Source organism: Rhinolophus sinicus, linkage group LG18, assembly GCF_036562045.2.
Source record: "Rhinolophus sinicus isolate RSC01 linkage group LG18, ASM3656204v1, whole genome shotgun sequence".
In the NCBI taxonomy this organism is placed as follows: domain Eukaryota; kingdom Metazoa; phylum Chordata; class Mammalia; order Chiroptera; family Rhinolophidae; genus Rhinolophus; species Rhinolophus sinicus.
Genome location: NC_133767.1, coordinates 1,539,964 through 1,662,005, shown reverse-complemented (window position 1 = coordinate 1,662,005; position 122,042 = coordinate 1,539,964). Strand labels below are relative to the sequence as shown.

General features: G+C 53.1%; 2 protein-coding genes and 5 long non-coding RNA genes across 8 annotated transcripts; 1 reads left to right on the top strand and 6 right to left on the bottom strand.

Annotated features, from left to right (window-relative positions):
• Positions 1 to 19,535: 19,535 nt before the first annotated feature.
• On the top strand, positions 19,536 to 77,904 carry SCNN1B (sodium channel epithelial 1 subunit beta). 2 transcript variants are annotated; one of them, XM_074322993.1, is made up of 14 exons: positions 19,536 to 19,643; positions 46,828 to 46,978; positions 59,886 to 60,204; positions 62,398 to 62,674; positions 64,165 to 64,355; positions 69,903 to 70,006; positions 71,642 to 71,805; positions 72,128 to 72,235; positions 74,140 to 74,257; positions 74,814 to 74,889; positions 74,976 to 75,033; positions 75,662 to 75,723; positions 76,718 to 76,793; positions 76,984 to 77,904. In XM_074322993.1, the coding sequence occupies exons 3-14, from the start codon at positions 59,894 to 59,896 to the stop codon at positions 77,362 to 77,364; spliced, it is 1,926 nt and encodes a 641-aa protein (XP_074179094.1). In that variant the 5' UTR covers positions 19,536 to 19,643; positions 46,828 to 46,978; positions 59,886 to 59,893; the 3' UTR covers positions 77,365 to 77,904. The 2 variants fall into 2 exon arrangements, with proteins under 2 accessions (XP_074179094.1, XP_074179093.1); XM_074322992.1 differs by lacking the exon at positions 19,536 to 19,643 and adding an exon at positions 31,271 to 31,430.
• On the bottom strand, positions 44,455 to 52,023 carry LOC141569490 (uncharacterized). Its single transcript, XR_012493198.1, has 6 exons — positions 51,917 to 52,023; positions 51,216 to 51,285; positions 50,140 to 50,442; positions 47,577 to 47,747; positions 46,100 to 46,170; positions 44,455 to 44,915 (listed from the first exon to the last, which is right to left on the bottom strand). It is a non-coding gene; the product is annotated as an uncharacterized LOC141569490 (long non-coding RNA).
• Positions 60,095 to 63,077, bottom strand: LOC141569491 (uncharacterized). The gene is made up of 3 exons (XR_012493199.1): positions 62,914 to 63,077; positions 60,908 to 60,991; positions 60,095 to 60,232 (listed from the first exon to the last, which is right to left on the bottom strand). It is a non-coding gene; the product is annotated as an uncharacterized LOC141569491 (long non-coding RNA).
• On the bottom strand, positions 64,312 to 67,958 carry LOC109457353 (uncharacterized). Its single transcript, XR_012493200.1, has 5 exons — positions 67,871 to 67,958; positions 66,975 to 67,717; positions 65,837 to 66,065; positions 64,639 to 64,810; positions 64,312 to 64,439 (listed from the first exon to the last, which is right to left on the bottom strand). It is a non-coding gene; the product is annotated as an uncharacterized LOC109457353 (long non-coding RNA).
• LOC141569492 (uncharacterized) lies at positions 74,935 to 75,688 on the bottom strand. Its single transcript, XR_012493201.1, has 3 exons — positions 75,529 to 75,688; positions 75,185 to 75,326; positions 74,935 to 75,097 (listed from the first exon to the last, which is right to left on the bottom strand). It is a non-coding gene; the product is annotated as an uncharacterized LOC141569492 (long non-coding RNA).
• On the bottom strand, positions 77,638 to 80,604 carry LOC141569493 (uncharacterized). The gene is made up of 2 exons (XR_012493202.1): positions 80,445 to 80,604; positions 77,638 to 77,863 (listed from the first exon to the last, which is right to left on the bottom strand). It is a non-coding gene; the product is annotated as an uncharacterized LOC141569493 (long non-coding RNA).
• Positions 80,605 to 82,005: 1,401 nt separating this feature from the next.
• On the bottom strand, positions 82,006 to 121,836 carry COG7 (component of oligomeric golgi complex 7). The gene is made up of 17 exons (XM_074322988.1): positions 121,476 to 121,836; positions 117,253 to 117,401; positions 116,898 to 117,014; positions 114,686 to 114,854; positions 110,896 to 110,978; positions 110,036 to 110,158; positions 105,638 to 105,836; positions 103,443 to 103,570; positions 102,495 to 102,649; positions 98,728 to 98,844; positions 96,861 to 96,926; positions 91,928 to 92,114; positions 90,347 to 90,487; positions 88,223 to 88,306; positions 85,254 to 85,368; positions 83,214 to 83,357; positions 82,006 to 82,379 (listed from the first exon to the last, which is right to left on the bottom strand). The coding sequence occupies exons 1-17, from the start codon at positions 121,642 to 121,644 to the stop codon at positions 82,213 to 82,215; spliced, it is 2,313 nt and encodes a 770-aa protein (XP_074179089.1). The 5' UTR covers positions 121,645 to 121,836; the 3' UTR covers positions 82,006 to 82,212.
• Between the last annotated feature and the right edge of the window lie 206 nt (positions 121,837 to 122,042).

Genomic DNA, 122,042 nt, shown 5'->3' with positions numbered 1-122,042 from the left:
ATCTCGCAGACATCTAAATTTTGGCAGAGAGGTCTTCTCAGTGGCTCCTTCCAACCTCCTTGGACCTGCATTGCTCTCATTTGGGATCCATACTCGCTCTTGCATCTAGCCTTTTCCATGACACTCAGCTACCTGTTTTTATCTTAGGATGTTTGACTCTGATGAGCTGAAGTTATTGAATGTTGCGATTTCCTACCATCTCACGGGGGTCAGGGCAGCCTTAGGGCGTCAGCTACAGACGCAGCCACAGGCTGTCTGGGAAGGCGCAGGCTCAGGAAGAGCCTTTCAACTGTCATTGGCGGGTGCACCCCTGGGGTTCTAAGAGACAGCTCCACACTGGGGCAAAAGCTTTGCTCCTGTCTACCCCAGATGCACAGCCAATGATAAAAACAAACCCATAACAGTCATCATCCTTTACACTGATTAAACGTACGGTCTCCCAGACACTAGGCTGACAAGCTGCACGTGTGATCTCGTGTAATCCATGCAATGGCCTAAGGAATCAGGAGAGTGGTCCCCCCTTATCTGCGATTTCATTTTCTGTGGGTTTCGTTACCTGCAGTCAAACAGTCCAAAAATATGCCATGGAAAATTCCAGAAATAGACAACTCATACGTTTTAAACTGGACATCGTTCTGAGTAGCATGATGAAATCTCTTGCCATCCCAGTCTGTCCTGCCCAGGACGCGAACTGTTCCTTTGTCCAGCGTATTTACTGCACACACTCCCCGCCCTTAGGTTACTCAGTAGCTTTCTCAGTCATCAGATCAGTTGTCAGAGGGAGAGGGGCCACCTTCACATAACTTTCATTACAGCGTATTGTTATAATTGTTCTATTGTACTATTAGTAATTGTTCAGCTCTTCCTGTGCCATATTTATAAATTAAATTTTATCATAGGTATGTATGCATAGGAAAATAATGTAGCATATACAGGGTCCAGTACTATCTGGGGGACTTGAAATAGATTCCCCGTGGATAAGGGGGGACTCCTGTACTGGTCTCATTCCCATTTTACAGAAAAGCAAACTGAGGCTCTGAGAACTTAAGTCACTTTCTCTGAGTGCCGAGTCCACAGGCTTAAACGCTTCACCACCGTCCAGCGTAGTGACTCACTGACGCAGCATTTTAGCCACGGAGAAGTCCGTCACACACACACCGAGATTTCTGAGCACCGTATCAGAAGGTCTGCCCCATCGCCAGCCGGGGCTCACTCCTGGCCTGAGCCGTGATGGCCACTGTTGGGAAGCCCCCCAGCAGCCCCCTCAGGACACCGGCCTGGGCTAGCCGAGCTCAGGTCCCTCTACCCCAGGGCTTCTCTTGTTCCCTGGAACCGCAGCGAACTTCCTCCCCCTCACGTTCCAACATTCTGTTCTGATCACCGGCCACCACCTCTGGGGATGACAGGGGTGCAGCCTGTGGGGATAAGGGTGGAGCAAAACTTGATTCTGCTACAGGGCTCACCGATGTGTCCCCAACCCGAGATGTGTTAATACAGGTTAGCGCCTCATAAGGCCAGCTGGGCTTGTTAAAGAAGGTGTTACTCCACCAGTTAAATCCGACGGCGACCACACACGTGAAGACACAAAGAGGCCACTGGCACACAGGAGAAACCCATGGCAGCATCTGCCTGCGGCTGAAAGCCCGTCTCTATCTGCACAGCCTGCTGACTCTTTAATAGGGCAAAGTGAAGGTACAGTAAATACACACTTCTCCTCCTTTGTCTGGGCCCAAAATGTTTGAACAGACTGTTTAACCCATCTTAACACCCAGGGTTGAACAAACACAGGCCTCCTTCTATAAGAATGAGCAAACAGAGAATCATGACGGCAGACAGAGGTCGTGCAGGTCCAAAGGAGGGTGACCCGAGGAATGAGAGCAAATGTCCCAGCGTCAGTCACCCTTACAGCCCAGAGGACAAAGTTGAAGGGACAACATTTGCTGATTTGTAGTCTTGAGATTTAGAGGCTGGAGAACCTCTCAAAACAGTTCTCCCCAAGAATCTAACCTTAGAACATAAAACTATTCACGAGATAAAAAAATCTATCTACTGAGACTGAATAGGTCATACAGGCAGTTTACAGGACATTGGATATTGTCTAAAATCAAATCAGTGAATCTGAAGGACAGATTAAAAGGAGACAAGCGATAAAGAAACAAAAGATAAGCAGATGAAAGAAGCGATTCAAGGGATAAATAAATGTGCGTGTAACTGGACCCCCAGAAGAACGGGAGAGAGAAGGTGCAAAAAAGTAACAAGAAATTGTCACAGAATGCAAGAAAGACTTGAATCTACACTGTAAAATGATTCCTTGGTTATCTGGCAACAATTATTGTAAAAAGCTCCCAAATGGCTATATAGCCTGGTGAAACTTTTTAAAGTTTCAAATCTACAAGACCGGAGGCAAAAAAAAAAAAAAAAAAAGCAGGTTATGTATGAGGTAGGTTGTCTGCCAACTTCTGACATTTAGATATCACAGTAATGCTAGAAAAATGTGCAAGATTTTTAATGGGAACGATTGTATTCCATTTACATGCGAGTGAAACAGAAAAAGGAAAAGAAAAAACAATCTGGTGTGCAAGAGTTCAGAAAAGACAGCACCCATGCACCTTTCCAAAACAAATTCCATAAAGAATTCCTGTAGCCTCAGAAACCATTTCAAATCAAGTCTCCGGGTGACTGGCTCCCCAGCTGACATCCTGACTGTAAAAGCTTTAGGGACCCTGAAGAAGAACCTCCTCACTAAGCAACACTGAATTCTCCACTCCCACAAACTAGGACGATAAGAAATGTTTATTTTTAACGCCACGAAGTGTTGAGGTAATTTGCTCTAGGACAATAGAGCGTGAACACAGGCTTTGCTCACTTCATGAGCATCTTTTAGCTGCAGCCATACTGACCCAGGAGGCCAGCCTGCTTACTCTGACTGCCACGACCACATCTTCTGCATCCATTCCTTTACTGCCAGGCTTTGTCCTGGATGGTCCCCGGCTTTCTGCCATCACAAACCACGACGAACGAAGGTGTACGAGCTTCCTCAGGCACGTGTGAGAGAGCACGTTAGGCAGCGCACACGGAAACTGCCCTGGAGAGTGGAGTTTCCCAAAGTAAGTGTCCGAAGAGGCTCCCCCGCTCCCCGTGTCTGAGAGTCCCATGTGTCCCCACACCCCTGGCAGCACTGCTAGCAGCAGACTCTCCAACTTCCTGCTGCTCGGACGAGTGCAAACTGCTGCCTTGTTCTCGTCTGCCTTTCTCTGAACCCAGAGAACACGTCCACTCAGAGCATCGGGCCCTCTGGCCGTGCTCTCCCGGGCCTCAGGAAGCACAGTTGGGCCCCTGTCCTCGACAGCATTGGACAGAAAAGCCCCATCAGATAGTGCCTGGAGATTTGCATCTCCCAGGGCATTTCCCATGATCCTCCACCCCCTGGGCAAATTCTGGTCTTTGTCACCTGCCTGCTGGAATACCGAGAAACACCTCAGCCAGCCAGCCCTTTCCAGGAAGGATGTGGGCTTTAGCCTGAGGTCTATGCTCCCCCAGTTCCGGTCCTGGGGGCCGGCTCCACCCCCTCCCTGCCCCTCAGGAAGCATGGAAGCCTCCGGCAAGGGGCAGCGGCCAGCCAGGCACTGAGTCAGAGAACAGAATCTTCCATAAAAATTGTGTCCTCTGGCGGGTGGCCCAATGCGACAAAGGGGAGACAGGAGACATCGGTGAGCTTCCCAGCATGCCTTCAGGCACCTGGCAGGGCTCACGTGCCCCTGCCTGTGCCCCGAGGATCTGGGCTGCTCTCACAGGACCAGCCCCGGCCTCAAGCACGGCCTGTCTGCCCTCCGCCTGAATCACGCAGCACTAGCTGCCCAGTGGCCACCCCACCATGCGAGTCTGTGCTCCCAGCTTTAGGGACTTACCTGTGTGACCCTTACCAGCATTCAGTCATTTGCAAAGCACCTTCACAGTTTTTGTCACATCCACAGGCCACTACACAATTATTTAACATTTCAAAACATGTTTCCAATTTGAACGCGCTAATTTATATCCCTCCCCAGCATCTGATGCCAAAAAGAGAAAGCCACTGCAGAGTATCATGAAAATAACCCAGGTTACTAAGCTCTAGAAACACTGTCATCTCCTGTCTCTGTCAAAAAAGGAGAAAAAGAAGGAGAAGGGGACAAAGACAGAGAAGTGTTAAAGACCCACTAGCACCAAATTGAGATTTCTCAGTGATACAATCTTATTGCTGGTTGTAAGGCACCTTGTGAAAGAGAGCAGTATCTTTTTACCCAAATTCATTTTTACCATCCACAGCGATAGGGTAGTAGCTGTCCTACCCCACCGGTGGCTTCGCATGGTCTGTGTTCTTCTGACTAGAGTGTGAGTGGATGCTGCTCCCCAGGACGGACCCCTAAGACTGTAGACTTTGCCCCTCTAGCTCACTGAGCCGGTGACATCTCAGAAGCCACATGTTGAAGCTGACAGACTCACCACTCAGAAAGACTGCAGGCAAGAGTTGCCCCCACCCCCGGATGGCCACCAAAGACTATTAAATGAGCAAGAAATGCATGTTTATTTCATCTGTGCATTGCATGTCTTGGTCTATTTGTGACAGCTGCTTGGTGTACTATAACACTCTCTAAAACCGACAGCCTTTGCTCTCAGTGACATTCATGCCAGAAAGGGAAGCAACGTATTTCGATGATTAACGGGGTGGCATGGGACGTGGGACAGACCTGGTCCTGTCCCCTATTAGATGTGCAAACTTGGGAAGTTTAATTGACCTCGCTGAGCCTCACACAACAAAATAGACCTAACAACCAGACCTGCCACATAATGATTTTGTAAGAATGGAACGGGAAAGTATCCCATATTTCTCAATATACCTTGATTTGGTTTGGTTTCTGTTTGTTTTGCATTTTTAATGTTCCTGAAATCTAGGTGTGTCTTGTAATAGATAAATACACTTGATAGGGCAGCTTTTTTCGTCTTCTTCTTTTTCCCCTCTTTGTTTCTTGGAAAGCTATGGTTATGTAAGTGGTGTGAGAGACACCTTCGAAGCAAGGAGATACTGTAGGTAAAAGTCCCCCCATTGTTTTTGTGTTCACAGCTGTGTCAGTGCTTCCAGAGTGATTATTCAACCAGTAAACCAGGGGCGGCCAATGGGAGGCCAGCTGGTTAAATCTGGCCCACAGGCAAGTGTTGACTGGCCCATTTCATCGGCAAGAACTGCCAAAAGGCCGAAAGGCTTCCTAGAGCAATCTGGACTTCCGGCTTCTTTTTTAAAAATTTGGAAAAACAATCTGACTTCACTGACCTGCGTTGGAGTGCAGCTTTCGTCAGCGGGAGCTGCAGGTAACCGCCCCCCTCAGAAGCCAGCTCACCGCAGTTCCCACCCCTTCTTCTCGGGACAACCGGCCACCTCACTCACTCATGTTACCTGCCTGGCCCCTGTGGGCACTAGACTGTGGGGACCCCAGCGACAAATAGTAATTACTCAGTAACTGTCCTGCGTGTCTTTCCATTGAACGAGAAGCCAGTTCAGGGAGTGGGGCAGGGCGGGTGGCACTACTGTACCTGCCTCAGCCGTCACACGCGGTGCAGTGCTTAGGTTCCCAGTCAGGGAAGGACCTCTTCTCCCCGTCGCACACCTGGTGTGGCAGTCACTTTTTAAAAATCGTTTCCTTCATTGACACGTAACCTACATAGGGAGACACAGCATAAACATACAGTGTGACAAATATTTGTCACACACTAACCAGAACTCTGCCCAACACCCAGATTAAGACAGAGAGCGTCACGGCAGCCCCAGAAGCCCACCTCATGCCCCCTTCCATCACTAACAACCCCGTCCCCTCACGACCATCCCCCACCAAGAGTAGCCCCCACCCCGACTTTCAACAGCAGATATTGGCCTGTCCTATTTCTGTATTTTATATAAATGAAAAAATACAGTGTCTACCGCACGCGTTCTCGGCTCAGCGTCACGTTTACGATTCACAGGTTGTCGCATGTACTTTTCGGGGGTTTGTTCTAATTGTCGATCGTGTTCCCATGTGAATATACCACAATTTACGTTCTGCCACTGACAGGCTTTTGGTAGCTGCGATTTTGGGGCTGTTACAAACAGTGCTGCTAAGAACATTCTAGTCCATGTCCCTTGTTAAGTAAAGGAACACACACGCACGTGTATCTGTACACGGACATTCTTTCCTTGGCTGGGTATTTCTGCTGGCAGTACCAGCTGCAGGAGACCAGCGTGACCTGCAGTAGTGGCAGCAGCTTCCATTGCAGTCTGAGTGTCCCACATTCTCACCAACGGGCTGTTATTTCCATCTTTCACTGTAGCCACACTTGTGGGTGTGTACGCATCGTGGTAACGGCTGTTTTAACGGATGTTTCTCTAATAACTAATGATGCTGAGTACATTGTCAAATGTTTGTGAACAATCTGGATGCGCTGTTTTGTGAAGGGATTGGAGGTAGGCAGGTAGGTAGGTGACTCTTTTTTTCTATTGGGTCGTCTGTCTTTTTCTTATTGATTTGTAGATCTCGGTCGAGTCTGCATATAATTAATTCCTTTGTCAGCGTCTCTTTTGCTGCAGTGCTGTTTGTCTTTTCACTCTCTTTATGGTTATTTGATGAACAGACAGAAGTCCTTAGGTGTAATATAGTCGTATCTATCTATCTATATCATTTGTGACGTCATTGTGCTGGTGGTACTTTCTGTGCTCTGGCTGACACTCTCAGTTGTCTGTAAATATTTATTCCCCTCTTTTCCTTTGAAATGTGCCTAGCGAAATAACTTGCCTTCCCAGCCTCCCTTGTGTCATAGGGTGGCCATATGACACACCTCTGACCGGTGAGATAGAAACAGAAACCTGCTGGCCGGCAGAGAGTACTGGGGCATTTTTTGCTTTCCTAAGAAAAGGAGACAGCTATCACTGTATCTTCTCTGCATCTTGTTCCCACATAATAAAGCTGCAATTTTAAAACGTTCATCGTAGACTGACACTAATCCCCAACTTTCCCAGATAGAAGGTGTAGTCTGCACCCCTGTTTTTGGCTCTCCAAGGAATGCCGAGAAGTCCCATTCCTGTGTCACCTGCCACATCCACCAGCTCCCCTCGCCCAGAAATGTGGCTGCTCAGGCAGTGGCAGCTCACCTGGACAGTCTGTTTTGTGGTCTCCGTACCACTCTGACCTCAGGCTTAACCTGACCCTTGTTCGAAAAGAGTCCAGCCCTGTCTCTTGAATAAGAGACATTTCTTTTCCTACAGTGCGCAGATCTCCAAATTCTTGAATTTTTATAATGATGTTTTGCTCTATAATCAGAAAGACATATACCCGCATGATAAAACTATGCAAGAAAAAAATAATAAAACCATCCAGGAATTAGAAGTGGATCCGCCTAATACACACAGTCAAGGTTCTGGCGGCCAGAACATGCAGTTCAGCGAAGGAACACCCCTCCGAGAGTACACCTCGTTCCTGTCTGGGTGTGCCACATGTTACAAGCACTCGATAAATGTTTGTTGAATGAATAAATTCATGTTAACTGCTCCCCCTGTCTTTTTCACCTTATCAGGGGAAATCCCAACTCATTCGACTGGATTCCAAGTCTTCAGGCAGTGACCTTCAGCTGACCTTGTCACACTGCTATACCCACTGGTCCTCTGCCTGTACATCTTCGCCTTCCTTCAGGGTGGGAAGCCAGTCTCACTTCTGCCTGTGAAGCCTGACCAGCCTCTGACGCCCCCTCCTGAGTCCGTATTGATCACGCCGTCCTTCAGCCTCACACCCTCCGACTCTTCATCACCTTTCATTTTAAGGATTAGCCCTTTTTTTTAATCTGTGTAAAGCGTGTCTCCTTAAGTACATCCCAGAAGGGGCTCCTTTCCTGCTCTCGCTTCCTCCACGCAGGTGGTGATCTGTAGTAGTTACTGGTTTCTGAATTCATCCTCCATCTCCTTGTGTTCGTTGAGTTGGTAACGCTGCCTTAGCCGGGTCTCCCTGAAGCAGATCGGGGGTCCTAAGACCAGGATTTGTGTGAAACTGGTTCTTAGGCAGGGCTACCAGGAGAGTGAGCGGGGCAGTGGGGACGTGGGGAGCGGAGGAAGGTCAAGCAAGGGTGTGTCACCAAATTGAGTCACCCAGGGAACTCTGGGGACAGTGCGGCCACACCTAGGTGTCCCATTAGGACAGAGGAGCTGGAGCCCCAGGCATGAAGCCTTACAGGCATTTCTGGCTCTGTTGCGCACGCAGGACAGGCCGGTTCTGGCACCCTGAGGGCAGAAGGCACTGGTGGTGGGAGCTGAAAAGACACAGGAGCCTCGAGAGCATGAAAACGGTAAGAGTGCAAAGGCTGTGGGAGAGCTGACAGCATCTGCACCTTCAGCCGACACTTGCTGAATACTCGCTGCTCTCTAGACACCAGGGGTGACAGTCCCACCAGGTGCAGTCCTGCCCGGGAGGGGCCCAAGGGCGGAGGTAGGTGGCAACCCGGGCAGGAGATGCCCACGTGCCCGGTGATGCCGGGCGTGACCTGGGCTCTTCGTGAGGAAAGTGGGAGAGGGTATTCCTAGCAAATGAACAGCTTGTTCAGAGGCAGGGACACAAAAGCACACGTTTGTTTGGAAATGGGGAGTAGCTGGCTGTCGCTGGAACACAGGGTGTGGAGACAGGCAGCGAGCTGGGAGCTGAGGCTGTAAAGAGCAGGGGTGAGCCTCTTCCATGCTGCTAAGGACACAGGACAAACTCAGGACGAGTCTGGCCCTGGTTCGAGTGGTGTTTTAGGAAGAGGGCGGCCATATAACCATCCCCAGGACACCAGGTGTTCCGTCAGGCCAGTAGCCACCACCTGCAGAGGGCAGAGCTGCAGAGGGCGGAGGGGAGGCCTGCCTGGGACAGGAAAGGGCCAGGCGACGGAGACACAGAGCAGGGGTTCTGAGAACACCGGCCCCTGAGTATCAACACTCCCCAAGAGTAATTTCCGTCCATTCCTTTTTTCTGGCACAGGCCGGTTTGAGTCAGGTTTCTGTCACATCGACAGACTTCACTAATACAGAATGCATGTTTCAAAACCAAAATATAAACAAATAAAAAACCCTTCCACATACACAACCAAACGAACTTCATAATACAGAAAACGAAAAAAACCAAAAAACTACCACCTTGAAGAAGACCTCAACATCACGACACAAAAGTCTGAGAAATACTGGACAGTTTGGAAAATGGAAAGGCGTGCGGAGCCGAGCCCATAAGCCCCGGATAGGCTTTGGCAAGGACAGGGGGCCTACCATTTGATCTCCGCTCCCTATGATGCTCTTTATTGGGATTTGGCTCAGAAGAGGAGGTCACGGCAAAGCTGCCCCACGCCCACTTCCCGGTACCTCTCTGGAGGACGGACAGTCCAACCCACTAGGGACCTCAGGGGCGTGACTCAGCCTGCAGGGCCCTAGTTGTCTGCAGAAGATGTGTGTGTGGCACAGGTGATTTTCTGCAGGAAACAGACTCTGCCACCGCGGTGCCCGTGAAGCCACCAGCAGCTGTGGAGAAGGCTGCAAAGCTGGCATCTGCAGGGAAACGCGAGCCTCAGTGCTTTTACTATCACGCAGACCTACAATAAGTGTCCTGTCCTTCCACTCCAGAAAGCAGGAAACGTAAAACAACATACACTGGTACCTCGGTTTCCGAACGTAATCCATTCCGGAAGCCCGTTCGAGTTCTGACACGTTGGGAAACAGCCCACAGCTGGGCCTCCGGATCTGGCACTCAGCGGAAGCCGCGGGACACCTTCGACTTCCGAGGCGTGTTCGAAAACCGAAGCATTTACTTCTGGGTTGACGGCGTTCGAAAACCGAGGTACTGCTGTAAATCAAAAGAAAGCAGAAGGAGAAAATGGACATAATCACAAACATAATCACAAATGGACAAAATCCCTGGGGAAGGGAAAGGAAAAAACAGGGCAGAATTGGTAAAACCAAGAGCTGTTTATTTGGAAGGATTAGTCAATCAATTGTGTGTGTGTGTGTGTGTGTGTGTGTGTGTGTGTAATTATATTCAAATGCCCTCTTTCTTTCTGACCGACTTTTAAAAATTCTGTATTTATGTATTTCCCATTTAACTCCATCCACGCCTGTTATAAACACTATACTGATATGATAGTTAATATAATTGTCATAACAATCTAATAATGAAATGCTAAAATAGAAGAGGTAAGACGGGGTGACAAGATGGGGGGATAGGAGTGAGGCTGAGGCTGGGGGGCCCTTGGGACCGGAGGAAGCAGTGGTTCCTAGGACTTTGTAGCTTGATTAAAACCCCCTTCCTGCCTCTTTGGGATATTTCACAAGACTCGGGGGACAAGGCATAGTCTTTAGTGAAGTCCCCCGAGGATCCCAAGACCAGCCCCATGGGCCAGGCAGACTTGGATGACAGTTACGACAAGTTCAAAAGAGGAAAATACAGACACACCTTTGGGAAAGAGCGAAGGACACCAGCAGAGACGTGGAGGAGGTTAACACAGTGTGTTTTTTTAAAAATCACTGTTTTATGATACGAATTTGAAAATATTGATGAAAAAAGATTAATATCAATTAAATCCTCAAAATGTTTGGAAAGAATAGACACCTTTCCGTCCTGAGTCTCCACATCCAGGAACACTCCTGGTCATGTCCTGAAGTCATGGGGGAAAGCAAGACATCCAAATGGATTCTTCCGTGAGTGAGGGAGCAGACGCGGCCGGAATGGTGGCCTGTGCGTTCTCAGGGTCTGGAAGGAGATGTGACCCATCCTGGAGCCAAAGGAAGACGATTACAGGCACGTGGGCAGAGGGGCCATCACATCAGGTCCTCATTGTAGGAATTAGGCCCACCAGCTAAGCCCAACGCAAGCTCTCCATCTCAAGGGCCATTGATGATTAAGTGCAATTCCATCTGCAGCTTTAATTCCCCATTGCCACGAGGTCACATATTCACAGGTTGTGGGGGTTAAGATGTGGACACCTTTGGGGGGCCATTATTCTGCCTACCACACTCTCTGTGTAGCAGGCATTGTGGGAGGGTGCTGGGGACACAGAAAAGGAAGGTCCCTAACCCTCATGGAGCTTACGTTTTACTGAAGGAGACAGTTTACAAATAAACAAGGAAGTGTTTTTTGTTTTTTTTAAATTATTCCAGAATGTGTCATGTGCCCCCCATAAAATAACACAAATATGAAACAGGGTTATTGGAGAAGACCTCTCCAAGTGACATTTAATCTGAGACCCGATGAGAAGGAACCAGCTATGGGAAGATCCAACTGAACTGTACCTCGCAGTGGGTACAGCAGGTGCAGAGGTCCTGAGGCACGATAAGACCATTGTCCGAGAGAGCAGGGGCACAGCTGCACCAACCACCAGGAAACAAGTCTGTAAGACCCAGCGCCTGATGAAACGTGTTACGTGCCGTGCAGGGAAAGGCATGGACTAAGCCTGTATTAGTTGTGTCGTGCTGCATAACCAGTTAACCCAACCGTAGAGGCTTAGAACAACAGGCGTGTTATCTCACGTTTCTGATGGTCAGGAATCGGGAGAGCTTCGGTGGGAGGTGCTGGCTCAGGGTCTCACGTGAGGTTGCAGTGTAACTGTTGGCTGGGGCCACAGGCTCTGACGGCTGGAGGGGCTGCTTCAGCTCCTTGCCATGGGGGCTGGACTGTGGGGTCTCTGATCCCTCTCCCCACATAAGAACGCAGGATATGGTGAGGCCAAAAAGGAACACCCACGGAGCCATAGGTAAGGGAATCATACCACTATATTCTTGATGGCAGCTTATCAAGACACAAAAGCAAACATCTGCCTGTACCCCAACAGGGGGTCTTCCTGCACCCCAGTCTTGCTGGCGGCTGGGTGAGGTACAGGAAGTAGGACCCACACGATCTGCAATCCGCCATCCACGCTTGCTAACCCCACTTGCTAGCCGCAATCCGCCGTCCGCTTCTCTGCCAACCAACAAACTCTCGCCAGCGTAGCCACAGCAGTTATATTAGTGGCTAATGGCTAACGGGTAACAGCTGATGGCCCAGTGGATGGCCATCTGATTAGAGCTGATGGCCATCTAATAACCAGGCCAGCACCTTTCCACGTGAGGCCGAGAGCCTGGAAACTGCTCTCTGGGACTCTGAACCCACAGGCCTCTACATAGGACAATTCACAGCATTGCTTCTCTCAGAGCAAGTACTGAGAGCGGAATCGCAATGGAAGGCTCCGTCTTGTAAAGCTCGTCTCAGAAATGCCATCCTGCCCTGTGCTGCTAGCCACGCTGCTGTTAGTGTGGGGACCGCTGTAACCAACGACCACAGATGCAGTGGCTCTCTTCCAGTTCTGGAAGTCAGAAGTCCGAAATGGGTCTCACGGGGCTGCGTTCCCTCTGGAAACCCTCAGGGAGAACCCACTGTCTTGCCTGTCCCAGTTTCTAGAGGCTGCATGCGCCGCTTGACCGGCACCCTTCCCTCGTCACAGCCAGCAACACCCGGTCGACTCTTTCTGACGCAGCCACCCCTCTGGTTCTGACTCTGCCGGCTCCCTCTTCCCCACTTACGGACCCCTGTGAGGACATTGGGCCCGCCTGGATGACCCAGGATACTCTCCTCACCTCAATGATTAGCCACCTAATTCCACCTACAACCTCAGCTCAATCCCCTTCTGCCTTGTAACATAATATAGGCACAGGTCCCAGGAATTAGAATGTGGACAGATTTGGGGGCCACTATTCTGACCAGCACACAGATCGATCACGGTGCAGTGTGGGAGGGGACTGACTACCCCAGGACACGAAGACCAGGAGGTGTGGATCCCGGGGGGGCCTTCCTCTCCCCCCCCACCACCGCCCTTAGATTTCCAGCTTGAGCACCTTGGTTGGAGATGAAATGAGAAACGCTACAGCCCAGGCTCAGACACCAGTGGAAATTAAAGCCCACTGTGGTTTCCTAGTCGTGCCCATGGCCGGGTCACAGTGTTCTGTCCCCATCTTCCTGTTCACCAGCTGGGCCAAGGTCCCTTCCAAAGGAAGACTCTCGTGGTGTGGGGTCAGGGGTGGGGAGTCTGGTTTCATCAAAATACACCACCACCACCACCTGGTTCTTTCTCGGTGCACCTGGCTTCTGAAAACGGAGGACAACGGGCCAAGTCCTCATGTGACATTGCTGTCCCCATCCACTCCTAATCCCTCCCCACACAGCGGGTAACCTCATCCTTTGTTCTGCACAGTGGACAAAACAAAGTACGACACAGAAAGCAGGTGCGAACTTAAGGAACAGCTGATGTTTGGGGCCACGAGGGTGTGAGGGTTCAGGGGGCCCATTTCAAGGTGACACGTCCTGGGTATCTGATTTCTGAACCTCATGCCACCACTGGTCTCATTACGAGACGTGCCCTCGTGCTGAAGGACCAACAGAATGTTTTCCACAGTCCCCTCCATTTACACTGTGTCTTCCAGCTGTGTTTTCAACAGGAGGCCTCTGGTTATGCAAGAAGCATGTTAGGCTATGGAAGCAAGTCAGGCAACAGGCAAGGTCAGCTTAAGGTCATTTTATGGGCAAACTGGTACAAGCAACTTCTGGGCTGTTTTGTCTATGCTGGGGCCCCGACTACCCAAAAACACAAAAAGTATTATTATAAATCTAAGGCTTCCTGGCGTGGGGCTGGCGTCGCTACCTTCCCTTACCCCACTGCCAATATCCCAGATCAGTTTCCTGAATGGCCCGAGCGTCTGTCTCCGCTCCACCCTCACTGTTACCACTCTCTCCCAGATGCCACCGTCTGCCACCTGGGCCCCAGTGAGGTCCTCCTAGCTCGTGGCTCCACAGCCTCTGCCCTTTCCAGTTCATTTTCCTCATTACAGCCTTTGAAAACACAAATCTAGTCAGCATGCCTCCCCTTCTGCGCCGCCCCCCAAACATAACGTCTTTCCACTGTTCTTAGCACAACGATGGAAGTCCTCCCTGGCGTACAAGGCACTTTCCGGCCAAGCCCCTTTCTGCTTCTCTTTCTGCACCCCGTTCTCAGAGGTTTTCTGACCTTCCTCCCAGTCTCCTTTCACGTGTCATTACCCCCGAAGATTGTCCCTGATGTGCTGGGCCTCGGTCAGGTTTCACAGTTACGACACTCGTGAATACCAGGAGCTTCCCTCACAGAACTTCTGCACGGCGGTAAGTTCACATGTATGGCTCTAATATCTTGTCAGCACGTGTGTCCCTATGGAGGAAGCTTCTAGGTTCTCACAGGTGATGCTCGGTCCGGTGCGGACACGAGCCTCAGGGAAATAAACTTTATTTTGTCGTGGGTCCTAGAGACAGGAGGGCCACGTAGAGATGAGTTGAGAAACGCTGCAGCCCAGGCTCAGACACCACTGGAAATTAAAGCCCACTGTGGTTTCCTCGTCGTGGCCATGGCCGGGTCACAGTGATCTGTCCCCATCTTCCTGCTCACCAGCTGGGCCAAGGTCCCCTCCAGGAAAAGCCCCAGGGTGGTAAGAGGCAGAAAGCAGGCGCGAGGGGAAAGCTCGGCTAGGCCTGGCCAGTTTGGATCATGTCAGCAGGCTCTTGGCAGTTGGGGTGGTCTCTAGTGATGTGACATCTGGCCCTAGAGCGATTACAACTGAGGACCACTGCCTCCTGGATGCATGGGCCAGATGGAGCCACATGGCTCTGAGCTGGTTGGTTTGCTTGTCAAAGGCGTGCTTGCTGAGCCCTTGCTTTCTCTAAGGAGGAGCTAGTCCCAGGAGGGGGTCTCTCCCCGGCCAGAAAGGTCTTTAAGATGTCAAAACCTCATAATATCCAGAGAATAAAAATATATAAACAATACAAAGCTGCACTGGGGTTTTCTCTCTTTCCATTGATTCCTGGCCCATAGTAGACATGTCAGAACTATTTCTTGAACAAATGAATTTTCAGGACAGTCAAGGTCTGTCCCGCCCATGGGACCTTCTCTCTCACGGCTGCCCTGTGGAGGGCGTTTATGGTCGGGGTGGAGAAATGGAGCCAGAATTGAAAACAGGAGAAACTTCAGGAGGCAGTTCAGACACTACTAAGGGAAGAGCTGGTATTGTCAGAAACTTTTGTTGTTATACAGGTGATATACTCAGGTAAACAAAAGAGAGAAAATAAAAATTACCTGTGTTAAAAAAAAAAAAGGGACAACTGGCCCCAAATGGAGTCACTTGCTAAGGCCCATATCCGCAAACCAAGACTTAAAACCTAACCTAATTACAGTTACAACCTCCCCCAGGAGTTTAATATTAACCAGTCAATCGGATTTTTCTGGTCAGTACCAATGAGGTAATTGGCCACAGGACCCCTCCTGTCCCCCAAATATCGATAATCTAAGGCTTAACAATCCACCTTTTCTTACTTCTGCCTTCCACTTCGTACCGCCCCTCGGAACTTGCTAGATGGGATATGCCCGATTCCTGCGCTATGAGATAAAGCCACTTAGATCTTTAAAATGCATTCGGTTGAATATTTTTTAATCTAATACCTGTAATGTCACAGCTGATGAAATCTAAATAATGTCTTGCCCTGAGTGAGTAACACTGTAGTAACAATGCACAAGACATTGAAACCGAGGGTCCTGATGACTTTGATTAAATTTAGTTTTAAACCTTAATTCTAGACATCCTCTCTCTCTCTCTCTCTCTCTCCCCACACACATATATATATAGACACACACACACACACACACACACACACACACACACACCCTTCCAAGACCCAGCCCTCCCCAGTAACCAGCAAGCCCCAGGCAGCAGGGAACAACAGCCCAGGCCTCACTAACGATTATAGGGCCCAGACCTCCACAGCCAAGATAACATCTTGACCTGAGTTAGGGTTTAGTTCCTGAGTCATGAGGTGGAACAGCCCCCTGGCTACTTTCCCATGAGACCTTACAGAGGGACGTGGGAGCAGACCTCAGATCTGTCCTCAAGATCTGAAGAAATGATTTATTACCCTTCCCTTCCCTGGGACCACTCAGCTCCCAGCACGACCCCAAGCCCCTAACCCACCGCGTCTTGTGATGCTGCCCCATAGACTCTGTAACCTACACGTCAGTCAGGATTTTTAGAGCATGAGCTCCCCTCCTCCATGACGGCCAATGCGACATTAAACTATTTTTTTCTTTCTATACTGCAAACTCCTGCTTGTGCATTTCTTCGGGCCGGTGCGTGCAGGCAGGCGGAAAAGCTCAAGGAAAAACACTGAGGTTCCAGCAACAACACAATCATGGGAGAAGCTGTGCTACATACAAATGCAATTTCTTACGAATCTTAAAAACTCTTTCAAAATAAGAAGTTTTAATTTAAAAATTGCTTATAATCATACCACTCAAAAATAAGGCCTATGAACATTTCATCATTTTCCCTTCCAGACTTTTTATGCATACGTATTTGTGTTTTATAAATTATATGGTACATGCTGTTTTGAAATCAGCTCCCCCCCCCCCAAATTGATCACAGGACTCTTACCTCTGGCTGCCTTAATCACCTGATAAGCCTTAAAGAGATTCTGGTGGCTTACTTCCAGGAAGACAGAGTCAAGTCCTTTTCTCTAGTCCTCCCGCTAAGTGTATATTCAAAGCTCTGAACACTACACATAATGCCAACATCAGAAGACTGCCAGGTGGAGGGAAGAAAGCAGACGGGCTGAGGATAGCAGGACCCAGGGGAAACACACTGCTGAGTTCCTGGGGGTTTCTTTTGGCCTCGTGGCCCCCACACTTGGACCTGAGGAAACTGGATCTGAAAATGTGAATGAGCACAGACCCAAAAAGCACCAAAGCCAACAGCATAGCATCTTTAAATCAACCTCTCTCTCCCCCTCCCTCCCTCCCTCCCCTCCTTCCTCTGCCCTGCTTCCCAGCATCACATCTGTTTCTCTAATTCTCATCCTGCCTCCCTCCTGGAAGGAAGGACCTTGTGATTACATCAAACCCGCTCAGATAATTTAGGATAATCCCCTAATCTCAGGGTCCTTATTTAATCCCATCTTCAGAATCTCTTTGCCAGACAAGGCAACATATTCACAGGTTCCAGGAGATAGGATGTGGCCATCTTTGCAGGGGAGGAGGGCGGGGAGCCTTTGTTCCGCCTACTACACAGTATAAAGGCAAAATCCCCTCCCCCACAACTCCAGGACTACTCCCCTCCCCCACATTGCTTCCAGTTTCTAGTGTGTTCTTCTAAAGATGTTTTATGCAAACTCCACTGTATCTTTCTTATTTTTATTTTTTCACAAAGGATTGCACCCTGTATACCCCACTTCCTGCCCCCGACTTCTCTTGGCTGACGACATTTCCTGGCGGTTGCCCCATCCATCAGGAGGTGGGTCACCTTCAGGAGCTGTCCTCAAGGAGCCCCAGCTACTGAGCTGGTTCAAAGGCAGGTTCTGGGTGTTAGGAGAGGATACGTGCCATGCAGGAGAAATCCCAGACCTGGGCAAGCTACCAAAATCGGCCCTCTGGAACAGACAATTCAACAACCACAAAACAACTGCACAAATATTTATTTAGTGGCTGCGACAAGCCAGGTGCTGAGCGGAAAGCCGGTTTACACCTGGGACCAGACAGGCATGACCCATCCCTGTCCTCCCACAGCCTCACCGTCAGACGGTCAAGCAAAGACACAGTCAGGTGAGAGGCTGTTGCTATTTATATGGTCAGAGCTGTGGTAGGAGGTAAAGAATTCTATGGGAGAATGGGGACAGGGGCGGGAAGAACAATTAATCCAAATGTATTTGATCAGCTCAGGCTAACCGCTATAACAACCAGTGACTTAATACAATAAAGTACTTGTCACTCACATTGCAATCTGATGCTGGCTGGGGAGAGGGCAGGTCGGGTCTGCTCCACACAATCATTCAGGGACCCAGGCATCTATCCACTGCCCTCCCCCCAAGGAGTCACAGTTCTCCACGGGTCCCCAGCATCCAGCTGGCAGAGGAAGGAGAAACCGTGAAGGATGACTTGGGAGGTTGTCATTGATTAGGCCTTGGAGAGGTGTTCATCATTGCACCCACTTTCCATTGGCCAGAACTCAGTCACATGGCGCCACCCATTTGCATGGGAGCCTGGGAAATGTAGTCCAGCTGTGAGCCCAAGATGAAAAAGAGCCCGAGTTTGGGAAATACATAGCAGTCCGTGTTGCAGCAGACTTGGGGAGACGGGGAAAACGTCCTGGAGGGGTGGCTTCTAAACTGATACCTGGGGGATACATAAGAGTTACCTGATGAAGGAACAAGCGTCAACGTAAGCGAGAACGCTGAAAATCGTGGTACCCTGAGGAGAAGGAAGACGTTCTGCTTGCCTAGAGGGCAGAAGGAAGCCGTGGAGAGGGAGCAGTCGGGCCGGGCATGAGAAGCGGGGTTAAGGAATCGGTCCCACGAGTAATCGAAGCCATGGAAGGTTTATCAGTTGAGGATCAAGTCTGCATTCTAGAAAAATCTCTCTGGCTCCTGTGTGGAGAATAGACTGGAAAGGGAGTAGAGAAGATGCCAGAAGACCCGCTGTCTGAGAAAAGATGACAGACTGTAAAGAGAAGCGCGCTGTTCCGGATATCAGGATGTGGGTTTTCCAGGACTCGGAGGTGGGTTAGGTGTGCAACGAAGCGAAAGAGACGAATTGAGGGTCAGGGCTGGGTTTCCGGGTTGGACAACCGAATGGCTGGTGATTCCATTTGCCCGGAGGACAGCCCTGGCTGCTTGGAACTAGGGGCAATTTCTCCGTGGACTTGTTGAGTTTCTGGTGCCCATGAGACACTCAGAGACAGGTGCCCTCCAGGCAGTTATATATGGGCCTAAAGAGCACGAAAACAATCTAGGCTGAGGGTGTAGTCGTGAGCGCCGGCGAGCTCACTCCAGGGAGAGGAGGAAAGAGAGCTTGGGGTGAAACCCCCTGGAAAACCAACATTAAAGGGTGTGGAGGAAGGGGCACTCACCCAGGCATCTGAAATGACACAGCCAGGTGTGTAGGACACAGAAAATGAGCCACAGCTTCAGGAAACCAAGGAAAGAAACAATTTCTCAAAGGCGTGTGTGGCCAACAGGGTATAACTGGCACCAGCTGAATGTTCCAGAAAGAGCATGAGAGCAAAGGGCAGCGATGCCAACCCAAGTGGCCAGAAATCACAGAGGGAGGGGATGACGGCAGAGAAGTGACAGAGGTCAGGAGACGTAGGACCCTGTGCGACAGTCTGGGAATGAGACGGGGGTGTGGGCACCCGAGAGTCATTTTGATCAGAGAAGAGACACCATGTGACTTCGGTTTTAACAGAACCACTCTGGATTCCATGTGGAGAAAAGACTGGAGCAAAAGGTTGGGGGCGCAGAAGTGAGAACGTGCAGTCATCCAGGTGACCGGACAGCGGCTGGGAGCTGTGCAGATGGTGAGAAGTGAATCCGTTCCAGAAATATTGTGAAGACAGAACCCGCTGGATGAGCTGGCTGGTTGGCTGTGGAGCGTAAACAAGAGGCAGGAATAGCTCTAGAATATTATTTAGCAATAAGAAGCAACAAAGGACGGACACAGGCTACAACCCGCAGGAACCTCGAACATTTTGCCGAGTGAAAGAAGCCGGGCACGAAAGGCCACGCGTTGTATAACTCCATTGAGCTGAACTACTCAGAGTGAGTAAATGCAGAGACTGAAAGTGGATTAGCAGTTGCCAGGGTTTAGGGGAGGAGAGGAGGGGGTACAGGGTTTTGTTTTGGGGTGATGAAAGGCTTTGGGATTAGAGGTGGCGGTTGCACAATATTAGGAATGAGCTAAATGCCACTGAGTCGTTCACTCGAAAGTGCTTAGTTTTATGGTTGTGTGAATTCCACCTCAATAAAAAATGCTTTCTTAAAAAATCACTCCAGTGACTTTGGTCTGCAAATTTGAAGAGTGGGTTGGCACGGGGGAGACTCGAGGAGGAGCAGGCTTGGAAAGAAACTCCCAGCGTTTGGTTTGGGAGTCTTGTTACTTTGGAGACGCCTATTGAACATCCAGGTGAGACTGTCAAGCGTACCCATGGATGCGTGCGTGACTTTCAGGGCAGATGCTGGAGAGATCTGGAAATCTTCAGCAGATAGCTCGACTGGGCTGATACTAGGTTTCTGCTTCCTGGAAGAACAGGTCAGGAAGAGCTATTACGTTGTTACAGAAAAGCAAACAACTCCCGGTGTCACACATCCAAGTTTGTGGAATGAAATTCATACCTTGGCCATCAGAACCGCATAGCAACTCTTTAAAAGCTCCCAGGCATGACCGATGTGGAGCCAGGCAGGGCCAGGCTTGCGGGAGGGCGAGGCAGGCTGCCGCCCTCCGGCTCTCTCCCCGGCTCCCAGGCAGCACCTGGAAACAACCGCCGACTTTGTGTCTTCCCTAGTTTGTCCGTCCTGCCTGCTAGCGCTCTTTCCCTCCTGCTGAGACTTGTCACTGGAAGAGCCAGACGGACGCATCTGGTTTGTCAGACCAGCAAAACTTTGCCAAACTGCGGGGCACAGTGTGTGGAGAAACAGCTGTCCATTGTTGGTGGTCACAGGTCATTAGCAGGCATCACCAGAAAACTATAGTAACAACCAATAATTAAGTCCTTCCCGAGGGCCCAGCACTGGCTCAGAGCTTGGCATTCATTATCTCGTTCTGCTCTAACATGAAAGCCTGTCAGGTAGGTATTATCATTATTCCATATAGAAACGTGCACAGAGAGGTTAAGTGATTTGTGGAAGGTCACACAGCAAGTAAATAAACGAAGAAGCAGGAGGCAAACTCAAATACGTCCGACTCTAAAGCCCTGAGCCTGGGAGGAACAAGAACAGAAAACGGCAGAAGCCACCCACTGCACTCCTTGGCATTCCGTGGCTAGAGAAGGCCTGCGGGCCTGGGGTGCCCAAGCCACTGTGAGGCTTCTTGCCAGCCCTTAGCACAGGGATTGACACATCACTGGTGTCCAGAGCCTGCTGAATGAATGATTGAACGAACAAGCACACAAAAGAACGATTAACCTGTATCGCAAGGCATTGTGCTTAGTAATTAACAAGCCTGTCTCTCCAGCTATGCTGTGAGCGAAGTAAGGGAAAGACCCTTTCTGACACACTGCGATAATGGAGTCCAACACGCTGGGGGAGTTTGTGTACAGGTTCAAGGGCTAGGGCTCTGGCGACAGCTTGCTCAGGCTCAGATCATGCCTCTGCGTCGCCACTAGCTGTGAAACTTCAAGCAAGTTATTCAACCTCTCTGTGCTTTCATTTCCTCATCTGGAAAATGGGGACAATTGGAACACCTACACCTTCAAGATATCTACCAAGATTAAGTAAGTGCAGATGTTGGTAATAGTAGGTGCTCAATAATCACTAGCTGTGTGTCTATGGAGCCGCAGAAAGAGTCCCTGGCTGTCCCCTGGGGGGTCAGGCACAGTTTGTGCCCTGTAGCCAAGAACAAGACTAGGTAGCATTTTGGACCATTTCTTAGGTTCCAGGGACCCAGCTCAGGACCTCAGATGTATCACAGCGTTTAATCCTCCTGGAAATAACGAGATGAGTACCACTATTGTCCTATTTTCCTGATGGGAAGACTGAGGCTAAGAGAGATTACACAATCTGCCAAGAGTCGCAAAGAAGTACATGCAGATAAAGAAAAGGAACCAGTATATGCTCCAGGAGGTCAGGGCTGCTGTATCAGAAAAACAGAAGCCATCCTAGGTCTTTCAAACAGAGGGACCATCATACAAGGAAGTGACTACACAAATGAGCCAACAGCTGAGAAGTCAGACAGGCAATGGCAGAACAATCCTGGACTTAGCGACAGTGGGAAGCTGCTGTCACTGCTGGAGCACAGACAGGAGAAGGTGTCCCTCCAGGGGGGCCATGCTGGAGGAGCCAGAACCACAGCAGGGGTGCCCCGCGGGGAGCTAAACCCTGCGAGGGATGCAGCCTCTGCTGGAAATGCTCTCTGAAGCTGGGAAGGGGGACCGCCCTGGTTCCTCCCTCTGTCCCACTAGCCAATCTCCTGCCAGTGCCTCTTTTTCACTCAACTTAGCTAGAAGCCCGTGGGCCAGTTGGCAATGGCACCTGGGAAATGAGGTTTGCAGAAGGAGGAAGAGAGGAGCTGGATGGAAGATCACACAGGCCAAGGACCCACCTATGAGTATTTGTCTCGCCTGCTTTGGAACCCCAGCACCTCACAGAGCGCTTGGCACACAGAAGGCACTTTGTAAATGGGAAGGAAAAACAGGAGGGAGGGGGAAAGGCAGGCAGACACCGCCGTCTGTCCCTAACCCAGGGGGAGCGACTTCCAATGCCTGATGCCTGTGGAAGGCAGGCAGCTAAGTCAAGGCAGGGCCTAACCGGTTATCTGTCACCCTGGAGAGCTACACCCTGTCTAAGTGGGGCAGCCCTGAGCTGAGGCCAACTTCTGCCAAGCAGGAATGTGGGTTCGGTGTTGCCAGATCTGCTGACTTTTCAGGAGAAACAGACACTCCTGACTTTCGAGTTAAATCCACTGCTTTTTCAATGTTGCCAAAGAAATCAAATCTTGCTGGGACATCTTGCTGGGCAAGAAAGCAGCTCATCAGAGGCCACTTGGGGTCACGTTACGAGAATGGCTTCACTGGGCTCCCACTTGCTCAAGCTGGGTCACTGGTTTCTCCACTGGCCCCCGCAGTTAAGTTGGGTCATTCTTAAGCATCAAAAAGAAAGAATGGATGAGTGATCCTTAAAACAGCAAAAGGAAAGTCGTGGAAAAACCAGTAAAATCTAAAGAAGGTCTGGAGTTTACTTAATAGTCGTATATCAATGTCGGTTCCTCAGTTTTGTCAAAGGACCCGGGGTAATATAAGATGCTTTCATCAGGGCAACTGGACAAGGGCACACGGGAACTGGCTGTGCTGTCTCCGACTTTCCTATAAATCTAAAATTATTCCAACACAAAAAGCTTATTGTAAAACATAATGAACGCAATTGAATGAAACACTGTAACTCTATTTTTAAAGATTCATGAGTTTATAATGATGAGAGAGAGAGAGAGAGAGAGAGAGAGGGAACAAAAAAGATCTAGTTGTCACCACTGGAGGACGTCATTGCATCACATCTTTACTCTAAAAAAAAAGTAGCAATTAAAAAGAAATACTTTATTCTGCCCTTGTCAGTGAGGGAAAGCAGCTCTTCTTTACCAAATACCAGCTCATAAATGTTGAAGGAAAGATGGCATTAAAATTTTACAACCCTGCATGGAATCGTTGACACAGGTGGCAGTCATCGATGGACGCTGAAACCACGGGTGAAAGGCTCAACACAGACTGGCCAGTCCCAAGGCCCAACTCATCGGCCCACAGAGAACTCCCTGGTTATAAGAAATGCCTTTTCAATGCAGAGATGAGGTTGTGACCACGGACGAATTGTCACCACTGATCAATCCTAACTTCATTAGTAAGACAACCTGTCATGAGAAGTCTCTGGGCTGATGCAATAGGACAGTCACAGAACCACGTGGGAAGAATTCTTGCCAAAAATGTGTAGCCAACAACCCTATCAAACCTTTCGATCTGACTTCTAGTTCACGGGAACTACAGGAGATAGAAGGGCGCGTGAAAGACAGCTGGGGACGCAATCAGACAAAGCCACTGTACCAGTGAGACAATGCCCTTGGTTTCTTCAACAAGTCAATGACCTGGCAGAGTGAGAGGAGAAGAGACAGGAGAAGGGTTGTAGGCTTACAGAGGCTTAAGAGGTACCATCGAATGCAGCTTGTGGACTTGACTGGGTCCTGGTTTGAATCCAAAGCAGAAGACATTCTGGGATCAATGGGGGACGTGGCTATGGAGGGATCGAATAATACTATTGATTTGGGCTTCGTGCGATGTTTTAATAGCATCGTGGCGAAGAAGTACCTCATGTTTTTAAGGATGCATACAGAAGTATTGAGGGAAGGACGTGTCATGTTCACTATAAATGCTTCAAAATACTTCAGCCAGACAAAGAAAAAGGAAATGCACAAATATGGCAAATGTTCACGGGTGTTATATGTACGTGGTCGGCGATGGACGTCCACTACATGACGCTCTCTGCTTTTCTGTACATTTGAAATTATTCATAATAAAGAACAAAAGATAGGACAGGAAGCATACCTAAACGGCGTAGCCATTGCTATTTTAGGTGCTATAATCAAGGAGACGTCTCTGATCCACACAGAGGGTGCCAAGAAATGGATACACATTTTAAGACAGGAAAACTGTATTACTTAATATAATTGCAATACTCCATATATGCCGATGACAAAAGATGAATACAGGTCACGTGTGACGTCTGCAATGACAGGAGGTGCTCAGAGTGGTTCCCATCAGCGTCCAGACACTTCTGACGATGGCGAACTACTGTCTGAGTGACGCTGACCCAAGTGTCCACTTGTGTACATTTTTGTGGCACCCCCGGGATATTTGCAAGGGTGAAAGCAAATGGCCCTGCTGTCAGCACCCCACAGTCTTCTGTCTCCCATTACAGATGTCACTAGGCTCCAAATCTCATCAGGGAAGTAAAAAGGCTGGAAGGATACTGAGAGGAAACAACAGGAGATGGATTTGATCCCCAGAAAATGCCGCCAAGCGGAAATCGGTGCCTTCATTTCCTCCCTGTAAAGTGAGGGCAATCGTACGGTGAATGGTACGGTGAGGGTGAAACCACTTAGCGTGTAGCCAACGTTTACAGCAGTAGCTGGCGCTGCCAGAGCTACTTACGTGCAGGCGGGCGCTGCCGCCCTTCTGCTGTGGTTGAGATGGTTGCTGTCACTGCTGTGACAGAACTCTCATTTTTAAGGCCACATAACTGCCGATTTCTGTAAGGCTGGGGGCCCACACTAGCTAGAAAGGTTTTCTCTTTCAGTAGGCTGAGCCCAGTAAGGCCTTCCCAGCATGAACCAGCAATTTCCGGCCCCGGCCCCTCCAGGAACAATTAAATAGCTTCAAAAGTGAGTCTGACTCACAAAACCCCCAACCATCTGGCAGGACTTGGTCCTAACGTCCCTCACACCTCACATCTGATCCCTCAGCACACGCTGTCCGCTACCCCAGGCACCATCTCCAGACTCTACCCACGTCTCACCACCTGCGTCTCTCACCCGGGTCCCTATTTCAGTCCTGGCCACCCTGTGGCCCATTTTTGGCCATTCTCACAGAGTGAGTCTTTTCCACTTCCGGTCAGGCGCACACACAAGGATTGACCATGGGGACTCAATAAATATTTGCACACCCATGTTCATTGCCTCACTGGTCACTACAGCCCAAAGCGGAGACAACCCATGTGTCCATCGACAGACACACGGATAAGCCAAGTGGGGTCCACCCACATGCTGGAATATTACTCAGCTTTGACAAGGAAGGACGTTCTGACACCTGCGGCAGCATGGAATGTCCCGGAGGATATGATGGTCCGTGAAATAAGCCGGTCACAAGAGCACACAAACTGTATGATTCCACTTGTATGAGATGCTTAGAATCTTCAAATTCCTGGAGACAGGAAGCAGAATGGTGGTTGCCAGGGGCTGGGAGGCGGGGAGAGTGGGAAATTGTTGCCTCGTGAGCACAGAGTTCCAGTTTTACAAGATGGAAAGAGTTCTAGAGACGGAAAGTGGTGACGGCGCGGATGCACTTACTGCCACCGAACGCTGCCTTTAAAAATTGTTAAAATGGTAAATTTTATATTGCGTGTCCTTTGATCACAATGAAAGATACATTACAAAATGTTTCAGTCAGGTTCCATCACCGCAAACCCTCCAAAGACCCCCCACCTCACTCTGACTCAAGACCAACGTCCCTAGAAGGCCCTCCCCGTTTTCTTCCCACTCCCCGCCCCATGACCTTTCTGAACCCCCCTGGTACTCTCTTCTCCTTGTGTACTTATGCCAGACAAACGGGCCTCCTTTCTGCTACTCCAACCTGCCAAGCATCTGCCAGCCTCAGGGCCTTGGCAAGCGCCATCCCCTCTGCCTGCGACATTCTTCTCCCAGATTTCTGCAGGGCTGCCTGCCCCACTCCCTTTTAGGCCGAGGAGCCTATTTAAACTGCAGCCTCCACCCCGGCTCCTTGGGCCAGCATTCCTTTTTCTCCATAGCAGTTATTACCACCCTAAACGTTCTCTGTTTACCGTCTGCCTGCCCTCGCTAGAATGTAAGAATGTTAGAATGTCTGAAACTCTCCAGGCCATATCCTGACCTTCCTCAGGGTTCCCGGACGGGACCAAAAACATCAATCACCAAGTTGCGAAGTTTTTTTCCCGGATCTTCTTCCCTGGGTCAAGGCCCCAGGAGCTGATTAAATTTTTCATCCAGGCCAGTAGGGAGATAAAAATGGAAAGGTATGTGTTCCGGGTAACCAGGTGAGCCCTGAGCGCCAGCCTGGCTGTGCCTCTGTGTTCTGGGCTCTGTGGTTGCATTTCTGGGAACGAAGGAAAAACTGCCAGGGCGGGCAGTGGCCCGAGGCTTTTGTGGCCGACTGGCCAGGTGCAGGGAAGGCCAAGCAGAGATGGCCCAACATACCTGGGACAGAGACCCCTCACTCAAATGCCTGCTGGGCAAAAACAAGTAGGCCGGCTGGGTGTGGCCTGGGGAACCAGGGGACCCAAGCCACGCAGGAATGGAAGTCCCCTGTCGCTAGACCTCCTGACTGCTTATTTTCCAGAGAATCAGGAAGTTGATTTTCAGGTGTTATTTCCTCATTTTTAGACACTGATTTAAATTTTTTTTAAAGAAAACCACGTGATAGGACAAAAATACGTCTGAAAAGTGGGTCTCCCCCACGTCCCCTCACACCTCACTCCACGAGGGCCACTTTACACCTCTGCAGTTTAGCAAAAGCATTGAAGAACGTGGGCTGGTTCTACAAAGACCTGGCTTTGTTGCAGTTTGAGCAACTTCCTCTGTCTCCTTATCTGCAAAATGGGAACACAGAAAGAACCCACCTCAGAAGATCGTTTGGGAGGTAGTATTAATTGGCAACTAGTATTAATTGTAGTAACAAGGGGAGGGAGGGAGAAGCAAAGGGTCCGGGGGATATGGGGAGAGAAGGAGGAATAACAGAAAAGACAATGGTGTCAACTGGTGTGTCGAGATCAGAGGCAAGGGGGGCGTCTAAGCCCGGGGGAGGGGGTGCGTTTCCACATTGGAAATCGTGGCACAAAGAATGCACATCATTTATACACAGCTACTCACACCAACACAGTCCCGGAGGAGATGCACAGACAGGAACTGCCAAGGTAAACAGTGCCTGAACCAGAAGAAAACCCTCCAAAATAACATGCGCTGGGTGGAACCACATGAAATTGCCATTTTTGCAGGTCTGTAATAATCTAACATCAACAATCACATACGGTCACAGCTGCAGACACCAGGGCAGCCGTTTTCGAAGCATGGTCCGCAGACTCCTGGGAGGAGGGGACAGTGTGTTTCCCAGACCCTCCCAAGAAGACCATGAGGTCAAAATTATTTTCCTAAAAATACTACGGTGTCATTTGGCTTCTCCGACATATAGACATTTGCACTGACGAGAGCAATGGCTGACAAAAGCAGTGGTGGGTACAGTCCCACGAGGCTGATTTCCTTCCTTATTGCAACTCAACAACACCACACAACAGACCGAATACAGAAGCAGCTATGAGAAGCCACCTACCCATCTTTTATGAAGCCAGACATTGAAGAGATTTGCAAAAATGCTGACCACCACCGTCCTTCCCGTTAATTTTTGTTTGTTTTGGAAAATATTTTCCAGAAAGGCGTTTTATTTATGTTACCAACATGATGGGTTTATTATTGTTATAGTTTAATATTTTGAAAGTACACTGGTACCTCGGTTGTCGAACGTAATCCGTTCCGGAAGACGGTTCGAGTCTGAAACGTTGGAAAACAGCCGACAGCTGGGCCTCAGGATCTTGCCCTCAGCAGAAGCCGCGGGACGTGTTGGACTTCCGAGGCGTGTTCGAAAACCGAAGCATTTACTTCCGGGTTTACAGCCTTCATAAACCAAAATGTTCCTCAATGGAGACGTTCGAAAGCTGAGGTACCGCTGTATCTAATATTTGAAATTTCTAATATAGCAAAGCATCAATAGACGTTAACCCATATGAACAAAAATGCTCTGGGGTTTTCAATCATTTTTAAAAGGACCAAGGATTCCCAACACCAAAAACTTGGACAACTGCTATTTCAGGACAATCTACAGAGAAACACACGTGAAATGAAGGGAAAACCATCAGACCAATAAGAAAACATATAAAAATGTGGCGACAGCACTGAGTTCAGACCACAGTATTTTTTAGAGAGATCAATTTTTTAAAAAGTACAAAAACTAATGAGACAATTACGCAGGGCCTCACCACCCACAACTAAATGTTAACATTCTGTAATATTTGCTTTTCATCTTTTTAATTAATTAATTAATCTTTTAAATTAATTAATTGATTAATTAAACCATCCAGTTAAAGTTAGAATCCCTTTGGTTCCTATCCCATTTCTGGACTCCCCAGGTCATCACTCTTGTGAATTCCACCAGTTTCCTTCCAGTATATATGGTTACACATTTTTTACAGTATATATGTAATTGTTTCACATGCTTAAAACAAAAATTTACTGGAAAGAATTCATATTGTACAAACTAACCAGCTGCAGTGAAGCGCACAGGTTCTGGCTTAAGACTGCCTGAGGTTCAAATCCCAATTCTGACGCTTCCTAGTTATGTGACTTTGGGCAAGTTACTCAACTTCTCTGTGGTGGTTTCCTCATCTACAAAACAGAAATGATACCGGTACCTAGTCCATAAGGTTGTTGCGAGTTTTAATGGAAGGAAAACGTACATTAAGTTTTACTAGGACAGTGTCCGGCACAGAACAAGCACTGTAAAAGCGTTTGCTCGCATTTTTATCCTGTCTCTTTTCTCAGTCCGATTTTGGTCTACAAACATCCATATACACAGCTGGAATGTGCTCTTGTTCAGTGCTGTATAGTATTTCATCAAACAACTGTCACTCAGGGTGTCATGCGGGGTCTCAGCTCCCGCTCCCAGCACAAGAATGCAGGACATGGTGAGGCCAAAAAGGAACACCCACGGAGCCACAGATAGGGGACTCATACCTCTATAGTCTTGCTGGCGGCCGGGAGAGACACACACAGTAGGACCCACAAGATCCGCCGTCCGCCATTCACTTCCTCTGCCTGCCAACCAACCAACCAATCAATGCAGTCCTGGCAGTTACATCAGTAGCCAATTGGCTAACCGGTTACAGTTGATCACCAACCAATCACAGTTGATGGTCATCCACTGCCCCAGCCAGCACCTCCCAACACGAGGTCGAGAGCCTGGAAACTACTCTTTGGGGCTCTGTCCCCACACTCCACCCCCCCAGGGTCTCGCCTCACAATCTACATGACAAGCGTCTCCCATGAGGGGCCCTGTGCCGTATACCTACGGGCAGAAAGAAATAGCAGTCTTAGGAACCAACAGTGGCAAATCCCTTTCATCTGGGAGGATACATGCTATGGATATTTGCTGTTACCACTCAGGAGGAACTTTACATTTGGGAGAAACAGAGCATGGATCTTGATGGCTCTGAACAAGATCCTGAAATGAAGGAATGTTCTTCTGTCTGTGTTGGCAGAGAAGTGGATGGCGGGTTGCGGATCATGTGGCACCTACTTCCTGTGTCTCCAACTCAGCCGCCAGCGAGACTATAGAGGTATGACTCCCCTACCTATGGCTCGTGGGTGTTCCTTTTTGGCCTCACCATGTCCTGTGTTCTTACGTGGGGAGCGGGACCAGAGACCCCGCATGACACCCTGCACGACACAACCATTTCACATTTATTATTTCTCTGCTACAAATAATGACAATGATAAACTTTCCGTCTAGAGGTTCATACATTTGCAGTGTCCAAAACACTGGCTAATTTTCTCTGTCAGGGCTCAGCTTCCCACAGGCTCGGTGTCTGTGGCAGACGGAATGACACCCTCCCTCCAAAACAAATGTCTATGTCCTCATCCCCAGAACCTGTGAATATGTTATGTGACAAAGGGGAATTAAGATTGAAGATAGAATTAAGGTTGGTGACCCGGGGACCTAGAAAATGCAGAGGTTACCTGGGTAGGTCAGGTGCAAGCACGGGGGCTTTATACTCGTAAGTGGAAGAGGGAGGCAGAAGAGAACCAGAGAGGGCATGTGATAGAGGCCTGGCTGGACCCTGCTCCCGTCTAAGACAGAAGGAGGGGCCACCGGCCAAGGCTTGCAGGCAGAATCTAGAAGCTGGGAAAGGCAAGGGCGCAGCTCTCGCCTGGAGCCTCCAGAAGGAGCACAGTCCTTCCTAGGACCTCCTGGTTGTAGTGGCGTCGGAACTCTGACCTCCAGAACTGTCGGTAATAAACGCGCGTGTCTCCAGCCAGTCTACATGTGGTCATTTGTCACAGCAGTAAGAGGAAAGGAACAGCCTCTCAACATTGGGATAGAAAAGGCTGCCTGGGGGGCTCGCCACGGGGTGGGGGGTGAAGACCCATGTCACAGATACTGGCAATAACTGGCCGAAGTGACAGTCCATGCAACCTTGTCCTGAGGGAAGGGGGAGGGAAGGAAGGGCGGCCTGAGGAGGGCGAGGGCCTGGCTGTGAGCTGAGCCTGGAGGTAAAGCCTGTGGGGTGGGATCCCTGTAGGAAGGCAGAGGCCAAACTGTCAGGTAGGCTGTTGGGATTCCCGATGAGGGGGTGGTGCCTTCAGGGGGTGGCAGGGACCTGGGAGTGACCTTGGAGGGGTGGCAGAGGCAGAGGGAAGGAGAAGGTCATGGGGAAAGCAGAGGTGAGCCGACTCAGAGGCGGGGTGAGGCTCAGAACATTTCTGGGGAAGTCAGTGGCGGGAGGCTGTTCCTCTGCAAATTCCCTGAAGGCCTCACCTGGCGCAGTCTGTGCCTGGGGGGGTGGGGGGGGTGACGGGCCGCAGCGGCACAGGTGCGTTCAGGAACACTGAAGGGTTGGATGCAGTGTCGTGTGCGGCATGCGATGTGCTGCAGGGGTTTGTGGGGACAGTGGTCTGTCTGTGTCCACAGGCGGTCTGTGTGCATAACTGTGGCACGTGTGGGGGTCCGGAGGTGCGGAGGGAGAAGGGGGGTACCCGTGTGGCTGGGTGTTGGGTGTGCGTGGATGTGGCATGTGAGTAAGTGTAAGGGACCGGAACTCGGTGGGGGTGGGGTGAGAACAAGGGGCGGAGGGAGGCGGCAGTGGCGCTGGGCCGGTGAGCCTAGCTGGGACTTGAGCGCCACCAAGCTCCGCCCGTGGGCGCTCCCGGGCCTCCCCGCCCCTGCGCCGGCTCCTTCCAGGTTCCTGTCGCTGCGCGCTCCCAGCCCCAAGCCACAGCCACTCCGCTGCCGCCAGCGGAGCGCATCCCGGCCACAGAGCCTCCGCGGGAAGCAGGTATGACAGCGACCTCGGGCGAGCGCAGGGGTGGCCCTGGCCCGGCGCCTGCTCCCGCGCGCCATGCGCTGTCTGGACCTCAGTTTCCCACTGAGGGCGGGGGGCGCTTGGGGACTCCGGGGACCCGGCCTCGGGACAGGGGAAGGACTGCGGAGTGAGAGTCCCGGGAGTTTGGGGCGAGGGACGCGGAGAGTCCCAGGAGCGTCTGGGGAGTCAGAGAGGATGTTGGGGCGCGCTGAGCTGTCGTGCGGCAGGATGACAGCGGCACACTGGGAGCGCCGACGTCCTGCAGGCGCCGGAAGCACAGCGCTTTGCTGGAATGAAGTGACCTCGCCCACCCAGCATCCCTGTGTGCCGCCGTCTCGCTGTCTCCGCTGCACCCAGGGCAGCGCGGAGGGTCAGAGGGTGGAGAACCGGCTCTGGGTCCCAGTGACAAGTGGCTGAGCCCAGGTTTGAACTGACCCCAGAGCCTATCTGTCAGCTGCCTCTGGGAGAACTTGGGTGTATTTGCTTAGTGCCCCCCTTGGGGGTGCTGGGGAGAAGGCCAGATGGAACCCCTAGAGCGGGGGTGTCCAGAGAATGTCTTGTTGCTTGGAAGTGCTGGGCCCGGGGAAGCTGGAACAGAGCGTGCTCGGCATGGAGAAGGCATGGAGTCGGGACCTTCCCCCTCTACCGTGGAAGGGGAAACTGAGGCACAGGGAAGTTTAGGAGGAAACAGCAGAGCTTCTCCCATCCATAGAGGCACAGCAGCACCCCCCATCTGCACCAGGGAGCACAGGCTGTCCACATGAAGGCCCCCCAAGCGCAGGCACCCCTGTGGCCCCAACATGACATCCACGAGTGACCCACCATTCCTACCACCGACCGACTATGTAATTCCATGAGGAATACACGGGTCCATTCTCCTTTGTCTATAACCTGCCAGCTCCTGCCCTCCTCGCCCCCCAAAGGCAACCACCTTCATAATTGGGGGTGTTCTTTCTTGACCTTTCCGACCCCCGTGCCCTCCGATGCATGCGTACCCATAGAAAGTATGGCAGCTGCATAGTGTGGGCGGCTGTTGGACAGAAATGGTATAATCCATCCATATCGTTTGGCAACTTGGCTTCCCCTCCCCCGTTACCATTTCCTTGGGAGTTATTCATGCTGTTGAGTACACTCGTACATCTAGCTTATTTATCTTAACTGTTGCATAGTTTTCCACCCTTAGGTCATAAAAACTGGGAGACTGGTTTTTATTTCAGCCTTTTGGGTAAATGGACATCTCTGGGTTAAGTAAGAGTTCTTTGTTCTAAACTGCAGAGGATCTGAATTGGGGGGACAAGTTCCCCTCTTCTCCACTGTACACGCCTGTGTATGCACACGTGCACACGCAAAAGGCAGACACACATGTGCCCTGCACACATCTACACACACGTACACATGTGTGCACGCCGCCTGCATACAGACACACATTTACACACGTGTACTACACACACGTGCACGTTTGCACACCTCTCTCCTGTGTGTCTGTGGCCAAGGTCAAACACTACCCCCCCCCAGCGCGGTCCCTGCTGAGCCCAAAGGTGTGACACTGAGCCAGGCCACAAGCTCTGCCTGCCCAGTTCCCTGTGGCAGAGTTCCCAAAAGGGACCGCGTCCAGGGCTTCTCTCCGGACGCTCCCCATGTTGCCCCCACTCTCCCACAGGAGACAGAGGACTTAGGAAGCATGGCTGACCCCTTGGAGGGTCCGGGTCCTCTCGGGGTATCACACATGTGCCAGTGTGACAGTAAGTGTACACTTGCCCTGGAATGTGTGCCAGGACCATCCAAGGTTTGCCGAGTGCCCGATAAGCCGGTGCGGGGAAGCTAGAATCAGAGCCCCTTCCATCCCAGCCCAGCTCCACCCACCACTTCCTAGCCGGGCAGTCCCCTTCCCCATGTGAGGCATAGTTGTCATAGCAGTAACACAACACGGGATGGTGACAATAACAACCTCCCCAAACTGCTGGGTGGCTCAGTGGGGTGATGAAACAAAGCACTGAGAGTGCTGTCAGCTCTCGGGAAGCAGGAAGTCTTGTCCCCGACCAGACCGGGCAGACCCGGAGGTGACCCCCCGGGGTGGGGGTGACACTCAGAGCCTCACCCCACGAGCAGGCAGAGTCCTGAGTGCTGAGTGGGGCTGAGGAGCAGGTTTCTGCTGTTGAGAGCCACGCCCAGCTCTCCATGGGGTCCTGCACCTACAAAGGGCCTACTGTGTGCCCAGCCCTGAGCTAAGCTGCAGAAACCCAGTCAGCCGAGGTCCCACGTGGGAGATACAGGAGACAGCAGAAGTTGCAAAGGAGACCTGTGGGCAGCTTTTATGAGGCCCAAGGCCCTTTAAAAATTGCAGCTCACTCGCAAGGTTTGAAACAGTAGATGTCACCCCACACTCTGTATTTCCGCATCCTCTTGAGATAAGAGGAGTAGGAAAGCTGACAAGTCGGGGCCCAATAGGTGGCTTCCCCGTAGATGGGGCAGGCACCCTCCAGGGTGCCCCAGCGCCACCTGGCCCACCCTCATTCATACAGAGCAGCAGAGTGTGGAAATGAACATGCAGAGCCCCCTGCCAGCCTCTCCATCCTGGTTCTGCCACGCATGAGTTGTGTCATCTAAGGCTAGTTAGCATTTTGTGACTCAGTTTCCTCACGTGGGAAACAGGGGTAATACGTAGCATGTCTCAAAGGGTAGTTTCAGGCATTAAATGAGTCAGCACCCTAAACTTCTGTGGGCATGGTCAACACGAAGTGAGGGAGGATGGGAAAGGAACACTGAGCTCCTTCAGATAAGAGGATGCAATCCTAAATATTTGTTCTGCCCAAGGACGGGAAGAGGACATTTCAAGGAAAGATACAAAGAGGAGGGGACTTCTGAGATAGGTTTTGAAGGATGAATAGGAGTTTCTCGGAGCATAGTGTGAGAAAGGCATTGCCACAGAGAGGAAACAGCCTTTCCAAAGGGCTGGAGGCATGACCAACGGAAGCAGGTGGAGGAGGGGACAGGCAGTCAGTCCAACGCGGCTTTGAGGTAAGGCGTCTCCAAGTACAGGGAGAGGCAGGCAGATGAGTCTGGGGAGGCAGGAAGGGACCTTGAGATCCTGAGCGGGCTCATGGAAGGAAAGGAGATAAGTGCTTGCTGTGCACCTACTGTGTGCAGTGCTCCTATAATCACCATCCCAATAGTGCTCCTCATGCTCCCTGGGGATCAGGTTTTGTGGTCCCCACTTGCTCATGACTTGCTCATGAGGTTCAGGGAAGGTCAGTCACTGGCCCAGGAGCTCGCACAGGGGGTCCGTGGCAGAGCGGGGGGCAGAGACCAAAGCTGGAGGGGCCATCCTGAAACAGAGGCACATCCCCTCAGCTTGGGAGGCTGGACAGACAGGAAGGTGCTGAGGGGCCCGGTGGCCGCCCCAGGGCCTTCGTTCTTTAGAACTCGCTCTGCTTCCTAGCCACCAGCTCCAGTCTGCCCACCTTGAGGGCCTGGAGCAGTTTCATTTGCAGAGGATGCCCCAGGCAGCTGAGGACTCCTCCCCGCCCCCAGAAAAAGCCTGTTATTAGAGGTTCTCTGAGCCTGGAAGGTTTTGTGTACAGTCTTCTCCCTTGGTCCCCAGGGGAACGTGTGTCCAGGCAAATCCTGAGTGGGGGGGACGAGTGATGACGGTGCAGGGAGGGCCATTAAAGAGGTCCCAGGTCAAGTGATAAGGAGGTAAGTCCAGGGTGGAGACAGTCACATCTGGCCAGGGGACCAAAGAGGCAGGCCCCCTCCGCAGGTCCCCTTCGCAACCATGACCAGGAGTGAAGGGACAGGACAGTCAGCCTAATGGCTGCAAGCACAGGCTTGGCCTGGAGGATAAAGCTGCTAGGTCTGCGACATCAGAACTAAGGTTTTCTGCGTGACCGAAACACCAAACACCCACAAACCCAGGCGTGTCAGAGGAGTAAAAATAGTTGCCACTCTTACGCCCCAGAGTTCATTTCGTGGATCAAGAGCTCCTGCAAATAAATCAGAGCCCAACTGCCCCATCCAAAAAAGAAAGCGTAAAGGATGCGATGTGGCCGTTGACGCGAAAAGAAGTACACGCTGAATTCAAACAGATGGAAAGATCTCAGCTGTACTCCGTACACACAGATGCATAAAACCACACGGAGTCCGTCTTGCACCCGCCAGATGGCTGGGGGTAGAGAAACCAGGACTCCTATTCTGCTCGTGGGGGCACAGACTGGGGGACCCTGGGGGGGGGAGGGGAGGAGTTGGGAAAACCATCCACGTTTAGCACCGCTGCCATCTCACCTCTAGGGACATTACCTAGTGGATTTCCGTGCATTGGCACATGTTAGAACAAAGACCGTTGGCACGAATGTAAGAGAAAACGGTTGGAAACTAGTATTTAAACCACATTAGAAAGGAACTGAGTACTGGATGTGTGGGAACAGCCACACAAAGGGCTGTGACGCAGCCAATGGGAAGAAAGCATAGTCCTTGATGAACGGAGGGGAACCCACCTCCCAGATGCATTTATCCTAAAGGGAAAATGCAACGTGGGGGACAGAGTATCGTATTCTGTCATCTGTGTGTGCGTTCTGCAAAGGGACTCGGTAGGCATATACGAGTGTGAATATACTTGTATACGTGCGTTAAAATCTGGGTGACACCCTGGAAGCTGGTGACAGTGGATGACTTAGGGGAGGGAAGGCAAGGAGCTTGGTAAGGAGATTGATGTTTCATAGCCTACAACCTGGTGCCCTTTGTGTGCTTGCATTTCCCATGTCTGTTGTGCTATACCATCGAGTCACACACGTCTGCTTTCTCCTTGTTCAAAACACGCGTCACTTCAGAGACGAGGTGAATCCCCACTTTGACCATTACCCTAATTACCTATTAAGTTTTCAAATTAAAAAATGCATTAAATTTTCTTCAAGCGGGGCCTTTGATCACAAAAGAAGAAATACTGTCTGGTCCCACTTACAGGAGGTACCTAGCAGAGGCAAACGCAGAGAGAAAGGAGTAGGAGAGAAGTGTTTCACAGGGATAGATGGTGGTGATGGCTGGGAAACACTGTGAATGTGCTAATGCCACTGAAATGGACACGGAAAATGGCGAAAATGGTGACTTTTATGTTGCATATTTTGCCACAATGAAAAACTGTAGGGATGATAAAAAAAAAAAGAAGAAATAGGGGCTTTGGTATCAGGGTCTTGTCCTTGGTTCCGCCACTTGTCAGCTGTGTGTAGTTTGAATCAAGTGTGTGTACTTTTCTAGGCCTCAGTTTTTTTACCTGCACAATGGGCTGTCAGAGTGCCAAGGATGAAGTGACTTTCTCCATGCAAAGTGCTTGCTCTGAACCCCTGGGATTTCCATAGGAGGACCGAATATTTAGACAGGCGTCAAGGGAGTTCACGAAACCATCGTCTGTATTTGTCTATCGCTTTGTAGTATTTGCAAAACAAAAGGATGATGTGTTTCCGTAACATCAATTACAAAACGTAAAGCCAGACAAAATTTTCTTGGCCAGTGGGAATACACAAAAGGTGCAGCAACTCTTAAGCTGGGCCCTGCTAATCTACAGGGTGATTTGAATCCTGGCTCTGCCACTTATGAGCTGTGTGACCTCAGGCAAGTTACTCAACCTCTCTGTGGCTTTTGTTGTCTCGTCTGGAGATGCTATTAATTCTCACCTGTTAGGGATGTTAGGAGGGTGAACTGTGTCAATTGCTTAGAAAGGTGCCTGGCACACAGTAAATCCTAAATAAATGTTTGTTAAATAAATGAACTTGAAACAAGCCTGAAAGCCTTATCAATTTTGGTTTTAAAAAAGGAATTTATTTTTTATGCTAAGGAAACAGTGTTTTAACCAAGACATGGTCATGGGGCCGAGCTGAGCCAGGAGGAGTTCCCTGGGATGGGTTTGCTGGCAGGTAGCTTGGGGAGGTTGACGTATGCACCGTAAAGGGTGCCCAGCAGAAGGGGGGGCAGTAAGAGACTGGGGCTCTGAGGGGTTCAGGAACTTGCCTAAGGGGACACACAGTGCTAGCAACAGAGCCAGAAGTCAGCCCTGGAGCTTTCCCCTCCTCGCTGTACCTCTCTGATTGGCAGGGTCTTGAGGATTTGGAGGCTGGGGAAGTGGGGGCCAAGGGAAAACATGGTCCTTACCTTCCAGACCTCCAGGACAATCCAGGCAGCCTTGCTCCTTCCTGTTGTGCCAGGGAGCTCACTCCTGAGCCGAGGTCCAGAAGCAGGGCTAAGATCCAGGAAGTCGAGGGCGTCCTCCTCAAGGAGCCGCACCTGAACTGGCTCCATCCAGGGCCATACGCAGGGGCCGGGCTGCGACCTCTCCAAATATGCTCCCCTCACCGAGCTGATTCCTGAAATTCCACGCGCATCTCTCACCCGGGTCTGTGTGTGGAGTTTGTTGATTTTCCTGGTTGAAAGGCACCACCCTCCGACTGAGGAGGGCTCACCTGAGTCCTTTGCCACTGATTTGCACCCAGGTGAAAAGAATTTGGATAAAGGCTTTGGCGAGTCTGGTCAGTGAGACGCCATGTTCTGGGTCGGAGGCTGTGAGCCTGAATTTCCCGGCTGTTTTACACATTGGGTGGGGAGGGGATGTGAAATGTTTAGAAGTGTGGTCGGTGCTCCCCAACGGAGGGAGAGGGCCACGGAGGGAAGGGACCCCTGGGGACACAATTCGGAAGCATTACCACCAAGGTTTAGGTGTTAAAATCCCCGACTCCATAATTGTCTTCCTTGGACAGGAGTTTTGCATGACAATTAAGGGTTTGGGAGTCAGACAGGAGTTGGAGCTCAGCTCTGTGCGACTTTGTGCAAGATACTGAACCTCTGAGCCCCGTGGACTGTGGACAGTCACACCTCTGAGGTGTCAGCAAGCTCAGGGCGCAGTGGGGGGCCGGGAACTGCCTCCCACTCGCTGGCCTCACCCTTCTCCCTGCTCTGATTAACTCCAGAAATGCTGCATTGTTCTCGCTGGGCTTTGAGAAAGGATGGGGGCGGGCCGTGGGAGGAGAGGCCGTGCTGAAAGGCACACACGGTCACCTGTAGAATTCAGGGAAAGTTGAAAGATGGCCATCAGGGCCTGGGTGTACCTGTTGAGGGAGGGGTGATATTCAAGATGGAGTGGTGGTAACTAGCTGGCTGTTGGAGCCAGAGCCTGTCTGACCCCCGACACCAGACGACTGACCATATCCTGGCCATGGGACGACCGGCCCTTTGAACACAGAGGGCAGAACCTGGACCGATGGGGGATGCACATTTCCCAGGATTGGGGATTATTTAGGGAGTGTTTCCTGAGTGCGGCCCCACTGCTTCATAGGAATTTAAACTCCTAGACAGCACGGTTTTGCTTCTGTTTTGTTCACTGTTTCACTGTGCCGCCCCAGCTCCCAGTAACGCTCAGTGACTGACTGTGGAATGAATGAAGGATGGATGGGTGGATGGATAGATGGATGGATGAGTGCCAACAGTGGGCTAGGTGCTGGAGACACTGTGGTGAGCAAGCCACATCTGTGTGTCCCCAGGAGACCTGCGGCCCTACCCTGCCGATGCCCTCAATGCCCTCGCCATCCCCATTCCGACGCTTGCACACCCACAGGGCCACCCATGGCAACCCTGCCTGAGATGGGCTGGCTGTGTGCTTGTTGGATCCTAGGATCTAATTGGCTAAAAACCTGCCCTGAAGACCCCTCCCCGCCACACCTCATCCCTTCGAGGAGGTGTGGCCACTGCATGTTGTGTTGTTGGCTTACACACAGGTGACAAGACCTCTGTTTCTCTCAACTCCTGATACGGTTCCTCAAGTAACTGCTGATGGGTCCCACGGGGATTTCTCCCCAGCAGTAATAATAACAATAAGAGGCAGTGCTTTTGAAGTCTACACTACCTGCCAGGCAAGTGTTCTTTCACGGAATTCTCCCTGCAATCACAAAGGGTAGGTACAAATATTCGCCCCAGGAGAAACTGAGCTCTCTCACGTGGTCTCCGTGTACCCTTCCAAGTCCGGGAAACAACTGGTGCGATTGTCTGCATTTTGCTGAGAGGTTAAGGAACTTGCCCCGGGTCATGCAGAGCTAGCAAACGGTGGGGCTTCAAGCCCCAGCATCTGATGCAGACCCCACGCTGCTCTCGGCTCCCAGGAACCACTGAGAGGTGAGAGGCGTGGAAAGTTTTACGCCACGCTGGGCTTTCCAAGGCCTTGGTTCACCTGCAGCCAAGTATGCGGTTTCAGCTGCTCACTCCCCCGGGAACTGCCCTGACTCACCGTGTGGGCGAAGCTCCCAATCTCTCCCAGCAGAGAGGCCAGGCCAGCGCCCAGCTCACCTCGCATGTGGCTGTGGGCAGCAGCCCCTCACCTTCCTGAGCACCAGATTCTCAGCCTCCAGATCTCCCCGGAGGCCTGGGACGTGGCCATCCCCACAGCCTGGGCCCAAGGCTCAGAACAGCCACGCTCGATTTTAGAGGTTGGCAGGAAACGGAGACTTACCAGGAAACTGGAGGATCCGAGGGAGAAAAACGTCAGGCTTTTTCCCTTTCTTGTTTCTGATTCATGCCTTTCACGTAGTGTTTAAGGAGGAAGGTGTTTATTTAATAAACTCAATGCAGTGGAACCCACTCTGGAAGTCCAGGGCCCAGGGAGCCCGGCTGAGCCAGCACTTACGCAGTGCTGGCTGTAGAGCAGGCACGGGGAGTGATATTTTGCCTGAGTTACCTCATTTAATCTGCACAATAAGCCTATCAAGCAGGCACATGGTCAGCGTCACCATCACCACCAGCCCCACCATCCCCACCATCCCCATCATCACCAGCCCCAATGTCATGGACACCCTCATAACTTCCCAGACCCGAAGCCCAACCTGCAGATAGAAAAATAGACCCAGAGGACATGACACATCCATCCCCTAGAAAGACCGGTCAGAGTTTGGGCTCTAAAGTCTGAAAGACCCAAATGTGATTCCTAGCTCTGACACTTTCTAGCTGTGTGACTCCAGGCGAGTGACCTACCCTCTCTGAACCTTGGAGTCCTCGCCTTTGAAATGGGGCTGATCAAAGTTTCTGCCTCATAGGGTTGTGATGAGGGTCACGTGAGCCAATGCAGGTAAAGTGCTGGCACAGGGCCTGGCTCAAATCATAAAAGCAAAACAAACACAAGCGAACACTCTGGCAAAGGGAAGCAGCAGTTGCGGGGAGAGCGTGGGCATGGGGCTGGGAGTTCCCAGCAGCCCTGAATGTGGAGGGACAGGTGGTGCCCAGGCAGCGTGAGAACAGCACAAAGGGCCAGTGCAGGGCACTTGGCGCCAGAACTGGAGAGCCCACTCAAGGGCCCTCCTCGCTCCCTAAGAAGTCAAGGTGTGGAGGGCTGACAAGGGGACTCCCCCCTACAGCAGAGCTGAGGGCTCAGGGCTGCAGCCGCGACCCATCCAGCCTGAGAACCGTCAGGGAGCAGGATCCCTTCACGAGCTGGATGGAGGAGGTCCTACCTAGCAAGAGCCGGCCTGTCCCTGTTCCTGACCCAAGAGGTCCCCAAAGCTGCCCACCGACCCCCACCATGCACAATGCCATTGTCTTCTGGACCCTCTCCCTTTCCGAAGACATGTTTCTGGACGGCGGTGATGGTGGGCACCCAAGGCCAGCCCTGTGGCAGGGAACCCTGAGCCTCTCACCTCCACCCTCCAGGGTTGCCATGAACAGCTGCGTGGCTTGTATGCCCCACAACTCCAGGTGTATCATTCAGAATACATTGTGGGCGATGCCCCAAGTGCTGTGCAGTGCACGTCCTGCCCAGCCACACGGGGCTGCTCCATACGCCTCCTTCTTCCTGGAGAGGGTGCAGAATCTATCTTGGGTGCCCCAGGCCTGGCTGCAGTCCAAGGCAGAGAAGACTGACCTGCATCTGGGTGCCAGTCAAGATGGAGAGAGCCTTGCTGCTCAACGTGTGTCCTCGAGAAGGTTGTACCTGAGCATTGGTGATGGTGACACAGATTATTATGAATCCATTAACATAGATTATTGAGAGGCAATATAGCAAAGTGGTTGTAAGAGGGGGCCCTGCAGTCAGACAGGCATGGGTTCAGTTCTGCTCTACTGTTCTCACTGTGTGACTTTGGGCAAATCACCTGACCTCTCTGTGCCTCCATTTCCTCACCTGAAAAATGGGTATATCATAATGCACATGGGTCTATACTCGTCCTCCCTCTCTGGAAGTTACCGTGAGAAGGAAATCAAATGATTCAGGTTAAGCTCTAAGCAGTGTCCGCTGCGTGAAGGGTCACTACACGTTAAGGGTCAATGATATTACCAGCCGGAGAGGTGGGGCTAGCACTCGCCCATCGGAAGGCAGCTCCCTGAAATCCTGCCAGGGCAGCGAAGGATTTGGGGCCTAAGCTAGTCTTTGGCCCAGAGCCAGATCAAGCCAATACTTGATCGCACCTTGTCAACATAACCTTTTTATAATCAAGTGCTACTAAAGTTTAGGAGATTGTGTAGGGGCGACTGTGCGAGTAAATGTCGGGAAGGAAGAGGCCTGCAGGGCCAACCTCCGTGCCCTCAATTCATCCATCTAGCCCGAGGGTCAGCCACTGACAGCCCCAAGGCCAAGTTCTGTCCTCCCCTGTGTTTGTGCATCCTGTAAACTGAGAAGGCGTTTTCTCGCGCTTAGAAAAAAAAAAACACAAGAGACACACAATCTCCCAGGACACGTGCCAATTTCAGGAAGCTCAAAATTCAGTGTTCACACATAAAGTGTTATTGGAACACAGCCACGTCTGATCATTGAATACGACCTATGGCTGCTTTTGCACGGCTGTGGCAGTGTGGCATAGCTGTGATGGAGATCGTACGACCTGCAAAGCCTAAGCTAGTACTGTCTGGCCTCTCACTGAGTACTCTGCTGACCCCTGCCCTAGCACGCAGTCCCCAGACTCTGCTATATTCTGGAATAACCTTTGTAAGACCTTGGTGCTCGGGCCATACCCTAGACCAGGTCGATCAGACTGTGATGAGGGGGAGCCTGGTGTCAGTGTTTTAAAGATCAGCAGGTGAGTCTGTCATGCTGCTGAGTTTGGTTCCTGGAACCTCTGTCCCAGCCTTTCTTGAGTCCCTACTGCGTGCCTCCTGCCACGCCTGGGAGGGCTGTCCCAAGCTCAGAAAGCTTGCCCAGAGTGCACGCACCTTTCCTGCCCCACGGCCTGTGGGCAGGGTTGCAGGCTGGCCCCCACAGCCCTCTCATTATGTGCGACCCACACAATAATTTTTCAACCAGGAAATTTCATGTGGCCGAGTCCCTTTAAAAACTGCAAGATCTGACCACCTTGAGCCCACGTTGCTCCAAGTGGCAATAATCAACTGGCTCCTACCGGGCTTCATTCTCCTGAAAGCATGTGCGTGTGAGACGCCTGGCCCCTTGGCAAGGGAAGTCGAGGCCAGCGCGTGGGATTTTAGCACACGCTCAAGTCCCCGGGGGTCTTCATAGGTGCAGGCTCCAGTCAGGAAGTCAGGTGGGCCCCCGATGTTGTGTCTCTAACAAGCTGCTGGAAGATGCTGATTTGCTGGGCCCAGCACTTGGCGTCGTAGGCTTTGGTTCTCAGACTTCAGCATGGCCCCGAATCCTCTGGGGGGCCTTGAAAACCCCCAGTTCCTGATTCGGGAGGCCTGGGGTAGGGGCCGAGGACTGGCCTTTCTAACAAGTTCCCAGGGATGCTGATGCTGCTGGTGGGGGTCAGATTCTGAGAAGCGCTGCTCTGGGCTCTGCGTGGTCTGTTTGGCCCTGGGGTTGGGGGGGTTGCTCTGAGGTCCCCCACCGCCACCAAGGGAATCAAGTCTTCCCTGGCTTCTTCAGCCGACTGTCTCTTTGACCACGTGGTTTCCTCACGGTCAAGCCCACAGTTGAAAGACATAATTGGAGATGGCAGACTTTGCTGTCTGTGGGGTGCCCACCTCTTCCCCCTTCCAGAGGATTCTGAGCGGTGTGTCTTAGAACAAAGGTCTCACGGTGGCTACCACGGAGGGAGGTCCCTGCTCAGACAGGCTTGAGCCCCAGATGTGGGGTGTTGGGTGGGCTCAGGCCTTCAGGCCCTGGGTGGGGTTAGAGGCCACTCCCCACAGATGACTGTGGCTGCTGCAGCCGCAGGGACATGGGCCGGGCCCTCCTGCAGGTCTGGCTCAGCCCAGTGCCATCCACCACAACTGCCCTGAACGAGAATGGCCATTGGGTAAAGACCGGTTTCCCACAGTCCTTGAACCTGAGAGGGCTGGCAGCCAGACCTGATGGGTGAGCGGGAGTTGATCAGAGATTATGAATCATGTAACTCTCTTCCTGGACCCTTGAGAGCAGGGACTGGCTGCCTCGTTGGCTCCAGACGCCAGAAGGCCCTGCCCACCGTCTGTCCCAGGCGGTCAGTCCCATGGGAAAGGACGGCACGCGGGCCTGGGGCCTGGTGTGGGCGGGCGTAGGGGAGGCCTGGGCAGCCCTGGCTCGCTGCTTGCCGGCTACGTGATCTTGGGCCACTGGCGGCACCATGGAGGCAGTGATGACAGGAGGATTAAATGAGATGAGGTGGGTCAGGTGCCGTGACAGATCCTGGCACTCGTTAGGTGCCCAGCAAACCGTGGCCGCTATTATCAGCATAACAATACATATCATGATCATTTCGTTGCGTGAACTGCTCTGCCACGGCCTTCTTCTCACCCTCCGGCCGCCTGGCAGAGCGAGCAGCTTGTTTCTGCACAAGAAAAGCACCTACTGTGTTTCCCCGAAAATAAGACCGGGACTTATATTAATTTTTGCTCCAAAAGACACATTAGGGCTTATGTTCAGGGGATGTCCTCCTAAAAAATCATGCGAGGGCTTCTTTTCCAGGTAGGTCTTATTTTCGGGGAAACATGATATCTGCAGCCTCTGTCTTCATTCTAAGAGTCAGCTCCTAATGAAGTGCCTACTGTGTGCTAACCATGGGTAGATCAGCGCCATCCAGGAGAAACAGAACAGAAGCTACCAGTCTCAGCTGTATAAGCAACGTTACGTTTTCTAAAAGCTATATTTAAAAAAAAAAAAAAGTAAAAAAGAAACGTGAAACTCATTTTAATATTTTGTTGAAACCCTATATTCAAAATATTGTCACTTGAACATGTAATCAACATTAAAAATTATTAACGAGATTTTTTTCTTATGGGCAACACATCTTTTTAAAATTTTCAGTTGTGGTGAAAAAAAACCACATAACAGAATGTGCCATCCTTACCATTTCTAAGCAGTTCTGTGACGTTAAGTAGCCACAGTCGTCGCCTAGCACCACTGCCCGCCTGTGGAACTTTTTTCATCTCACAAAATATTGATACTTTACGTCTCTGTTTTTCATCCAATTTCTTCAACACCTGGATTGTCCTTCCACTGAGAGCACTTCTCAGTCCACCAAGAGGCGTCCCCAAGGCTGAGTAGTTGTCACACGTGCAAAGCGACTTCTGTGTTGGACAGAGAAAGGGGCAAAGGCGGGAATGAGGGAGGCCGTGCACACGCGTGGGGAGCTGAAGACTCTCGTGGAGGAAACAAAGGCGCAGATGAGATCGTCTCTATGGTGTCAGGTCCACGGAGGAAATAAGTAGGGCCGGGCGCCAGGGTGCTCTGGGGCCTTGGGGGGCACGGTGGGCCTCTGCGAGGTGGCGTTTGAGCTGAGGCCTCAGAGAAGCGGCCAGCTCCGTGAGCTAGGGTGATGGTCCTCAAGGCTGCTCGTGGGAAGTTGAAAATACAGATACAGATGCCCGACCCGCCTTGACCTATGGAGTCAGAGGGGCTGCGTGGAGGGCCCTGGCATGTGTGTGTGTGCGCGTGTGTGTGCTGAGAGCTCGCCGAGTGACCCTGATGCCCGGCCAGGGAAACTGGAGTGGCTGCTGGGCACCAGTGACCGGGGGCACGCACGGGAACAAGAAGTGCAAAGCGCCTGCGGCGGAATGAGCCGGGCTTGTTGGAGGAGCAGAAGTGAGGAAGGGAGGGGGCAGGAGGTGAGTGTGGAGGGCACAGCGGCCTGGCCGCAGGGGCCCTCGAGACCACAGTGAGGAAGGGGGTGTTACTCTAATGCAAGGCTTTCAGGCCCAGCTCCCCACACTCGCTCTCTGTCTCTGCCTAAGGAGGAGAATCATCACTGGAACAGGTTTATGCATTAGTGGCTTCAACCTGGAAATAAGGACGGCCTTCAGAGGCAGGTGGTAAAACAAGGGAGTGTGTCCACGGAAGGGCATGGAACCGATTAGTGGGTGAATAAAAGAACAGGTTCACCCCGGAGCAGAAACCGGTCCTACTTGGAGGGGGTCGGGGGTGGACTAGCTAATCATCTTCCCAATTCTAGACTCACAAGGGAGCCCGCCCGCCTCCCCTCAGGCCTCCTGGTTCCTTCTCACAGCTTTCATTAGTCGGCTCGGGCTGCTATAACAAAATACCACAGACGGGGCAGCTGAAACAACACAAATTTGTTTTCTCACAGTTCTGAAGGTCATAGGAGTCCAAGGTCAAGGTGTCTGCAGGGCCAGTTCTCCTGAGGCCTCTCTCCTTAGAGAGCACTTCCCTGGTGTCTCTTTTGGGGTCCAATGTCCTCTTCGCATAAGGACACCTGTCATATTGGATCAGGGCCCACCCGACTGGCCCATCTTACCTCTTTAAATGCTGTATCTCCAAATACAGTCCCATTCTGAGGTCCTGGGGGTTAGGGCTTCCACATATGAACTGTGGGGGGGACATAGTTCAGCTCCAATTGGCAGGGGACTAGGAGACCAGGTGGCTTTCTTCTCCCCCATCCCACCTCACCCTACACACACAGAATGTTTAGGCGAAAGGCACCTACCAACTGGACAGGTTTCCAGCCATAATCAACCCTGGCAACCACACCAAGGAATTCCAGCTGAACGGCAACGCCGCCCCCAGCCCTGAAGCCCAGACATACTTATTGAGCACCTTCTGTGTGCAAGTTGCCAGCTCAAGTACTGGGGAATCTGTCTAAGGAGAGATTAGAGAGGGATGTAAATAACCAGGGGACGAGGCAGATGAGGGCAGGTAAAGAGGAGGGGTTGGTCCACGGGAGATATTAAGGGGCTACGGGGGGTGGGTGGCAAGACGACTTCTTTTCAGCAGGGACTGGGAAATGAAGCAGGTACTATTTCCTCTCCTTTTATAGAAGGGTAAACCAGGGCACAGAGAGGGTAAGTCAATTCCACGAGGTCACACAGCAAGTAAGCGTCAGAGCTGGGATTTGAACCCAGGTTCTTACGCACTACCCGATTTTGAAGGGAAGTGCGGGGTGGGGGGTAAAAGGAGACATGCAGGTTGGGGTCACACTGTAAGGCGTCCCGAAAGCCAGCTAAGGGTTTGGCCTTTGTTCTGCAGATACCGGGAACCACTGAAAGTTTCTGAGGGGAGTGTGATGCGTGGTGACAACTGAGCCTCCGGGAAGTGCCATCCAAAAACCCAAAGCATTCATTTATCGAGCTGGGAAACTCCCCTTCTGGCACCTGTGCTTTCTAAAGCGGCTGTGCAGGTAAGTGTGTAAACTTAGTGGCCACCTACACGCTTTCCCCTTTCTTTCCCCAATAATGATAATAATAGCCAACACTTGGCATGCGTCATCTCATTTCCACCCTCCTTGGGAAGAAAGGCCCAGGGAGGGAGGTGCCAATGCCAGCTTGGTCTACAGATGAGACAACTGAGGGGTGATGTGGTGGGTCCAAGACCCCACCCAAGTCTGTCTAGCTCCAAAGCTCACATTTTGAGTAGCAATAGACTCATTCATGTCTCCCAGTGGAAAACGGAGAGAGGCCACCCAGCTGGACCTACTATAGGAGCCTCCAGATATTACCAGGTTGACCTGAGTTTTCTGACTCTTGTCAGGAACACTGCATTCTATTCCCAGAGGAATAACCACCTCCTCCTCCACCTCTACTCCCCACCCCCTGGCACCTTCCACGGCTGGGCAGGTCGTCTCTGCTCCAAGGTGCCTCCAGCCTTGGCAGGGAGGCAGCAAATGAAACTGGCCACATTCTTCCCCGCCGGCTGTCAACACACAGCACCCACCCCGGGCAAGTGGCCACTTGCACGGCTGGGTAGGGACAACACCGTCCGTGGGCCTGTGTGCTCACCGTCGGCATCTGCCCATCGTCTGCCCATCAGGACACCGTGGCACAGCTCCTGGCATCGGGCCTGGTGGGTGAGGTGTTTCCCATGCAACTGTGACCACACGGGCTAAAGCCTAGTGTCCCCGAGTCCTCGGCAATAGGAAGCGAACAGCCTCAAGCCTCTGTCCACAGGGTCTGGAAAACAGGAGCCATCCAGGAAATACACATTCTGAAGCCGCCACCTCCTCAAATCCATCTTTGGTTCACTCTGTCCCCGAGAGGAGAGAAAGGTCCCCCTGCCCAAGCTGCGGCAAGAATTGTCGGGCTGCCTGGAACCCCAGGCAGACTTTCCTACTGTAAAAGTAACACAGTTTTGGAAAGCAGTGACAAATATTAGAACAAAGCTGAACTATACATCCGATCTGAACTCCTCTCAAGCCCCCCCACCCTGTTCTGCCAAACACTAACATTCACCCCCAACCAACCCAGCATTCCACTTGTCCCTTACCCCAGAGTCGCATCTGAATTCTAAGACGCCTGCATTTTTACAAAAAACTCTTCTACAATTCCCCCTGCTCTAATAACCGTTTTCCTGACAATCCAATTTTCTATCTATAATAGGTAAAATCTCACTTTTATGAAGTAACATTCTATCATAAGCTTTCTCCCATGTTGCTATAAAAATAAAAACCCTTTCTCATTCATTATTTTTTTTTATCACACAAGCAATGTATGTTCACTGTGGGAAAGTTACAAAACAGATAAACAGAAAACATTTTTTTAAAAAGTAACCACAGATCCTTCCGCCCAAAGAAAATCACCATAAACATCCTGGCTAATCCCATCTAATTTTCCCCCTATGCACATAGATACGTATAGACACATATTTTTTTTTAAATGGAAACAATTAACCACCCTTCTCCATGGCTCCCTGCTGTGTCACTGTCACCACGTGCCTGTTTGTCGCACTTCTACTTCGTGTGTGCATTTAGTTTTTCTTCCCATGTACATCAGTATTCATGCCGAGAAGCCAGGTGGTGAGGGTTTAATCGTCACAAGGTGTGGTCACCTTTCAAATCCACCTGTGGTACTTGGCGACCAGCGAACAAGGCAAGGACAAGCCAGGAGCACTCTGGCCTCATGACAAGACAGGTCCCAAGGCTTTGAGCGCTGGCCAAAGGCCAGAAGCATGCTTGTTTCTCCTTTAAAAGGCCCTTCAAAAAGAAAGTGTTTTTCTGGCTGCTATGGCCTCGTCTGAAGTCCTGCAGTTCAGGGTCTTCAGGCTGGGGTGGTGGACATACGTCAGCTACTCCTGGGACGGAGGCTGATTTAATCTTAGACCAACGGAAAAACCCACAGAACGGGTTCTGGAAGAATTCCGCCATGCACGGCAGCTGGGGGCCGAGGGGTCCGTAAGGCAGGTTGGCCTAGAGTGACAAGTGGAGACGTGTTTTATCTCATCTGGTGAGTTCACAAGACAAGGGCTGGCCGTGGCTCGGTCTGTCTCCCCGTGCAGCGTGGCGTGTGCAGGTGGTTTGTAGATGGTGGGCTGACAAATGTCTTTGATCTCACGAGTCATTATTTATGTTGTATTAGAAAACATATATAATTAGTACCATCAAGCCTATGATTTTGTGGACATTCTTGCTTAGGACAAAGCTTAACGAGGTACGGAAGTAAAAACAAGCATGAGTCAACGTAAAGAGAGATATTGAGTCAATGAGAATATAATTGGTACCCAGCTGCAGCCCAAATCACGAAGGAAGCATTCACGGTCGTGCCCTGTGTATCAAAAGTTAGTTCCTGAGAACACAAGCCGGCCATCGTCACTTCCACCCCTGACCTGCCTCTGCTACAAGGGGCCTCTGGCTTCAGAGGCAGCTTCTTCACTCTTCCAATGCGAGCTGGATCAAGGATCCAGAAAGTACTGGAAACCAGCAGTCGGCAAAGGTGCGTGAGCTGAGCTCCTAAAACCTGGAAGTCCTGTCCTGCAACATTGTAGCAAAGCTCTGAACTGTGGGCCTTGGTTTCTCCACCCACTCTGGAACGCGAATATTTATTTTTGAAGTGAGATTTAAAAATGGGTTTGTGCATCTGAGATTTCCTTTCGACTCTGGATTATCTTGTTGGCCTAGGAAGGGGCCTCAGGGGGCCAGCCCACCACTGTAGACGTGTCAGTCTTTCAGCCAATAAAAGGGTTCTAGGCTTTTGACTCTCAGCTCTTGGCTGGAGCTGGTAAAAGTGACTCTTAGGAAGTACCGTGTTTCCCCGAAAATAAGACCTAATGCATCTTTTGGAGCAAAAATTAATATAAGACCCGGTCTTATATGATGTTAGATAAAACCCGATCTTACAGTAAAATAAGACCAGGCCTTACATCCTGCCACCTGCTTCTGGGTAGTGCCCGAGGGGTGAGGGGCAAAGGTGTGTGGTGTGCTGAGCTCTGAGCAATGGGGAGGGGCGGGCACGGCAGGGGCCAATGACAGCTTTATGTCTAGAGACCAGGCCAGGTTTTCCAAGGCTCCTGGTCCATGTTCCCTGCAACGTGTGGCCAGTTTTCCACCACCGGCACCACCGGGGCACTCACCTGACACCATTACTCATCTTTCATCCAGGACCAGCCCGACTGGCACAGCAGGGCTGCTTCCAGCTGGCAGGTGACAGGATGGGGCCTGGCTTAGGGCTGGGGAGAAGATGGCGGCGGGTGTCTGCCCCACACGCTCTGTCCCACGCTGGCTCCTGTCAGGGTGGGCGCTCTGGTCTCAGCCCTCCAGCCGAAAATTCAGTGCTTGCAACTTTGGCCTAACGGGTTTCCTTCCTTTCCCGACACCCCCAGATTACAAACCTCATGTCGTAATCAGCCTCTTCAGGAAAGATGGTTGCATTTTGCCTGAGGACCAAGGGAGAGTGCTGACACCTGAGTCATTACTAGGTGTCTTTGGGTTTTAAAGAAGGTACAGGGAGGAAAGAACATGGGGTGAGGCCCCCCCAGCTGCAGGCAGCAGCCCCCCACGGGAGCCCAGGCCACTTCTCTCCCAGGATAGCTTAGAATTAGCCCAGGAGGAAGGGGGTTTGTCTTCCAGGTATGGGCTCTGCCTCACCAACTGCCTCCTGTGGGCTGGACTCGCCATGCAGAGAAGCAGGAGGCAGCTAGACCACTGCGAGGTTTGGGTTACAGAAAGGGCTTTATAGGGAAACCTGCAAGGCCAGAGTCAGCAGTGCAAAGATGCTTTTGATCCCCCAGGCTCCCCACAGAGAAGCATGAGGGTCCAGGACACCTCCTGGGGCAGAAAGGGCTCCATTCCTGGGGAGGGACTCCCATCCCAGCCGCCGGGTCTCCCTTCAGATGGACAAGTGTAGAAAGTGGTCCTATCAGTGGCCAGCAGCCCTGGGCTGCATACACGGCTGGGGTGCCAGGCAGGCTGGGTTTACATGCATTGTTTACAGGAGCCGTCTGGGAAAGCCAGTTGCCAGCCATTGAGGGGTTGGGGACCCCCTGCTAGGGAAAGACTCAGTTCCAGAAGGAGCAGAGCGTGAGTGCCACTTCTCCTGCTGGCCATTGCCCCACAAATGACAGTCCCAACAACCCAGAGTGAAGACTCAGGGCTATTTTGAATGAATCTCCTTGCGTGAAATAATAATGGTAAGAACAGCAGCACTCACCGTTCATCCAGGCTTCCCTGTGCGGCCAGCGTGGTTTCCCTCGCATCTCTCACTGAATCCGGACAACCGCCTAGAAGACGCGGGACTATTATTCCCACTTTACAGGAAACAGCAGAGCCAGGCCCCCCTGGGGCCTCCCTCCCAAGCCCTGCCCTGTCTGCCCCACACAGGAATGTAAGTCACTTCTGGTCCCTGATGTGGGCATTTGGTGGCCTGTGGAAGGCTGTGGATGGGACTTCCTTGCTACCCTTTGAGGGTCTCCCGGCCCCGTGGAACAAGGTGGTGACCCCACCCTCACCCCCACCACGGAGTGAAACCCTGGGACATCTACCAATGCGCTGCCGAAGTGTGGGGATGCCAAAGGATAGCTCCCTGGGGTGCGGGAGTGTGGCCACTGCCTCCACACCACAGAGTGACTCATCCATGACCCTGCCACCAAGGACTCAGCGGCGACGTCAGCATGACTTTGCCATAAATGGTTAGCATTTCGGGCTGGAATGAACGTGAAAGCACTTCTAAACCAGTACCTTCCAGGCTCCCACACATCTCGGTGGACAGAGGATGAGAATATTTGTATCATGCTCTCCAGCCAACGGACAAGTCGCCCTGTGCTATGGCAGTGGGGCGGGGGTGGGCGCTCCAGCTGCCCCCACCCAGCTCAGGTTCCCGAGGCGGAGAGAGTCAACACCACCCCAGCTCACCTGAAGCTCCTGTCGGGACGGCTCCCCAGGTCCCCCCGCAGCTGCTCTTCCTGGCTTTGCTCCCGTGATGGCAGCTTGCACCCCATCTGCCGACAGCAGCCTTTTCAATCTAGACAGCGAGGTCCAGTGTGAGGGTATTACGGTGTCACAGCCACCACCCTTACTGTGCACATGGCTTGCACATCCCCATGCGTGCCAGCTCACGTGCACACGTGCACAAGAGGTGGAAATGCTGGGTCCTGGCTGTCAACATGCCACAAGAGGTAGTCTAGACGGCGAGCGACTTTGCAATGACAGCACCAATTGAACCCCCTCAGTACATAAAGGGGTGCTTTTCCCCAACATCTGGCCAATGGCTGCTATTGCAAAACATTTTCATCTTTGTGAGTCTAATGGCTGCCATACAGATTCTTAAAAACTTCAGTCCAATCAGCACCGATTAAAAATTGCTCTTTTCAATATTGTTTTTCTGTCCCCGGCAGGCCTGCAGGCTGCACCAAGTCAGGGGTTTCTGTCTTTACTGTTCATTTACAGATGGATGCTTGGCACCTGCAACAGGGCTGAGCACACAATCGGCGCTTAATAGTTACTGAATAAATGAATAGACTGAGCACTGAGGTGTATTAACTAATGTTACGCCAATACATTTAGTTTTTAAAAACTGACACGGTCCAGAGTACGAAAGGTCCAAAAGGAGTAACACTTTTAAGTCTCCGTCCCTGCTCGTCTCCAGACATCTAACCCCCCTTCCTGTTGCTACTTCCGGCATCGCAGCCCCTAGAGAATGGCTGTGCACGCACAAGCACTTCTGTGTCCCTTCCTGCTTCTACACAAATGCAGGCTGGCTTTCTATGCGCTCCTGCCCTTTCTTTTCTCTCACTAACCATATGCCTCGCAGCACCTGCCATCTCCAATCACCTCAGATAAGACCACTGCATGTCCCGTCCTGGAGGACGGTGGAGGGGGCCGCTTCCTTCTTGCACTAGTCACACTGAGTTTACGGGACGACCTAAAGATGACGGTGAACCCAGCCTTTGGGGGAATGAGGCATATATGCACGCGGAGGTGACGGCTGGTGCCACTGCTACCCTGCAGATGTCCCCAACACCCACCGGAGCGTGTGCAAGAGGTCAGGTGTCATGGAGAGTGTCGGTGAGAGGACGATACAAGTAGGGATTTAGCAAAGTGTGTGAAGGTGATATGCAGACGGCGGCTGTTTGGGAAACACTCCATTAGGAGGGACTCGGTGGGGAAATAACAAAATCAAACTTCCAAATAGTGGTATCAATAGCCATTGGAAAGATTTCTTTTTATTTAATGCGAACATACAGGACGCGTAGATCGGGTGTCGACGCACTTTGTGTGTAAAGGGCCAGAGTTGAGAGTTCAGGCTTTGCAGGCCGTGGGTGTCCCTGTCATGTGGACTTTTTCTTTTTGCAACCCTTTCAAAATGCAAAAACCATTCTTAGCCCAAGGGCGGTCTAAAAACAGGCGTTGGGCTGGAGTTCGAGTTGAAAATTGCAGGCTCTTGCAGAAAATTAAGGAGTTCACACAACATAACGGCCTCTTGTGCCCCAAATGGAGCTAAAACCGCCGAGTGGGACCCAGCTAGTAATGACACTCACCTATCAGCAGCATCCACGTTTTCCTTCCCCATTCCCAGGATTGTTATGAACTCATGGACTTCTATGCTTTTAATATGAGTCGATGCATTGCCGTTGTTTTTTGTTGCTTTTCCAAGCTGTTCCAATTGTCCCATCTTTGCCAGTGAGAACCCCTTCAAATAGTCCTTCTGAGTGACCTCAGTAGCCTCTGGCGGCTTCCTTGGCTTTTTGGTATGATGAGATTCATCTTGTACGTTTCCTGCACAGAAAGTGGTCATTTTTCTACGAAGCCCTGGTATATAGACAATGGAATGTAGAGACCGAAGTCTGGGTCTGCAATGCACGCAATATTTGCATTTACAAATAGAAATGACGTCCTGCAATGCACATCATATTTGTATTTACAAATAGAAATGATGTCCAGTGGATGTCTGGGCGCTGGGGAGAATCTAACCGCTCCCCTAAAGTTTCTCTAGCCTGGCACAGGGAGCCCATCTACGGTTCTCACCTTGGTGAGGCCTCGGGGGCAGCCAGCCCTGTTCTGGGGCTGCCTTAGCAGAGGCAGAAATATGAAAGCGTTTTCAATAACCAGAGTCAAACCCATTTTCAGGTGAACCTTCAATTAACTATAAAAATCCAGCTACCCGGAATGCTTATTCCCTGATAACCTTGGATAATTGAGGTTTGGATGCAAAAACAAGTACAGGGGATTTTAATGAGAGCGCCTAACCTACAATTTACAGGGGTCACAGAGTCAGATGTCCACATATGCCAAAGCAGGAAATTTTAAAAAAGAAAGAGAATGTGGGCTAGGTATGAGAAAACAGAGAATGGGGAGAACTGGGGTGAGCTGGGGACCACACGCTCCCTCGGGGAACAGCTGCTAGCCAGTTTTGCTGAAAGCTGCCATGTGAGGACACCTGTCGGGCCTTCCTGATTTTTCAAAAGAGGAAGACGATCTCAACTATTTTGAAACGGCAGTGGATTTAAATTTTTGTTAAAACTTATTTAGACATCACTGATAGACTATAAGATGCCTCCATTGTAAGCATAGCGTTTGATGAGTTTTTACAAACGTACACACGCCCACTTAACCGCCATCTCGCCCAACATGGAGAATAGTTTCATCACCTCCGAAAGGTGCCCTGGTGTGTCTTTCTAGTCAGTTCACTGTTCTGGGACTCGTTGATCTGTTTGCTGTCTCTATAGGTTACTAGTTCTCTTCTAGGGCTTCCTATACATGGAATTATGGCTTCTTCACTCAACGATAATGTGCTTATATCCATCCATGGTGTTGTACGTTATCAACAGCCAGTTCCTTCTTATTGCTGAAGGCTATTCCATTGTCGGGCGAAGCCCCAATTTGTTTATTTATTCACCTGTTGGTGGACATTTGGCTTGTTTCCAGTTTGGGCTTATTACTGAATAAGGCTGCTGTAAATGGGGATGGGAAAGTCTTCGTGGGAACATGTTGTCGGTTCTCTTGGAGAAACAGAAGGGGAATTGCTAGGTCATGTGATGGGAGTCCATTTAACTTTCTGAGAAGCCGCCCAAGTACTTTCCAAAGTGACTGTGCCATTTTGCATTCCGGCCGGTCACGAGGAGAGTTCTCATGGCTCCACGTCCTCACTGACACTAGGAGCTCTCTGTCCCAGCAGGTGGAGGTGGCACCTCACTGTGGCTTTGATTTGCATTTCCCCAGTGACTAAAGAGGTGAAGTATCTCCTCAAGGGCTTATTGGGTCGTTCGCATATCATCTTTTATGAAACGTCTTTTCAAATTTCTGGCCCATTTGTTGTTGGTTGGTTTGTCTTGTTATTGAGTTCTAAGAACTCTCTCTAGATTCCGCACGCACCTTCTTTATCAGACATATTATTACAAGTACTTTCTCCCAATGGTTTGCTGTTTCGTTTTCTTAACAGTGTCTTTTGAAGAGGCTCTTTTAATTTTAAAATGAAATACAGCTTATAAGATTCTTTTCTTTTGTGATTCATGATGTGGTGCCCTATCATAAAGATCTCTGATAGGAGATCGCATACATTTTCTCCTGTACTTCTTCTGGATGTTCTATAGTTTTAGCTCTTGTGTGTAGGTCTCTGGTCCCTTTCAAGTTAATTTTTGTACATAGTGTGGGGGAGGGGTTGAAATTCACTTTTTTTTTTTTTTTTTCAATGTGGACATCCATTTGTTCCAGCCTCTTTTGTTGAAAAGACTGTCCTTTCTGCATTGAATCACCGGGGCACATTTGAGGGTCTACTTCTGGACTCTCTATCAGTATGTCTATCATTACACCAATATCACACTGTTTGGTTACTGCACTTACAGTAAATCTGGATTCAGATAGTACATGTCCTTCAACTTGGTTCTTCTTTTTCAAGGTGTTTTTTCTTTTTCTACTTTAGTTCTTTTACTTTTCCATATAAAGTTTAGAATCAACTTGTTGACGTTTGCAAATAGTCTGCTGAGATGTTGACTGAGATTAAATTAACTTTAAAGCTTAATTTGGGGTTAATTCACATCTTAATATTGAATCTGTTGACCCAACAATATGGTATAGCTCCCCATTTATTTAAGTTTTCTTGAATTTAAGTAACATTTTTTTAAAAACCACTAAGGGTACCAAGACATTAAATGGGGAAAGAACAGTCTTGGTGTTGGGACAAGTGGATGCCACATGCAAAAGAAGGAAGTTGAAGCCTTCCCTCCCATCACATACAAAAATTAATTCAAATTGGATCAAAGACCTAAATATAAGAGCTAAAATTATAAACCTCTTAGACTAAATTATAGGAATCGGTCTTTATGACCTTGGCTTTAGAGAACGGATTCTTAGCTAGTGTACCGAAGCGCAAGCAGCAAAAGAAATATAGACACATTAGAGATCATCAAAATTAAAAAGTTCTGTGCTTCAAAAGACACCATCGAGAAAGCGAAACAATAACCCACAGAATAGGAGAACATTTTGGCAACTCCTACGTCTGATAAGGAGCTCAGCTAGAATATAGTTGTAAGTGACTCTTACTACTTAGTAATAAAAAGACACATAACCCAATTAAAATATAAGCAAAGGATCTGATAGTTCTCCAAAGATATATTGGCCAATAACACATGAAAAGATTTTAACAGCATTAGTCATCAGGAAAATGCAAAATCAAAACCAGAATAAGATACCACGTCACACCCACTAGGGTGGCTGCAATCATTTTTTTTAATGGATAATAATAAGTGTTGGAAGAGGGTGAGATAAATGGAAACCCTCACACACTGCTGGTGGGGAGATAAAATGGTGCAGCCACTTTGGAAAGCAGTCTAGCAGGTCTCAAATGGCTTAGACATGGAATGACCATATGGTCCAGTGCGTACTCCACTCCTAGGTGTGTACCCAAGAGAAATGAAACCATGTCCACACGAAAACGTGTACACATATGTTCATAGTAGTATGATTCACAATAGCCAGACATCCGCCAACTGATGAATGAATAAATAAAATGGAGCGTGTCCCTCGTATGGAATGTTATTTGGCCGTGACAAGAAACCCAGTACTAATACACGGTACAACGTGAATGAATCTTGAAAACATTATGCTAGTTGAAAGAAAACCAGTCACAAAAGAGCGCATAACGTATGCTTCCATTTATATGAAGTGTCTAGAACAGGTAAATCTATAGAGACAGAAAGTAGATGAATAGTTGTCTCGGGGTCGGGGAGGGAGGGGGAGTGACTGCTGATGGGTACAGGGTTTCTTTGGGGGACAATGAAAATGTCTTAAAATTTATTGTGGTGAGTGTACTAAATCAGTGAATAATTCTCACTATACTAAAATCCACTGAATTCTACACTTTAAACAGAGCCGTTCTATGGTACGTGAATTATATCTATCTCAGTAAAGCTGTTATGTTAAAAAGGGAATTATAAAAAAAATACTGTGCTAAGGAAACAAAAAAAAGCTTGTGCAAACTCAACACAGCCCCTGGGTCCTCTTTCTGCAACGTCTCATTCAGAAGGTTCAGACAAATTGACCTTATGAATAGTATTTACATGTCATGTACCAAAATAATAGCAGAGACACGCGCTGGGTTCCCAGTCAGCCTCCCACCACGAGGCTGAGTCACATCTCAGGGAAATTTTGTCTCTGAAAGTGAGTGGATGTTTTCTCTTAACAGAAACAGGTGTACATGACATTTATTGTTTTCGAACTTGCTCTCAGAAACGTTTGCCACGAGTTAAGGGCCGAGACGTAGGCAGCCATGTGTGACTTTCCAAAGCCTGGCAGTGACCACGCTTCCTGCATCCATGTTATGGGCTCCGGCTCCACTTGGCTTGTGTGTGTTGGTTTGAGCTGTAAACAGATTTAAACTTTTCCACACCAGCTGTGTATACATTCCAAACACAGACCATCTATCACCGTGGGGATGAAATCTGACATAGAATCCTTTGTAGCATTTATGGGTTCTTACTTGGCTAATGTCCCAAAAGGCCAAACGATGGTTAGGAGATAAGCCAGGACTCAACAAACTTCTGTAATTAGCTTGTCATCGCCACAGTTTTTGCTGCCTGCGATACTGTTGTTACTGAATACTTTTCTTCTCTTTCTTTTCTTTCTCTCTCTCTCTTTCTCGTAAGTGGGTTTAAGAACTAAAGTAAAAGCTAGTATCTCTTGACATAATTAGCAGGTCCTGCCTGAAAATAATCCCAGGGGAAACAGAACAGTTGTTATTTCTAACGAGACACTGTTGTCTGCTGAGGCTCTGAGCCCCAGGCCTCGCTGTTAAACGGGGAGGCTGGCGGGGCTGTTAAAATGGTGGTAAGGACCTGCTTGGACTAAGCTGCGATTTCCTCCTTGACTGAATCAGAATGATTCCATGAGAGTGGGAAACTGTGGACACCGGAGAAGTCTTGGCTGTTTCTCCCACAGCTATTTATTGGAGCCTGAAGTGCAAGTCCAGGCCTTGGGGAACTGGACTATACAGGACGGACAAAGCCCCAGCTCTTTCCAAGTTGGGGATAATAATGTATAAGAATGAAATGACATTAGAAGCCCCTTGCAGTGCCTGGAACGCGTAGATCTTTGATGTTTCTCTCGCACTGGTTATTATTACTGTGACAATGACACAGGGTAGAATGAGGTGAATGTCTTTTTTGTTATGATTCTAATGGTTGCAAATGGGAGATGCCCCATTTGGATCAGCATTAAGTATGGAAGAAAATGTGTCGGCTCCCATATCTGATGAGTCCAGGAATAAATGGCTTCAGGAATAGCTGGATCCAGGGGTTCAAAGGATGTCACACTTCTCTCTCTCCATCTTGTGACTCCTCTGCATTGGCTTTCTTCTCAGGCAGTCTCCCCATTTGTCGTGCCAAATACCACCAGCTTAGTTGCCTTAGTTAAAAGGGAGTCTCTTCCTCAGTTATTCCAGCATAAAGTAACAGAATTGAGTCCCAGTGGTGCAAACTGGGGTCATGCGAGCAGCCCACTGACCTGGTATCTCACACCAACCGAGAGAGAGGAGAGGCCGCTCGCCTGCAGGAACCTCAGGCACCTCCCTGCCCACCAGGGGGCCCCCAGAAGGCGAGGGTTTCAGAGGAGGGTGGAGGTCACTGCAGCCCTCAGGAACCTCATGAAGGAGGTGAGCTTGGCCAGGTGGGGCTCCAGGCACAGGGTTGGGGTGCTGCTGCAGCAGCCAGGGACAGGAAGGAGCAAACAGGTGCTTCCTGAGAAGCCACCGTGTGCCAGGCTCCATGACAGGTACCTTGGTTAGTCTTCACAAGCGCCCTCAGGGACCCCCAGCTGGAGGACACTGAGGCCGTGAGAAAGCGATTTGTTCCACAAAGTGGCAGAGTCCTCTGTCGTCCTCACAGCTACAAGAGTCACCGTCACCCTTACTGCCCTGGGAACTCACACCACAGGTTTCCTTCCGATCCATCCTGCTTAGGAACCGAGCGCTTTTGACGGATTGTTTCCTTAACCCGTGTCACCAGCTAACATCTTAGGACAAGGGCAGCTGCCACACTGAGCACTTTTGTGCGTCACCTAATGAAACCCTCTCAGCAAGCCTATCGATTAGATTACGGACAATCATTGACATTTTACAGATGAGAACCTGAGGGGTGGAGAGTTCAAGTAAACTGTCCGCTAGGCTGAGCACGCCCAGAGGGCAGAAACCTCGATTGTTCTGCCCATCATTGAGTCCAGGGGGACTAATTCCATGCCTGGCATACAGCAAGCACTCAGTAAACGCTTTTTGGCGGGCTGGTTGGGTGATCGCCGGCAGGAGGGAAGAAAAGAGGGAGGGAGGGACCACCAGGCCGTGTGGCCTGGCCCTGGCCCACTGGACTTCTGACGCAGCGTCGCCGTGTCTCCGCAGGGACGGCGATGCAGGTAAAGAAGTACCTTGTGAAGTGCCTGCACCGGCTGCAGAAGGGGCCCGGCTACACCTACCAGGAGCTGCTGGTGTGGTACTGCGACAACACCAACACGCACGGCCCCAAGCGCATTATCCGCGAGGGGCCCAAGAAGAAGGCCACGTGGTTCGTGCTCACCCTGCTCTTCGCCTCCCTGGTCTTCTGGCAGTGGGGCGTCTTCATCAGGACCTACCTGAGCTGGGACGTCAGCGTCTCCCTCTCCCTGGGCTTCAAGGCCATGTACTTCCCCGCGGTCACCATCTGCAACTCCAGCCCCTTCCAGTAGGTGGTCTCGGGGCGCACTGCCGGCCTGGGGGGGGGCGGGGGGGGCAGGGGGAGGAGTCCTCGTCTGTTTCTGTGTTTGGTCCCCTTCCTGCCAGCTTTCCTTTCTTCCCTTCCCTTTTCTTCCCCTTTCTCTTGTTCTTACTCCCCTTGCTTCCCTCCCTTCTCTCCCTGTTCCTTTTCTTTCCTTCCCTTCTTTCTCGTCCTTACCCTCTTCGCTTTTATCCTTTGGCAACACGTAAGAGTCAAAATTCACAAACCTCCTAGGCTTAAAAGAGAACCTCAAAAAGCGTCTGGCCTTCCCTGCCTTCAGGTACCCCAGTGCCTGGCTATTGATTTAATTTGTATTTATTGAGCACCTACTATGTGCCAGGCACTGTTCCACGCGCTGGGAATACATCAGTGAATAAAACAAAATTCCTGCCCTCCTCACAGCCTACCAGAGAAAGCAAACATTAATCCTTTTTCCCTTAAATATAAAGTGATGATATATATGTATTGCATATATATATATATATATATATATATATGTATTATGCATCGAGGGCTTACGAAATACTAGGCAGTGGGTTAAGTGTTCTTTGGGTAATTTATGTCAATTTATGTCATTCTAATCCACACAATCACCCTAGGGGTGGGTAGTACTGTAGTATCCCCCAATTTACAGGTCAGGAAATGGAGGTCAGAGAGGTCAGGAACTTACCCAGAGACAACCAGGGGCATTGGAAGACAGCCAGGCGTGATCTGAGTCCACAGCTGCCACCGCTTAGCCACCTGACGGCAAGGCCTATGAAGGGGACAGACACACAAGCGGACTCAGCCTCATCAGGGCTGAGGAGAGGCAGGGGGTCAGCGGAGGAAAACGCCGCCAGAAATGAGTAGAAGTGAGCCAGGCGGGATGAAGAGAAGGCTCCGAGTGAGGGACGCAGCATGTGCAAAGGCCCTGCGCCGGGAGAGCTCGGTGCACTCAAGCAATTGGAGGAAGGACCAGCGTGGCTGAGTCACAGAGAACATTCTTGTCCAAAAGAGGTCCTAGAAGGGAACTCATACGTCCTGATGACATTTCCGGTCATCAGAAAGTCCCTTCTTTCTGGTAACAGGTCTCCTGCCTGCTTGGGTGGGTCCTTGCCATAACTAAAGAGCCCTTAATAATTACAGGAACAGCAGGACTGGCCGGGGTATAAGCATCACCTCACCGAATCCTCCCAACAGCCCTCCAGGGGAAAGGTTTTAACGCCCCTGCCCCTCCCCATTGGTAGGGGAGAGAACAGAGCCACAGAGAGACTCACTTGCCCAGGGCCACTGAGTGGCATGCCAGGACTGGCACCCACCAGGCTCGACAGCAGCCCCCACATCCACAAGCCCTGTCTCCCTGTGGGCACACGGGGCTGCTTTACTGTTCAGGGGACAGGCGGTGTGGACACGTGTCTGCCGACTGACCGGTCACCATTTGCAGCGTGGGAGCGTCCAGGAGCTGAGAGCAGACACTGAAAGCCTGCCCCACAGTCCCATCCTCCTTGTCCCCCTGAAACTGGCGCCTGGCCCCAAAATCACTGCTGGAAAGTTAGGGCCATGGGACCAGAGCCCTGCCCCTTCTCCCTGCGCTCTCTATTCCCATCCTGGGAGGGGACAGCAGAACGCTCTGCACACACAGTGTGTCCACAGGAGCCCACCTGCTCCAGGTTCCAGGCTCAAATCGGCCCCTCATCAGTGGGGGGACCTGGAAAAATCACAGCCACTCCCATGGCCTGTTTCCTTATCTGTATGGGGAGGTGATCAGAGAATCACAGCAGAGGTTAAACAAAGTCAGACATAGGAAGCACCTAGCAGCTGGCAGGTGATAAGCAGTAAGTACCTGTGAGCTCCTAGATTCTTCCTCACTAAAATGAGAATTTCGTAAGGAAACAGACCCGGTCTGTCTTGTCTGCTGTTATATCCTCTTTGCTTCACACAGTGCCTGGCACATAGTAGGTGCTCATGAAATACTTGGTGAATGAGGGGCTGAGTGGGTGGGTGGGTGAGTGGATGGACGCGTGGACGCCTGGGTGAGTGGACAGAGGGGCAGGTGCTTGGGCAGGGCGTTCTTCTCCCATGTGGTGAGAGCCACGCTGGAGTCAGAGGAGACCCTGGCTGCAGCTGCTCTGCCTCTCGGCGCCCCTTCGCCCCCGCTGACCAGTCCTCGCCCCCACCCAGATATTCCAAAGTCAGGCATTTGCTGAAGGACCTGGATGAACTGATGGAGGCCGTCCTGGAGAGGATTGTGGCGACCGAGCCAAGCCATGCCAATGCCACCAAGGGCCTGAATTTCACCATCTGGAACCACACGCCCCTGGTCCTGATCGACGAGCGGAACCCCCGCCACCCAGTGGTCCTGGACCTCTTTGCGGACAATCACAACGGCTCAGCTGGCAGCAGCCCAGCCCTGAGATGGGGCTGCAATGCCCAGGGGTGCAAAGTGGCCATGAGACTAGTAAGTGGGGCCCGGGTACACATCAAGCAGTGAGCCCGATGCAGTGAGGCAGAGGGGGCTCTTTCCTTTCATAATCTGGGTCCTGCTGGGGCAGAAGCAGGCTGGAAGCCAGCGCCCACTTTGCGTCTTTGCCGAGCTTTTTAAAAAATAGAACTAGCTGGTATGTTCGTCAAGACACTCTGGGATGCAAATGACCCAACTCAAACTAGCTTCATTAGATCGGGGATTCATTGACTCACGTACTGAGATGTCCTGGGGTGGATGGGGTTCAGGTGTGGCGGGATCCAGGCATTCGAAAGCTGTCATCATGGCTGTTTCTCTCCTTCGTGGTTCAGCTTTTCTCTCAGTTGAGGCCGCGGCAATGGCCAGACACGCACCCCAGCAGCACAGCCGTCTCCCCAGAAACACAGCTCTTCCTTCCCAGGGGTCCCAGCAAAAGCCCTGGGACTGATCACCAGGTCACATGCTCACCCCTAAACCAATCACTGTGGGCTGAAGGATGGGCTCCTGTGATTGGCCAGTCCTGGGTCATGTGCCAAGGAGCTGCGGGTGATGTCAGCGTCTGTTGGACCACATGGACTGAGCAAGGGAGGAGGGGTGGTTTCCTGAAGGAGGAATTATAGTCTCATCGTCAAAAGATGGGCATAAACATGGGCAGGTGGGAAACCACAGCTGTGCGGTGCGCCAATGCCAGAGCAAAACCACACCTCACTGTCGGTGCCTCGGGGTGCCCTGGGGGCTCCGTAATTGCACAGATCCCTGGGCCCCATCCTGCAGAGTCAGAATGGGCGGCTTGGGCCCCAGGCCCAGGAATCAGGATTGTGAAGAGGCTCCCTGGTGATTCTGGCGCTCACCCTTGTTGGTGGCTCAGGCTGGGGCCATCCACTCCCCAGGTCCCTCCCCCAGCGGAGGGGGAGGCCGAGTCTGGGGTCCTTCAGGGCCCACACGGCCTTCAGGGAGCTGCCTCTGCAAGTCCTGGGAGGGGGCTCAGAACGGAGTCGGGGTCAGAGGTCCGAGGGTGCCTGTCTGTATATGTGCCACATGAGCGTGAGTGCGATGCCACGCGTGTGAATCCAGGTGTGTGGGCCTGTGCTGTGACCAAGATACCATGCGCTTGTGGTGTCAGAAAGTGGGCGTGTCTGTGCGTGTGTGCGTATTACGTGTGTGAGTTATGTGTGGGCATGCATGTGTGTGCGTATAGTGTGTGTGCGTATTATGTGTGTGCGTTATGTGTGGGCATGCGTGGGCGTGCGTGCACGTGTGCCGTGTGTGTCTGTGTGTGTGTGTGCACGAGTGTGTAAGGCCACACATGGGGGTGAGCTGTGTGCGTGCAGCCCCTGAGCACGTCCTCACGGGCCACAGCGGGTAGCCCAGGCCCAAGGTGCAGCCAGGGGAAGGCGGCTGGCAGCGCTTGGGACCCCTGCCTTGGGGTAGAGACGGGCCCTGCCAGCAGCCCCCGCCCCCACAGCAGCCCCTCTTGGCCCCCACAGTGCTCCGTCAATGGGACCGTGTGCACCTTCCGGAACTTCACCAGCGCCACCCAGGCCGTGACCGAGTGGTACACCCTGCAGGCCACCAACATCTTCTCGCAGGTGTCGCCCCGGGAGCTGGTGAAGATGGGCTACCCCGGCGAGCAGCTGATCCTGGCCTGCCTGTTCGGGGCGGAACCCTGCAGCTACAGGTGAGCGCCGCCCGGCCGGGCTCAGCCACGGCCCCGCCGTCCACACCGTCCCTTTCTGGGCCTCGGCGCCTTTGGTCACCTTTCCTGGAGGCACACAGAATTACAGGAGCACTTTAAAAATCAACTTTTTAGTGGTAGAATCATTTTAGGCGTATAGACAAGTTGCAGAGATCGCACAGAGTTTCACTGTGGTGATTTGTCACAAGTGAGAAACCGACATTGGCACATTACCATTCACTAAACACTTTGTTCCGATTTCACCGGCTCTCCCTGGTGACCTTACCCTGTTTCGGGAGTCCATCCAGGACACCCTGCTGCAGTGCGTTATCCCGTCTCCTGGGGCTCCCCTGGGCCGTGGCAGTTTGTCAGACTTCCTTGGTTTGGATGACTGTGACAGTTTCAGAGGATGGCTCAGGTGTGTCACAGAAAGGGCTCCCTGTGGGTTTGTAGAGAGGCTGGGTTTGGGGGAAGAAGAGCACACGGCCTCATCACATCATATCGGGTACACGTCAGCCATGTGACCCCCCCCCCCCATCTTGACTGTGCCAGCTTCTCCCCTGGGAGGGAACTGCCTTCCCTTTCCATGGACTGTATGTATCGGGAGGACCAGTCACAGGTCCAGCTGCCCTGTTGGGGTGGAGGTGGCAGGGGGCGCGGGGGACTCAGCAGCAGAGTCCTGGGGAGGGGAACATACTATCTGGAACCCTCTGTAGGTGGGTTTGTCTCTTCTCTGTTTGCTCAATCCTTTATTTCTACCAGTACGGACTCGTGTGTATTTGGGTTGTAATCCAGTAATACCACGCTATTTATTCTCTACTCAAGTTCGACCACTGGGAGTGTCGACATAAGAATGTCCAACCCTATGGAGAATTTTTATCAGTTTATGGGAGCCAACCTGACCACAATGCCAGGAAGCAAGATCTCAAATGCTCCAAGAGTGACACTTCGCAGCTGCTTTTCTACACTAGGAACTAAGGAGGGGACGTGTGGAGGACGATTTCGTGAAGGTGGGAGACAGCGAGGTGGAGACTGGATTACAGGACAGCTAACAGGACTGTGTGCTCCATGAGGGTGGTCTTCCGAGGGTCTGAAAAGAGGGTCCCTCTGGTATTGGGCACGCTAACCCGGCTGACCAAGGACAATGGACAGGGCTGCTTACGGCAAAGACCAACCTTTCACTAAACAGCCACAGGCCTGGGGGGTGACCTGCTCAGATCACCCTGTGAGGAGATTCCGCCACTGGACCTGTCAGTTTTATTACTGAACCCCTTTGACGTCCACTGGGGCTTTCCCAGTTCTGTGGACATGTCCCCATCCATTTGTCTGTTATCTTTGAGCACTCCTTACTTTCTGGCACAGTGAGATCCCCCATCCTAGAATCAGCCATTTTTCCAAGGAGCTCTGGTTCCTTTTCTTGGACAGTAGTGTTTGGGGACCAGAACGTGGGCACAGGTATCTATTATTATTATTATTATTATTACCTCTATTATGTAAGCCAGGCAGCGGCTGTTGGTTTCTGTCCCGGGGAGCCTGCCCGACCCCTGCCACACGGCAGCGCTGCTGGTACACTGCTTCCTGCTCGGATGCCCTGTTCCCTGGTCTCCTGGGAGGCCGGCTGGTCTCTGTCTGCACGCCTGGCCCCTGGCCCAGGAAAGGTTTTGGAGGGAACGCCTGCCTCTGGAGCCGGAGGCGGCCAGTCCTGGGAGCAGCCTGTCGGGGTAAAGAGTCTTATCAACATGCAAATAGTTGGCAGGTAGGGACTGCAGACCAAGAGTATAGCCCTGGGCAGGAGGGGACCGCACCCTGGGCAGCCCCCGCCCCTGGACTGCACTGTCCCAGGTGGTTGGGAACACCTTGTCCCGCGGAACAGGGCCTGTGGCCACAGCCCTGAGCCCACACAGGATGCAGACGCCACGGGGCCGCCCAAAGCTCCCTCGCCCCTCCAGGCCTGGACTGTGCTGCCTGCCCCCCTCCCCCGCCGCCACTCCCTAGGCTCGCGGCCTGTCACTCAGCCTTGAAGCCCCAGCTCAGGCCTCAGCTGCGCCCAGAAACCTTCCCTCACCCTCCCCACCACCCGGGGCCAATGAGGCGCGTTCCTCCATGCTTATCTCTGTGGATGCCTGGTCACGTGCTCTAAGTTACAATATTAACAAATATTTACTGACTGTCTGTCTCCTGCGTGTCAGGCTCTGAGGGGAGAGCGTGCGCGGTGGCAGCCAGCACCTCAGTGCTCGGCATCCAAGCCTCAGCCCATCCTTTGGGGCGGGTGCCATTATGCCCCGGTGTGACCGGTGGGGTGACAAGGCACAGAGAGGTGAAGGAACCTCCCCACGCTCACCAGCTCACTCCGCAGTGACAGCCACGGGCTGGATGGCCCTAGGCCCTGGGCTTTCGGCTTCTGACTCCTTTCTCCCTCAAGACAGATGAGCAACTGCCCTCTCCGGGCTTGCGTTCTGACTGGTGGCAGCTACTCGTATGAGTAAGAGGTACCATCCAGGAGGTGACTTCAAGGAAACAAGCAGGGCAGTGACAGAATAGCTGGGCAGGGAGGTGACCTTGCACGGGCAGGTCGGGACACACCTCAGAGCACATGCAACCCGGGCGATGGGAAGCCCGTACCTATTTGGCGAGCTGGTCAGAGAGGATGCACAGCCCAGGCCTGGGCAGCGGCCGGTGGGCACAAGCGCCTTCGCTGGGGAACATTTTGGCGTTTCCCTGGAGTGTCTCTCGAAGGTTCTAAGCAGGGGCGTGCCTGGGTCTGATTCACGGTTCGCACAAGCGGCCTTCCTGACCGCCTGCAGGAGGAGCTGGGTGGAAACAGGCTCCTGCAGGGGTCCGAGTACCCGTGGCTGGGACCCGGTGGGGGCTTGAGAGGTGCCCAGAGGCGGCCGCGCCAGAGACACAAGCGAACCGAGAGCCTTGTCCGGCTGTGTCCTCCATGATGCCCTGAGCCCCGAGGGCAGGACTGGGTCTCGGCCTCCAGTGTCCGCCTATTAACAGATGGCTGCCGGGGGAACCTGTGTGGTTTCTTCTTGCTTTTCCCTCTCACTGCTGAGGACACCAGCTCCCAGAGCAGATTTCACAGGCGGCCCTGGGCCCTCCTTAGCCTCCCAGCGCAGACGGTGAGACAAAAGGTAGAGGAAACGGCTTCCGAAGCTGATGAGAAGGGAGGGCCATGCGGCCGCTGACCTCACGGTGTCCCTGGGAGGCTTACATGAGAGAACGTGCACACACGCCTGCACGTTCCATGCCTGGCCCATGAAGGGTGCTCGGTCAGTGTTTGTTGCGGGATGCAGGGCTCAGAGGACAATCCCGCGTGCAGTGACGTTTCTGTGCTTTGGATGCTCTGAGCCCATTCCTTCCTGTTGTTAACAAGAGTAAGAAAAAGACTGAAAACATCCAACGGCACTTGGAGCTGTTTCTCATGGCGATCTGAGCACGTACACACAAGCAGAACAGAGTATGGTGGCCTCGCAGGGCCCCCACCCCCCGCAGACCCGGCGGGAGCCGCTCACCCCTCCCTCGTGTGCCATTCTGCAGCTGGTCCTGCTCCTCTGCCTGCCACCTGTAAAGACGTCAGGGTGTATCTGCAAAACAGGAAGCCATTTTCCCATGAACAGAACCATCATCCCTTTATCCCACCTGAGAGAAAATGTAGCGATGACTTCAGTGTCACCCGTTACCCGTCGTCTCACACCGGTAAAGGGGCTGCTGCTTCGTTGGTTTGCTTGTTTCTATGAGGGTCCGATTACAGTCCGCACGCTGATTGTGACCCGTCGCTCACTCGAGTTTCTTTCAACGAGAGGCTGCCTCCTTTCCTCTCTCACGATGCATTTGCTGAAGAACCTGGGTTATTTATGGTGTTGAGTTCCCCACGGTCTGGATTCTGCAGGTGGACTTGCTGTGGTGTCTCTGGACCTATTTCTGTCTCCAAGACTTGTTGTCAATGGTAGAGACAGATACCCATCCTCTTCAGGGCTGGTTTCTGGTTTTGTTTGGTTTTTGGCGAGGCTATTGCTCACCAGTCTGTGCTGGACTGGTCACCACCGGTACACATTGCCCAAAGCCGCTCGCTCACCAGGGAGCAAAATGACCCTATATTTTGTATTAGGTGGCGCCCTAATTTGTATCCTCTCTAACTGTATCACTCCCCCTTCAATTATCAGCTGGGTCAAACCAGAGCTCCCTTCTCACAGCTATACGGCAAGAACAAACAAAAGTCAGATGGAAGGAGACGTGGTTTAAGAGAGACTTAAGAGACATATTAGCGAATCACGTGTTATCATTTGGAGCATGAGGCAAATAACTTGTGAAAACAAAATTGACATTTATGAGACAACTGCAACTTTGAGCCAAATATTTAATAACACGCAGAGATTTTTGCTAATTATTTTTAACTTGGTAGTAGCCTTCCTTTTTGAGTTCTTTCTTTTAGAGATACATATGAAAAGTTTACAAATAAAATTATGCTGTCTGAGATCTGCTTCAAAATAATTGGAAGGGACAGCGGGTAGAGATGAAATGTGACTGGCTGGGGTGACGATTGTTAAAGCTGGTGGCAGGCTTCGTTCTCTCAACTTTCATAAGTTTGAAAAGTTCCAATTCCAAAAAAAAAAAATTTTTTTTTAAACTGAATTCTCTGAAACTACATTATACTGTCTCTCTACTTCTGGGAGCACCGTTATGGAAACATTTCTCATTGCTGTTGGATTCTTTCCTTAGGAAACACTTCCATGACATAAGCCAGGACCCCGAGAGCGTCGTTTTCATGCCTCGTTTTGCTGCTGTGTCCTGGGCGTCTGCGTGGACCGTCTCCTGACTCACACCCCCCTGAACCTCCACCTCAGTCCACTCCCCTCTTTATCCGAGTTCCCAAGGTTGTCTAGTCCGCCCGCTCTGGATTCTGCCGGAGAGGGTGGCTTCAAATGACAGGGACTTCTTCTTTCACAGGCCAGAGGCGCGACATTGAGGTGTAGCAGGGCCAGGCTCCCTCCTCCTCCTGCTGCTTCTGGGGCTCCAGGCGTCCCCCGGCTTGTTCTGCATCACTCCACTCTCTGCCTCGTCCTCACGTGTATCTTCTCCTCCTGTGTCTCTTGTGAGGACACTTGTGACCGGAGTTGGGGCTCACCTGGGTGCTCCAAGCTGAGCTCATCTCAAGGTCCTTCATCGCCACTTGTCCAGAGAAGGTCACTTCACACAGGTCCTTGGCATCAGGACCTGGACAAATCTTTTGGGGCCACCGTTCAACCCATGATGTGGCTTACAAGACCCTGGAGACAAGACAGATGGAAATATCAAAGAAACTTCTTTTTCATAATTCCTGGCTAAGCCAGAGAGCCTGGGCCCGACCCAAGGGGCCCCCTGCTCCTCTTTCCCAAGGGAGTCTGCGTGTGCACAGGTGCAGGGGGATGGATGCGATGACCTGTAGCTCACCTGTCTGAGCTGTAAGCGAAGGGCAGGGCCCCGCTGTCATGAGCCCTGGACAGCTGACAGCTGGGGAGGCCCCGGCCGGTGGGTCCTGCTTCCAGCTGCTGCTGTTTTTTCCAGGAATTTCACGTCCATCTTCCTCCCTGATTACGGCAATTGTTACATCTTCAACTGGGGCATGAAGGAGGAGGCACTCCCTTCGGCCAACCCTGGAGTTGAGTTCGGTAAGTCTTCGGTCCTCCTGGGGCTTTAACTCCCCACCATGTGGGGCTGAAAGACCAAACTGCCATCAGGTGTTGAGGGGCAGGGCCCGGGTTGGAGGGAGACCAGCATGAGGACGAGCAGTCCTGGGGGAGTCTGTCCTGTGTGCAGGGAGGCCAGGCCCCTTGCCTTCCCAGCCGTCCCTTCACCCCATGCCCACCTCCCTGGGGTAGCGGCAGGTGTCCCCATTTTGCCCAGGAGCAAAGCGAGGGCCCGGAAGCAGGACTGCTTAGTGGTCAAGAGCTCAGGTGAAACCCCAGTTCCACCCTCAGTCCTGAGCGATGCTGAGCTCGAGACTTAAGCTCTTGGAGCCTCAGTTTCCCCATGCGACGGCGGCCTGCAGTAGCCTCCATGCAGTGTGCCCGTCACGCGGTCACTGTGACATAATCGGGAGAACCGCCCGGCCCGGGACCGGGCACCAACCCATGATGGGCGTCCCAGGAAGTTTTAATAACTCACCCACACCACCTGCTGACACATGGCAGAGCCCTGACTCAGCCTCGTTGCTATGCAGCTTTCGGAGAAAGAGGATGGCAGGGACAGACAGGATGAAGGAGACGACGGATGCGAGGAAGTGGGAGGGTCGTTGGTGGAGACTGGTCTCAGGGAAAGGCCAGTGGCCTTTGGGCCAAGAGCCAGCACAGCTAGGAGCAAATCCTCCCTCCCCTCTTGGGTTGCCACCGAGAGGAGCCATCAGGGCTGCTGGTCCGGAGGGGCACGGGTGAGCTGACCACCCTTCCCCACACTGCGTATCAGAGGTGCCAGTCACCTCGCTTTACAAGGGCAGCAGGTGAGGATCTGTGTTAGAACCCCTCAACCCCGCTTCCTCGCTGGGTGACCTCAGACAAGTCCCGTCACCTCTCTGTGCCTCAGTTTCCTCATCTGTGAAACGGGGATGATAGCAGTACCTACCTCATCTGCCTCTTCTGAGCACCCATGAGACTGTGTACAGAAAAGCACTTAGGCCAGCACTTGGCTGGAGCAAACGCCCAATAAATGCCAGCTGTATGGACCCACGCTCCCAGCACAGCCTTGGGGTGCACAAAATATCAGGTCTGGGAGGGAACAGTCGAGTGGGGAAAGCAGACAGACACTAACAGAGGAATCACAAGAGTGAGGCAGGTGCTTCGAAGGAGAGCTGCAGAGCTGGGAGAGGATATAACCGAGACCCTGAGACCTAGTCTGGGTAGTCCGGGAAGGCTTCTGGAGGAGGTGACTGGGGCTGAGATCTGCAGGCAGAGCAGGAGTTTCTAGGTGAAGGGCGAGGGTGGGAACAGCATTCCCAAAGGGCCAGCAGCAGGAAGGAGCGTGAGAGCTAAGGATTGGATGGAGAGAGCCAGGACCTGTGGGAGCACATGGGGGGGGGGGGGTGCTGTGTGCTCTCCTGGATCTACCTGCGTGTGGAAGGGAGATCTTGAGTGGGGGAGGCGAGAGGAGCCCAGGGAGGAGGCGGAGGTGGCTGGGACCAGGGTGGGGCCGTGGAGAAGACAAGGACCCTGGATTTCCACCCAGTGGACCCGGGGCCTGGACAAGACGGTGGTGAGTGTCCCCTCAGCCTTGGGGTGAATCAGGCAGCGCTCGGCCCTCCTGCCCCACAGGCCTGAAGCTGATCCTGGACATAGGCCAGGAAGACTACGTGCCCTTCCTCACGTCCACAGCTGGCGTCCGGCTGCTGCTCCACGAGCAGAGGTCGTACCCCTTCGTCAAGGATGAGGGCGTCTACGCCATGTCTGGGACGGACACCTCCATCGGGGTGCTGGTGGTACGGCCGCAGCGCCAGGGCGGGCTGAGGGGGACGAGGGTGGCACCCACCTGCCCAGCACCGACCTCCCGTGGCCCGAGAGGAGGGCCTCTGGGCCTCCCCCACCCCGGCCTTCCCTCACGGTCCAGTCCTGCCGTCCGCTCTGGCCGGACCCCCGCCAGGGTGGCCAAGCCCTGAGGCCGATGACCAGCGGCACCTGCTGGGGCCTGCGGCCCTCCAGCCCCTTTCAGACCCCGAGACCCACGTGCATGATGGGAGGTGGGTACAGAGTTGGCCTCCTGGGGTGACGAGGGGCCCCCATGGACACCCTCTCTGGACACAGGACAAGCTGGAACGCAAAGGCAAACCCTACAGCCGCTGCACCGTGAATGGCTCCGACGTTCCCATCCGAAACCTCTACAGCAACTACAACACGACCTACTCCATCCAGGTGGGGACACCGCGACCCCAGGGTCCGTCCACAGTACCCGGCCCAGGGCTCAGATCTCTGAGCTGCTCCCGCAGGCTGGCTCTGCGGGGCTTTCATCACCACACTGTGGTGGAGGGGACTTTGGGACACGTGGGGCTGTGGGGCCAGTCCAGTCCCTGCGTGCTCACCAGGGCCCAGGGCTGCCCGCCTCGCGCCCCCACTCAGCAGGGGTGTCCTTGGGGAGGCCCTGGGTTGCAGTGCTCTCACTAGCGGTCCCCCGAGAGTGAGTGTGAGGTGCTGTGCTAAGGGTCTGCATCATCATTTGATCCTTTCAACACCCCCACTATTAATAGTGGGGCAATAATATACTAACCATAGTTACTAACTATTCTATGGAGTAATGTGCTGAGAATAGCACGCTTATCGTGCCAGGACCTCTCCCCAGCGGTTTACACAGATTAAACCATTTAATTTGCACACAACCCTAAAACGTAGATTCTGTTAAAGAGTGAGGACAGTGGTGTAGAGACCCCAGTGCGAATACCTCATCCACTCACCTGGAAGTCCCTCTTTGTATCTGGCCTCAAGCTCCCTTGCTGCAGCTGGGGTTTCCCTCTGGTCCTGACCTCCAGGGTCATCCCAGGAGGCCTGGCCCCAGACCCGGCGCCAGTGGAAGGGACAGAATGAATCTTTGCAAAGGTGACAAGTGACCTCTCGCTAACACTTCCTCTCCCAGCCCAATGTGCCTTGGCAGAAAAGGAAACTGAGGCATCACAGGGGGCCACACAGTGCCCCACCTCTGTGTCTGAGAGTCCTGAGCAGGGCAAGGTCTTCTCTTTCACCTCAGTCACCCTCCCCTGTGCCTTCCTGCCTGCCCATCCTGTCCAGCTGACCTCGTCCACTGCACACACTGCCCTGCTTGTGATGAGAACTCGGGGACCTTCCCAGCCTCTGGAGGGAGGGACAGACAGACAGACAGACAGACAAGGCAGCATGGCGAGGTGGGCAGCGTGGAGTCAGAGCCACGGGGGCTCCAGCCCCTGAGACCTCATTCCAGAAAAACCTCAATTACTGCTTCTTCCAGGGCAGTAGCCACGCTAGCCAGACTGTGGCAAAGACCCAGGCCCGGGTCACGTGCTCTGTCCGCCCCACCCCACCTCCAGCCTCAGTCATGGGGCTGGGGGACCCAGAGGAGACACGCAGTCTGGAAGACTGCAGGACACTTGCCCAAAGCCAGAACTTCTCAGTGGACGCCCCCGCCCCGGCCCAGCTCCGCCCTGCTGCTGCCGTTCCCCCTGCCTGCCGCCCTGTTTCCTGCCCCAGACCAAGTGCTTGCAGAGGCCGGGCCAGCCCTCACGACCTTAGCTGACAGTACGACTGCCACCCCCTTCCACCCATGGTAAACTGAGGCTCAGAAGTTAGTAGCTGGCTGCAGGATACACGCCGAGTGGGCTGAAACCAGGTCGAATGACCTGGAAATCCAGTGGGAGTACAGTTGCCACATCCAGCCCCCTCCCAAGGGACCTTCTGCAGCTCACTTCCTCTCTCGTTAGCGCTAGGCATTCAGACATCACCCATCTCCTCGCTCTCCAGGAAGCAGGCGCTCGGAGCAAGCCCCCCCATCTTCCCTCCATCGGAGGGTCAGCTTTAGTATTTGGAACAAGCCATCCCTCCCCATGTCGTCTGTGGGGCCCCAGCTCGGAAAGCGGTGGGGGCCATCCTCACAGAGCTGGGGTCTGACATGAGTCCCTCCGCAGGGGCCAGGCCAGGGCCGGCCAGGAGGCACAGCTCAGCCACCTCAGCACCACTACCCGCCAGACCCCTCCCTCCTCCTCCCGTGCCCTTGCCCCCCTGGGCCCCTCCTCCAGGGCGGGTTGGGGACATCACCACTTCTGTTTGTGTCTCCCCCTGCCCCCCACCCCCAGGCCTGCATTGGCTCGTGCTTCCAAGACCACATGATCCAGAACTGCACCTGTGGCCATTACCTGTACCCGCTGCCCCACGGAGAGAAATACTGCAACAGCCAGGAGTTCCCAGACTGGGGTGAGTGGGGGCTCCGGCATCGGCGCCCAGCCAGCTGGGCACTGCCCACCAAGGCTCTGGCCACCAGGGAGGGGCCAGCTGGAGTCCTGGTGGCCTGGAGTCCAAACGCCCGTGGATGTTGCAGGCGGCAGGCAGAGTCCCACCACCTATTAAAACCAACAAAATGTGGGGATAAGAGCAGCACACTTTACCCCTCACATGAGCGTAGCCCCCCCCGCCGGCCTCCACCCGGAGCGGGACTACAGGCAGAAGGAAGCTGCCCTGACCCTGCTGAGCGGGGTCTGGATGTCTGGGGAGAGGCTCCCCCAGGCCAGGCTGGGCCAAGATGGCTGCAGAGGGGGCTCAGGGGCTGGATGGGTCTCGATGGGGAGTCTGGACTGAGACAACTGCCCCAGCAGCAAACACAGACCTTAGGGAGCCCAGGGCTGGGAGGGCAGAGGCAGCCAGAGGCTCACAGGAGTAGAGGAGAGAACCTGGAAAACCTGCTCCAAGTCTCTGCCCCCCTCCCCCCTGCTCAGCCTACTGCTGAGTCTCTGCCCCCCTCCCCCCTGCTCAGCCTACTGCTACTCCGAGCTGCGCAGGAGCTTGGACCAGAGGGAGTCCTGCATCCGGATGTGTAAGGAGTCCTGCAAGTGAGTGGGGGGGGGGGCAGGGCACAGCGGGGGCGGGGGGGAGACACTGCCAGCTCCACAGCCACAGGGTGTCTTCTCTCTTCCAGTGACACCCAGTACAAGATGACCATCTCCATGGCCGACTGGCCTTCTGAGGCCTCTGAGGTGGGAAGGGGCAGTGGCCAAGCACCTGGAGGGGGGACAGGTCTGGGCGGAGGCGGCAGGCTGCCTGGAACATGGAGAGGGTGCGCTTTCCTCCTGCCCTCTCTGCCCCCTTCCCCCCAGTGCTGGGGGCAGAGCAGTGGCCCAGACTTACGGTGCTTCCCTTCTAGTCAGAGAGGCAGATGATACGCAGAAGTAAGGCCATTTCAAGTGTAACAATGGCTGTGAAGGAAGTAAACCGATGATGCGAGTGTGACCGGGGAAACCTCTTTAGATAGGTGGTCAGGGAGGACGCCCTAGGAAGGCGACATTTGAGTTAAAATGGAGGATGGCGCTGAGCCAGCCATGTGCAGGGGTGGGGAGGAGACCCCGGACAGAGGAACAGCAGGGCAAGGGTCGGGGTGGGAAAGAGCTGGCAGAGGACGGCGGGCCTCTGGGGGACGAGCCAGAGAGCCGAGAGCATTCTCCCCGCGACTGCACCACACCGTGCACTGTTACCTTCCTGCTCCCTGTCCTAACACCGTCCTTCAGGAGGACAGAGCTGTGGTCTGTCTCGCACAGTTGGCAGGACCCACAGTTGGGAGGCAATGCTGCCGGGCCCATCTGCTTCAGCCGCTTTCTTGGGTTGCAGGACTGGATTTTCCATGTCTTGTCTCAGGAGCGGGACCAAAGCACCAATATCACCTTGAGCAGGTAAGCCTGGAGTCTGGGGGGCCAGGGGGGGGGTTGGGGAAGGCGGAAAAGGGCAGGAACCAGAGCCTCGAGAGAGGGGTCTGGACATAGGTCAGCTATTCAGACACTTTTTCACACTGGTCAGATCAAGGAGCAAGTGAGAGAAGCAATGGGAGTGAGAGAAAGGCCAGGCAGGGGGCTCAGAGTCTGTCACTCCCGAAAGGAGGGCCTGTTCCTCCATCTGTCACCCACCCACCTGCCCATCCACCCACCTATCCATCATCTAGCCATCCATCCATCCACCCACCCAGGCTCCATCCATTTATCCATCTTTCCTTCCATTCAACACAAACATGCATTGAGCACAGGAAAGACACAGACCAACACTCTCAGGCAGCTCGAGTCTAGAGGCCTGGATGCAATCGGAGGTCACAGTGATGAGTGTACCAGACCCTCCCTGTGGGCACTCGGCAGGAAAGGAGCCTCCATCTCCTGAGACATAAGGGCGGTCCGTGTAGGGAGGTGGCACTTGAACCAACCCTCCAAGGAGGAGTAGGAACTATTCAGACAAGTAAAAGGCAAAGGTGCCCAGGCAGAAGCTCGGAGGGGAGAGGGCACAGGCTTTGGGAAGGCCATCAGGTGTAGGGGGAGGCCCACTCAGCTCCCCGTCTCTGCCTCAGGTCCCCTGACACAGGGGCAAGTTTAGGCCTCTATGCAGAGTCTACTGCATGTGGGCTGAGCCATCCTGGGGTGGGTGGGAGGGGAGCTCAGAGCCCGTCCTCAGCGCACCCTTTAGGGAGCTGGCTCAGAAAGGGGCCCATTGGATCGGTGCTGGGCAGCGGTGCCCTTTGTGGCCCAAGACCCAGAGGGGCCAGGGAGGGCTGCACTGTTGACTCTTCTTGGGCTGGGCTGTGAGAAGCTCGAGCAGAGGGTGGCCCTTTGGCTGCCTTTGGTGTGTGCGTGTGTGTGCACACCTCGAGCAAAAGGCATCAGCCCTTCTCGCCGCCTCCTGCAGGAAGGGGATTGTCAAGCTCAATATCTACTTCCAAGAATTCAACTACCGTACCATTGAGGAGTCAGCAGCGTACAACGTGAGTTTGGGGGCCCCCCACCTCCGCCCTGCGCCCTGAGGGTGAGGAGGGTTCCCAGCCCTGAAGAGTAGTCAGGCAGGTCCTGGGGCTGAGGTGGTCCCTTCCCCCTTCCCGGCTAGCAGCTGGGCTCCAGGCAGGCCGGTGGGGCTGGACCCCACCCCGTCAGGCCCTCAGCCCCCGCTCCCCGCAGATGGTCTGGCTGCTCTCCAACCTGGGCGGCCAGTTCGGCTTCTGGATGGGGGGCTCGGTGCTGTGCCTCGTCGAGTTCGCGGAGATCGTCATCGACTTCCTGTGGATCACGGTCATCAAGCTGGTGGCCTTCTCCAAGGGCCTGCGGCAGCGGCGGGCCCAGGCGCGCTACGCCGGCCCGCCGCCCACGGTGGCCGAGCTCGTGGAGGCCCACAGCAACTTCGCCTTCCAGCCCGACCCGGCCGACCAGGGCCCCGACCCTGGCGCCTACGCGCACGAGCAGGCCCTGCCCATCCCGGGCACCCCACCCCCCAACTATGACTCCCTGCGTCTGCAGCCACTGGATGTCATCGAGTCAGACAGTGACGGCGATGCCGTCTAGCCCCCGGCCCTGCCCACCCTGGGCAACCCAAGAACTCGGACCTGAGAAGCCGAGACCAGTGCCCAGGGCTTCATGTTATCGTGCCCTCTGCAAAGGGCTGGGAGGATGGGTGTCCTGGCCCAGTGTGCGTCCCTCCAGGAGAGGCCAGCAGCCCCTGGCCACTCCCAGGCTGGCGGCTCCATAGGGTCAGTGCTGGGACGGAGGTGGAAGTTGTGTCCTTTGGTTCCTGCCCAGCCCCCAACCCCACCTGAGGCCAGGTCCCCGCCCCCCTGGGCTCCAGAGACCCCAGAACACCCTTCCCCGGGGACAAGCCACCTCTATCCCAGTGCCAGTCACCATCTGCTCCAGAGACGAACAGGTGGGCATGCCGTGTCGTCGGTCCCCAGAATCGGTGCCTTTTCCTTGTGCCCTTGGCTGGCCTCTGTGAATGGGATTGGATGAGGGTAGCGAAGAGCATCAGGTGTGGAGCACGGGATGCTGCCAGGTGGCATGTTTTGTCCTAGAAAATAAAAGTAGAAAAGGAGAAAACACCGAGTCGAGCTGTGTTCTTTGTCTGACAGGGCAGCCAGAGTGCCCTGACCCAGCAGTGCCATGACAGCCACGCTGGCGTGGGAGCCAAGGCCTGGACAAGGCAAGGCCCCACGCAGGGGACTTTGAAAGTCCCTTTCATGTTGTCTCTGAACTAGTGACCTTACAACTTTTTTAATGCCACCCGCTGACTTCTTTGGGTTATAAGGACAGAGAGAGACAAAGGGAAAGGAGGGGAAACACTCCAAATGGCTGAAGCTCAGGCAGCTCAAAAAAAAGAAAAAAAAAGAAAAGCCATCTCCAACTCCAAACTCAGCAAGCACAGCTGGGACAGGGCAAGGCTTCCCAACTGTCACAGCAAGTTCCAGGGCTGACTCTCACTGGTCACGGAATGGGTCACATGCCTGCCTCAGAACCAATCAGTGGCCAGCTGGCCAGGCTGCTGGGCTGGTCAGACCCCACCCACACCTGAGGCCGGTTGGCTCCCAGCAGAATCCTGTGGTTTGGGGGTGCTGGGGACATGGTTCTCAGGGGTGCTGGATAAAATAAAGATACCGAGTTAAATATGAATTTCAGGTAAACAACAAATACATTTTTGAAATGTGTCCATGTAATATTTGAGCTAGATCGTGCTAATGAATTACCTGTTTTTCTGAAATTCAGATTTAACTGAGCATCTTGTATTTTTAACTGCCAAATAGGCCACCCGAAGGGCTCCCCAGAGAGAGGTCAGGAAGCTTTTATGGAAGAATTGGTGTGGCCGGAGCAGACAGCTGACCGCTCCCTCGTGGCAGGGCCCTGCTGTCACCTGCCGGTGCCAGCGGTGAAGGAGCTGTGGCTTTCGAGCCTGGCATCCGAGGGCTCAGCCGGCAAACAAGTTGGCCTCCCATCAAGGGCCCAGGGGGGCACCTGTGGGGAAAGGAGGTGCCGCAGACTCGGTGGCAGTCTGGCCACAGGCAGCTCCGATAGGGGACTGAGTGAGGAGGGCCTGGGAGAAGCCAGTGTCCCTGCACAAGGCCCGGTGGGGATGCAGGCTGGAGTCACAGCTCGTGGTCGTCACCACGGGACTACTGTGCCTCCCACTTTTTATTAGCAGGAGCGGTTGTTGTCACCACTCACCACTATCAGTTGTCATCAGACAATGGCTACATTGTATCAGGTGCTTACCACATGTCTGGCACCAGGCCAGGTACTTTATAAGCCTTATTTCACTTAATTCTCATAACCACTGAGAAATATTACCCCACTTCACAGATAAATAAATTGAGGCTCGGAGAGGTGAAGTAAGGTACCCAGGATTGCTATTCTAGTGACAAAGGTGGGACTCCAGCCTCATGCTTTTGCTGCCGGTGGTCACCGGGATGCCAATCCCTTAGCAGAGCCCAAGGCTCACCCGATGTTATGGGGCAGGTACTGGCATGACGATCGAGGTCCTCTGCCAGCTTTCTGAACTGACGTAAGGTGAAAAGGGAACACGTTGGTTCGTATCACGGAAGTGCAGGGACTCAGGCATGGCTGTATCCAGGGGCTCACCTGGGTCTGGTGGTTTCTCAGCTCCTGGCTGATTGCCCAGCATGGAGTCCCCCTCAGAGAGGTTCCCCCAACAGCCCCAGGCTCCACCCCTCAGCACAGGCACCAGGATGGGATCAATGCCCCCCTTCTCAGCATCCCATCAAAAGCCTGAGAACGAGGCTCATCCTGAACCAATGACTGATGGTAAGGGAGACGCTATCTGGCCGGCCCTGGGTGGGGCCGTGGTGGGAAAGCCCCTGATGACACCCGTGAGAGGGTCTGTTCAGGGACATTTTTTTAAATGTATTTTTCAGTTTCAGCTGGCATTCAATATTCAGCCTTAAGATGGCTTCTCTCTGTCCTTAGTTGTAGGGCTTTTGCTCAGCTGGGCTTCAGGTGGTTCTCGAGGGTGACTGTTGTGTAGTTTGTCTGTAAGTCGGACGTGGCTTTGGGAGGGGACGAGCCCAGCGTTTACTTGCTCTGCCAACTTGACCGGAAGTCGAGACTCTCAGAGACACTTTGCAGCAGGAATGGGAAGGGTGCTTCCTGCCCCCGAGCTGCCCAAAGACGGGAACCAAGCTGCTGCTGGGCGTCAGCTGCCCTCCCTTCTCTCGGGGGAGCATGGAGGGCCCGGGCGGGCTCCAAGGAGGCAGACAGGCACTGCCTTGCCCCCCAGACGGGGAGAGAAACACTGTGCTGTCCCTCGACTGGGGCCCTGTCAGAGCCCTTTCGGTTGGCAGGGCCCAAACTGCCCAGAAACGGCAGTGGGTAATTCCCACCTCCCCCCAACAGGGAAGGTCGGTCGGTTACAGAGCTGGGGGACGGTGACGTTAACACGGCGCACGTCCTCCAGGCCACTGCCCACACAGTACCTCAGGGGCTCTTCAGATCACCCTGTGGGTTAGGGACCATTACACCCGTCTGCAGGTTAGATGAGGCTCGCAGAGGGGACGTGACTTTCCCAAGGTCATTCAGCTGGGAGGTGGCGAAGCTGGGACTCAAAGCCCAGCGGCTCTCGCCGACATTGGTGCAGAGCTCACCGCAGGGGTTTCCACTAGAGCAGCTCGCTGTGCCTCCCAGGCCGCTGGCCCCCCTTTCTCGAGGCGCCTGGCTGGACCCGCCAGGCAGTGTGGGACCCACCGCGAGAAACCAGGTCTTTTTCTCGGTGCGACTTTGCAGCTGATGCTTTTCTGGGTCCAGCAAAACTGGTTCCAAGGCTGTGAGGACAGAGAGTGAAAGAAGCCCTGACAACCCAGTGAGATGCTGCTGCCTGACAGCCAGGTGAGGCTGGTTCCTGAGAGGCATAGGCACACGGTGCCACTCCAGGCACAGGTGTGATGTCCCCACTGGGATGGTGTCACAAGCTTGCCTCCAGCCCCAGTGGTCGGGAGCGGGGGTGCCCGTCGCCAGGCCTGCTCTGCACCCCAGCACTGCCACGTGAGAGCTCGGTGACTCTGGGCAATCCCCCTATACCCCTCCAAACCCGTCCCTTTGTGTAGGATGGGGCCGTCTGTGCCAGTTCCACAAGGGACCCCGTGACACCCTGCTGCCCTCCCCTCCCTTGTGATCCAAACCCAGTGTGCTCAGAGCTGCAACTGCCCAGCCCCAGCAAGAAATCCTGAATGGTCTCAGCCAGGGGTTCTCTCCTGGAGGTGATTCTGGCCCTTGGACAACGTCTGGAGACCTTTCTGGTTGTCACATCACGCCTCGGGGAGCACCTCCACCATGGCAGAGCTGTCCGGCCCAACAGCACTAGTGTCCAGGCTGACAGACCCTGTGGAGCCAGTCCTGTCCCCACCTTCCCAGCCTTCCTTGCAGCTGGGGAGATGTCCGTTGACTGAGAAATGGCCAGTGAGGCCTGGGGGCAGGTCAACGGGGGCTTCCAGGAAGGCCTCTGCCTGCTGGTGGAAGGCACAGAGTTACTGCCCGAGCGCGGCCTCCGCTACGGCCGCCTGAGGTGGACGACATACCTGCTGCCGCCAAGGACGGGGCATCCAGCACGCGGGGAAAGGACGCGATCACAGAGGCGCTGGCCCTGGTCCTGACAGTCCAGCCGCCGAATCAGTGCCGTCGCCGCCATCGCACAGCTTGTTACTGAGAAAAAGCAACTTCTATTTGAGTCACTCAAACTACATTATTGTTCCCTGTAGCCAAGTACCCCCTTATGAGACACAGAAGCTACCAGCAAAAAAAAAAAAGATAGAATCCGCACCATCCCGTGAGTTTTAAAGGTCAGAGGAAAAGCCCAAGTCCTTACGATGGCCCACAGGCTGTGGGGAGCAGGTCCCCCATCCTCTGACCTTATTTCCTGTTCCTGCCACTGACCTTGGTGGCCCCGGGGCCTGGTCCCACTGCCCTCTGCCTGACTGCTCGTCCTGTGGCTCTGCTGCATCCCGCGCCCTCTAGGTCTCGGGCTTACCTGCCCTCTTACCCCAGGCGGCTTTCAGTCCTGACTGCTCTTGTCCCAACATCTGAAACTGTCCTCTGTTGGTTTACCTGATTCTCCCTCCCTCCTGTCCCATGACAGTTGTGTCCCCAGGGCGTAAGACACGGAGTGTGGCAAGCATCCAAATGTTCACAGAGAAAAGAAAACAGCCTTCGTGCATTTCAAAGCGTTTATTAATTCCATTTTCAAGATTGGATCATTTAAAAAGTCATCTGAAAATTCCTCTAATAAATAATTTATCCTAATTTACAACTTATTTGTGATGATACAAATGAACCAAGTCTTTTTCAAACAAGTTCTGCCCAATCCCGAGCCGTTTCCGCACGAAGCCACCTGTACAGCTGCCGGGCACGGGCGCGGGCTCAGTACTGCACACCACGCATGGCGGCCACTGTGCTGCTCAGACGCCGCGGCAGGCCCCGGCTGGCCTGCCTGTAGTCCTCGGGCTTGGTCTTCAGCAGCGTCCCGACGTGCCGGAGGGTGCGGGAGGGCTGCAGGCCCAGGGCATCCATCACGTTGATCAGGTAGTCTGTGGGGGCGGAGGGGCAGACACAGCTCGCCAGACTCAGCATCAGGAGGAACAGGCCCCACAGCCCCCGATGTAAGAACGAGACACCCCAGCCCCCAAATGCTGGTGCACGCTCTGCCCTCAGCGGGTGCCCTCGACCCCGAGGGTCTTTCCAAGAGTGTCAGGCCTGAGTGAGGCCCGAGTGCAGGAAGTCTGACTTTGCAAAGGGCCAGCACCATTCCGCCACCCCCTTCCCACTGAGACACTCGACTCTCCAGCCGACCTCACCGGAAGCTCCACACTGGGGCCCGCTGGCCCCGTGAGCTCATCCGAGCAGACACTAAAGATGTCCCAGCAGAGCCGCCCTCATGCTGGTGGGGGGTTGCCTAACATGACGCAGGTTCCCACACGTCCCAGATGACCCCTTGGGGTGCTAAAGACTGACTCCTGAGTGCACCCCAGACCACATCACTGAGAACCTCCAAGGAAGCCCTTGGGCCCCACAAACCTAAGCACCAAGCAAGCTGGGCGACACTAGCAGAGTGGAGAAGGCCAGGTATCCGAGGTCACAGAGACCTCAGCCACGTCCTTCCAGCTCTCCGAGTCCCCACTCCCACCTGCTGGCGCAGGCAAGACCCACAGGCTGTAGCTACGAGGGTGCCGGACGGCGGCCATGACAGCTGCTGTCAGGACATGTTTTGGAACACAGACGTCTGGGGGGCCCTGGACAGCGGCCCGCACTTTGAACAAGCTTCTGAGCCAAATCAGGGGTTGCCGTTAAGCAAGGGCCTGGGAGGAGGTTCCAGGTGCACTGGCGGAGCTGCCCCCCGCCCCCCGCCTGTCCTGGGGACCCACCGATGTCCGTGGCCAGCTGCTTGGTGGAGTGCTGGGTGAGCTCGGGGATCTGGAGGATCACGTCGCAGTAGGTCTGCATGGTGGCCCTGGCGACCGAGCCCAGCCAGCTGTCAGCCATGTTGTCCAGCTCGGGCAGCTCGTCGCCTGGGGAGGGGGAGGGGAAGGTGGGCGTCACGCAGAACCCGCTCAGGACAAGCCCTGGGCAACCGCTCCCCCGGGCCTCTGGGCGAGCTGGCCCACGACGGCGCTGTTCACACAGACGTGCCAGGCGCTGCCATCTCGAGGGAGACGCAGGGAACAGGACAATGACATCTCAGGTCACCCGGTATGGACTAAGGACCATGAGGCTAGAGCAGGAAGCAGGCAGGTGAGGCGGGCAGAGTTCCCAGAGGCGGGTGGAGGGCAGTCACGCAGGCCGAGGCCTCCTACACATAGAGCAAGGGGCGGGCGGGTAGCAGACCCGCGGGCGGGAGCCGCACACCCACAGAGCGGGAGGAGGCAGGATGGCTGGGGACACAGAAGGCCAAAGCTCGGACAGCACTCCAGAGCTGACTGATGCCCGTTCAAAGCCGACCCCACCACTCAGGAGCTGGTAACAGTCCTGGCTGCACAGGCTGCACAGGTTACGTGAGGCCCTGGGCACGGCCACCACACACTCAGTGCTACACACATGGCAGGTGTCAGAGTCAGCGTGAGGCCAGGGAGGGAGCAATGGGACACAGTGTGAGGCCGGGGCTGGTCACGGAGGTCACCTAGAATCCTGCGGACCCAGGAAGCAGGAAGTGGGCCACGGCTACAATGTGAGAGCCTGTACAGGGACAGACAGGCTGTGGGGAGAAGCGCGAGAGGGGGCAGCCAGTCTGCAAGAGACCTGCCGGTCTCCACAGGGAAGGGGCACCCCCAACAGCAGGAAAGGGGGGGCAGACATGACAGCGACATGACAAAAAGTACGTGGACAAGCAGTGATAAATGACCCACGTAGGAGAAGAGGGGCCAAATGCTCCCACGACCACTAGAAACCCAGCAGGCGAGGACGGGGGCTGCAAGCACTTGCTGGGATGGAGTCTTGTCCCCAGGTTCCAGGGGCCAGAGGTTTTCAAGCCATCAGGACTCATGGGTCAGAGTGAGGTCAAGAGGCAGGAAACGGGCAGGAGAGAAAAGGAGGCCAAGGAGGCCGTAAGGCCAGGCAGATGGGGAGCTGGGCTCGGCAGCACGGCAACTTTGGCGGTCGGCTCTGCAATGATCTGGCCACACCGCTTTCAACGTGGCCTGTCTGGAGCCACAGCCCACATAGCGCTGGCTCTGGCTGAGGGCCACACACCGCCGCAGCCCCTCTCAGGACCAGCCAGAGCCTGACCCCACAGACTGCAATCTAGACCTGGACAGTGGGGGGCTCCCCTGGGCCCAGCACCCCATGGGCGGCATGTTCACTGTCACTCACCCCAAGGTCACAAACCCAGGACAGCGGCCAAGCCTCCAGGGACCTCCCGCCCCCTGTGGCTCACACGGGGTGACTGGCTGGCAAGGGGACCAGCAGGGACCAGACCAACACTGTCATGCACAAGCCCCCACTGGGACCCACTGTGTCACATGACCCTGCCAGACAGCCCTTCAAAATTCCCGAAGTTCAAGTTCCTCATGGGAAGAAGGCTCACAGAGACTTTCAAATCTCCCTTCTACTTATAGTGTTTAGAAAAACCCATTCGTCTCGTCAGAGAGTTCCTACTGGGGGCTCGGCGTCTGGTCCTTCAAACCTGCACGGTCACAACGCTAGAATCCTCGATGACACACGGGTGCGCACGGTGGGACTTGTCCCCATTTGCTACATGGTTGAACTCTTCGTAATAAAACATCACGAGAGAAAGGAACACAGAAATAAATGCCCACACCGGCTGCTCGCTGTGGTTGTCGTATTTTCGACCATCGCTACCATCCTGCTTCCCAGCTAGGGTTTCCCTTCCCTTCCCAGGGACCGTGTGTGACGAGGGGAAAGGTGCCCCATGGGCGGCCGCCCCTCCCCGGCCAGCAGGCCCCGCTCACCTTGCTCAGGGGGGAAGGGCAGCTTCCCCGCGTGCAGTGCCAGCTCCAAGGCGGGGTCCTCCTGAGTCACAAAGGGCTCCAGGTTCAGCGGGAGGGACATGATGTACTGCCCGATCTGCAAGAGGAAGGCACCTTCAGGCGGGCACGATGCCCGCGGGCCATCTGCGCAGGACACTTGTGCGAAGGCAGACGATGGACAGACACGACTCCGCAAGCGGGGTGGCCCCGGTCTGACCTTTCCGGCTGTGCTTATCCTGCTAATGGCAACACCTTCAGAAAGTCAGTGGTGGTTTGCAGGCAGAGCATGCAGCCGCCGTTCAAACGGCCTCAGTAGTTTTGGAACTGGGCGAAGGAAGGCATTTTGTTGGAAAAGAAGCCATGTGTGATTAGAAACTGATTTGGAGGGGAAACTGTATTGTTTTCATAATACAAACCCTACGAAATAAAGACTGAAAAAACCTTCTTGGTTGGTGGAGAATCTCAAAACGTAAGGTTCCAAGACTTTGGGGACAAGCCCACAGATGACACAGTGCTTGTCAGATACACGTGACGTCATCACGGGCGTATTTTAGACGCCTATTTCTATTACCACTCATAACTATTTTGTGCTTCAAGGTAAGAATTTGTTTCAAAATAAGGTTGATTTTCAGGTTACGACAACATAATGTATATATTTTCAAAAGGTCTGTGAGCCTGTTGTTGCTTTATTTTGGATCCAGATTCTCCAGACTCAGAGTTGATACTGATTCTGCAAATGAAAAGTCTCAGAACTCTCAGCCTAGCTTCACACGTGCCTATCCAGCGGCGGGTCCCCGAGACTGGGAGCCGGAAGTTAACACAGACTCCACAATCTACCAGCCCAGAGAACTATCCGATGGTTACACCCGCGCTCCAAATGTTGCATGTGGTCTGGCTGTCGTAAGTCTATATGTCCTACGGGCCACCATGCTAACCAAAATGTGATAGTTTCGTCTCCCTTCAGAGAGGTACACAGACGGTAACGTAAATTAATCAGCATTCTCCCCTTTCATTTGCTTGTACAATCTTTCACTCAAATGAGGCAAGTGGCCCCTTACCCACCTCAGCAACACACGGTACATTCCTCATCTCCCCACAAGGCTGGAGGAAGGGAAGGACACTGATTCTGACACCTGGCGTCTGTGTGGTTTTAACTTTTCACGGCCTCTGTCCCACTGCGTCCCTTTATAACACTCCCATGGCCGTGTGGGTGAGGACACGCGCGAACACAACAAAGCGGCATTTTGGTACCAGACCTCAGTAACCTGACATCCCACACGAGCAGCGGCCTGAGACTGGGGGCCTTGCGGTGGCTCCTAGGCCGGGTCCATGTGTCTGCTTACTTTTTGGAAGTCGGTGTGGAAAGGGACGCTCACCTCGGCCCCTGTGACATGTGCCTGCTATTCGCACAGCCCACAAATACTCCTGGATCTGCTGTGTGGGCCTCAGCGGCTCAGGAAAAACGAAACGCTTTGTGGGCAAACGGACTTTGGTTTGAGTCGCGCCTGTACCACTGAGTGACACGGGGCAACGTCATCTGTTCAGGGCCTTGGGTGCATCATCTCTGAAATGAGGACGACCCCACTCTTACTTCAAAGGGCTGTGGCAAGGATGAAACTAACCCCGTGTGACGCACACACAGGACACTGCGTGTCCTAACCGAGCTGCGCTGGGTCAACGGCCTCCCCGCCCCACTTCTGTCCCCCAGAGCCTATGCTGTGACACTGCCACCAGCCAACAGCACAGCTTTCGTCGACAGGACATCGTCTCCCACATCGACCCTCACCTGGCGCTGTCCTTGCAGTGCGTGCTCAACAGTTTTCCTGCCCCACGTACAACGTCTGCAACGCAGGAGGGTCACAGCTGTGGGAGAGGCCCTGCCTGGAAACGCGTCCTAACCTTCCTTCCTGCTCTGCAAACTTCAGGTCAGTTTGTAACCTCACGGCCCTTCCAGCAACATCGTCTCCTGAATTAATGCCGACTGTACGAACATGGTCTCGATTTTAAAAGCGGGATTATTCCCATTGGTTGTACAGACCAACCCACATCTGAACAGCTTCCTCAGGAAACAAGTAACGCCCAGGAGGACAGGAGAACGACGGCCACTCTGGACTGGACGCTGCTCAGGTGGACAGGGCGTGATGGCACCACACACATGGGGCACCCACACACCTCTACAACCCCCGTGCCTTTGTCAGTGGAGTCACAACTCCGGGGCGGGGGGAGGGTTCCAGAGGGAGGGCACAGGCAGGAACCACCCACCTGGAAACCACCCGAGACCAGCCTTCTCCGTGGCGTGAGGCGCCTGGCTGGGTATATGGCCCCACATGGTCACTGTACAGCACGCACACACTTCCGAGCAGGTGCAGGAGGAAGGAAGGAAAGGCCACGAGCAGGCGTGCAGGTGTGAACGCGGGAGGAAGGGACTCCAGTGCCCGCTGCCCTGCAGCCCTCGCCCTGCTCCTCCGAAACATTAAGGCTCTATAACTACAGTTCTTGTGGAGACTCAGCTGCCGCTGTGAACACGAGAGCACTCAGCACAGGCCTGGCACATAGTAGGTGCTCACGAACAGCCTGCTGAACTTGAACTCGGAACGACAGACACACACAAACGTCAGACAGAAGAATTCGGCCACCTGCATCCTGGCTCCCCAAGTCACAATTTCCCACTGGACTTACTCTGACAGCCTCAGGTCTGGCCACACCTCACACTGGGGAGACGGGGTGGGGGGGCACGTGAGGTTCTCAAATCAGCACGTGTTTCATCCGCTGGTTTAAGGACATCAGTGGCATTTCCTTCAAGTCCTGGATGTGGATGGAGGCTTTCCAAGGGCAAAGGTCCAGATGGCACCGATGGGGTAATAACTACTGTGCCCGAAGGGCCAGAATCAAAACCTGAGATGTGGCCTGAAACGCGGCGAGCAGCAGAGGAAGGCAAAGGGGGCTCTTACGTTGCTGATGTACTCGAGGGGGGTGAGGCTGAAGGTGGGCAGGTCGTCCGCCAGGGTTTCTCCAATGCCGGCTGTGCTCCAGCTCTAGGGAAGGAAGGAGGACACGGTGTCAGCACCAGGCCCCGGACCGCGCCGCACCAAGCTCGCAGCGCTCCCCGCCAGGGGCTGGCAGACCAGGGGCTTCTCATCTTTAAAGCACCACCCTGAAGCTGGCCAGCAAGGAGGTCATGCCATCTTGGCACCCCACAGATGGTGGCAGGACCCACCATCACACCACACGTCTGTGGGTACCGGGCCTCTTTCCCCCGAAAGCACAAAGGACAGTGGGAGCCCTGTGCGCTGTCTCCCTACGGGACGGGGTCTCAGCACTCCCAAGAGGCCAGGACCCCCCAAATCCACCAGAGACCATGTGAAATCCCGTCCTCGTGGGAGGGAGGCCCAGGAAGCCCTTTGGGGCTGCAGCGATGCAAACCACACTCGCCAGGAGCACAGAACTGAGCTACGCCTGCCGCTTTCATCTGTACGGGTGTTTCTGCATCACCTAACTGATGCAGAACTCGGAGGGAAAGGGGACAGGGACGGGAAGGGCCTGCAAACCCCACAGCGGCCCCTCTGTCCTCTCCCTGAGCCCTGTCTGGGGGAGACCCTCAACACCAACTTGTCTCCTTCCGTCACTGAAAGTGGAATGAATGGCTACGGCTTCACCGGGTGGGCCTCTGGTCGTCGTCTGGAGGAGGCAACTCACCAGCAGCGCGAGGTTACCGTCCAGCCTGGCATGCCTCACAGAAGTCTAGCTTAATTCCAACCTGACTCACCCTCAAGCCAGCCTGGAACACAAGGCCCTTTGTGGCTGGGCTCCTGGAGTGAGCCCCGAGGTCACGCGGCAGCTGCTCTCTGCAGCCACCGGTGCCTGATCTGGTGGCCTGACCCTTAAGCAGTGGTCCTGGGAGGCGATGGCCACGTCCACAGGCTCCCGCAGGGCTAAGCCGCCGCTGGCCTCCCCACGCTCTCCAGCTCAAGTGCTTCTGTCGAACGATCTTTGCTCAGGACAAGCTCCTTCCTCCCCCATCCCCGTACCTACAATTTTCTAAATGCCGTGTTCTTGCGTGAGAACCCTCTTTCGTTTCAAAACGGCCCCCTTTTTTCAGGTAACTCCCACCTCACTGAGAAGGAACATCCGACACCCACGTGGACCGGGTGCTGAGACGTGCGGGGCCTCGTGTCGGCTTTGCAGGGACGACACAGACATCCCCCGCCCATCTCCCCAGCGCTACCCCGAACACACACAGGCCCCTACTTCCAGAGGTCGCAGCGGCAGATACCACAAGTGTCCAGAGGAGCAGGAGCTCAGGGTAGTTAGAGAAGCGGTAGCTACTGGGCACACAAGGTGCGAGAAGAGGCCGGGAGGAGGACGCACAGCTTTGAACACCGGGCTAAGAGAAGGCTCTCTCCAACACACTGTGGGCGGGGAGGGAGGGGGAGGGGAGGGGAGGGGAGGGGGTGGGGGAGGGAGGGAGGGGAGGGAGGGAGGGGAGGAGGGAGGAGGAGGGAGGGAGGGGAGGGAGGGAGGGAGGGGAGGGGAGACCAGAGCAGCCAGAGCCAGCAGAGGAAACGGGCCTGACAGGCAATCCCTTGAAAAGGAAGTGGGATGAGCAGAAAAAAGAAGAGATGTGGGGAAGGAAAGTGAGCAGCTCTAGGAAAAGCCGAAACAGAAAAGGTGTCGAGGACAGGACACGGCAGGACCCTGCAAATAGCCCCACAAACCCCAGAGCAGACCCGGGAGGCCACTCTGCTGCGTAAGTCCCAGAATGATTTCCCAAGACAACAGCACCTCTGACATGCCCCAACCTACCCAGGGGCTCGTGACCTCCCTTATTGCCCCAGAGGCACGGCGACGTGGCCCCCCCCAGGGCCGAAGCCGATCAGGCCACAGTGCGAGCCCCAAGAAACAGCCTGGAGACACAGCATCACGGGGACAGAACTAAGAGAAAGCCTCGCTAAGCGGTGAGGTGCAGGGGACCAGAGGCTGTGCAGTGGGACTTCGGGCCTCGGGAGTGGAAGGGGGCGCCTCCTGAAGCTCTGGGAAGGAGGCGGGGCGGGGGCCACCGCAGTTGGGGGGCTCACCTCCATCTTGGGGATGAGCAGCAGCTGCTGTCGGATGCGCAGGAAAACCGAGTCGAAAGCCAGCTGGTGCGCCTGCTGGTTCAGCCGCATCAGGGCTGCCCGGGAGGCCGACAGCAGGTTGTGCTTTCCGGACCCTTTTTCCTAGGACACGGGAGGCAAGAGGCTATCTGTTGGGCCCTGAACCCGAGCAAGGTTATTAGCTAGTCACACGCTTTGAAAGCCACTGAGCAGAAAACAGCGAGGCGTTCCAGACCATAGCGGCCCCCAACCCAGGACCCAAGCACACGCCTAATGAGATACATGGGCCCCCCTAGGCCCAGTGAGTTGGGTCCGGCGGGTGCAGGCGTCCAGAATCCGTATTTCAATTCACTTTCCCAGGTGCTCACGGACTGCGGCTGGCAGGTTAGGAAGCGCTACCCTGTGACTGTCCCGCAGGGATAAGGAGCTGGGAGGAGACCCCCAGAGGTGCCCCCCATAAACAGGGGTGATGGACGAGCCCTGACCCCAGCAAGCTCGGGTCCATGACACTGGGCCGCGAGCCAGTGTGTGCACAACCTGCGTGAGCCCCGAGGAATCCCCAAGGCCTGAGAAAATGCGGAGGTGGAAAGCGGACCCTCCTGCCATTATAAATGAACCGATCAGGACCAACAGGAACAAGCCAGATTGGCAACAAAGATAAAGAGCCGCGTCCCCCAATCACAGAAGCACGGATGAGTGAACGTGCAGACCTGCTCCAACACGGGCTGTCCACTCACATGCGGCCGCGGGGGGCCGGGATGCAGGTGGGGGAGGCCGTGAGGGGCGTGTCCAGAGGCCCACGGCAGCCCCCCCAGAGCTCGCAGCCGGAGGGATAACTCTGGACTGCGCTCAGGGCTATGGGAGCAGCAATGTCTCCTCTGCCTGTCACCCCGAGAGTGAGCGTCAAACAAGACCCAGGGGGTGTGGACATGATTCTGGAAAGGACGCCTGTGGCCCTCTCAGAGCCGTGGGGGCTGTTCCCAGGGAGCTATGTGACTCACTTCCTGTCTTGGGAGGTTCTTCTATTGCTGGAGCCCAAGGGTTTAAGCTCAAAGTCAAAGGCAGCTTTACGGCAGACAAACTAAGAGTTTAAGTGACGGAACAGCCAGCAGGGCACACCTGCCCCCAGGTCCCCACGTGGAGGGACCTGCACTGCAGGGGCACCTGACTTGCCCCGTCCCAACTCCAGGGCTGGGGTCCCCCTTTCCGGCTGCCCACTGGCATCAGTACACATTCCAGTCCCCGCTCTCCATTCAGTAAAAGGGGACTGTCCTTGCACGAGGGCCGGGGCTGTTGACAGGACCAACTCTGGGAGGAGGTACAGGCAGCTCATGTGGCCGCAGATCTAAAGTCACGTGGTCCGACAACCTCCTCTCAAGAGTGAAGCTCCGTTACCCGATTCCTACTCTACCCTTCTGACCCAGGTTAGGTCATCAGCTCCCTAAACCCGCATCGTAAATGAGACGGAAGTGGCAGCAGGACACACCAGCGCCCAGGGCCCACGCACGGGCCAGAAGGCCCGATGGGGCCGAGGGGACCGACGCCGCCAGCCTGGCCGCGTACCTTGAGGGTATAAAGGGTTTCCATCAGGCTGGCGTACTCCGCAGGGCTGTCCTTCTGGAGGTAGTTGTGTTCTTGCCATGGGTTCTTGGCGGAGGGTTTCCTGTCCGTCAGGACGCTGTCCTGGATGCCGGCCAGGCTGCGAGGGCTGTAGGAGTCGGACAGGTACTTCCCGGCTGTGGACAGGATCCTGCAGGGACAGAGCTGCGCATTACACCCCAGCTGCCCGCGTGGAGCACCGCTCTGGGAACACTCACGTTGCTCCTTATTCAATCCCAGGACACCGTCACGAGCCAGGCGCATTTGGGGTCCGTTTCCTATGAAGACACCCTTTGCCATTTAGGAGTGAGAGGGACCTCAGGTGCACGACAGACAGATACCACGTGCCACTTCCTGTCTGACAGCCCACACACGTGCTGTCTTCCTAACACGATATCAGCCGGCATGGGCAGCGGCCGCTCTCTTCCAGCCTGGGACACTGCACTTCCTGTGCGGCCCTGCCTGTTACATGGGCTCCACTGTGTGGAACAGCGAAAGCCACGTGAGCCACCAGACACGTCAGGGGGATAGCTGGTCCCTGGAGAGCAGGGACAGCAGCTCGCCACAGGCCCCCAAGCACAGGATGCGCGGTCACCAGCCTGGGCTGGTGTGGGGCTGGTATTCGCCCGCACTGGGAAGTCTCCTTCCGTTGTCCGGGTGCTACAGAGATTGACTGCGCCTGCCCAGTGTGAGAAAACGGGAAACGGCCTGGAGGAGCCCGTGGGTGCCGGCCCCCCTCTAGAGCTGCTGGGGAAGCCCATCTGTCCAAGGGTGACTCGACCCCCCACACACACACGAACGCAGTTTCTCCTCTGCCCGACTTTACCCTCCAGCTGACGCGTACACGGGTACAGAACAGTACGAACCTATGTACCCAGGACAACAGACCCTGCGTTGTGTTCCAACGTGGCTGCTTCCAACCCCTGCTTTATGGGAATTTCTCACGAAGAAAACTGCTTCGCACGAGGCAGCTTTTATATTCACTCGCCTTTTTTTCCTCCAAAAACAAACCTGCCTCACCCTTAAGGGCAAGTCCCACCTCTCCCTGCTGCTCAGGCCCACAGGTCACCTCGGTTGGGTCTCTCACCTGCCAAACTGTGGGGTCACTGTCACCGCCTTACTTCCACGTCATCGCTATTCCTCGCCTGCGTCTCAGCAGCCTTCCCTGCCCCCATCCCTCTACACGCCACTTACTCTGCCTTCCCAAGGGCTAAGAGAATGATCTTTCCCAAAGACAAATCTGATTTGCCCTTTTCCCAGAGACCCCTCAGTGCCCCCAGGTGGACGTGAACAGGCCTGAGCAGGGCACCCAGGGTCCCCGTGGCAGGAGCCACGGGTCCTTATGAGCGCCCCCGACTCACGCCCAGTGCCCGCCCTGCCTGCCACACGGCTTCATGCACGTGTGGGCCGAGCCCACGCCCCCTGCACCAGAACACTCGGCCCTCTGCTGTGCATCTGCGACAACCCCACTTCCTCGGGGGCAACTGGTCCCAGGGGCTCCCTGCCCACTTTTTCCCGGTGTCCCCCAGGCACTCAGTCTTCCGCACCCATCAGCCTCGCACCTCTCGGGGGCGTCTGTCACATTTCGTCTCATTTCTCGCCCACCAGACAGTGAGGACACTACAGAGTCCTTCGCCTGAGTGCCTGGCACCTGGCAGGGGCTCCTGATGACCTTGTGAGTGACGGGAGCCTGGGTTCGGGGAGTGGGAGGCTGAGAGCCCAGCGAGCTTCCGTCTCTGCCCTCTGAGACCTCAAACTCCTGTATGGGGCTAACCAGTCAGCCGGGGAAACCGGCACCAAGTGGAAGAAAAACAGACAGGTGGGAACGTTTTAAGGACTAGAGCTCAGAATTTAAAACGTCGAAGAACATGCTCCACGATAAAAACCAAATCTAATATAAAGAAATGCCAAAGAAACACAGTCCAAGCCCGAGGAACCAATGGCCTCTCCCTCACCTCTTCACCCATCAGATGGTCTCATCATGAGCCTGATTTCCCATGACGTGCAGTTACCGGAACTGGGAACTAAACCATGGAAACGAACCCTGGGCCCTGCACTCATCAGAAACGTGTCCTCATCACCGCAGCAGGCGCTAAGCTCGGTCTCGGAAACACCAGAGGACTGAACAAGGTCCTTGCCTGCAAGAAGCTCAGAGATTAATGGGGGGCAGAGTGGTCCAACGCCTGCCAGTGTGGGGCTAATGTTTCAAGTCCATCTGTTTCCTTAACTCATTTCCTTGTCATGAGTTGTCACCCACTCCTCACTCATGGCAACCTGTACATTTACGCGTCTCCCAAACCTCACTGCTCCGTTGGACTGTCCCACTAACACCTGACCCTGGTGAGGATGCCACTGTCCCAGGTGAGCATCAGGAAGAGCACAGAGCCTGTGGCAGTCCCCATGCAGCCCCATGTCACAGAAATCTCAGGTGACACCCAACTCGGCCCTGCCTGACGCAGCCCATAAACCACAAAATGACCCCCTTGGGCAAGGACGCGATCTAGAGCCGGGGAGCCAATGCATCTCGTCACTGAAGGAGCCTGGAGCGTCTCTGGCTCCTGCCTCTGCCACCCAGCAGCGTCCTTGCTAGTCTGGGTTGTGCAGGGAGACGGACGGGGGGCGGAGATAAGCTCTACAGGCGCCGCACGTGCACGGCCTCCCGACGGAACACAGGGGCAACTGCGCTGCTCCCCCCCAGCCGAGCTGCCAGGACATCACCTGCTGCAGGGGCCCAGCCAGACCCGAATGTCGTCTTACTCGCCAGGCTTTCAGCCTCTGCAGCTCACGCTTTGTCGTCACGGCCCCATTCGGCCTCCTAACCAGATCCTTGCTCAGCCTTTGGAATGTACGCTTCGCCTCCATTCGGGGACAAAGGCAAGTCTGTATGTCACACACACACCCACGGAGAAGCTCCACACTGAGGACAGCAGGTGGTGGTCCGATCCTGACGCCCCGGGTGACGTCCAGGCTCCAATCCCTGCCTCGCAGCTGCGTCCCCTCAGACACAGCTACGTCCGCAAGTAACTCCCTTTCCTTACAGTCAGTCCTGTGCCCGATTCCAGGCCTCTGTCTCTTCACCTATAAAAACGGGGGTGAGAACAGTACCTCCCTCTTTGGCCCTGGGAGGATGAGGGAGGTAACTCGTGTAAAGTGCTCAACAAATATGCTTCTCTGGAGAGAACTTTTAGGGTGAGGAGCTTTTCAGCATTTATCCTGTATGCTTGTGAACTGTTTTAACTTTTGCAATAAGCTGGCCCAGGCTGTAACTACTATTGGATTTAAGACAATAGTGGGCTGGCCCAGTTGGAGCTCCGTGCTCCTAAAGCTGAAGGATTCGATTCCCACATGGGCCAGTGGGCTCTCAACCACAAGGTTGCAAGTTCGACTCCCGCAAGGGATGGTGGGCAGCGCCCCCTGCAACTAAGATTGAACACAGCATCTTGAGCTGAGCTGCCTCCCAGATGGCTCAGTTGGTTGGAATGTGTCCTCTCAACCACAAGGTTGCCAGTTCGACTCCCGCAAGGGATGGTGGGCTGTGCCCCCTGCAACTAGAAACGGCAACTGGACCTGGAGCTGAGCTGCGCCCTCCACAACTAAGATTGAAAGGACAACAACTTAACTTGGAAAAAGTCCTGGAAGTACACACTGCTCCCCGATTAAGTCCTGTTCCCCTTCCTCAATAAAATCTTAAAAAAAAAAAAAAAAAAGACAATAGTAAGTGACGTGCCTTTCTTTTAACCACATAAGAGTTCAATTTTCTCCTTTTTAGGGTACTCTGTGAACCCAGGCCCCGCACTCCTCCTCCAAGGCTCCCCCACTGTGTTCGTGTGCACACAGGTGTGGGGGGCTTTGCATCATCGTCTGTATGATTTACACACATCCCGCTCGTCATGTGGAGTTTCGGTTTCACTGACTCGGGGATGTCACATTATCTGCAGCAGGACGCGCAGGAGTCATGAGTTATAAACAGCAATGTCACCGCTGTACAACATTCCCCACTGTGAGAACCATCAGGAAAACTCTCAGGACTTGAAGACAATCCGTGGGCTCAGAAAGGAAGGACACAGGTGGGAGAGGCAGCGCCCACTCGAGCCCTGACTCCAAGGCCAGTGTGACCTCTGCCCTGAGCGGTCCGACCCTCGTGCTCTCCCTTCCACTTCACCACGTCCCACTGCCCGAAGTTCTCCTGCAGAGACCACCTCACCTGGGGACGGACGACAATTCAAGGAGTGGGGGGGGGGCGCTGTGGGGCCCTCCCACAGCTCTGTGGACCACACTTCTATGAACTCATGAGTGGAGACCTCAGCGGTACCAAAAGAATGACAGGAGAGGAAGGGAGAGGAAGAGTGGGGGCTGGAGTGCTGGGAGGGGAAACGCGGCCTGAATGGGGCATGCAGAGCCCTGGAAGAGCCTGGCAGGGGCCAGAACAGAGAAGGGGGGCAGAGGGACCCCAGCAATCCTCCCTTGACACGCACCCCCCGGGCAGCATGGAGCCCTGCTGCAGGACCCGGCAGGCTGGCCGGCTGGGTTAGTCCTGGTTCTGTGGGCAGCCCAGGGGCCTCACACCACTTATAAACATTCTAGAGGAAAACGTATTCTGAGCCCCAATAACGGACTTACAAACAAGCAGTGGGACCCAGCACATTCATACTCTGGAGACAGCACGTACCATTTCCTCGTTTAGGCTGAAACGTCCATATTTAATCAAAACTATGTGGCCACTGCCAAGCAGGTCAGACCTTGCCCTTTTCACGTGTTTGATAAACGTTTCATGGTGACAATGACACCCCCCGTCCAGGTACAGATGGCCCTCGAAGCCTGTGGCTTCAGGTTTGACCGTACGCTGTCACTGCTGACCACGAGCCTGGGCATGGGTCCGGCCCCAGCTCCGTCCTACCTGCTGGCCAGCTGTTGCTCGAAGTCCCCAAACTGCCGCAGAAGCTCTCCGCAGGTGGCTATTATCCTAAACAAAACAAAAAGCACTTCACGCTCAAGTGCCTGGAACGCCAACTCTTACAGCACAAACAGCGTCTCATTCACACAGATTCTAACCATTCACTGCTCAGGTGCTGTGCCCGATTCTGGGAAGGCACTTAATTCACCACACAGGAAATGCTCGTCCCTCTCAGCCTCGGTCACAGGCCTGGCAGCTACGAATCACAGTTCTGTATGAGACGATTGCCAATAATGTTACATGTTTACACTACTCGGGTGCTTCTGGGCTTTGCCCTTGAGAAAATGGGCTGGAAAGGCTGTGCAGCTAAAACGTAAAAGCCAAAATTCAGTATTTAATGTTTGTTTGATGCCTGCCATTTGCCACTGTCCTAATACTAGAAAATTCTCAGATCACATGAAAGGCAGCTGGAGACTAATCCACTTGCCTCTCAGAGATAAGCCTGAATGCCTGTCGGATCTGCACTTAACAATCCTTTAATTGTCAAGCAACTTTACCCAGGCCTCTAACTCCTGCTACTGGGTCCTTCAACACCAAACTATAAAGTCAGGACAAAGCAAGGATTAACGCTGAACTTTCTCCAGAAGTGCCTGCCTGTTATCACCGGGTGCCCAGCATTCCATCCTGAGAAAGTAAATTGTCCCGCCGGCCTCGGGGACAATGGAACCTGCGCCTGGCACTTGCCTACACACCAGGCCACCACGGACGGCGGGGCACATAGGTAGCGCCTAGAACCCTAAGGGTCGGCAGAAAAGTTCAAGTCTGGATCGGAGCCCAGGAGCCAATCACCCAAGTGGTGCTGGGAGGTCCTGACCCACCGTGGTGGTTGATGGGAGCCTTCGGAGGGTCCGGGTCTGCCCGGTGGGCCCTAGACCTGTGTGTGTCACCTCGGGGAGGAGGGAAGAAGGGGAAGTGGGAAAGAGAAGTGTCTCCTTTCAGAAGGTACATCCATGAAGAATGATCTTAAGGAACAGAAGTTTCTAGGTTGCTTTTTGCCTCAGCCTAGTGGCCTCGCTGTCAGGCCCCACGGGAGTGGGAGACCCAGGGCACAATGGGGAGCGTGTGCCCCGTCTCTCTGGGCGGGGGGGTGGTGGTGTCTTTGCTACCAACCCTAGGGGGTCGTGCTTCCAGAGCTTCCATCCGGATGATGGTAAGTCTGGTTTTTAAACGTTGGCGACTAACCTGAAGTCTCTGAAACGCTGTGAGAAAACAGAGCACGTCCACGGGTCAGCTCTGGCTCCAGGGAGCCGTCTGCACCCCCGCCTGGACACGGCCAGGGCCAAACTCCCAGGGCCACAGGGGCACCAGGGTGCCTACCTAGTGGCCCACGGGACACACAGGCTATAGTCAGAACCTGGCTGTGAGCAGCCACTCGGGGGGTCACCTCAGTGCCTTTTACAGAATTCTTACACGGCCCCTTGCAGGCCAAACGGCACTCTTAGCACTTAGCGTCACGGCGCCAGATCCAGAAACAGGACCCACGCGCCACGTCACTGTAGGTCTGTAAAAACCAGAGGCTAAGGGTGAGGGTGGGGGAATCGCAAACAAATATTAAAAATTCAAGGCACCTAAGGAGATGGGGAGTTCACAAAGAACTCGTAAAAATATTTTCAGAGCAGGAGGAGCCTTTTTGGGGTTTGGTTTGCTTGATTTTTGTTCATGGCTTGTTTTGAAAGTCTAGACTATTTGCTTAAAAAAAAAGAAAAGGGCAGATACAGGAAAAAACAAGTCCTGTCACACACATTCACCATCACACACCGCGTCACACGTATCGGTGCTGGCCGCACACGGCACTGCGACCCCCACTTACCTAATGCAGTTCTGAAAAGCCGTCCAATCTTCCTGAAAAAGGGAGTCGGCAGGGAAGTCATCCAGCTGGCACTTCTTGCGAATCGAGTGGAGAGTGCTGTTGAAATCAGACACATACCTACGGGGACACGCAAGTGACAGGGCTGTGATCACAAACGCCTCGGACCTCAGGACTCCTGGAATCATCAGATGGGACTAACTGCTCATGACCTTTAGAGGCTCCCTCTGAGATTGAGCCGACATAGCACCCTCTGACCACTACAGGGTCAGCTCTGTGGGGCTAGACTGGCCTTTTCACCGGGCGCAGCAGCTCGGAGACGCTCAGGATGAGGGGACAACTGGTGACAGACGATGCTGGGCTATCACTAGCAGGTGCATTTCTTAGAAAAGGGGCTAAAAGATCTGTTGAAAACGTCCCGTCCCACTGTAACACCTGGCGCCAGGATGCTAGAAGGCAGGTCACTGATTCCACGGGACTTCGCAGCATTCTAACGCCCTGAATTTAGGTTAAACAGCCAGCTCCACGGCAGGCAGGAGCCCCATTTCAGTGGCATGGGAGCGTGAAACGGGCTCAGAGCGGGAACCCTCCCCACTCGGACGCCATCATCTGCTGCTGCTGCTGCACACGCACGCTGCCCTTCCTGGCGCCGACCGGCTTCTAGAACGCGCATTTCATGTTTAGTGCAGCTGATAGAAGAGACGCTGTGGGGCCACGGGCCCTGTCCCGCTGTAGCTCAGTGTCGTGTCCCTGGAAATTAGTACAGGGCTGGCACAAAGAACACACTGCAGACAGGCCCTGAATGAACGAAGCCTTGACTGCAGTCTCGGGCAGATTCCTAGGTGTCTTTGAGCCTGAGCTTCCTCATTTTTAAATGGACTTGATGACTCCCAGAGACATCGTCATGACCTCTACGACCTGCCTTACGATTGGCTCTCACGATCTCATTTGTCAGGATCGGAAATCTTCACAGAATGGCCTCTGACCCTCAGCCTTCCCAAACCCTGGGTCTCACATTACAGCACCGCTGTTTCCCGTGAGGCTGCCCAAACCCTTTATCACAAAGTGCCCGAAGGAAAACCAACACCAACTTAGAGACTGTATTCTAAACAAGGTGAAGTTAAAAGCTCACAGGAAAGTGGCAGCGATAAAGAAAAACATCGCACGAAACAGTCACTTGTCCGTACTTCTATAGTTCTGAAATACACCTGCAGGGAAAGTAAACTACTGAAACCTGATCACTAACAATTAAATTACTTGAATGTGACAAAATATACAATCAGGTGTTCTACTGAAAATTTAAAAAAATGGACTTTATGATGTCCTCTGTATTGCCTCACAGTTGTCATGACGACAAAACAAGTGAAATAACATACACAAAAGTTCTCTGAGAAGCATAAAACGAAAGCTGACATGGGGGGTGCTGTGTATGGTTCTTACAACATGAGCAAGTGAACAACCTGGCCTTAGGACGGGGCTCTGAGGGGGACAAAGGTGGGCGGTCACAGTGTCCGGGAGCCCAGGGCTCCCTGAAAGCCTGCGACACTTGTGGGCATCACAGGAAGTCTCATCTGTCTCCGTCCCCAGACCGTAAGCCCCAAGTGACAAAAGTGGCATGTGACAAGCCCGGGCACGGCCCTGAAGAGACAGTTTGTGTGGTTTCTTCCATTAAAGACCCAAGAGGAAGAACCGCTTGAGACCAGCCCCGAACCAGAAGCCACTGCTGCTCCCTCGACACAGTCTCAAGCTTTTACACCGAAAGCCAGGAAACCAAGACCCGCTTTGCACCCAGACGGAGACAGCTTTCTGGAGTCATTAGTCCTTCGGGGAGGGGGACAAAGTGACAGGGAATGCTGACGAACACAAGTGTGCTTTAGCTGTAGGAGGTGACCAACTATGTCACCACCCTGCAACTCTGACAAATACGTGTCAGGACCACCCCTGACGCCGTGCGTGCTCTGTGGATGCTGGTACGCCGAGTGGCGGGTGGTGAGTGGGCCGCACGGCAGCACGTTTGTCCCCAGCCTCCCCACGACCTCCCCATCGGGCGGGACACGTGTCCTTGGCAGGACTCAGCTCCTGCACTGTGAGCTGACTGCCCACAGCAGTGACCAAGGCCCTGGGTCCAAGGACAAGTCGGAGCTCACAGGGCAGCTCAGGACTGATGGAATGACAAGCACTGCCGACATCTCCGCAGCAAACATGCAGCGCAGTAAGAGGAATTTCTCCAGACTCAGGCAACGTTGTCCCAGAACAAGCTGCCCGGGAAAAAGGTCTTGAAGAGCCTCCGAATCTGTCTGTCTCTCAGGTGGAGCCGGGAGCACCTCACCTGCCGAGGGCGAGGGCCCTTCCACCTCAGTCCCACAGGTCAGAGAGCCAGCCCTGGGCTGCGTTCTCCTGCTTTTTCTCACTAAACTTAACTCCCTCCCTCCCTCCCTCCCTCCCTCCCTCTCCCTCCCTCCCTCCCTCCCTCCCTCCCTCCCTCCCTCCCTCCCTCCCTCCCTCCCTTCGCTTCCCTTCTTCCTTTCATATCCACACAATCCACCCACTTAGATACAGCTCAATGCTCTTCAGTGTTCACAGTTGTACAACCATCACCACAATCGACTTGAGAATATTTTCAGCACCCCTAAAAGACCCTCTAACTTTTCGCAGTCACCCCCTCATCTTCCAAATGCTCCCCTCAGCCCAGCCCCAGGCAACCACTAACCTACTTTCTGTGTCCACAGGTTTGCCTGTTCTGGGTATTTTACACACATGGAATCATGTAACATGTGGTCTTCTGTGACTGGCTTCTTTCACTTGCGCTGATGTTTGTACATGTTTTTATTTTATTTTTCTAATTACACACGAACTATGTGAATGTATGCGCCTTCTTAACAAGTCAGAAACAAGCAAAGCTAAATCCTCCTAGTCCTTCCCCATCTCCCTGAAGACAACCAGTGTTTAGAGTTTGTTGCCTGAACTTCCACGTCAGGGCTCAGCAAACTCTTCCCGTGAGGTGCAGGTAGTTTAGGCTGTGAGAGCCCCAGGTCTCTGTCCTCACCACTCAACTCTACCCTCACGGGGCGAAGGAGTCACAGGCCAGAGGCAGTCAAGGAAGGAGCATGGGTGTGTTCCAATAAAACTTTATGTACAAAAACAGGTGGCGAGCCCGATTTGGCACATGAGCTAAAGTTTGCCAACCGCTATTTTATAAGAACATATAATGCATTTTAAAGTATTAAAAAAAAAAAAAAAGATCCAGAACAGGCGGTGGCACTCACGGTTTTCCGTAAATGAAGCTGTGCTGGAACATGGCCACTCCCGCTCAGTGACGTGTCCTCTCCGTCTGCTTCCGCACCACCAAGCCCAGTGCCCCAAATGTCTTTACTGACCAAACACTTACTATCTGGCCCTTTCAGAAAGTCTTCTGAACCCTGCTACAGAAAAGATACCTGATCTTTTGTAAGTTCTTCTTACATACTCTAGGAGACTTGACCTACTCTTCTGCCACTTGTTTACAGATCTCAGCAATACTTCTGAGATCTACCCACACTGGTCCATGGAGACGGAATTCATCAATAAATACTGCAAACGCGGCAGTGCCCATCTGCCCACAGCCCACGTTCCCACCACACGCAGTGCCGCGACCCACACCTTCGGCGTGCCCCCTTGGGCTCACGTGAGTGCTCTTGGGCTCCCAGCGGGCTCAGGGGACCCACACATTGCTATTGGGACAGACGCTGCCCTCCCGCGTGTCCGGCCCTGGCTCCTTCCTCCAGCCTTACTTGGTGAAGAGGGATTTCAGGGCCGCCAGCAGGCCACAGGTCGCCAGGCCGTTGGTGAAGGTGACGCATCTGTCAACAGCTGCAGACGCCAGGCTGAAGAGCTTGTGCACCGAGTGGCCCAGCTCTTGCACACAGTCCATCACTTCCCCATGCTCCTGGTCAGCGGGCACAGACACAGAGGGACACATGAGATGGGGAAGCCTCCAGACCCCTGGGAACACCACTTGACACGGACATCAGAAAGGCCGTCCCCATCTAGCACCTGGCCAGTGAGATCCCAGAAATGACCCCTTGGCAGGAAAGCAGGATCAAATCCTGACATTCACACCTGTATGGCTCAGCTTTCCTTTCTGTGATTAAGATGGCCCCCCTCCCTGTAGCTCAAGCTAGGGTTCAAGTTCCCCACGTCAGGCATTCCCAACGACGGCGGCGGAAAGGAAATGCTTCCTTCAGGGGCGAGAGTGTCACTGAAGTGGGGCAGACCTGTGGGTACGTCCCTAGAAACCGGAAAAATGGCAGCAGGTGGCAGACTTTAATGACCGTAGGATCTGTTCTGAAATGCCAGCCTTAGTATCTGCACTGCACGTGGCCTCTCGTGCCCTTGGGCGCCCCCTCGGTGACCACAATGCCGGCTGTGGTGCCCACCAGCTCACCTCCCTCCAACTATAGACTGTGTAGCAAGACATCCTGAAATCAGGGATAACCAACTGGCCCCTCTCGTTTGGCATGACCATTACTGGGAACCTGAAGCAGAAAGTGGGAGGGCACCTGTGCGGGCACCTCACATCTGCTGGCGAGCGCCCACGAGGCCGCGACGGCGTCCTGTGCGCCTGCGCCCACCGTCTGCACACCTGACGCCACCTCACACGGGCTCCGGGCCATGCCACCGCCCGCCCTCTCCTGGCAGACAGACCGAGCCCTGGGCGAGCGGGCAGGCAGACGACGTACCAGCGGCACCGCACTGATCTCGATGAGCAGGTTCTGCGTCTCCAGGTCGCCGTACCTGAGCCGGTAGGGCGTGTACGGCCCGTACACAGCGTCCACCAGCTCTGTGACTTTCACCAGGTTGGGCTCGTCTGTAGGGAATCGGGAAGGAGAGGCCATGATGAGCAGACTCAGAAAGCCGGTGCTGGAAGCCGACAGGGCCAGGTCCCGGGACTCCTGGTCTCTCAGGGGTGATGCCTCCCGCTGACCGGCTCCCGCTGACCGGCTTCCACTGATCCCGGAAGCTGCGACGTCACTTCAGTCAATACCTGGCATGTCTGGGCTCCGTGTCCTGTTTGTCTAAGGACCCAGAAAGACACCAGCCCCGTGGTCCCACAGCCCATCATAGCTAAGGATCCCTTCAAGCGAGAATGCTCGTCGGTCAAGTTCAAGTACTGCCCTGGAGAAAAGACCGCAGGAGCCTTTCCATCTCAGAAAGCCTTTGCAGGACTGGGCAGAAACGGCACCCACACACTGGGCATTCCCCCAATTCCTACACTCGACTACATAACAATTCAAAACATGTGGCCATCAGAACTTCAAATGGGCATATTCTAGGACACAGCCATTCAACCTGTAAGCTGAACGTTTATCCAGCAGCTTTCGCACCATTGATCACCTTCGCCCAAATGAATGTTACGTCCCTGATCATAATCGGTGATTTCCTAATTCCCTCTTTCCTTCTACATCTATCTGCTGGCATTCTTTCGTAAAGCAGGGATTTTCCTTTCCTTCCTTCCTTTCTTCTTTCCTTCCTTCCTTCCTTCCCTCCCTACCTCCCTCCTTCCTTCCTTTGCTTTCCTGCTTTTTGACACAAACTGTTCCCAGAACAGATAAAAAAAATTACAGTAACCCATAGTTATAAAGCAGTCATCAAACATTTAATGACATAAGAAAAATCTCCTTACATTATTTTGAGCAAAAAATATATATATGATTGTATACAACCAATATTTAAAACGATGTACAAATGCACGTGTGTGCACATAAAGTATATGCATATTTATGGAACGTGTATTTATGTTTAATTACTGGGAGGAAACAGGACAGAATATTGAAGCGGCTCTCTCTAAGAGATGAGCATATGGACCATTTTCATCCTTTTTTTATTTTTGTGTATGTTTCCAAAGTACTTTTAAATGTAAAAGAATGCTGTTGAAAACTCAGCAGGAATCACTAAAAGTCGTAGCCGCTGCGTGCGCGTAACAAAGCACGTCTGTGTCTGACTCCTCAGAGCAGCCCGTCCGTCCGTGGGAGGACGGCCTCCTGCTCCCGGCCACCTTCACCCACTCATCCCAGCAGGACCCAAGGCCCCAACACCCTCTGGCCACATGGAGAGGCACCCCGGCCCCTGGGAAGCTGCCCACAGCACCGTGCCTCCCCCACGACCAAGGCCTGCCCAGCAATGTGCCAAAAACACCTGTGAATCACCAGGAACCCGAACAACAAACACACTCCCTGGAATGTCCAAGGCAATTATACGCAAGTGTCATTAAACAGGGTGACTATTAAAGAAGCTGACTGGTGACACACAGCCACCCGGCAGGACAAGGCCTTCCTGAAGCAACTTCCTGGTCTGACAGCAGCACACGTCACCTGGCCTGCGTTTCTTAAAAGTTTATGATGCTTTTCACGTGGAAGGAGGAGAGCTGGGGAGACACACCTCCTCTCTGCCCAAACAGGATGGGGTGCCCCCGCTCCCTGCAGCCACCTCTAGTCCCTAGTCCCAACACAGCACTCCTGCCCTCAGGACTCGCTGCCACATCAAAAAGCTCCTCTAACCCGTTTGTTTTCTTCAACTTACTGTTTAGGTTGAATTATCTGAGGTTTCATGACGACCTGAAAGGAAGAGGACCCTACCCTCCCAAGGGGGCCTCTGCCAGATGGCTGCCACTGATGCCACCAGCCTCTGTCACCTTCTCAGTCCCTGAGAAGGGTCCGCACTGTCCCCTTGTGTGTAAAGCACCGAACAGAACTGGTGCTGGGTAATCGACTAAGCAGCAGCTATCGTCGTAAAGGCAACGTTTTCAGGGAAAAGGTTTCCCTGTCTGTTGAGAAGGCAAACAATGACCCCTTCCGTTTCTGTCAAATCAGTAACCAGGCCCCAGAAGCCTCAACAAGAGTCAGTAGGGATGAGCCAGAGCCCGGGAGATGCTCACGTGACTGGGCCAGCAGTGCCACCTCCAGCCCCTTGGCAAACTGGACGGTGGCAGCGTAGAGCTCCAGCAGCTTGCACAGCTCCTGCTCGGGCCCCGCCCGCTCCACAGCGGAGCGCAGGCACAGGGGCACCGAGGGCGCCAGGTCCCCCAGCGTCTGAATCAGCAACACCGTCACCACCTCATGGGGGTTCTTGAAAACCTGCGGTGAGAGAGGCGTGTCTGTGAGCACAGGCGAGCGAATGCTGCCAGGGGCCCGTCCACAGCGGCAGCCCCACGCTTCCCGCACGCGGACGAGAACAGGCTCGCAAAGCCACGGGCCCCGGCAGGACCTGCGACGTGCCCAGGACAACGGGCTACTTGGCGCCCACCCCGGCCCCGAGTCCCTGACTATTCTCACATCTTGAAAACAAAGGATTTAGACGGTTGCCACACTGGCGAGAGCGAGTCTGGGAAGATGACAGGCACAAACGGATGCGGAGAAGAGCAGCCGCTGCCCGGAGCCCAGGACCCTCGAGGACACCGGCACACCAGCCCCAGCCCCTGCTCTGCACACAGAGCCTCGGGGAGGACGGACGGAGGACCCCAGGAGCAGTGTCCCAGAGCCTCTCACGTACAGGCTCACTTATCACTAAGGCTTTCCCCATTTACAGACCATGGGTGTCACGGACAGAACTCGAATACTGCACACAGTGAATTCAGAGCAGGACTTGCAGACACCCCCCCACCAGATGATTTAATGCTTGTATCATAACATAACTACGCACAAACATGAAACAAGATAAAAACTGTTCTTATGTATCTCTAAGGCCAAAAAAGGCATAAGTTTAAACACTATAAAATCAGGAAATTCAAAATTTTATTAGAAAATACCTTGAGCTAAATGAAAATGAAAACACCACAGAGCAAAACGTAGGGGCTGCAATAAAAGCAATGCTAGGAGAGAAACTTATAGCTATAGACACGAACATTAAATAAAAGACTAGCTCAAATCAATAACCTAATTGTACACATTCAAGAACCAGAAAAAGAAGAAACTACACCCAACAATAGCAGCAGAACAAAAATAATAAAGATTAGAGTGGAGACAAATCAAACAGGGAACAGAAAAATCAATTTTAAAAACTCAACAAAACTAGGCGTTGGTTCTTTGAAAAGATCAACAAAATGGACAAACCTTTATCTAGATTGACTAAGAAAAAAAGAGAGAAGAGTCAAATTATTAAAATCAGATATGAAAGTGGGGACATTACTACCAATTTTATAGAAATGAAAAACATTATAAGAGAATATTATGAACAATTGTATGCCAACAAATCAAATAACTTAGATAAAATGGACAAATTACTAGAAACACAATTTATCAAAATTGACTCAAGAAGAAATAGAAAATCTGAACAGACCTATAACTAGTAAAGAAATTGAATCAGTAACCAAAAACCTCCCAACAAAACAAATCCCAGAACCAGATGGCCTCACTGGTTAATTTCTACCAAACATTTAAAGAAGAATTAACACCAATCCTTCCCAAACTCTTCCAAAGAACTGAAGAGGAAGGGACATACTATGTCATCTGAACTGTGACCGCCCCCCCACAAAAATAAATTCATATGAAGTCCAACCCCCACCCCAATACCTCAAAACGTGACTGTACTTGAGGCAACTAAGGTACAATGGGCCCTAATCCAAAGTGACTGGTGTCCTGATAAGAAGAGATTAGGACACAGACATGCACACGCGGAAAGACCACCTGAGGACACGAGGAAAGGACGGCCACCCACAAGCCACGGCGAGAGGCTTCAGAAGAAACCAACCCTGCTGCCATCTTCATTGTGAACTTCTAGCCTCCAGAACTGTGAGCAAATGACTTTCTGTTGTTTAAAGCCCTCCATCTGTGGTACTTTGTTATATTAGCCGGAGCAGACGAAGACAGAACACTTCCTAACCCATTCTGTGTAGCCAGCATTACTCAATACCAAAGCCAGACAGACACTAAAAGAAAAGAAAATCATGTACCAATATCACGTATGAATACGCATATAAAACCCCCCAAAAAATACCAGGAAACCAAATTCAGCACCACATGAAAAGGATTACACACCATGACCAAGTGAGGCTGAGCTCCAGAATGCAAGGATGGTTCAACACACAAAAATTAATCAATGTAATATAGCACACTCACAGGATAAAGGGGGGGAGGGGAAATGATCATCTTAGTTAATACCAAAAAAGCATTTGAAAAAATTCAATACCAGTTCACGATTTAAAAACAAAACAAAACACCTCAATAAACTAGTAAAAGAAAGAAACTTCCTCAACATGATAAAGGCCATATATGAAAACCCCACAACTATCATCATACTCAATAGCGAAAGACTGCAAGCTTTTCCCCTAGGATCAGAAACAAGACCAGGATGCCTGTTTTTGCCATTTTTATTCAACATATTGCTCTAGCCAGGGCAATTGGGAAAAAGGGAAAAGAAGAAAAGAAAAGGAAAAAAAAGGCAACCAAATTGGAAAGAAAGAAGTTATCTCAGTTCACAAATGACAATCTTATATGTAGAAAACCCTAAAGAATTCACAAAAACACTGTTAAAAAGAATTAACAGATTCAACAAAGCTGCAAGATATAAAATCAACACACAAAACTCAGTTGTGTCTCTGTATGCTAACAATGAACCATCTGAAAAGGAAATTGAGAAAGCAATTCAATTTACAACAGCATCAAAAAGCATAAAATACTTAGATATAAATGTAACCAAGGAGCTGAAAGCCTGGTACACTGAAAACAATAAAACACTGCTAAAAGGAATTAAGGAAGAAACAAATAAAATGGAAAACATCCCATGTTCGTGAATTGGAAGACGTAATACTGTTACGATGATAATACTACCCAAAGCTTCCAGATTCAAAGCAATCGCTATCAAAATCTCACTGACGTTTTCTGGAGAAATGGAAAAACCCATCCTAAAGTTCCTATGGAATTTCAGGGGATGATGCAAGATAGTCAAAACAATCTTGAGAAGGAAGAACAACACTGGCCGTCTCACACTTCCCGATTTCAAAACTTACTGCAGAGCTCCAATAATCAAAACAGTGGGGGACAGACACACAGACCAAAAGAATAGAACGCAGAGCACAGATAAACTTTCCACACACGGTCAAACGATTCTCAATAAGGATGCCAAGACCAGCCAATGGAGAAAGGACAAGCTTATCAACAAATGGTGCTCAGAAAACTGGATACTCATGCAAATGAAAGAAGCTGGACCTTTCCCTTACACTGTGTAAAAAAATTAACTGAAAATTAATCAGATACAAACATCAAGAGCTAAACTATAGAAGAAACACAGGGGAAAATTCTCATGACTTTGGATTTGGCAATGGTTTAAGTATGACACTAAAAGCATAGACAACAAAAGAAAAAAAATCGATAAATTGGACAACGTCAACATTTTTAAAACTTCTGCATCAAAAACACTGAGTATGGATGGACAGGGTCATTGAAAACTCAGGGTCCCATAAAAACGGTGAAACTTCTACAGAACGTTGTTTTTCATTTTTCTTTTCCTTTATTTTTAAAAGTCTGAATGAGGTTGATTCAAGGAGAAAAAAACCGGGGCGGGGAAGAGTAATTTAACCACCTTGCATGCCATGACTCCGTACAAAGAATTCTCTCCAACTACAGTCAAGTTCATTCCGGCAAATGAATGACAAACATTTGAAGAATGATTCTAAACTAATTTTGAAAAAAATATAAGCTGCACCATAAACAGGCCCAGTCAGCCATCACCTAGAAGGAAGGTAGCCTGTTGCCTTGTAAAGGACCCAGGGCACCTCCTGGCATGCAGGCAGGGGGACAAGTCACACCCGTTCTGGCTGGAAATCTCAGAGACTTGGGGACAGTAGGGGAAGCGCTGGAACGCCCCCGTCTCACCTGCGCCCTAAGTGCGAGTGGCCTTTAAAATCATGACACTTTTCCTCTAAGCCTTGAGGTACTGTGAGAACAGAAGGCACTCACTACCTTCAGACCAGGTCAATTTTATCCCAAGTTAAGATAAAAACAATTTGTTCACTCGAACACCACCTGACTCAGGGCCTCCTGCTTTGCGATCAGAAGATAACGGCCTCCAGGAATTGCAAGGGCTCCTTGCTGAACAACAAGCAACACTGTCACATTAGATTCCACTTAAGATACAGATGAGAATGACGATAAGACTTGGAACTGAGACCCAGAGGTTTTACGGCCTTGGGTAACTGATCCTTTAACCCCTTGGCGAGGGCAGCAAACGGGGAGGGTCCTGAAGCAGAGCTCTGCCCTTGACAGACAGCTCCCAGAGCTGCCCCCGTTCCCTCGTCACCACAGGCTTTGCTCTCCCCAGAAGCCAAGCCAGCTGTTACCTGCGCAGCCCATTGGATCTGCGTGTGCCACGCTCCCAGCAAGGCATCGTACAGTCCGCTGAGCTGTCGGTCCAGGGGCAGGTCACTCTGGCACAGCTCCTGCCAGGCTGCTAAGAGCTGCACCTGCAAAGGCAGAACAAGGGGCCGTAAGGGCCACGCCAAGACCTGCTGCCCTGCCCTGCTACCAGGGCACCCGCGTGCGGCTCCTCTCCTGCCCAGTCACGGCCCACTCATGACCATGCACTTCAAAAAGAGGCAGAAAAAACCCAAACCGCTTACACTTACCTGCTCCGATCACCAGTCAAAGCTTGAATCTGTCGCCCTCTAAGTGACCCTTTCTCCTTCCATCTCGCCCCACAAGAGGCCAATCAATGTACTTCCGCTCGGCAGGCTCCCCCCTCCGAGCAGAACTTAGGGGTCTGCGTGAGTGTGCCTTTTAGCTTCACGTGCTGCCACTACTGCTTTAACCACACGTGAGCACTGGGCTGGAAGGAAGCCGTCAAGGTTTCCAGAAGCTACTTCGACAGCCCGAGAGAATGGACTCAATTTGATGGCTACTGACAGCTCATGAAGCTTAAGGCACGGATCTCCCTTACAATACAAACATGGGAAAAATCAGCACAACTTTCAGTTTGTAAATGAAATCCAGCCATGAATATAATAAAAGAGACTAAAACTGAGGACTCTTTTTCCGGCCGGCGATGAAGTGAATCCACAGGCTGGAACAACAGCACCCCCTACTGGTACTTAAGAGGAAACAGGCAGCGCCAGGAGGCGGCCTTCGCCAGCGCCTAAGAAACCAGGGGCGCCAAGCCGGCCTTCTAAGCACTCCCCAGACGGACGCACCCGCAGCCTCTCACCTTGTGACACTTGTAGTAGTACGCAAGAAGTTGGGGCATCCGGTCGATTTCCGTGAAAACCTTCACGAACACTCTGGACTGATCTACAGGAGAACAATAAAACATGCATGTGCTATTACCAGGTTTTCTGCTGTGGCCGAGACAGAATTCACAGGAAACATGCGGACACACGCAAGCTAGTCCCTACCTCGACAGTGGATCACCACATGCGTGAAGGTCATAAATATGAAAACTAAGTAAGGCTGAGGGCAGAACGTGTGTCTGCACTCGACAGAGCAAGCCTCAGCTGGTTTTCACCAGCACAGCCATCAGCGTCACCAGACAGCTAGGATTCTACATCGGCAAGGTGATGCTTACACGGGGACAGAACATGAATTAGGCTCGGGGCTGGGGCTCATCTTCCCTGGAGAGAGTGTGTCTGTGGGGCGTAAGTGGAAAGGAGATGCGGGCTCTACCCAAGGCTTCCATACGCAGAATCGGTAAGAGCAAGTCGCTGTGGGTGAGCCCGCTGTCCGCTCCTACTCAGGACGTCTTCCAAAGCTTCTCCGTGTTATGACTTCACTTTAACCTTGGGGCCACCCGTGAGTTAAGCAGATGGAGACACTGCCAGCAGAGTAAATAAGCTGATCGAGATCGCACAGCTCAAAGGGCCAAGCCCGTCTCTTGGTCAGGGTCCCGATATCCTCTAACTCCTACGACTTGTCCAAAATGACAACTGACAGACACAAGATCTTAAATCTCAGATCTGGCAAAGAATTCCAGAGCTGGGCTGGTCCAAAGCAGAGAAGAAGCGAGAGCTCCAGAAGGAAAGATTCTGGGGAAAAGGGGGAACACAGGAGAATGTCTTAGTCCCGTAACATGGCAGCTAGAAAACATCAAGAACTGCGGACGGTAAGAACAGGCGGGGGGGTCAAAAGGCAATCAGACATTGCAGGATGAACCGCAGCTGAACGGGAAAGGAATGAAAATCACAGCACCTGACCTCACTCTGTAAAAATGAGCTATGTCTAAAGCTGTGATCACATAAATGCTATTTGTTAATTCAATTTAAAATACGGGTAGAAAAGGAGCATGGAAGGGGAGAGGACAGGCATGAAAGTGAAATCCCTGGCTACAATAGGAAGCCAACAGACATCCTCTAAAACTGATACACGAAGTGATAAATTCGTTATGCAGAAATGCAAAGGGAAATCCCAGAGCTAAGAGCTCTGAGAAAGCAGCGGTCAGGAACAGCACGCTCTCTTTCCCTGTAAGAACTTAGTGCTATTTAACTTTTTCAATAGTGTAGCTGACGGGAAAAATGTAACTGAATTCGAGAAAAAGAAAAACGAAACCAACCCACTCATTGGTGGGTGTGGACCTCCAATTGGCAGCAGAGTTAAACGTGTCGACGCAGCCCTCCTCCCAGCAGAGCCTTGGGGACGGTCCCCTTTGGGTCTTGAACAAGACAAAGGAGGTAACGTTCCCTGACTGCCCGCCCGTGCCCTCTGGACCAGGAGCTGGCGCCTGCTGTCCTCAACCCTCCTGAGAATCAGACGGTCGCACTTCATGCTCACTTCACTAGGGGGAAACTGAGGTCTCGTCAGAGCAGCGGTCAAAGGCGTAAAGCTAGGTCTGTCCACGTGCCAGGTCAACACGGCTTCCGCTCAGCCGCACGCCTCAGACTTACTAACACACTGTTTACAGCGACAGACTCACTCCCTGAACAGAAGCGCCTTCGCCTGTTCAGGCAAACGACGCGGACCCAACCTCCCAAGCTCATCGCTCACAACTTCCCCACGTTCACGCCACTAAAACGGGCTTGATTGCTATCCTCCCACTCCTCTCCCATCCACGTCCGTTGTTCCCTCGCCCCCGTGCTTTCCCTCACCCACGGAAATCCTGCACCCGCGGGAAATGCTCACGCTGCAACTGGGGCAAACAAACCCAAACCCGTGCATACTCAATGCTACGCTTTCCCTGAAAGACACACAGAGGCAAAGGGAGGAAAAGCTGGAAGAAACTAAGTCATCTCCGGGTGGTGCACTCACTGCTACATCACTTTCTCTTTTACATTGTTCAAATTTCCAATAACCTGGATTGGTAGTACTTTGCTAATCAGGAACCATTTTTAAACGTGTTAAAAGTCATCTCCTAAGGTCCTGCAAATCGCAGCTCTTTCCTAAGCACGTCCCGCTTTTTCTCCGGCCGCGGCCGTGTCTGCCTCGCACTCCGCCCGCCGCAGGAACGGCTCGTGCAGGTCTCCGCCCGCCTCCCCCGCAGCCAAGGGCAGCGAGCGGCCTTAGCTTGCTCGTCTTTCTACGCCCTGCTGTCCTCACAGCATTAATATTTTGAAATATTTACCAGCTAGTTATGCCTTTGAAAATTCCTACTCGATCATACCAGATGGGAACTATAAAAACGCAAACAAACTCAGCTCCCACAAGCTCACGGACCTGGTGGCTCAAGGAGTAAGTAAATAATCTGGTAAATCTCAACATTCCACACATAGCACTGGACTCTAAGAGCCAGGTCTGATATCAAGTAATTTCTGACATGCTTCCCTAAGGGCAGAGGAAATGAGTAAACAAAGCACTTCTTCCAGGACAACTGCAGAAATACCCAGAGCCCAGCGCCGCCGCCCTCTCTCGTCTGCCCCCTTCTGGTCAAAGCGAAGATGCCACAGTCATAGAATTAAATTAAAAAGGAGGAAAGAAAAAAAAAACTGAGCCAGCAGGTGCCCAACCTTTTATATCTGCTTTGTTCCCCTTTATCTCTGGAAAGTCCAATAAACTGCTGAGAAGGAAAATCTGCAATAGCAACCACTGCGGAGATAATCCAGCTAAACTTCGGAGCCCTGCCAGGAAATCTCACTTTAATGGGCAGGAATCCATGAGTCAGAAAATGACTATTTGCCTTTAAAATGCTTATTATTTTCACAAGCTCACTTAAATACGTGCATCTTGCTGCTACATGCAAAATTATGCCACAAAAAGTCGCTTCCTCTTATCAGCTGAATTCACTGGTTTTATACAACGAAGCAGACAATGTGCACTTGGGGCCGTCACTCTGGGAGAGAGAAGGGTGACGCGTTGGGAATGTACTAACTTATCAGAGTTTTCCCTTTAAAACTGTCAGATAAAGGAGCACCTGTGGAGAAGCGGGGGCAGTGGGTCCAGACTATGCCGTCCTGCGTAAACAGCTGGGAAGGTAAGAAAACGTTTTACTGCTGCTTCCTCCAGGCTAACCCCTCACTTTGGGGAAGAAAGGGCAAGGGAGAGGTCAGTCAATGTGCTGGTTGGAACAGCTCTGGAAAATAAGAGACGATCACAACGTTCCCGGTGAGAGGCCCAACTCCTCAAGTGGCTCACTTAAGCCCTATGCATTTCTCCACATGCACGTTACCCCCAAGCAGAGAGAATCAGAAACCACTACTGCCCTCTGGGTACTGGTATGAACGCTGAAGTGTTAGGAGTGAAGTGTCCCCATGTCTACAATTTACTTTGAATGACATCAAAAGACTAAGACGAAGGGTGGAGAGGTGGTGGTGGGGGGGCAGATACATGACAAAGCAAATGTGACAAACGCTAATGCTAGAATCGAGATGGTGTGTTCACTGTACAGTTATTTCGACTTTTCTGTCCTGTGACAATCTCCATATAAAATGTTGACAAAAAGCAACCACCTGAAGTGAGAGGCAACTGCCGAGCTACGTGATCTAATCAACGCTGAGCCACTAAGGACGGAAGACTGAGGAGGCCATGTGTTTGGAAAGCGGGACTCGCAGAGGGGCCCGAGGGCCAACACGCACCGCCAGACTGCGAGGTGAAGGCGGCCACGATCTGCGGGCTGGCCAGGGCCTCCAGCCGGTTCTTCAGGGCCTCCAGGTGCATGCACTTCTCTGCGTAGTCGGGCGTGTCCACAAGCATCGCCAGGCTGTTCTGCATGCCCGTCAGCTTGGCGGAGATCACAGTGACGTCCTGGGGACAGAGCGCACAGACACACTGGCTTTGCCACAGCCCGCTGGCTACTGCAGTGACCAGGGACAGAGAGCGGAAACGCAGAGAGGCAGACGGGGGCCACGCACACCTGTGCTCACTACCGTTAGGATGCAAATCTGTGCACACTCCACGGACAGGGTCCCATTTTCCTCACCGACGGGAAAGCTTTTGAAGAATTAGTCGGTGAGGGTGCAAATGAAACAATCTGTCTCGTACCATAAATGCATGTGCTGTCTTTCTGGAAGGCGATTTGACAACACGCATCAAGAAAGAGCCTTAAAAATGTTCATTGAGCTGCTACTTCCTCTTCTAGAAATTTTCTAAGGCCGTAATCAGAGGGACCCAAAGATGTCAACATATTATCATTACTTAGGGTGGTTTTAGTGTTTCAATAACAAAAACCTGGAAACCTAAATCTTCCATAGTAACAAACAAAATATAAATTATGGGTCACTCGTAATGGCATGTAGAATATTGTGCAGCCCCTGAAAAGGTTTTCGAGGAGTATTAATGACATAGCAAAATACAGCTTACTATTAAGTGAAATAAACAAGATGAGAAAGTATATGGACACTAAAATATATAAATGTATATTACCTGTAATATATGCATGCACACAAAACACATACATAAGTACAGATACATACAAACACATAGAAAAATACCTAATAGACGTAAAAAATCTATTACTATGGAACGAGGATCATTTTTTCTTCTGCATATTTTTCTGAAGTTTCCAAATCTCGTAAGACAGCTAAATTTTGTTTATAATTGGAAAAATAAATGCTATCTTTTTTAAAGAATTAAGAGTGTAAGAACTAACTGCTTTTCATTCCAGCGTTCACCGTGCTTAAGGTGGGCCAGACACTGCAAGGCACAGATGAGGGAGGTGACACTGCAGCCCAGAGGTCACCATGTGTGGGGACAGAAAGAGTACTACACAATTTAGGACACAGCTCAGTGTCATGTCACAGCTGCACAGATGAGGGAGCAATTAATTCTGCTTCCTCACAGATGCGAGGAGCCAGCAGGGAGAGCTACGCAAGCAGGTGACACGTCAGCTGGACCCTGTGGGGCGAGTGAAGACCTACTGTGCGGTGGAGGAGAGGAAGGGCAGTTCCGGCAGAGAATGGAGGCGTGACAGGGATGGGGTGTGACAGCCCGGAAAGCATGAGAGTGACCGGGGAAGTGGAAAAGGCGGGACACAAACAGCCTGTGTGCAAGACCGGCTACGCCTCGTGGGTGGGCTTAGAATGTATCGGGAAGAAAATGAAGGCTAAGATGGGAGGGTGAGGACAGGAAAATGACACGGGCCAATGTATGCTTTCGATTTCCCCTGGTCCCACGCAGAGGACAAACAGGTGTGCGAGGGACTTGGCCCCAAGAGGCTCACGGCGCTGTCCATGGTGCAAGAGGACTGGAGAGCATCCTAGGGTGGGGGCGGGAGCTGGACAGAAACGGGGGGACAGGGCAGCTACGGGCTGCTGAGGTTCTGGCCTGGATGGAAAATGGCGCCACTTCCCAAGACACGGAAGCCAAAGAAAGAACCGACGGGAGCAGGTCTGGGAAGAAGTAATGAACTCAGATTTGAAGTGCCGAGGGGCCGTGGGGCTGAACGCCAGGGGAGTGGGGAGGAGAAAAGCAAGGTCTGTAACTTGCAGCTAAAGAATATTAGTTGTTCACTAATGCTAAACTCAGAGGCGGCATTTAAACCCACTCTCTCATACACACAGGCCAGGAATTCAGTAAGATCCGCAACCTCCCTTTTCGCGGCCTGTTTTATCGGGGCTGCTCCTGAACTCACTCTCGGGGACTAAGAAGCTTCAGGCACGCAGAGGGTACGAAGTAAAGAGGATGCAAAGACTCGGGCGGCCTCAGCCCTCCCCGCCCATGTCTGAGGGTCTCCGGACGCAGCTCTTTCCTACCCGTCCTGGTCCCGAGTGGGCGGCTGTCTCACTAGTCTCCCTAGACCTCGAGTTCCCACCTGAACAGGGGTGGCACCGCCCCTCACAAGGCCCCCACCTGAGTCTTGAAGGTCTCGTCGATGTCAGCGCTCAGCGTGCTCCACTTGTCCGCCTCCTGCAGAGACTCTGCGGCCAGCTGCATCCTGGACTTGACCTGGTCGATCTCCACCAACACCTGGAAGGGAAGACGGGTCAGAGAGCGGGAAGCGGCCTTGCCTTTCTCTACCTCCCCCCAGTGACCTGAGACCCCGTATCGCAGCACGCTCCTGTCTCAGGGGCTCCTGGGCTCCTCCCGCACCAGCCACGCGGCCCAGAGCCCACGAAGGAGCCGGCAGTGTGAGTCCGGGCAGCCTCCTTCTGAGAGCGAACGTCTTCCAAATCCAAGAGCCAGCACCGGACGGGAACTAAAATACCTTCATGGACTGAGATGTGTCCTCTTCAAATCTCCTAATGTCCTCCTTGACCAGAATCATTTGTTCTTTCAGGAAAGACGCCTCCTGTTTCAGCGCTTCCACCTCGCGCAGCACTTTGGGCATATTCTGCAGGGCCTGGTGACTCGTTTCTGCAGCCAGCACACAGGGACAGACAGGTGCACCAAGGTGACAATCAGACCGGTGACCAGGGAACAGTACGCGTGAATCAGGCGGCAGAAAGGAACTTTCTACCAACCGCCCCACCTTCCCTGGAAAATGGAGGGTGCGGCGGTGGAGGGGAGCTGGCCTCTGCCAGGACCACGTGCTCCCCAGACTGGTGGGTGAGGCCGTGTGACTGAACAGTGAACGAACCATCAGCGGACCCAACACCAACTGTTTCCCAGCACTGAGTTCAAGTTAAACTTCCTTTCGAGGACAGTGCACTAAAGGCGGACACGGGGTGAATGCCAGCGGCACACCCATCATCACACGGGCGGCCATCACGGGCGGCCACCTCTTACAGGTCAGAACACTGAGGCTCGTGCTGATTTCAGAGCTGAAACCGAGCCTTACACGTGCATGGGCTTCTGCTTTCCATGGTCTTTGCAAATGATAGTCCACAGACCCGCAACCACCATCGGTTGGAGCGCCGTTACAATGCAGGGCCCTAGGCCACCGTCCAGAGGTTCCGGGTAACGTCCTCTGTCTTGCAGGAGGTCTGAGTTACACTAGCTGCCTGCATTTGTGACAACTCGTCTCGCTCATCAGTTAAGATCCTCATTTCCCCGTGCATGGACTTGGTCTAATTAAAAGATGTAGTAAGTCTGGGAGGAGACCCGGTGAGGTCAAGGGCTCTGCCTCTTTAAATGTCCCAAGTGTAGAAGAAATGTGAACTTCTCTGCAGATCTGGAAGTGGGAGGGTTAACAGCACGGCCCCTTGACCCTTTAATGCGTCACTGGGAACCAAACAGAGCAGTCCAGGGTCTTCCGCCACACCGGGGCACGGGATGGGCCCTCGCATCTGGCAGATGTACCCCACTCTGCCTTAAAATAACACTCTGTTTCCTGCCCCAACTCAGCTAAAGTTCTAAGACCAAGAAAATAGACGGACACACAAAGACGCCTTCAGTGCGGAGACTTCACTACTTTCAACTGTACTGTTCCGGCCTAGCCCAGTCTCCCACCTGCCAAATCTCTCGCTCTTCAGGCCTGGCTGACTCCCTGTGCACCTTTTCCCCGTTCCACAGCCCCCCAAAATGTAGTCATGCTTGTATCCATCTCTGAACGATCACTTCCAACGGGTGCCTCTGGGAGGGTAAGGATCAGATTTTACTGCAAAGGGGCACAGGGGCACTTTTTGGGTAATAGTAAGATTCTCTATCTTGTTGGAGGTTTGAGTTGTAATACAGTGTTTCCCTGAAAATAAACCTAGCCAGACCATCAGCTCTAATGCGTCTTTTGGAGCAAAAATTAATATAAGACCCGGTATTATATTATGTTATATTATATCATACCCAGTCTTATAGTAAAATGAGACCAGGTCTTATATTAATTTTTGCTCTAAAAGACGCATTAGAGCTGATGGTCCAGCTCGGTCTTATTTTCGGGGAAACACGGTAGCTGCTTGCATTTGTGGAAACATATCTATCTCATCAGATAAGATCCATGCATTTCACCGTGTTAATTTTATCTAATTTAAAGAAAAAAAAAAGAGCTGTAAACAGACACTGAATTCTACTTATACTATTTAGGGCTTGAACTGAAACATTTAGAGGTGAAGTGTACTGCTCTCTGCAACTTACTCTGAAATGTCCATGAAAAAGTGAGCTGGGCCAAGGGCTAGGCAAATGGACAGATGTGTGGCAGAGCAAGAACAGTCAAATGTTAACTAGAGTCTAGGCAGTGGGTAAATGGATGTTCTCCACAAATTCTCTTGCCGTTGCCGTATGTTCAGCACCTCCACCCACAGTTGCTTAGTTCCAGAATCTGCCCTCGTCCTGATTTTCTCCCCTCCTCAGCCCTCACTCCAACCCGTCAGCAACTTCTCCCCTTTCTTCCTCCTAAAAATATCTTAAATCTACCCATTTCTCACCATCTCCACTGCCATCACCCCAGCAGACACCACGCTCATCGCTCCTCTAACTACAGCAATAACGTCCAGAATCGGGGCACAAACCAAACCATGTCACCCCCACCCCCCCGCCTTCACACTCGTTTTCAGTAAAATCCAAACTCTTTAAAGTGACATTAAAATCCCTGAACGATCTGTCCCTTGCTGGCCTCTCCAGCCTCTCCTGGGTCTTGTTCAGCAGTGTCTCTGGACCCTGGAAAACAGTTTGTGCCCAAGAAACACTTGCTGATGGGATGCACGAACCAACTGATCTCCCAGTCGGGGGCCTCGACATCTGCTGCTTGGACCCCTGCCATCACCGCTCTCCCTGGCAGATGTGGGCTTATCTTCATAAACATAAAGCTTTAAACCTCTGACTGCTTCTCCCTGCCAGCGGGAGGAAACCCAAACCCTCAGGATGGCCAAAAAGGCCTTTCAGTCTGACCCCAACCCACTTCTGCCTTACCTCCAGCAGAAGCCCCGCCACGAACGCTGTGATTCTCCAGTAATAATACTAATGAGTCATATGCACTGACCTTACTGCCGAAGCTCTGTGGGAAGGTCTCACCTGTCATCGCCCTAGCTAGGCCTTTCCATAGCCTCTGCCTCTGCATGTTACCCCTCCCTTTACCACCACAGAGGGAGCAGAGTATCCTGGGTAAGAGCCTGGGCTCTACAACCAACTGCCTGGGTTCAAATCCAGCCTCCCCCATTCACCAGCAACATGACGCTGGCCAACTTCTCTCACCGTGGTTTCTACCACTACCGCGTGGGGATAATAACTGCACCTTCCTCCAAGGACGACTGTCAGGCTTCAATCAGATAATCGTGCCAGTAAGGGGCACGTGTGACATTCCAGCCAAGTCTTTTCTTCATGGAGCAGGACACCTCTTTCACTGCAGGACATGAAGCGTGGCTGGGTCCTTCCACGACATGTCACAAGCATGGCGACATTCCTCACCACTTCAACAACTAAAGAAATTCCCACCGATTTCCAAATATTCCTGGGACAGGGGCAGGCACTGCCACCCCGGGGTGGGTACCACTTAGTTAATACACACACAGCACTTAGCACAGCGCCTGACATACGAAGCGCTGAAGGATTTGCTAGCACATGGCTGATGTCCTCCTTGCTTGGCCCTGTGAAGTCCTGGTTCAAGGTCTAGCGCAGGCAGGGGGAGCCCTTGACGACTGTCGTCCCAGACAGGCGGTGCCTGCACCCTCGCCCGGCTCGCCCAGCTCCGCTTCGCCCCCCAGTAAAGCCACGCCTCCCGGTAAAGCCACGCCTCCCGGTAAAGCCACGCCCCCAGTAAAGCCGCGCCTCCCAGTAAAGCCACGCCTCCCGGTAAAGCCACGCCTCCCGGTAAAGCCACGCCCCCAGTAAAGCCACGCCTCCCGGTAAAGCCACGCCTCCCGGTAAAGCCACGCCCCCCGGTAAAGCCGCGCCTCCCAGTAAAGCCGCGCCTCCCCGTCACCGAACTGTGCACGCAGCTTCCCCACGAAGCAGCGAGCTCCAGAAAGGGGCACTTTTGCCCATTTCTCGACAGGTGCAGCGTCGAGGCTCCACACCTAGTAAAAGATGCAAAGCACCATAGAGACTCTGCAGTGAAATCAGCGACGCTCTCCCCGCCGTTTCCTACCAGGCCCGGTTCCCGGACCCGAAGCTTCGGGTGGGCGGCCTGCGGCCCCGTCTCGCCCGCGGAGCTGAGCGGGCGGCAGGCGCGCGGGACGCGCCGAGTGAAACAGGCGGAGCATAGGAACCGCGTCGCGGGGTTAGTGAGACGGCCGCTGCCGGGCATCCTGTTTCATAAGTGACTTCCCTTAAAAGCTGGTTCGTCTCCGTTCTGGCCCGCCCGCCTTCCCCGCGGCCGCGAACGCGCGGAAACAGCGGTCCCCACGGTCATTCCCGCACCCCTTCCACGTAACTGACGACCATTACTATTCTCGAAGTCCACTCTCGTCACTTAAGTTTTAAAAGGGAACTTGACGGCGCCGCCTGAGGTGGGAAACCAAGACGACCACCGCCCCGCCCGCGCGCAGCGCCCGCCTCCCGCCGCGGGGAGCGCCCCGTCCGCCGCCCTCCGGGCCCGCAGCTCCGCCGGCGGCCGCTCACCCTCCACGGCGTGGTTCACCTCCTGGATGAACAGCTGCAGCTTCATCACCAGCGTGGCCGCGTGGCCGTCCGCCGGGCCCGCCGCCGCCTCCTTGGGGCCGGCCCTGAAGGCCGCGTTGACCCACTCCTTCACGTCGAAGTCTTCCGCCAGGAACTTGGAGAAGTCCATGGCCGCGCCGCTCGCCCGCGGCGTCCGGGCCTGACGAGCGGGGCTGCGGGCGGCCCTGCGAGAGCCGCGAGGCCGGCCTGCGGGGCGGCGCGCCGGGAGCCACACACGGCACCACACGCAGCTCGCCCCTCGGAGGCCCGTCCACCCGCGGAGGCGCGCGGCCGGAAGTGGCCCTCGCCACGCGCCGTACTGCTTCCGGAAGTGGGTGGCCGTTACCATGGCGACGGCCGGCGCTCCGGGGGTGGGGCGCGTGGGGGAAACGCCCCGTCTCCTGCCGACTTCCGTGCTTGTGGAGCATCTCCGTGAGCTTCCTCCAAGCCCGTGCAGGTAAGTTATTCTCCCCAACGTAGGCTGGACCGTGGCGGGGAGGCCGACCGTGCAGTCGCGAAGTGAACCCA

What these genes read in the sequence shown, in the direction of transcription:
- SCNN1B (XM_074322993.1), top strand. Translation starts at nt 59,894, where the DNA reads ATGCAGGTAAAGAAGTACCTTGTGAAGTGCCTGCACCGGCTGCAGAAG. An exon ending in TGCAACTCCAGCCCCTTCCA is followed by an intron (nt 60,205 to 62,397) that starts GTAGGTGGTCTC and finishes GCCCCCACCCAG; the next exon opens with ATATTCCAAAGTCAGGCATT. An exon ending in CCAGGAGTTCCCAGACTGGG is followed by an intron (nt 74,258 to 74,813) that starts GTGAGTGGGGGC and finishes CCCCCTGCTCAG; the next exon opens with CCTACTGCTACTCCGAGCTG.
- COG7 (XM_074322988.1), bottom strand. Translation starts at nt 121,644, where the DNA reads ATGGACTTCTCCAAGTTCCTGGCGGAAGACTTCGACGTGAAGGAGTGG. An exon ending in ACTACTACAAGTGTCACAAG is followed by an intron (nt 110,159 to 110,895) that starts GTGAGAGGCTGC and finishes CTGCCTTTGCAG; the next exon opens with GTGCAGCTCTTAGCAGCCTG. An exon ending in GCAGCTGGCCACGGACATCG is followed by an intron (nt 82,380 to 83,213) that starts GTGGGTCCCCAG and finishes CCGCCCCCACAG; the next exon opens with ACTACCTGATCAACGTGATG.